Genomic DNA, 143,089 nt, shown 5'->3' with positions numbered 1-143,089 from the left:
TCCAGTAAGCAGGGCACTGTCCTTCCTCAACATTTTTTTTAATTTTTAAAAAAGATTTTATTTATTTATTCATGAAAGACACAAAGAGAGAGAGAGGGAGGCAGAGACAGAGGTAGAGGGAGAAGCAGGCTCCATGCAGGGAGCCCAATGTGGGACTCGATCCCAGGATCGTGGGATCACAACCCCAGCTGAAGGCAGATGCTCAACCTCTGAGCCACCCAGGCATCCCATTCCTCAACATTTATGCACCTGTCTTTCTCTTTGCAGAGAATGCCCTCCCCCCTGGTTACCTCCCTCACCTCCTCTTATACAAATATCACCTTCTCAGTGGGACCTTCCCTGATCAGCCTGTTTGTTTGTTTGTTTAGTAAGATTTATTTATTTTAGGAGGAGGGAGAGAGAGAGAGAGAGCAAGTGAGCAGGAGCAGGGGGATGGGCAGAGGGAGAGAATCCCAAGAACCAAGCTCCCAAGGGGGGAGGGGAGGCTTTCCCATAACTCATGAGATCATGACCTGAGCTGACTCTGAGTTGGACTCTCAATCCACTGAGCCACCCAGGCAGCCCTGGTCAGCCTATTTAAAATTGCAACCCTCCAATCCTCCCTATCCCTTTGCCCTGCTTTATTTTTCTCCCAGGTATTCATCATCTATTCCAAAATGTGTGTATCTTATTCTTGTCTATTTCACCCACAGAATGTAAACTCATGGAATGTAAGCTCCATGGGGGACGTGGATCCCTTGTTCAGGGAGCTGTTCCCAATGACCTGATACACAGAGGCTCTCAAAAAGTATTTGCTGGGGATCCCCTGGTGGCTCAGCGGTTTAGTGCCTGCCTTCAACCCAGGGCCTGATCCTGGAGTCCCAGGATCGAGTCCTGCATCAGGCTCCCGGCATGGAGCCTGCTTCTCCCGCTGCCTGTGTCTCTGCCTCTCTCCCCCTCTGTGTGTGTGTCTCTCATGAATAAATAAATAAAATCTTTAAAAAAAAGTATTTGCTGAATAAATGAATGAAGGAATCTTTGCACAAATATTAGCACTTCACTTCAGTGCAGTTCTGCGCCATGCCCTACCATTTGCAAAAATCCCATTGGGGATACAACTGGGAAAGAAAAGAAATCAGCCAGAAGTAAAAGGGGATTTTTAAAAAGACTTTTAAGTAAACTCTCCACTCAGTGTGGGATGGAACTTACACCGCCCCCCCATCAAGAGTCTCATGTTCCAAAAAAAAACAAAAAACAAAAAACAAAACAAAAAAAAAGAGTCTCATGTTCCAGGACTGAGCCAACCAGGTGCACCCCAGAAGTAAGGGAATGAATAAAGCTGGGGTCCTGGGTGATGAAGTTTTGGAATATAATTAGTGAAGTCCGGAGCCGATGACCAGGAAAGAAATTTTGAGATGTCTTTGGTGCAAAATGGTGGTTTTATTAAAGCACAGGATTAGGACCCGTCGGCAGGAAGAGCTGCTGCCCCCGGCCTGTGAGCCTGGCTGATTGTAGACCTGGGAGTTGGGAGGGGTCTGGGGATACAGCGTACTCTCTGAGAAGTTTTGGAAGCAAGGTTCCAGGACCTTGAGGGGCCTAGCTATTGTTGGGAAAAGGTCACTTATTACCGTCTAATAAAACCTGAATCATGAGACTCTTCAGATGTGTATTGGTGGGCCATGTGCTGGGGGGATGATTGCCAGCATGTATCCTGGGGATTTAGAGATAAAGGACATTTCTAAAGGAATTTTTACATGTCAGAGTAGACTTACAGGATCCTGGGGTCGGGCTAAGATTGCCTTCTGCCCTTAGCAAAGTATGAACATCGAGGCAGTTGAGTCTGTAGAGGAATGCCCCTCTCCCTGTTTCAAGGACGTGTCCATGTGTTTTGTCCTCAGCTAGTCCTCTGTTCCATCACTGGGTTTATACATAGATCTTCCCAGGTGCCGAATCGCGGGGCTGTGTCGCCCGCGTGTCACCTGCTCAGGAGCTACTGTAACATAGCTCGCTCTCTGGCACAGCTTCCAGCCCGTGACTGGGGAGTCAGAAACCCCGGGCAGGAGAAACCAGGCTCCCCGCCTCCAGCGGCGCGGTCCCGAGGGCGCGGTCCCGAGGGTCCGGGGCGGCGGGGCTGGTGGGCACCGGCCCCGCCTCCCGGCCCCGCGGGCCCCGCCCCCACAAGACCACGCCCCCGGCCCGCCCACCCCGAGGGCCCCCGCTCCAGGTAGCCCCGCCCCCAGGCCACAGGGCCCCGCCCCTTCCCAGGCCCCGCCCCCCGCGGCCCCGCCCCCCTCCCGGCCACCCGGCCCGGCTCCGCGCGCACCATGGCGGGCCCCGCGCCCCCGCGGCGGTGGCGGTGGCGGCGGCTGGCGGCGCTGGCCCTGCTCCTGGCGCTGGCCCCGGGGCTGCCCGCAGTTGGAGCCGGGCAGGCGCCGCGCCCCGCCGAGCAGGGGCCCCCGGTGCGGCTCTTCACGGAGGAGGAGCTGGCCCGCTACGGCGGCGAGGAGGTGAGGCGGCGGGAGGCGTCGCGGCAGGCGCGGGCCCCGAGCTGGGCGCCAGGCCTGCGGGCTTCCTCTCTCCGGGCCGAAGGCCGCCCAGGGCCTCCGGGAGCCCTGGCCCCAGCAGCGAGCCCGCACACCCCGCCCCACGCGGCCCCCTCCCTCCGGCGAACTGCCCCTCCCCCTCCCCCTCCCTTCTCCCCCCTCCCCCTTCCTCCTCCCCCCTCCCCCCCCCCCCCCGGCGTTGGGCGGGGGTCCGCCCGGGAGCCTCGGAACCTCCGGGGTTTTAAATGCTAGCATCGGCTGGGGGCAGAGCCTCCGCGTCCTCCGCGGGGTGAGTGGCGAGGGAGGGAGAGAGGGAAGTGGGAAGTGGGGCAGGCGCAGGGGCGATCCGGCTTCCTGCAGGGACTCCTCAAACCCACTTCTAGTGCCTGTGCTCTCGGCTGAGCTGGAGCTGGGGGTGGGGGTGAGGGTGGGGGAGAGGAGGTTAGAGGCAGAGACAGCCATCCCCCTCCCCCCAGCACCCCACATCGGTCAGTAGCCTGGGGGTGTCCAGGAAACTCCTCACCCCGCGTCCATTTGGGCTGCTGGGGTCCGTGTGATGCCCAAGAAGAGCGGGAATGAGATGCTGCACGGGGGGCAGGGCCATAGCGGGCTGATGTGGGAAGAGAGGGGAGCAGTTTGGTGGGGAAACCACCCTACCGTAGTAGCATGTCGGACGTCCTGCCTTTACACACGAGGAAACTGAGGCATGCCACCAGTTAGTGGTAGAACGACAAAGAGACCCAGTGTTGTCTTGTTAAAACCCTCCAGCCTGGGCTCCCTCACCGTAAGTTGGCTAGCCCTTCGATAGACTGGGTTCGCAAGGGGGGAGGGGTTCCCAAGGGGGGGGGGTGCGGTCAGAAACTTGGCCCTTAGGCAGGGATGGCTAGTTTGAATATCTCTGTAAAGAGATGTTGTTTAGAAGCCTGAGTGGAAGAGAACATAGAGGGAGGGGACCGGGATGTGACTAGATGTTAAGGGACACATCTCTCAGGGCAGCAGGGAAGCAGATAATACGGGATCCAGGAATCTGTGCTGAAAGGAGTTAACAGGCCTACTCTCCTTAGAAAGGCCTGCTGGCAAGAGCGGCTGTTGGCTGATGTCTGGAATTCCAGGGTGTTCCACACTTCCGTAATGGAGGAGGGTGGCTCAATCTGGGCTCTTTATACAGTGTATTTATGTTGAACACTGCTAAGCAGAGAGGGCCTGCGTGGCCAGCTGCCAGTAAAAACCTTGGGCTCTGAGTCTCTAATGGGTTTCCCTGGGTGGAAACATCGCACACGTGTTGCTGTGTTGTGTTGCTGGTGGAAGAGTGTGCTGTGTGTGACCCCTCCTGGGAAAGACCGAGCATAAGGAAATCCGCCCATGGATTCCTTTAGACTCTGCCCGTGTCCTTTTATGATCTGGCTGTGTATCCTTCTCTAGGGGTGTAATAAATCTGAGCTGGAAGTACAACCGGATGCTGAGTTCTGTGAGTCCTTCTAGTAAATCTTCAAACATGGGGGCGAACTTGGAGGACCCCCCTCCCCATCCAGAACCCAAGAGAAGAGAGAGTTCAGGGTCGAGGATACTTGCCGCAACAGCTCCAGGGACTGCAGGGTGAGGATGGAGAAAAGATTTTTGGCTTTTTTATGCTGACATTATTGATTGATACTTAACTAAGGGAAGGGGAAAGGGAAGCTTGAGATGGAAACAAGTTAAGGAGAGAATTGTTTTGGGTGTCTATAGGCAGAGAGAGGAAGAGTCAGGTAGGAGAGTTGAGTGCAGTTGAGTAGAGCGTGCTGTGCTCTGATCCACCCTAGATGGTTCTGGTTTATGCCTGTTGCCTGGGAAGAATTACTAATAGCACCCCCCTTTACTCTCAGAAGTGTGACTGTCTATATAATACATGATACGGTATCCTTGTTAGAGCCTTACACCTTTGGATCATGCCGGGCTATGAGTCCCTGTTCGACCATGTGACTTTGGGCAAATTACTGAAGCTCTTGGCATCACATTTTTCCCCACATCTGTAAGATGCTTTTATTAGTCAGAAGTCCACCAGAAATAGAACCTATATTTGCATTATTGCAAGGAATTGGCTTATCTAATCATGGGTGCTGGCCAGACAAGTCTGAAATCCTTTGAGCAGGCCAGAAACCCCTGGGCAGTAGCTGATGCCCCAGCCCACTGATGGAATTTCATCTTCTACAGGGAAACCTCAATTCTGTTCTTAAGGCCCTTCAACTGATGCAGTTAGGCCCACCCAAGATTATTCAAGATAATCTCCGTTGTGTAAAGTCAACTGATTGTAGACTACAGAGTATCTTCATAGCAACACCCAGATACTGTAGTTACTCAGAGTTGGCACATCAAATTGACCATCATAATGGCTATCATAAGAGTTCCTACTCTATATAGGGGTTGATTGAGGATTAAATGAGATAGTGAGGGACTCCTGAGTGGCTCAGCGGTTTAGCGCCTGCCTTTGGCTCAGGGCGTGATCCCGGAGTGCCCGGATCGAGTTCCACATCAGGCTTCCTGAATGGAGCCTGCTTCTCCTTCTGCCTGTGTCTTTGCCTCTCTCTCTGTGTCTCTTGCGAATAAATAAGTAAAATATTTTAAAAAAGAAAAAACGAGATGGTGATATACAAACTATAGGATAGGCCTGCAGTAATCTTAGCGTAGTAAGTTAATAAATCTTAGCTGCTATTTTTATTAGCTTATTATTAAAGTTATAAGCAAGAGGCAGTATAACAGGTCCATAATCATTTTATGCAGTTCAAAAATCAAATAAGCTCTGAAACAAGTAGGATTTGTCTTTTTCTTTGAAGATTTTATTTTTTAAGTAATCTCTGCACCCAACATGGGGCTTGAACGTACAACCCCAAGATCAAGAGTCACAGGCTCTCCCAACTGAGGTAGCCAGGTGCCCCAGAAGAGTTGTTTTTGTTTTTTAATAAATCATTTAATAGCAAAACCCTGTCTGATCTTAACTCCTTTGGTGATAGAACCTTGCCAGAACTGACTCGAGTCTACTTATCATCTTTACATATTATACTTAGAGTGAATATTCATGTTCATTCTTTACTGTGGCAATATTAATATAGTTGATTTGGGGTGCTGCCTGAGACCTCCATAGGGAAGATGAGGTGACTTTGAGGATTCTCTTTGGTTCAGAGGGGATGTCATCTTCCACATTCCTAGTGCAACATGATTTTTACCATCAGAAAAATGTATTTTCTGCCTTAATTGCATTGGAGGCTATCAAGGGCAGAGAGGGTCACCCCGCCTGCCCCCACACCCACCTGACTTCTGGGCCTGGCACAGATGTATGTATTTAACTCATATAGCACTAACTCTGTCAGGCACTATCCTAACCACTTTATTTTTTATTTAAGATTTATTTATTTATTTATGATAGCAGAGAGAGAGAGGCAGAGACACAGGAGGAGGGCGAAGCAGACTCCATGCCGGGAGCCCGATGTGGGACTTGATCCCGGGACTCCAGGATCGCGCCCTGGGCCAAAGGCAAGCGCTAAACTGCTGAGCCACCCAGGGATCCCCTCCTAACCACTTTAAAGCACCAACTCATTTAATGATGACCACAGGCCCATGGGGTAGGTGTTATTATCTCATTTTTCAGAGGTGAAGGAGGCAAGGGGAGGTTAAGTAACTTGCCCAAGGTTACACAGCAAGTGAGTTATAGAGGTGAACCAGGCGCTGCTCCCTCTGGCTTGTACAAGGGAAATGAACTACCAAGAGCCCCTCCCCCTCCATGGCTTCAGGCAATGACCTGATCCAGGGGGATAGTGGTTCTAGAAGAAGGTATCATATCAGAGTGCAAGCGTGACCAGAAATGTAGTTTAGCATCTGGATATCTTCAGTGTGATGCTGGGCCCTGAGTTGCCAAGGCCCCCTCGGCTTCACGGTTATTCCTCATAGATAGACGTTGTCTGTGCTCAGCACCGGCTCTCCTGGGAAATCTGTGCTAAGGTGGGGAGGCGGACAGGGTGACATTTGTTTTCTGCTTTTCTAAAACTTAGTGATAGTGAAGAGCAAGACTGTGCTTCCTCCAAAAGGATCGTTCTGGACAAAGATTATATAGGCAGTGAAGGCTGTGGGATGGAGGCTGGTGAATAAAGAGGTGAAACCACCATCTCTAATCGTACAATCAAGTGATGGCTTGTGACATTTGACCTGTGTTATGTAATACATTCTCCATCCTCCCCCTCGTCCACACACAGACACACATACACAACAAAAGTTCCAGAAGACAATGCCTATTCTTTCTTTCTATGTGTGATGCACTTCGACGTTTTCTATTTTCTGTTCTATTTTAAACTTTTCTTTTTCTGCTTCATTACACAAAACTTGGTTAATAAATCACTAAATTAATCCCGTGATCCACTAATAGGTTACCGATGCCAACTGTAGTCAGAAACTAACCCGGCCTCAGATCCTCAGAGGGCCCCATTATTTCTGCAGAAGAAAATATCCACAGCGGTTTCGCTCTTTACCAGCGAGGCCCTTTGGCTCTGTCCCCAGGCCCTGGTGCAGGGTCTGAGGCTCAGGGGCCCACCTTCCTGCCTGCACCCAGGCTCCTGGCCTCTCCCTCCCAGCTGTGGGAGAGTCCCTCTTTCCTCTGCCCTGCTGCTTTCATATGCCCTTCCATGTAGTTCCCATGGCATGCTACTGGCCCTGCTTGACTCTAAGCAGGGAGGAAGGCCAGGTGGTGAGGCGAGCCCAAGACCCAGAGGAGAGAAAGGCCAGGTCTCATTCATGCAGGTGGTTCCCTGATTCCCCCTGGGTGCCTCTGACCCACCCCATGTCTCACCTGGTGGTCCTGAATCTCGTGGATGAGTTTTCCAGGCCACCCTCACCCTCCTGGTCCCAGGCAAGTGTGTTGTCCTCGTGCTGTGTGCCCTCTGGTGGAGCAGGCCAGAGAGTGGAATGAGCTTGGGTTCTAAGGCTCCAGGTTCCAGAGACTGTTCTAATTCCCTCTGTGACTCTGGGCAGGTCTCCTAATTTCCTGGCCTGGAGAGCTGCAGCTGTAACATGAAGGTGTTGGATAGATTATCTTCAAGGCCCTTTCAGTTTTAAAATTCCTCTAGAAGCCTTATTTGTCCCTTGGGAATTGCATTTTTTTTTCTCTCTATCTTTCCTTTGGGAAGATCTCCAGTCATCTTCCACTTGGTTATCTGATTCCTCTTTGATCTTATAACTTTCAAAATCTGGAGCAGGATCCAGGGAACTAACATTTATTTCCCCAAACTGCGACGTGCTTCATATCTCTTGCCTTGGTTAATCCTGACAATAGCCTGGTGGATACTTTCATTATCGTCCTTGTTACAGAGGAGAAAACTGAGGCACAGAGAGGGTAAGTCATTTGCCCAAGGCATCGCAGCTTATGAGTGGTGGCTCAAACCCAGGCCTGTTTGACTTGAACACTTGTGCTTGGAGTCACCACTACTCCCTTGGGCTCTTGGAAAAAGGCAGACCCTCTGTGCAGACAAAAACCGAAGCATCCTTCCAGGTGGATGAGAAGGTGGGGGGCTAGGGTGTGAAGCTGGTGATGAGCATGTGTGCCTCTGTCGTGTCTCTGTGGACATTTCTGTTTCGGAGTCTGCATTTATGCTCCCAAGGCTTCTACTCACCTTCTACCTTCTCAGTTGCCACCCCCGGGGCCTGGAAACCATGCCTGCTGCTCTGCTGCCCGAGGACACCCAGCTCCACAGGCCAGGAACTACCCCCACGCCCACCCCCAGCACACTTGAGGTTTTGATAAAGCCATTCCTCTCTGGAATGTCGGTAACAACATTCCTGTCTACCCCTTTGCAGGGACTTCCTTTTAGCACTTAGACCTTCAAAGTATGGTTTCATGGGGAGATAAGCAATGTAACTGTTGGAGAAATTGAGGGTGTGAGTGATAAGATGCACGCGTTTATATTTTATACGTAGGTGAATGTCATGTTTATATGCCTTTTTGCACGCAAAAAAGGAATAACCTATCAAAGGAAAAGCAACAGAATGAGAAATATGACAAAATGCCATGGGTAAAATAACTTAATATATGTTTTAAATTGAAATGATATATAACCCCACTTGATAAGCAACTGAAATCAAGATATAGATAATCACAGTGAAAGAAAGGCCGTAAAGAATAATGCAGGCTGCTGGCTGGTGATTTTAAAAGGCCTTTTACAATAACCCTTACTGGGGCGCCTGGCTGGCTCAGTATGTAGAGCACGAAACTCTTGAACTCGGGGCTGTGCGTTTGAGCCCCACATTGAGTGTGGAGATTACTTAAAAATAAAATCATTAAAAAAAAAAAAAAACGATTAAAAGGAACACCTGGGTGTCTCAGTGGTTGAGCATCTGCTGTTGGCTCAGGTCATGATCCCGGGGTCTTGGGATTGAGTTTCACATCGGGCTCCCCGCAGGGAGCCTGCTTCTCCCTCTGCCTGTGTCTCTACCTCTCTCTCTGTGTGTCTCATGAATAAATAAAATCATTAAAAATAATAATAATTTTAAAATAAAAAAAAATAACTCTTAGTTGAAGTGGAGCAAGCGTCCACCAAGCAGCAGAAGTTCTGGGGACTACATGTCTGAGCTAATAGGGACTATGATAACCAGCCATTTACTGAGCTCCTGTGCTGGGCCTACCGTGTGTGCACGTACACTGTTCCCTTCAGCGTTCCTGCAAGGCCAGTGGGTGTTAACCGTATATAACGGTTAGAGAAACTGAGGCCTGCAAAGTTATGTGACAGTGAGATGTGTTTCCTTGGCCACGTTGCTTACCTCTCTGAGCCCCAGCTCCTCTCGGTTAAATGAGGTCATGAAAATACTTGGCTTTAAGCTCCATGGAGGGTGAGAGCCTAAAGGCCCCTCCCAGAGAAGACCAAGCCATGTGCTCTTGGAGATCCAGAGATTCCTGAACCCCTGGCTGCAATGCCCCCCTTCACCCCAGTCTAAGAGCCGACTGGTCGGTGACCCTGGACCTCCAGGGGGGCCAAGACAAAGGAAACCTGGGCTTGTCTGTCTAAGAACTGTGCCAGTCGCCCCAGCCCCCAGTCCACCTGGATAGAATCCAGAAAATTCTTGCTGTTTTTGTGTAATTCTCTTTGGTCAGGGATGGGGGGTGGGGGTAGGAATCTAAAGATAACATTTTATACCTACAGATATAGCAAAAAATACAGTATAAGATTCACTTAGTCTTTTGGGGAAACAGCATTGCTTGTGTGTTTCTGGCACTATAAATGGTTTTTTGAAGGAAAAACTGGTTAAATTTTTAACAAAAGTGATTACATCATTCATATACTTTGGTCCAGGAATTCCATATATCCCACGCTGCAAGGAAATAACTCACCAAATTATAAAGTAGCTTATAGAAAGATATTCATAATCCTTCCATATATTTATAATTTTAAGGAATTGGAAAGAACACAAATACCCAAAATAGAAGAATAGCTAAACCAACAGGTACACAGTATGGCTAATATAAGAGACTGCTGTTTCAGTGACAACCATTTTGGTTATTTCAATACATGGGAATGTTTATATGAAGCAATATTGCCTGTAAGAGGCAAGATATAAAATTGATCATTTAGGGGCACCCGGGAGGCTCGGCCAGTTAAGCATCTGCCTTGAGCTCAGGGATGGAGCCCAGAGTGGGGCTCCTGCTCAGCGGGGAGCCTGCTTCTCCCTCGCCCTCTGCTCCTCCCCCTGCTTATGCACTCACTCTTTCTCTCTGTCAAGTAAATAAAATTTTTTTTAAAGATTGTGTTTATTTATTCATGAGAGACACACAGAGAGGGGCAGAGACACAGGCAGAGGGAGAAGCAGGCTCCATGCAGGGAGCCTGAGGCGGGACTCGATCCCAGGACCCCAGGATCACGACCTGAGCTGAAGGCAGATGCTCAACCGCTGAGCCACCCAGCCATCCCATAAATAAATCTTATTAAAAAATAAAATAAAATTGATCGTTTATAGTGATTGCTGCATGTAGGTGCATTGACAAGGATAAAAGGAAATTTAGGCTGATTTAGAGAATTAATCATTTTACATCCTTTGAATTTTTATCTGTGCAGAGTTACTTCAGTCCCTGGGTTGTTCCCTCCCCCCCCCCCAATGGTATTGCCATGCCCTTTGTCAGGATACTTTATCACCTTTCCAAAGTTTGTGGGTGGACATGACATTGGGCAGGTAGGGGCAAGCTCCTAAGAGTGACCAGCTTGCTGAGGACCCGCTCAGGCTGCTTTGTACCTTCAGCCACTGCCGTGTGCACAGCCTGTGGTGGGAAGAGATGCTACTAACTTGGGCTAGAGGAGCAAAGCTCTTGGGCTCCCCCTAACAGCTTCTCCCCTGCTTCCCAGGAGGACCAGCCCATCTACATGGCTGTGAAAGGAGTGGTGTTTGATGTCACCTCTGGAAAGGGTAAGTGGCTCGGCTTTACGAATGCTTACTTCTGGGGAGCTCTGCAGCCAGAGTGGGCACTGGATGCGTGCAGAAAAGGAGGGAACGCTGGCCAGGTCCTTTACCCTCAGACTGAGTTAACAGTCTTTGTCAGTGTTGTACTACCACAGTTTTTCTAATAATGCCATGCCCCTGCTCAAGAACCTTCCATGGCTCCCCACTGCCTAATGGCATCAATTTCAAATTTACCACGGTTGAAGCAGTGAGAGGAAATGTGTTGCTTTGCAAGGCTCTGGGGTCATAGAACATGATGGAACATATTCATGCCATTCTATGGTTTCTCCAGTGGTGACGACAGATGATATTGTGGAGGTAGTTTTGTTGCGGTTCATTGTTTAGCTGATACCAAACAAAAGGTGTTGAACGGAAGTAGACTTGGCTTCCACGAACGTTTAAGAAGACTGAACTCTCTTCTTGTTTGCATTTTAAATATTTTTAAGAGATTATTTTCATTCTGTATATATATGCATTTTTTAAATCACCTTCAGTCCAGCATGGGTGACTTAACTCCATATTCTGAGTTAGTGGAATCCAGACAATGGCAAAGGGTGGCTTATTGGGCTTCACATCTTCACTGCTTCCCCTCTCCTTGGGCTTGGAGGCTTTTTCAGTATTGGATTGGATCTGAGAAGCCCCCGTCTCTCTGCCCTGTACAGACTCCTGCCTATTTCGCACGCACATCTAGACTCATGTCTTCTTCCTTCTCCTTCGCTGCAGAGTTTTATGGACGAGGAGCCCCCTATAATGCCTTGACTGGGAAGGACTCCACCAGAGGGGTGGCCAAGATGTCCCTGGATCCTGCAGACCTCACCCATGACACTGTGAGCCACATTATGAGCTTCTGTTAAAATGTCCCACCCCCTTGGCCATGGCCTTTTTGACCCCTAGGCAATAGCAAAGCTTCCTAATTAGCATATTGACATTCCAGTCCTACTCAGGACCCTTCCATGGTCAAGTCTCCAGACTCTTGTGAACTGGTGATCACACTCAGTGATCTTCACAGTTTGGCTCCAGCCTGCCTTGGCAGCCCCATCCCACTTGCAGTCTGCACCCGGCACCCCCAGCCTCTTGTAGGTTTGCTGGTTGGGTCTCGGATAACCCACTCCCCAGGCCACTGAGCGTGAGCAGGGTTGAGAAGCAGAGTATCCCCTCTGTTCATATTTCTTGTGAAGGAGAAAACAGCATTGGCAAAAGCCATTTCAGGGCCTCAGTAATTCTAGCAGAGGGGCCAGCATTCACGCTGACTGTGCTCAGATGAGTCAAACTCCTAAACCACAGCATTACAGAAACATTTAGAAGTCAAGGAGCGGGGAAGGTCGCATGCATCTGTACTGGGAGGGGGGCAGAGAGCCGTTAAAAGGAGGTGGGTGCAGACTGCACAGAGTGTACCCCACCCTGCCCCAGGCCTGGTGTTGGTTGGAGTCTTGAATTCCTCCATCAGTCAAACGGCAAGCCCTGATGAGGCCAGGCCTGCCCCTGGCACCACCACCCTACCCACAGACACTCTTGAAAAGTCAGTTGATTAGCTGAGATACTTTTTGGCTGGCGTTAGGGGCGTGCGGGGAGGTGGGTGGGGTGGTGAGGGTCCAGTGCGAGGCACGACTGGCTCATCCCACCCCCCCGCCCCATGTTGCTTGGGCTTCCACACCGCCCCCCCCCCACCCAAGACGGGCCTGACAGCCGAGGAGCTGAAATCCCTGGATGACGTCTTCAACAAAGTGTACAAAGCCAAGTACCCCATTGTGGGCTACACAGCCCGGAGGATTCTCAACGAGGACGGCAGCCCCAACCTGGACTTCCAGCCTGAAGACCAGCCCCATTTTGACACAAAAGATGAGTTTTGATGTTCTATCTGCAGAAGCCTGTTCCTGATATGTGGGGGTGCGGGCAGGGAGACCTCATGTGCCAAATCTGCAAAACAGGCCACCTGAGCCTCTGGGCTCCCCGGACCTGAATAAAGCCGATGTTGAACCCGGGACACCGAATGCCTGTTCTTGAGCTTGGCTGAGGGTTCTGTCCCCGTGGCATCCTCCCCACACACTGGCCAGGTGGGGAAGGATGGCCGAAGCGGGGAGCCCTCTAGTGTCACCACTGGCTATCTGGGCAGTGGAGTTACGTGGGATTTACTTTTTCTTTAGATTTCTCTTTTTCTGTACTTGCCAAATTTACCGTGACCAGGTTTACTTTAGAGTGAGTGCAAAAATACACTGTGCGTTTTGTTTTCTTTAAAGATTTTATTTATTTGTTCATGAGAGACACAGAGAGGTAGGGAGAGAGAGAGAGGGAGAGAGAGACAGAGAAGCAGGCTCCATGCAGGGAGCCCGATGTGGGACTCGATCCCAGGTCTCCAAATTCACACCCTGGGCTGAAGGCGGTGCTAAACCGCTGAGCAACCCAGGAGTCTCATTTTCACAAGAGAGCACGCCCTCTCCTTGAGGCCTCATCTGCTCCGTGGGGAGGGGCAGTCTTGTGCTTGGGCCACCCCATCTCCGTCCTGCCTTGCCCGCCCCCCGCCTGTGAGGGGCTGTCCCCAAGCTGGCAGAAACCGGGAGGATGCACGGATGTGGCAGGGAACAGTAAGGGGGGTGTTAAAGGGTCTGGCTTTATGCCACCTCCAGGAGAGCATGACCATGTGGATTGGCTTCAGCTCTTCTGCAGCTGGAGCAGTGAGGAGGCCGCGGGCCGTGTGGCCAGAGTCTGGCCTGGAGGTCGTCCTGAGTGTGGGAATGCACGTACCACACACAGGACTAGGGTCAGACCTCCGCCTCCTAAGGATTTCATCCCTTTTGAGGGGGGATTTTTTTCCCTCTAGTGTCCAGAGACGTTAAACTCAGGGCACAGGATAGCCCTCCCTCCCCAGACAAACAATGATCTGGCCCAGCATGTCAAATGTGCTGAGCTTGAGAAAGCCTACATTAAACTTATCCTGGGAATTTTATAGTAGAGATGAATTTCTTTGACATAAAATAAATAGCAACTACTCCCAAGAAAGAATTTTTACATTAAGCTGAAGAATCTCCTAAGGTGACTATTCAAAATGCTGATTCTGGGTCCCACCTTCAGGGCTCTTGATTCCATATTTCTAGAACATGGCCTGGGAATTGCATTTTTAATGACTGCCCTCCCCCTGCCCACTCCAGGAGTCCATATGGATGGGCTCAGATAGACTTTGAGAAATACTACCTTCCGCCTTCCGCCTTCCGCCTTCCCCCTCACCTCAAGGAGAACCCAGCCAGAGCCTTTCTGAGAACCAGGTTTGGCCTGTGCCTTACTCTTTTGTGCGTCCAGACTAGAGATGCTCCTGGTGAACTCCTGGGTCCCGCTCAGAAGCTGGGAGCTTGGTAGCCACCTGCCCAAGATTAAGGGGCCTGGAACTTAGCAGACGGGATCCTTTGGCCTGGAATTCAGAAAGTCCTTCACGTGGCCAAGGCGGTCTGTACTGGGACATGTGGCCCGAAAACAAATGACGCGTGAATGAAGACAAATGGAAAAAAAAAAAAAAAAAAGACAAATGGTTACGAGTCCTTGGAAACACCTGAGAGAGGACTTCTTTTCCATATGTGCCACGCGCTCCCCCCATCATCAGGCAGTGAGAGGGGTAGGATTCCATTCCTTAGAGCCTGGTCTGCAGGGTGGGAACTTCCAGGACCACTGTTTCCCCCACTCCCCTCTTTCTCTGCCCCTGCCCCCTCCCCCAGCAAAGCAGTTTTCCCTCAGGGCTTCAGGCTCCCCACTCCTGGGGCATTTATGCCCAGTTCACTGCCCTACACCCCAGCAAGGGGCTTCTCTGAAGCAGAATGCCCCTCACTTAGAGATTCCAGGATAGAGCTCCCAGAAACCTGGGTGGCTGGAAGGGGCTCCACATAGGATGTGTGCATCTCAGGGAAGGAGAACGGGCCTGCCTGGGGACTGGCATCATGGGATGTGCACAGGACCCAAAGGCAGATGGCCCATCGACCCTAACTCCCGCATTTACCTATCATCTTTTCTTTGCTTTCAAGTATTATATCCTTACAAGACTCTGGACACACATCCTCTGGGGTCCTCTATAGCTTCTCACTCACCTGCTTGGCTCTAACTGCCTGCTTACAAGCCTGCCGCCCCCCAAACAGGAGGACCTTGGGGCCCAGCACAGATCCTCACTGACAGTGGCTCACCTTCTGCCTCCCAGGAAACTCAGTGTGGAGCAAACCCCAGGGGACCAAGCCATAGCACCTGCTGAAGCCAGGCCTCCTCCCAGCAGAGGGGCTGCAGACATAATGGGGAGGCTTAGTGCCAGCTTGGGATGAAGAAGGGAGGAAGGAGCTCTGCGCCTTTACCCAGGAGAAGAGAGGGCTGAAGGAGAGGCATTGGAGAGTGGGAAGGGGGTGGGTTCTTAACCAGTCCCCATACAAGTTCAAGTTCAACCTCTCAGAGGGGCAGCTCCCCGCCAGTCCCCACATCAGCGTGTTGTTGATGCAGACATAATTGGTTAATTCCTCTCCTAAATCTAAGTTCCTTCCACAGGTGCAGCCCATCCACAGCCTCTCTCAGGGGAAAGGGAGCAGTTCCTGCGTCATGTTTCCCTGCACCCCGGAGTGTTGCCCAGTTCCCTCCCTCTCTGTGCTCCAGGGTCTGCAGCTGCAGGTTCTTCCTCCCAAGCTGCTGGCACAAGCCAGCTCCCTTGCATAACAGGGAAGAAGCGGCTTAAAGGCAGGAAACAGAGCCCTGTTCTCCATTTGGAAAATAAGACCGCCAAGTATTGAATGCTCCAGAGGGGTGAGCGCTGGAGCTGACCAGCAACCCAGCTCCTGGAGGCAAGGTCATGCAGAGGGCATCTGGCCCACATTCCAGCCTCACCCTTGGTTGGACAGGCCTGCAGACTCAGACCCCTCAGTCCTTTATGCATCTGCTCCTGTGGGTGGAGGTGCTCCTCACCACATCATTAGCTTCTAGGAGAAAAGCTAAGGGTCTGAATAAGCAACCTCACCCTCTGCATTGGCTGCCTTTAAAAGGCTACTTCTCAGAGCCCCTGTCTCCAAAGAGCATGGCCTGCTGGGGGACTGTCGGTTCTTGCGGTTGCTTCTACAAGGGCCTAAAGCTGGAAATCCATGCCTGGAGCCCAGTCTCCACCAGGCAGTGAGTGCCCAGACCCCGGGCCTCCCCCAAGGATCCCTGTAATTTCTAGAGACCACCTACAGGGCCCAGCTCTGAAAGGTCTCTGCTTTGAGGACACAAAGGCTTGCTTTAAGCAGGCCTGCAACCGCACAGGCTTTTCCAAAGAGGCCAGGCAGGCTGCCTCCTGGGCCGTGGGGAAGTTGGCCGGGCAGAGGCATCCACCCAGGACATCACACGTAAGCGCCGCCTCCAGACTTATTTAATACCATGGACATGCCACTCACCTTTTGTGCTCTAATTCGCTGCCTGTCAGCCCGGCCCACGTGGTGTAATCTCTCAGCGCCAAGTTCAGCGTTTTCTTCCCTGGGCTCCTGTGCCAAGCGAGCCCTCTGAGCCACCCTAGGGCATTCCAACCGGCAAGGGCAAGGAGCAGCGAACATCCCCCAGGAACAACCCTCGGCCAAGAGGGGCTGGAGTCCGCAGACCACTGGAGTCCGCAGACCACTGCCATACCCCAGGCTCATTCTGCAGGCTCCCGAGGAAGCACCACCTGCACACAGTGGCAATCAGCTCAGTAACCCTCCCTTGAACTGGCTGAGCTTCCTTCCCCGTGTCATTCTCCCCAGTGTCCTGAGCCGGAGCCCATGGATCATGTCCCACATGTGTGTCCCTGCACACAAGCCCTACCCAGTGGAGGTAGATCCCAGGGCAAGACACAAGCTTACTTCCTCAGACACCAACACGATCGCCTTACACCAAACTCAGGTTTACCAGTAACATCTTCCACGTGTAAGCGCTTTACAGTTTACAAAGTCTCATTCCCGTGACTATAGCTGTATAAGTGATTACCCCCGGGACTTACTGGTATGAAACGGCTGTTCCTGGTACTCTGAGATTCTGTGGGTCAGTGACTCTGGGAGGTCCCAGTGGATGGGAATGCTTGTCCACCCTGCTGCTGGGGCCTCTGCTGGAATGATGAAGGCTGGCTCGCTCACGTGTCCAGCGGGTGGAGCCGGTTATTGGCAGGGAGTTCCACTCACTCCTCTCCACGCGTGACTTCTCATGGCCGGGTGGCTGGGCTGTGCCTCCTATTATGACCCCACCTCTAGCATCAGGCAGTGTCACTTCCCACTCACCATGGCAGCCACAAAGTCCTACCCAGGTCAAGGGACACCAGGCCGATTTGGGGAAATACAATCTACTACAGGTCCCTTGCACATGATCTCATTAGATTCTTACAGAAGAACCTGCATCTTTCCAGGTTTCCAGTGTTTAGCTTGCTGCTGACACATAGCAGGTGGGCAGTACATTGCATTTCTCTTGCGGAGAGGGACAGGTTTTAGGGTCAGACTGACGTGGGTATGAGTCTCGGTATCCATGCTTACTGCCTCCATAATCCTGGACAAGTTATTTAGCTTTTCAGAACCTCAGTTTCCTAATGTTTAAAATGAAAGCCCAAATTCCCATTTCACAAGACTGGTGCTAGCACCGGATGTGTCGTGCTGTAATGTGCCGAGCAGACTGTAATACCCGGTGGGTGCCCATTTTTTCGGTTTCTTCCCCTTCCATTCCATTCCACAGCCACCTCAGGACTCAATGCTTCTTGGACTTCCCAGCAGGTTTCACAGACCGACAGCAGAAGAAATCTTCAGTTGTGCGTCCAGGGTCTTGGGAGCAGGCTGGGTGGAAGAAGTCAGGGTGACCGGTTTCAGCATGCTCGCTTCTCCTCCCCGGACACTTGCTGCTCAGCCCAGAACTTTGAGCAGTAACCCAGCTCCCCTTATGGCATCTCCCTCCCACACGTCAGGCTCTTTGGTTTCTCAGATGGCCTAGAGATTCTCCCAGAGTCCCATGGGCAGTGGGGAAACCTGCCCACCTCCCCCAGGAGCAATGCCTGGACTGCAGTCTCCCTGCCAGAGGCCTAGTATCAGGTGTGCTGGGGTGTACCCACTGTGGTGCAGCTTGTCCCACCCCCTACCTCAGCTGATGGTCTGGGTGCCTGCTTGCCATTCACTTCCCCTGGGGTTGGGCCATACCTCACATTCTAGAAGTCAGGTGACTTCAGTTCCAGAAGATGCCTTACTTACAATGTCCCCTGGGCCCTTGCACATGCTGTTCCTTCTGCCTCGAATGCTCTTCCAACTAACTGCCTACCCTATGACTTTCCTCTTGCCCGCATCCCCTACAAAACCTTATCTTGGCTTAGGTATCACCTCATCAAGGAAGCCTTCCCCGACCCCTCCCTGCCAAGATGGCAGCCTGCACCCCCTGTGGCAGCACTGGTCCTGCTGCCCCAGAACTGTGTTTTTTTTTTATTTTTATTTTTTTTTATTTATTTATGATAGTCACAGAGAGAGAGAGAGGCAGAGACACAGGCAGAGGGAGAAGCAGGCTCCATGCACCGGGAGCCCGACGTGGGATTCAATCCCGGGTCTCCAGGATCGCGCCCTGGGCCAAAGGCAGGCGCCAAACCGCTGCGCCACCCAGGGATCCCCCCAGAACTGTGTTTTAATGTGTGTCCATCCCTTCACCACCTGGCACAGTGAATGCCCAGCACCTCCTGTGCTTGATGAGTGAATGAGAGTGAATGTACTCCCACAGGTGGGGTACCCCTCTCCTTGGCGGCCCCCCTCCTTCGTCACTCGGGGACATAGGTCTGCATTCTGGGCCCCATCCTGGGGTACCACAACAACTTCCCACCCCTCACCAAGGTCCCCAGTAGAGCCCACTGGGCATCACCTCCGGGATCACTCCTGGACCAACCATGCCTGAGCCTTTCCAAAGCCTCCTCATGTGGGCAATGAACAAAAATAGTAAGTGGTTCCCCTGGCAACCACCACAGCAGATGGTAACCAGCACGGACAGCCTTGGAGAGCCTTGAGGCCGGCGGGGGGCGGGGGGGAGGAGAAAGCCCACTCCGACTGGTAGCTTCCGGACTGGGCCGGGCAGGGGCCATCTGAGCGGCCTCTCCTCCTCTCTCGGCTTCCTGGGGACCACCTGCTCCGAGGCCCAAAGGGAAAAAATGAGTTGGAGGAGCTGCCCATCTGCCCTACCATGTATCACTGTCATTCCCCGTGTTGTTGCCTCTGTCCCCTCCCTGTGGGGTCAGTGAGGTCCTCCGCTGGCCGCCCTGCCCTGTCCAGATGAGGCTCCCACCACGAGACTCCTACCAGGTGTGTCCATGGTGCCAAGCTTGTCCCCGGCCTCACCTGGAGTGTCTGGGTCTCTGCCCAAGCCTTCGGGCCCCCGGGTCCCGGATCCTCCCCCAACCCTCCAGCCGGGCCCACAGCCTGGGTCTTGGCAGCCCTCCTGCTCCGCCCCAGCCCTGCCTGAGCTTTGCTCTTGTCACCACCTAGCTCCCCTCTAGGATGAGTACAGGCCCTGGGGCTCCACGGACTGAGGTTCTGGAGGCACCTGGGGTGTGGGAGTCGGGGGGGCGGTGTGGGGCAGGAGCTGCCGAGGGTGCCAGGGAAGGCAACAGAAAAGCACTGCCAAAGGGTGAGGCCAGCGTGAGCTGCAGTCTGCAGGAAGCTGGGCTCTAGGGGAGGCCCCCCTGAGGGGGGAACCCAGCTCTGAGAGGAAAAGGGGGGGGCAGGACCCGGAGTGAGCCGCTGGGGTGCTGAGGTGTCTGGATGGGGAGCCCAAGGTTTCCAGGGGTGGTTGGTGGCTGTGGCCCTGGGCGGGGTGCGGCCTGGCCGTCATGCTGCGGCTGTGTCTTCCCTGCGGGTGACTGAGCCAGCCTTTGGCCGCCCGCTCATTCCCCCTCCTGGGACATTGACTTTGCGGTGTCCTGCCAGCTGTGGTCACCTCGACTCAGACAAGCCCACGCCTCTACCCGCCCCTCCCGCTGCCACTGCCTCCTGCCTCCTCTGCCCACTCACAGGCTGCAGGCCCCTTGTTAGCATCCCCTGCTCTGTCGGTGACGTAGCAGACGTGGCACGTCGTGAGCTAGGTCGGCACGAGCCCTGAGCCAGCACTGCTCACTTGCTACTTCATTTGACCTTCTGGAGGGAGGTGTAAACGTTCTACGTGTGACAAACTGGGTCTCGGGAGGAGCACGCAACGGGCCAGAGAAACCACCCCTCTGATGGCAGCCGGGGCCTGGAGCTGGGCCCCCAGCACCAGTCTTCCTTCCATCCTGTGTTCCTCCCACCCTGACTCATTCCACCTGAACATCGAGTCCGCGAGGCGAGGCCTGGCCCAGGGCAGGTGTAGTAGGAGGCGGCGGGCTGGCCTGGGGGCAGAGACTCGGAAATCCTTGAGGTTCTCTCGAAAGAGACTCCTTTGGGCCAAGGATGTGTGGTAACAGGACCAGGATGCTGAGCCCCATGGCATCACCCCAGAGGGAGGCTGGGTGATCCAGGAAGAGCTCACAGCCTGACAGTGGCAGCCGCGAGCCACCCCGGAAAGCAGGAGAGGCGAACAAGCCACGCGAGCAGCAGTGCCCACGTGGAGGGAGCCGAGCCATGGCTGGGGGCCGCTTGGGCTCGAGCCCGTGTTCCTGGGGCTCCTGCCCTACGCCCTGACCTAAGGGTTTGCCGTCAGCATTGGGCAGCTCTCACTAGCTGGGTCCCAGAAAGACATCTGTCCCTTTCCCGCCTGCCTGAGCCCTCTCGGCCCCTCTTCCCATTTAGCCATGACCTTCCCCTTAGCTGTCAGCAGGAACCCTCTCTCTGGTCCCCGCCGCTGCAGACTGGCTCTTGTCCCCGTGAAGCCCGGGCAGTCTCTTTTCCACAGTGTGTGACTGTCCCCAGGTCTCACACAGCCGTTCACCCGGCTGCCGTAGGTATACTTCGTGCCCACTGTGTGCGCGGCACTGTGTGCGGTCTTGGGGCTGGGGTCGGGAAGAAGCCCGGAAAATAAATGTGAGGACTGGCCGGGCCCTTAAGGGTCTCCGAGGAGGAGAACAGTGGCTTGAGTGGCAAAGCGGTTTCCCTACCCCAGGAGCTGGTGATCTGCGGGGACCCCAGCCACAGGGTCCCGAGTGTGACAAAGCTGGGACGGGGTGGGGTGGGGGTGGGGGGCAGCCCGGGTGGCCCAGCGGTTTAGCGCCGCCTTCAGCCCAGGGCCTGATCCTGTGATCCTGGAGACTCAGGATCGAGTCCCACGTCGGGCTCCCTGCATGGAGCCTGCTTCTCCCTCTGCCTGTGTCTCTGCCTCTCTCTGTCTCTGTGTCTCTCATGAATAAATAAATAAAATCTTAAAAAAAAGAAAAGTTGGGGCAAGAGGTTGCTGAGGGATGCTGGGATTTTCATGGAAACTTCTGGCCCGCCCGTGGCCACTTGCACGGGGCGACAGTGCCTCCTGGTGGGTGATTCGCAGCGCTCCCCAGCAGCTGTTTCCCTAAAGCCCAGAGGATTAAGCTCTCCTCAAGAACTTCTATTTTGGGTTCCCAATATTTCCATAGCGACAGGCTAAGGGGAGCAGCTAGAGGGCTTCTCAAGGGCCCGGGGCAGAGCCCTCCAGCCCTCTGGTCGCGGGGCTCGGCCGCTCTTGGTCTCAGGTGCGAGGCTCCCCTCCACGGGGCTCGATGGAAGGGGCCCAGGACAGCGGCCGTCTGTCCTTCCTGCCGTCTGGCCTCAGAGGGAATGCCGTGTGCGCATCGGAGTGACGTGTTGCAAAGGACCCCGGGTCCGGGTCAGGAGGCCTGGAGGCTCACCCCACATCAGCCGCTGCCTCGCCGTGAGACGATAAGCACAGTAAGAGCTGCACTGATTCAGTATTTACCGGGTCAGCCATTGCAACAGGAGCCGTAGGTATGTCACATTGATCCTCACAGCAAACCTCTGAGGTTGGGGTCATCGTTCCCATTTTATAAGTGAAGAAATCGAGGCACAGAGAGGATAAGTAACCTTCCCAAGCACACAGTGCCCGGCAGTCAGGACTCAGGTTCACGCTTCTGCTACACTGAATTATGGGCCTGAAAGAGTCAGGAACTAGGGGCAGGATCCACAGAGTGGTGTTTTTAGATGTTCCCCAGGTGATCATGATGTGGAGCTATCCTCGAATCCATGGAGTCCCTCCAGCTCCAGTATTCAACTCCATCTGGGGTTCTGGAGGCGAAGTCCTGATGACGGAGGGTGAGGCCCTAATCCTCTTGGGTGTACAGCAGGGCAGAGGCACAACAGAAACCACACGGAGGGCCCAGCAATCCTCCTGCCTGCCATCCTGTCAACGGAGGGTGATTGCCTTCTACAGCATTCTTCTTGGAGAGTTTTGCCACAAATACTGCCAATTCATCACCAATTCACCCATTGGTTTACCACAACTCATCTAGAGCCATTAAAAAAATTTTTTTTAAATTTATTTATTTATGATAGTCAGAGAGAGAGAGAGAGAGAGAGAGGCAGAGAGAGAAGCAGGCTCCATGCACCGGGAGCCCGACGTGGGATTCGATCCCGGATCTCCAGGATCACGCCCTGGGCCAAAGGCAGGCGTCAAACCACTGTGCCACCCAGGGATCCTTAGAGCCATTTTCTTTAAAAGAGAGAGAGAGAGAGAGAGAGAGCATGCAAATGGTAGGGAGAACGGCAGAGGGAGAGAGAATCCCAAGCAGATCCAGGCTGAGTGTGGAGCCCGAGGTGGGATTCGATCTCAAGACCATGAGATCATGACCCGAGCCAAAATCAGATGCTTAACCAACTGAGCCACACAGACATGCCATTTTATATTTTTGAGGTGATGCATTTCACCTACTCTTATTGAGACCTATTGTGTGCCAGGCACTGGGCGAGGTCCCAGGCCTGTAGTGGTGAAGGAAGCCGCATGGCCCTGCCCTTGCGAGTCTGCTGTCTAGAGGAGGCAGGCAATAAACACACGATAATGAAAAATAGAACTGCGCTTCATGACACGTGCTCTGATGAGAATGACAACGCACGGTGATGGAGAACAACAGGGTGGCAGGGGGCCCTAATTAGAGCGGGCTGCGAAGACCTCTCTAAGGAGGTGATGCTGCATTTTTAGCTTGTACCTCCCATCCGTAAAGGAGTTCCGCTGTGTTTACTAGGTGCTGAGCAAGGTAGCCCAGAGGGTACTTTTCTCTGAGCTCCTGGGATCCTCATGCAGGCAGGCATTATAACATTTTTCTACTGGATCCCTCCAGAGATGAAGGGTTTGGAGCTTCCTTTGGACAGAAGATCTCCACGCAGGGCCTGTTTGGGGTGAGAGGGTATGGGGCCCAGGGGCTGGCAGTTCAGAACAGAGAAGTCCCCGGCAGCCAGAGCCTTGAGGTTTGCTGACAGCTCTGACACCCACAGGGCAGGACTCACAGTCTGTTGGCAGGGAGGGAGCTTATGGTCTGCACGCGTGTGCGCACACACACACACACACACACACAGGTGCATGGGAGCTGACCTCAGCTCCAGCTCACCGGTGTGCCCATCTTTCTTCTCACCTCCCTTCTGTGCGGCTTCAAACCACTTGTGGCTTTGCCAGCTGCTGCCTGTTGGTGGGTGCCAGTAGGAGGCGCTAGAGGGCGCTGGAAAGCTGGAGGGGACACCTGCTGCCCCCTCCTTACCTCCCACTCTAACACCTGGGAAGCTTTGTCACCCCCTCATCCACCCCAGAGATGTCAACACCTGCAGGCACGTGCCCCCACCTTTGAGGCCTGGGTGCGCCCCTGTTTCTAAGTTTTCAAAATTCCAAATGCTTCTTGTTGTTGCCTCGTCCCGGGGGGTGGGGGGGGTGGGTACTTCCATGCCACCTGTGTGACACATTTGTAGCATTCTCTGACATCAGTGTCAGGGGGCCCAAACCATCTTCTGGCCTCTGGGATCCTTTCGTGCCAGAGTGGACTCAGGGAAGAAGAGCAAAACCCTGCAGGTGATTAGTCACTGACATCCCCTGAGAAAGAAGGGCCACGTTGTCCCGAGAGAGGTCAGAGTCTGTTCTCAGCCCCAGTGCAGGCCTCTGCATCTCCGGGAGAGGGGACAGTGAGGAAAAAGGGGAAAAGTGCCGTCTCAGGTCCAGGTGTCTCTGGCACACCTCACCCCTCCCCTGTCTCCTTGCTGAACTGCACCTTCCTACCCCCCCACGCCCACCCCCGGCCTGGCCTGTCCACAGAGCACTCCCAGGAGACAAGGCCGCAGGCTTCTCTATGGCTCCCAGTGTCCAGTGAAGTTTGGGGAAGGGGTGGTTGTTCTGGATGTCCCTCTGTGAGTGTGATGTGGCCATGCCTAAGCCCAGGCCAGAGCAGAGGGCTCCAGAAGATCTGCCGTACAGCTGAAGCACGCGGTCACCCGCCCCTGCAGCAGCCCCACGGGGTTGGCCAGCCAGCAACCGTGCCCTGAAGAGGTGGGCTATTCGGTTCCGGTGTTGGAAAGTTCCAACGGATCATAGAAGCTGAGCTAGCTGAGGGCACTGAGGGGGGAGTTCTTGAGCTAGGTGGCCAATGCCAGCAGGACTCCGAGCAGGGGTAGAGGGAAGCTGGGCAGAGCTGGGAGACGGAGGACAGACTGATTCTGGGGCCTTTCCGGGAGGGACAGGGGCTGCTGCCTCAGCTCGTCAAGAGTTTCTGTTTCCCATTCGTGTCTTTCTTGCCAATAAAAGCTCTTCCTGCAGTAACTTGACTTAGCACCAGAAAAGCCCAGGAGGTGGAATCTAAGGGGAAGGGGAAGGAAGGAAGAGGAACCCAGCATTTATATACCGAGGACCTGCCACGTAGCAGCACCGTCCCGGGAGCAGCTCCCATTGATGGAGGTGACTGGGGAGATACAGTTTCTCAACCCAAAGCAGCAAAACAAACAAACAAACAAACAAACAAACAAACAAACAAACACTGTGAAAAATATACCCCTGTTGACAGAAAGAGCAGGCAGGTGGTGTGGGTAAACACTGGCTGGCCTGGGTATCGGGCTTCTGGGTGAGGAGGGACATTCCGGGCACACGTCCTCCACCAGGCCTGGCCTCACTGCAGAGATGCACCCGAAGGACCCACGCAGCTCCGGTTCATGAGGGCTGCCACCCTGCCAGGGGGTGTTTCTGAAAGGACCAATATAAAAAACCCTTGCGTTGTCTGGCTTTTTTGGCACCTCTTCAAAATCTTTCATAGCTACCAGCCCAGCTGATTGTCAAGCATCTGGGACCCCCGTCTCCCTAGCTGTGCAAATCTGGAGGGAAAATAAAAAGGTCACATGGGGGGATCCCTGGGTGGCTCAGCGGTTTGGTGCCTGCCTTTGGCCCGGGGCGTGATCCTGGAGACCTGGGATCAAGTCCCACGTCGGGCTCCCTGCATGGAGCCTGCTTCTCCCTCTGCCTGTGTCTCTGCCTCTCTCTCTGTCTATCATGAATAAATAAATAAAATCTAAAAAAAAATTATTAAAAAAAAGGTCATGTGAACAGGAGTTAACAGTCTTTCTTGGGCTTTTGTGCCTCCCTCAGCTCCCTCAGAAGGTGCTGCATCAAGCGGTTGTGGGAGAAGGATGGGGTGGGTGGGATACTGCCCATGTGGGTACCAGCTCCTACAGGGTGAGCCAGGTGGCCATGGTACATGGCACCCTTCTTTGAGGGGAGACACCCTGCCTCTGCCCGGGGCCATATGTCAGTTCCAATGCTGGTAGCTTTGGGCTCCCTGGGTCTCACCAAGGTTCTTAGGCAAGCAGCCTTCATGGTAGTCCCCTCAGGTGCAAGTCCTTAGGGCCAGGCTAGAAGCCAACGTGAGTGGCCGACACAGACTGGTTCTCCAAGTTGTCCTTCCTCCTTTTCCTCCCTGGGAATGTGCTAGTCACTCTTGGCCAAGACCATCTGCCTTTTCCCTTGGGATGAATTCTTTCTCAAAAGATACCAGTGGAGTCCTGGTATCCGAGCTCACAAGACACGTCTGACCCTCAGAGCAAATCCAGCCAGGTGTCAGTTCTATTATCTTCATGTTATGGGTGGGGAAACCGAGTCCCTGAATATCACATGACTTGCCTGAGGTCACACAGAGTCTTCAGAGCCCTAACACCTGGTCAGTCCTATGTTCTGCTCCCCACATGGTGCTACGCATGCATCGCCTTCCAGTTGGATGGAAGGTTGTTTCGAGATGGCCACCCTGACTGTCCAAACCCAGCAGGTTTCACACGGTGCCTCGAGGCGTCGCAGCAGTGGCTCCCACCCAGACCCTGCGTCTCTTCTTCTTTTTTTTTAATTTTATTTATTTATTCATGAGACACACACACACACACACACACACACACACACACACAGAGACATAGAGGAGAAGCAGGCTCCCTGCAGGAGCCCAACGTGGGACTCGATCCTGGGTCTCCAGGATCACGGCCTGGGCCGAAGGCGGGCGCTAAACCGCTGAGCCACCCGGGCGTCCCATATAGTCTCTTTATAGTGAAGGAGCACCTTCTGAACCTTTGCCCCTGGGGATACACAGCGTTGGGTTCCTGCAGCCTCTGGACACGAACTTTTCAATCAATAACCTTGTTTTATGTGTGTTTTAGTTGAGAGACTGTCACACGTATTGCGATTCCTTAATGCTGCACCCACGGCCCAGGGCCCTGTAATTCGTGCCTGCCCGAAGCTTGCCGAACACTCCCCCTTTTCTCCGCAGCGTCTACCACAGCCGTCTTGTGCTTGGCAGCACCACACAGCCCTGCAGCACCGCCCTGGTGTAATCACCAACGGAATCACAAAAATAGAAAAAACCCAAACAGAAAACCACGTCCCTGCTGAGACTGTGAAAAGGACCCTTATTCCCAGCCTGGACGCGTCATCTCACTCCCTCGGCTGCGAGTGTCCAGAAGGACAACTCAGATTTTCGCCACTCTGCGTGTTGGCCACGCATGACCACAAAAGAGCCCTGAGGATTGGTTTGGGGGGTGACGAGTTTTAGCGAGCAGGTAAATCTGCAGACGGAATCCATGAATAGTGAGGATCCACTGTGTCTTTATAGCTCCGTTTGCCCAGCGAAGTGCTGCGTCTGAAGGCAACTGGCAGGGGAGGTGGGAAGGGGGTGCTAGAAGGTGCAGAGGACAGAAGGTGAGGGGGTGCTCCGGAGGGTTGGGAGAACAGCCTGGGCTGTGTCCACAGAGGGCCTCGAAGCCAGCCGAGCAGCCCCCGTGGGATCTGCGCTATGAGGCTGCCCTCCCCTCACACCCAAAGCACCACAGATCCTGGACTTCCATGTCTCTGCAAGCTGCTGGCTCAGGATTCAGAATTTGGTTTCCCTGCAGAAATCATGTTCGGTAGGTTGGTCCTCAGCCTAGGTCACAGAGGCCCATCCCGCCTGGTTAGGGAAAATAGTGGCATCGCAGGGCACCGACCCAAGCCCTCACCACAGACCCCCACTCACACCCCAGCCAGGCTCCTCACGGGGCTCTGGGGCCCTGAAATGCAGTGGACAGGGGGTCCTCAAGCAGGGTCTCAGGTGCCTGCTGGGCAGGCAGTGGGAGAGGTCTGTGTTTTGTGAGGTGGGGTGACAGCCAGGGTCAGGCTTTCCTGTAGGGAAGGAGCCCAGGCATCTGGGGATGGAGATGGGAAGGGGGAGTAGAGAGGAGGTCCGTGAGGACAGGCCAGGGAAGGGACATTCTGGAGCCCCAAGCCTCCCTCCACTTGCTGCCCACTGTGTCACGGACAACCTCTAAGGTCATGGGCATGGGCCTGAGGGCCTCCAGCAGCTCTGAGGACATTTCCAAGAGGGGGGTGTACAGCTGGGCCCGTGTTAGAGCTGAAGCCGAGGCCAAACCTTGTGCTGCTCTCACCTCCAGAATAGGATCTCAGGGGAGTTGGGACACCCTCCTCCCACCTAGAGCTGACATATCACTGAACACCCCCCACCCCCCCTCAGACACTCTTGTTTGCCCTGCCCCCCCCCTGCTGCCCAGGACCAGCAGGGACGGGGATGGGGCGGAAGGAGCAGCAGGCCCAGCCTACGGAGTGGGCCCCAGAAGATACAAGCTACCGGCAGACCTAGAACCTTGCTCTGTGTGACAATGCAGCTTGTCTTCTACACGTGTCTCTTCCGTAAGGTACACCACAGCCTTCTCACGCTTAGGGACAGCCCTGGTCTGATGTGCCCCTTGCCTGCCACAAGACAGGAAACGGTGGAGGCCTGACCCAGCCTGTTCCAGAAGCAGGTTAAACAGAGTTCACAGTTAAGCCTTGTTTAGGAAGCTCTGAGCCTAGAGCTCAGAGGAGGACTTGGGTCCAGTCAAGGAGTGCTGAGGAGTGGCCTCAAGTGACTAATGGCTGATGCCTGCTTCTAGGGGGATGAGGGCTTTCCTGCATCGAAGAAGAATGAAGCGTGAGGGTAAGAAGGCTCCTGAGCTGAGCTGGGGAGGGGGATTCTGAGACTGAGCTTTGCACACCAGCCTTACAATCAGTGCCTGCCCTACCTGAGCCTGGCCCACGCAGGGAGCTCGGCATCCTGCCCACTCTCTACCTCTGGTTCACTGGGCTCCCAGCCATGTGTGTGGGAGGGGAGGTGGCCCTTCTGGGGAGCCCTTGCCCCGGGTTATTGCAGCTTCCAGGAGGATGATTGGGGTTGAGAACCTGTGAGGACAGCAGGCATTTGGAGCAGCTCCTGTCTGATGCTCCTAAGCTGAGCTTTACGGGACCTGGAGAGTCACCAGCTCAGTTGTGGGCAGGGATATGTTTGGGAGAGCACGGCCACATCCACCATTCTTGGTACAGTTGGGCTCTTAGGAGTTTTTTTTTTTTTTTATTAAAGATTTTATTTATTTATTCATGAAAGAGGCAGAGACGCAGGTAGAGGGAGAAGCAGGCTCCCTGTGGGGAGCCTGATGCGGAACTCGATCCCAGGACCCTGGGATCACGACCTGAGCCAAAGGCAGATGCTCAACCACTGAAGGTGCCCCGCTTTTAGGAGTTTTGTTAAAAATGAAGTGAGTGTCCCTAGACAGACACCCTGAGAGGGCTCCAGGGCCTTTGGGGACAGCAGGCATAACACTGGGCCTTCAGAGTCAGCCTCACGACAGCAATTTTCACTTCCACCCTTCAACTGACTAAACTAACCTCCCTGCCTTCCCCCACCAGTAGAAGCAGGGAAAGATGTGGCCTGTGGGGTCCCGGACCATTACCTGAGTGGGAGGTCCGGAAGAGGGGGAGTTTCGGACACAGGAGAAGCTCACGTCAGTGGCAGGGTGAAGGATGCCTCCCGAGAGAGGGGAAGGAAGCAGGTGGCACATCAGGAGTGGCTCATGGCAGTTGGAGTGACCTGTAACAGAATGGGAAGTAACTGACTGGCAGGTCCCAGGAGGGGAGCTGTGGACATGCAGACCTTGTGAGGTCTGCCCCGGTCCCCACCGCAGCCCTACATTCTCGCTTGTCCACCCAGAGAACATCACAGAGAACCAGGGGTCAGGAGAACAGTGAGCCCCAGGCTGCACATACTCCCAGGGCTGCCCTGCCCACAGGCACCTTGGGAACGTCTTTGTATTACTGAAGTCCTCCATGCTTGTGGGGAAGAATAATGGGAGCAAGAAACACACGAGAAGGAAGATTCTCCTCCCTCTCCATCAATGGCCTCTAGCCACTTTGAAGCCAGGCCCAATCATCCCTCACTTGGGAAAGCCAAGGATGTGAATTAACGTGTCCTTATGCCTGTGGGTGTGTCAGCGGATGTGTATTTCCATGTGACAGCCTCGACTCTTCCCCCAAGCATGTGAAATAAAGAGCTCAGGGCTTGGTGTTCCCTGTGGGGAGCGTGATGCAGGACTTGATCCCTGAACCCCAGGATCACCCCCTGAGCCAAAGGCAGATGCTCAACTGCTGAGCCACCCAGACATCCCTAGTTTCCTGTATTGATCAGAATTTTTGCATAAACAGCAGTGGGTGTGATGAGCACCTCTCAGCCCTAGCTGCTCCTTGGAGTCACCCCCAACTTCCACCCAAATCTCTACCACTGCTAACTTATGTTTTCTAAAAGGGGATTTTGATACAGAGCCAGGAAAGACCCACTGGACCTCGTGGCCAGCCAGCTCTGCTTCACCTCCCTCATCCTTTCCCACCTGCACAAAACCCTCCAAGCCCACCCTGGGGACACTGTCCCTTTAGCTCTGGCGCATCCCCTCTCTCCTCCCTCTCCAACAAGGGAGGCCCCTTGTGTGAAACAACCAAGAGGATCCTACTCTTGAGTCAAGGTTTAACCTATACAAACCACGGGTGGGCATGCTGGAGACTCAGAGAAGAGGGATACAGTCCCAGAAGATGAGAACACGGATGTCATGAAACACATCAAGGGCTTTGGAGTGAGGCAGACATGGGTGAGCCCATCACCACTTACCAGCTGTGTGACTTTGGGCAACACACTTCACCTCTCCGAACCTCAGTTTTCCCATGTTTAAAAATGGAAATAATACCTTCTTTGTATTGTTGTGCAGGTTAAATTGGACAATGTAGGTGAAGGGCAGTATCTGGCCGACAAGAGGAGCTCTGCACACAGATGCAGGACAGGGACAGGATGCCTGGGGCGAGAATTCTCCTTAGTGAGTGCATGACCTCGGGCAAGCCATTTCATGTTTCTGTGCAGAATTTCCTCATCTGCAAAACGGCTTCACCTATGTTCTCATAGGGCTGTTGGGAGGATGAAGTGGGATAGGACACGTCAAGGCCTTAGACCATGCCTGGACTCCGTAAAGTCTTCATGAGCATGTTCATCAGTTATGAAGCCCGCTCTGGCATTGGCGAGCTCATGTCTCCTGTGCCTGCAGGGCCCTGGGCTGTGTTTCTGGGAGGTGGATTGAAAAAGTTGGAGCCTGCTTCCTGGCTTTCAGGAGAGGTTGACCATATTCTCCCCACATCTGTCTGCCTAATTCCTTTCTCTTATTCCCCTATCCTGGATATTCCATCATTTTCACCTCTGCCCTGTTCTCTGTGACCTCCCCAGACACCTCTCGAGCAGCCTCTGGTGGCCTGGGCCCTGGTGTGTGTGGGAGGCACTTGGGGCTGCCCTCTGGGTGAGAAACCCCATTAGTCACCACAGAAGATGAGCCCGGAGCTGCACACCCTCCGCTGGCCAGCACACATGCCAGGCGGGCTGGGATGAATCACTTCCCACGCTGTGTTGTCATCCAGGCTCGAAACAGAGGCCCTGTGTGCAGCTTTTGTGTATAGTGTTTCTTTCCATTCCATGATTCAGAAAATGCCACTCACTCAGCCATGTGATCCCCTAATCGTCTGCCAAGGAACTGAGTGCAGAGGGTTGCTGGAAAACCCTTGAAGGACAGGGGAGGGTGGCTGTGTTTGTTAAAAAAAAAAAAAAAAAAAAAAAAAAAGTGGATTGTGCCCAGAAAACTGCAAGCTGGAACTCAGGAAACCATCACTGGGAAAAGAGCACTGGGGGCTCAGGTATTATGAGACCAGAGACCCGCCCGTGAGAGCATTTGTCGTTGTGCAAAGTCCCTAATGTGGTTGTGTACAGATTTCCACCTGCTCCATGCCCAGAAAAGTAATGATTATTTTCTCTGATTATGAATGTGAAACTTGTTTATGCAAAAATTCTGATCAATACAGAAAACTAGGGATGTCTGGGTGGCTCAGCAGTTGAGCATCTGCCTTTGGCTCAGGGCGTGATCCTGGGGTTCAGGGATCAAGTCCTGCATCACGCTCCCCACAGGGAGTCTGCTCTCCCTCTGCCTGTGTCTCTGCCTCTCTCTGTGTCTCTCATGAATAAATAATTAAATCTTTTTAAAAAAATACAGAAATCTATAAAAAGGAAAGGACTTATGTCCTGTAGGCTATGACCAGACGTTGTTTTCATCCCCTGAGACATTGTCCATGTGTCTTCAGGCTCAGAACCGCCGGTTTCTGTCTGGTGCCTTGTGCTCCTGGGCCACAGCCTGGGTCTGATCCTGGCTCCTGGGCCACTGCGCCTCCAAACGCTTGGGGAGGTTGGACAGATCTGGACCCCAGCATTTGAGTTCTAGGCCCAACTTGGCCATTAGCTTGCTGTGTGCCCTTAGGCAAATCACTCTGAGTCCTGTTTTTCTATTCGTTTAAAAAAGGGATAATAATTGGACTGATTTGTTGAGAGGATGAAAGGCTTGAGTGGATGTGAAAACTGCAAAGCCCCCAAATCTCTTCAGATATAAAGGGAGTGCTGGCCTGATGTGGCTGCTGTGGCTCATTTAACCCCAGGCTAGTGCTGAACCAGCTCCCTGCCCACGACGGTACGCACTCTGCCCACATTGACCAAAGGCCTTCCCCAGACACCCTCAGGATTGGCTCAGAGCAGGGATGTCTCAGGCCAGGGGCCCCCAGTCATGGTGGCACCACGCCTGGACATCAGCCCAGCACTGCGGTGGGCAGGCACCTAGTTCAGAAACATTCAAAGCCCTGTTTCGTCACCAGTTTTGAACCAAGATAACTCTCTTCCCTCACCTCCCACACGGATACTCATTGTCACCAAGGCTGGGCTGATCCTCAGGACCATTCCTGCTCAGATGCACTCTCTGATTTCAGAGAGTGGATCCCCCAACTTGTTGCATCATTTTTATATTGTAAATGAATTTTAGTAAAGTCCTTAGCTTGAGAGGAGATTGTGCGCCTACACCAGCGACAGTAATGACAATAGAAGAACATTAGTTTAGCTTGCTCCCAACCACTTCTTATATTCATCTTATGACACACCAGGAACCCACCTATTTGGGACATCACCTTTCCCATGTTCTGGAAGAGTTAAAGGAGGCTCGGGGGATGTCCTCATAACCCCAGACCCCACTTCCCATATCTCTGCCTCCCTGGCTTCCCTCCAGCAGAGCCAGGAAGCCCCAGGTGGCCAACAGCCCCTCCCTACATAGCCTCTCGGGGCAAGAGGGAATCCAGGTTGACCACTGCAGCCTATCTGTTGGCACAGTGCTCACAGACTGTCCCCGTATGGATTCCAGAGGTGGCAACCCGTCAATCACCTGGGTGTGCATCCAACCTTTTCTCATGAAAATAAGTCCTGCCCGGTTCACGTGTCTGGGTGTTGACCTCAGTGCCCTTGATCTGCGGCCCTGCTCCCATTGTGTGTCCCTTTTCCCCTCCAGGCTCCCTTGAGCCCCACAGGAGATGGTCATGGGTTGAGAGCCTGCATCCAGTTCCACCCCCACCCCACCCCCAGTCCCAGTTCCTTCCCCGGCCTGCTGTGAGCATCCGCTGCCAACATACCTCAAGCCCTGGGCCTTGCCTCATTGGCATGACCCTCCCCCCAGCCCGTTCTCATTCCCTCCAAGCAAACAGCTATGCCTCCTAAAGGGAAGCAGCAAAGTGAGGCCTCAAACCCGGGTCCTCCCATGCCATGCCACACGTTATCTTGTTCAGTCTGTGGTGAGGACTGAGGACCCAGCATCCCTCAAAAAGCCAGCCTTGGAATGGAGGAAGTGCAGCTGCAGGTCGAAGCCATGGCCAGGTGAGACAGGGGGCAGGACAAGGGGCCCTGTGGGAAGCCAGAGGCCTGATAGTGGGGAGGACAGGGGAGGGTTGGAGAAATAGACACTGGGGTTAACCAGGAGGGGCCTGTGTGGCTCTCAGATCTCTGGCCACTCTGGGGCTGCCCAGGGCGCTGTAATGATAAATAATACATTGTAATAATCATAACCACCATGACAGTGGCAGGTGATACACAGTGAGCACTTACTGTATGCTCAGTATGGGGCTAACATGCCTTACCTGTATCACTTCATTGGCTCCTCAGAGTCACCTGCCCACACAGGTGTCATCGGCATCCTCCGTGTTACAGATGAGGCCGCTGGAGCTTGAACTGGTTCAACAATTTGCCCAAAGGCATTATTTCATAAGCAGAAGATCTGGGATGAGAGAGTCCGGGCTGTCTGAATTTGCATTCCACTCTCTCTGACTTCTTAAGATCTGCTTCTTGAAAAAAACAAAAACAGAGATACAATCCACCCTGCCCAGAAGGTGGCTCAGGGGTATCAGGTTTGTCGAGGAAAGAGGAATGTATTACAGGTGTGTGAGTGTTTATCTGGCTTCAGCACCGGGAATCCCTGTGATCCCAGGGTCTGGGATGCTCTTGGGGGTCTTGCTAGTGGAGGTGGGTGCGGTGGGAGGGGCTCCCTGGGAGCAGCCAAACCAGGCCTGCTGGTTCCGGGCTGGTGAGTGGTGCCCACACCACTCTCCCACCCACACCCCCGTGCATTTGTACCTGGGATACGGGGAGGAAGCCCAGTAAACTATGCCAGGACTGGCTGGAGAGGATCAGGGAAGAATAAATGGCAAATTCATAAACTGGGTTTTTTAATTAATTAATTAATTAATTTAAAAAGGATTTTATTTATTCATTCATGAGAGACACAGAGAGAGACAGAGACATAGGCAGAGGGAAAAGCAAGCCTCCTGTGGGGAGCCCAATGCAGGACTCAATCCCAGGACCCCAGAATCACGAGCTGAGCCAAAGGAAGATGCTCAACCACTGAGCCACCCAGGTGCCCTAAACTGGGTTTTTAAAATATGTATTTTATAATAGGATTTTAATGACAAATATCCACTGGGAAAGTATAGCTGAGTTTGGCCTCCAACAAGGTGTGTTAATTCAAACAATGTAATTCACTGACAGGCCCCAGGGTTTAAGTGCTCGAGTTAAGCAGGTCAGGGGAGCGTGAGCTGGGCCACCATCTGTGTGGCTCCTCTGCTCCAGCACGGGAAGTGTAGACCAGCTGATTGAAACTCACTTTTACTTTTCCAGTTGAAAAACTGCTGCAAATAAGTGTTGGAAAAGCAAAAGGGGAAACATTTAGACATGTGGCTCTTTAATCTTTCTGACTGCACTCATGGTGAGAAACATTTCATATCAGCCAAGTGCACGTGCACACACACACACACACACACACAGGTGCACGCAGCTAAAACAAATATCCCTGAAACAATTTTTAGCCATAGTACATGAAATGCACCGGACATTTCAATTTTATTCAATTTCATTTAAATTTTACTTTGTTCAAAAAAAAAATTTTACTTTGTTCAATTTCATTTAAGTAAAATTTTATTTTACTCGATTTAAATAAAATGCGGTTTGAGATGTACTAAATTGTTTTCATGACTCCCAATGTGTGGCAACTCACACAATTAAAAACAACAACAACAACAAAAACCTAGCTGACCACACTGATAGCAAGAAAAAGGAACAGACCAGAGAGTTTTTCTTGACTCCTCAATCAAGATCTGGCCCCAGATCAGAGGCTGAGCCTCCGGTTAGTCCTAGTGGACTGCACCCATGCACCCATGGATCCTCGGAAAACACAGACACTGTGGCGACCACTGGGATTCTAAGCAGATGGGGAAGGAGGTTCCAGGGGAGAAGGCAGAGGGGCCCTTCCAGAGTCACTATTTAATTGGGATTATGTAGCCATAAAATGACCTTCAGGGAGGTCATTGAATGGAGGTGGTGAATGGGATAGAGGGTGGTGAAAGGTAAAATGCTCCCCAAAGTAGTTTTGGGCATCCTTGTGTGATCAGCACAAAGGGGGGGGTGCGTAGCATGTGATTAAGAACAGAGACTGGGGAGCCAACCTTCTACTCCTGCCAGTGCTGCCTCACCCGTGCGACTGTGGGGTGCCTCTTCTGTGCTTCCATTTCCTCATCTAGAAAATGGGGACATAATAATATTTAGTCCTTAAGGCTGTGACGGATCAACATGCCAGCTGGTGCTAAACAAGAAGGCCGCTGACCTGCCCGCGCAAACCAGGCTCCAGCTGCTGCCTGCGAAGGTCAGTGTAAAGCATAGAAGAGCTCATGCTAAGTGTGTATAAGGGGTGGGGAGTCCCCGAACCCCCACAGAGGTGGCTGCTCCCAAAGAAGTCAAGGTGGGAATCAAAACACTTCCACCCAAAGTTGAGGCCAGGGGTTGAGTGTCTGCCTTCAGCTATTTAGTTATTCAGTTATTTATTAATCAATAAATTAATATTAAGAGTCATCATTTTGGGGGTGCCTGGATGGGTCAGCGGTTGAGCATCTGCCTTCAGCTCAGGTCGTGATCCCCCGGTCACGGGATCCAGTCCCACATCAGTTTCCCTCCATGGAGCCTGCTTCTCCCTCTGCCTCTGCCTCTGCCTCTCTCTGGGTGTCTCTCACAAATAAATAAATAAATTTTTTTTTTTTTTAAAGAGCCATCATTATGTAAATCCTACTTTTTGAGGGTCACCTGCTTCCTGGGCCTGGCTATGCGACGGGAGTTCACTGCTTTCCAGGCCTCACCCCGCTGGCCTCTCTGAGGCTCCCCAGGTCCTGGACCAGCCCCTGAGGGGGAGCACAGGGATGGTGCCACTGTTGGTTTGCGCCCAGTCTTCCTGCACAATCTTTGCTCGCCCAGAGGTAAAGATCCCTTGAGTGTCTGTGTATCTCAGGGCCAAGATTCTCTGGCTCAGCATGTGGGCGGGTGGGTGGCTTCCTTCCACTCTGCATCAGGCGGGGGTGGGGGTGTATGCGGGCACCTGGGGACCCCAGCCTGGCACACCGTCCCTGGCACCCTGTCTAATGAACCAACAAGGAAGGGACAGAGGAGTCCCTTTTTCAAGTGCCAACGTGATCCTGTTACCTTCCTTTCTCCCTGTGTGACACCCCCTGGGATCCCTGGGATCATCGAGCCATGGGAGGACCTTCAGGGAGGGGGACACAGGCTGAATGAAGGAGGTGAAGGTAAACCGCTCCCCACGTCGGGGCTCCCCGTGGATCAGCACCGAGGGGGGGCGGTGCAGCCGGTCTGCACCCCGCTGGCTCCCAGGTCCCGCCCCGCGGCCTCGGCTCACCTGTGGGCCTCACCTCTCCCGCTGCTCTTCCCGAACACCTGGCCTCGCTCCCCCGCCTGCGCGCTGCGGGCCTCGCACCCCCGGGCCTCACGGGCGGGCGCCGGGACAGGGCTGCCACGAGTCGCCACGCTCGGTGGAGGCGCCGGCCCTGCGGTCGCGGAGCTCGGCCTCCCGCTCCCACGCGCTCCCGGGACCCGCCGCGCGGCCCCGCGGCCCAGACGCGCTTCCCGGCTCCGGCCGCGGGGGGGCAGTGCGGTGCAGGTCCCCTGCCGTCCTGCCGTCCTGCCGTCCTCCTGTCCTTCCGCGGCGCTGCTGGCCTTGCCATCCCCCCTGGGACGGTGCCCAGCCCCTTGGGCCGGCTCTGCTGCTCCTCCTTCGCTCCTTACACGGGGGCTGCCCCAACTTCCTTAACTAGCACTTTTTTTTTTTTTTTAAGATTTTATTTATTTATTCATGAGAGACACAGAACGAGAGAGGCAGGAGGCAGAGACAAGCAGAGGGAGAAGCAGGCTCCATGCAGGGAGCCCGACGTGGGACTCGATCCCGGGTCTCCAGGATCACGCCCTGGGCTGAAGGCGGTGCTAAACCGCTGCGCTAAACCACTGCGCCACCCAGGGATCCCCCTAACAAGTACTTTTATCCCTTTTCCTTTTCTCCCCCTCACCCCACCCTTCCTCCAGAACATTCAGTAGCTCCTTATGCTTTCCATATTAACCCCAGACATCTCATTCTGGGGGTTCTTTTGTTCATTAAAGTGTTGCCACTTCAAGAACAATGAGAAATGAAAGAAAAAGAACTCATAAGTCCATTCCATGATTTTGTTATGTTTTGCCCTCTTTTATATATATATATATATATATATATATATATATAGACACACGTATATATTTGTTGCTGGGGTCAGAGTATCAATACAATCTTGAATTTAACCGTTTCATCTTATTTTGAAATTATAGACAATTTTTCAAATTACCATTTGGCTGTATAATATGCATCAATATGTCAATACGCAGGAATGTCAGCTTGGGGCTCCAGGCTATGCCTCCAGCCCACCATTCAACCCACACCAGTCTCCATTATGAGGCTGGTCAGAGCCAGCCCTCAGAATTTGTGTGGAACAAATGCGGGCAGCTCCCAAATCTGGCCGATCACCAGAATCACAAGTGTGTTAATGGGACGTGGAAAGTGCTTCAGTCCAGGCTCCCACGGTGGTTCAGATCCAGGAGGTCTGGGACAGGGCTGGTGTATCCGTCAGCATCGGGTAGGTTCTGTGACAGTGACAAACAACCCTAACTTCTCCTGACTTGACATAAGGGAAGTTTCTTTCTTGCTTACTCCTTTCAAATGATCACCTTGGGTTAGCTAGGAACTCTCACATGACTTGTCCTTATCACAGGTTCCAGACTGACAGAGTGGCCACTATCTGGAGTGTGTCTGACCTCTGTGATGGGGGTAAGGAGGGGGAACGTGGTGAAACGCGGTGAGCTGGCTTTTCACACCAGTTCCTCCCGGAAGTGACACTCATCACTGCTACTTGTATTTCTTTGGCCGCTGATTCTCCCATGATGGGGAGTGCAATCCTGTATGAGGCCCCTGGAGGGTCCTGTACTAGTTTTTAGAAAGCACTACAGTTTTGGGAACCATGGGACGAGGTAGCTCCAGAGGAAGATCCTGGTTTACACCCTTTAGCACAGAGTCATCACATCTCTGACTGGGTCTCCGTACTCACCAGGGCACAAGGAAAGGGAGCAATGAACAGCAAGGGTGAGCCCTGACAACCTGCAGGTTTTACCTGGGAGTGCTCTTGTGCCAACAGCAGGAACTCAGCCTTCTTAATGAGCTGATGGGAAAGGATATTGGGTGATTCAGAGAACTGACTAGAAGCCTGGCAAACCAGGTTCAGTGAAATGGGCAGGGTACCCCCAAGGGAGGTCCAGCAGCTGAGAGCCCAGTCACAGACACTCAGTCTGGTTAGGACACCAGTGTAGATGCTGCTACTGGTCCCGTTGATTGCTGACTCGACCCTATCACGTCACCTCTAGCTGTCTGTCTGTCCCTTGAGGGTCAAAGCCCAGAGCATGAGCATCCCAGGGGCTGAGTCTGCATCACACACAGGCTTAGAGGACTGTCTGCCCCTCTCTAAGACCACACACTTGTGGATCTCCCCCAACAGGGAAGGGAGCTCTGATGTGGGCAGGCAAAAATCAGCAGACATTGTCTACTGATAGTTACCTGTTCCCTCTCCAAAATGAGCTCATCTGGAAGGCATTCAGGAATTCATGTGCTTCTCTACGGAGCCCCTTCACTGCTTTTTTCAGGGAGAGTGAAGAGAGAGAGGTATGCATTTGCTCGGCATCGGTTCCACAGGGACCACCAGCGTCCACCCAGCAGAACCAAGCTAACTGGCTTGGAGGTGGTTGCTCTTCTGCCCCAGAAGGATGGGCTGGGAAACAGGAAGGAAGAAGGAACACAACAGCCCCGGCTCCATCGGATGCCTTCACAGAACAGCCACAACAGTGAGAGGCGAGGTTCCGGTGAAAACAAGGTGTGAAGCAACCTATGTTGGACTTGAAATGGTTGGGTGAGCGGACTAGCTGCTTGTCATAAATGGTGGCTATGAATCAAGTTATTTTGACCCATTTTTAGCAATAGCCTTTCCCCACAGCCTGGGATCCACAGCCTAGGGCATGGATGCTGGGGGAGGAGGCCTCGGCCCTGCTTAGGAGAGCAGCTCCAGAGATGGGAGAAGGAAAACAATATGGGGGTCATGGCTTTTCCTAAAACAGTGTTTCATAAGCAGGTCTGCACAGCCCCAGGAAGCCCCCGGGGTTCCATGTGTGCACAGGCCAGGGGGAGAGCCACCAGTTAAATATAGGACACTCAGTTTAATTTAAATATCAGATAAACAAACAATTTTTGTAGTGTAAGTGTGTCCCATGCAGGTTTGGGATATACTTTAAAAATTATTTATTTTTCTGAAATTCAAACTTAACTGGACATCCTGTATTCGTACTTGCTAAACCTGGCAACCTTACTTGGGTGTGCTGCCTTTCTTTGATGTGCTTTGGGGCTTATGTTAGATTTTTCTTGGATTTAAGATTTCGCTGCCAAAAGCATGAAAGTGGCAACTCTTCATGTGTTTTTTTTTTTTTTTTCCATACTGAAAAACTTAGGTGTAGTGAAGGTTTAATTCATTCTTTCAACCCATACACAGGTTTTGGAGCCCCTCTGACAGCCCAGGTACAGTTGTAGACAGCGGGGCTAAAAGAAGGCAGAGCTGCTGCCCTCTGAGAAGTATCCCGAGTCACCAAGGGAGACAGAGCCAACCACTGATCTCACATGGTCGACGTGCAAGGTGCAACAGAGAGGGCTTTAACACCATGCAGGTCTTGGCAGAACAATGAAGAATAAAGCAGATAGTGAAAGGGACCATAAGGGAAAGGAGAGAAACTGAGTGGGGAAAAATTAGAGAAGAAGACAAACCATGGGAGACTCCTAACTCTGGGAAACAAAGGGCTGCAGAAGGGGAGGGGGGTGGGGGATGGGGTAACCGGGGGACGGGCACTAAGGAGGGTGCACGATGGGATGAGCACTGGGTGCTAGGCTATATGCTGGCAAATTGAATTTATTTATTTATTTATTTATTTAAGATTATATTTATCTATTCATGAGAATACACGGAGAGGAGAGAGAGAGAGGCAGAGACACAGGCAGAGGGAGAAGCAGGCTCCATGCAGGGAGCCCGACGTGGGACTTGGAAGGCGGCGCTAAACCGCTAAGCCACCCGGGCTGCCCGCAAATGGAATTTAAATAAAAATTTAAAAATAAATAAAAATTTTAATTTATTTAAATTATAAAGAAAGAAAGAAAGAAAGAAAGAAAGAAAGAAAGAAAGAAAGAAAGAAAGAAAGAAAGAAAAGCAGAGCACTAAAGAGATGCTAACCCGGGATTGCCACTGGCACTCTGGCTGCCACAGGTCCAGGGGTTGAAGCTGATGCGCGCAGAATGTGGGGAGACACTGATGCTCTGGGACTTTCCTTTTTCCCCTACCTGATAGTTGAATAATGACTCGGTTGAGACTGATGAAATAGTAAAGCAACCACTTTGTGTTTGGTTGACTTAGAAAAATATGACACCGGCAAGACATCTCCTAGGTCTCTAGGACGGAACACCGGGGCCAGGCCGCGGCCTGCTGCTGGTCTGGGCTGCAGGGGACGTGCGTCCAGGAGCCCCCTCCACGTGCCCTTGGCACTCTGCCCCCTGCCCTTACCTGTAACCACAACATGGCCCAGAGAAATTAAGAGCCTCTGAAGAAGAGAAAGGTTCAAAGGGCAAAAGAATGCTCTTCACCTTGTTAACTCCTGAGTAAACACCTCCCCGAGTGTGGGTGAGTCAGCGCCAAGGAACCCCGGTCTGTGAGGGGCGGGCGGCTCTCTCGCCCACGGAACCCGCGAGGGTAAAATGAGAGTTCTGTTGCTGTGAACCTTGATCCTTGATACTTGTCCTTTTTTTTTTTTTTTTTATCATTTGAACAAACAATTTCCTTTCCTTTCCAGAAGTCTATCTTTTCTGGGAACTGGGCCTGGTTTTCACACCCTCAGGTCTGACCGGGACCCGAACCTGGGCATCACGGGGGCTCCCGGTGGCTGGACCGTCTGAGGCTCAGGAGACTCAGCCTCGGAGCTTGGCGGCTCCGGCCCCGGGGCTCAGCAGCAGCGTGGGCCGTGGAACGGGGCCCGGAGACGGTGTTGTGAGTCCGGCACAACCTCACGTCGCCCAAGGATTCGCGCCAAGCGCCAGCCTGTGGACAGAACGGCCCTCACCCTGCTCCCACGGGCAGCTCGGAATAGCACTCTGCCCTTCGTCCTGAGCAGCGAGGCAACTGCCTGGTGGGTGTCCCTGACCACAGGCCCCTTTGTTCCTCTCGCTCACATGGTCCCCCTCCGTCCCTCCCCCCTGGCCTTAGCTCACAGCTCAAGGACCCTTGGGCCCACGTTCAGGCCCACTGTCTGGCACCTGGGCCCAGGTGCTTTGCCCACTTTGACCCTGGGGCCCAGGCTCAGGCCCACCATCTGGCATCTGGGCCCACGTGCTTTGCCCACCTGGACCCCGGGGCCCACGTTCAGGCCCACCGTCTGGCATCTGGGCCCACGTGCTTTGCCCACCTGGACCCCGGGGCCCGTGCTCAGGCCCACCGTCTGGCATCTGGGCCCACGTGCTTTGCCCACCTGGACCCCGGGGCCCAGGCTCAGGCCCACCGTCTGGCATCTGGGCCCACGTGCTTTGCCCACCTGGACCCCGGGGCCCACGCTCAGGCCCACTGTCTGGCATCTGGGCCGAGGTGCCTTGCCCACCTGGACCCTGGGGCCCACGCTCAGGCCCACCGTCTGGCATCTGGGCCGAGGTGCCTTGCCCACCTGGACCCTGGGGCCCACGCTCAGGCCCACCGTCTGGCATCTGGGCTGAGGTGCTTCGCCCACCTGGACCCCAGGGCCTGCGCTCAGGGCCACCGTCTGGCATCTGGGCCCAGGTGCTTTGCCCACCCTGGGCACAGAGAGCGTGTCTGGAATGTGCTGCTGATGAAAGCAGCACAAACGTCTCCTGCCCGGCGTGGGCACTGCCGCCCTGAGCCCTCCGCAGGTGCACCGACCCTGACCTGGGGCTATGCCCGAACCTTTGGCTGCTTCCTTGGAGCAACCTCAGTGTTAGACACGTGCGTCTAGGGTTTTAAAAACTTCAGCAACTGGGAGCCACGGTTAAGAAATACTGTGCATCCTACACCGCATCCTGTGCACACATCAGGCACCCGATGACCTCCACGCGTGGACCCCATATGCAGCTCCCTGCTTTCAGGCTTCCCCAGGGTGCAGCTGCTGGGAAGCCCTGGTGGGAGCCGGAGGCAGGGAGAGGGGCGAAAGTAAGTATTTATTCCCCCTGGAGGTCAGCCCAGCCTGGCTGGCAATGCCCTGGCTGATGAGCGCAGCTCCTGTCTGCGCCCTCTCTGCATCTCCCTGTCTCCAAGTTCTGGAAACACCTTCCTCCTTCGAGCCTCGAGCCTCAGGGTGATAACAAAACCCTGCAGTTCCTAGACCTGGCTCTGCCCTAGCTCTTGTGATTCCCTACAGCCTGCCCACGTCTTTGTAAATAGTCCCTCTTATTAATGCCCTTTAAATAACCTGATCAGGGGACGCCCAGGTGGCTCAGCGGTTGAGCATCTGCCTTCGGCTCAGGGCGTGATCCCCGGGGTTGGGGATCGAGTCCCACATCGGGCTCCCTGCACGGAGCCTGCTTCCCCCTCTGCCTGTGTCTCTGCCTCTCTCTCTCTCTGTCTCTCATGCATAAATAAGTGAAATCTAAAAATAATAATAATAATAGAAATCAATGACCTGATCAGAATGTGCCATCTTTCTATTGCCATATCCATGTAGTGTGTGTGTATATACGCACATCCACACAACACACACACACACACACACACACACAACACACACACACCCATGAATGCAGAAGACTTCTGAAGTAACATCGACCCTTACTCCCTTAATGCACTTGGATGTGTGTGATTCTATTCTAATTGTTAAAAATGCTCATCTGATCCACGGAGCTAATTCCATGACCCGCTTTGGGGTCTCCATTCCCCAGTGTGAAGAGCATTGCTCAGGACAGGTCAGCCCCGTCGAGACAGCTCTCAGCTGGCCTGGATATGGCGTCTAGAGGTCAGCATGGAACATGCCATGGGGGCCATCACGTGACTGCAGAATGGATGTCATGTGGGACTCCCCTTGCCAAAGGCTTGCCTCCCCTTTGGGGGTAGTTCCTTTCTGTGGTCATCATGTTCCAGTGCTGGGTTTCCACTTCCCAGGCTCGGCTCTTGAGTTGGTCTCAGAAGCCTGAGAGATGGATGTATGTGTTCAGGGGTGACTCACTCCAACACGAGCGTGAGCACCAGTGCTGAGTCAGCCACTCACAGTGAGGATACAGCCCCGAGTGGGCTGATGAACCACGTTCACCCATCAGCGCTCTCCCTTTGGCGGGGAATTTTATCCAGAAAGCCAGGCTGTCCTCAGAAGGGGCTTGGGCCCCCGGGGGCAAGGGAGGTCTTAGGAGCCCAGAGCACACCTGGATGGCCCGAGCACCTTCTCTCTGAGACGTCTGCCTCACTGTCTCTCCTTTGTCCTCACACTCTTGCTGACCTATGAACTTTCTTGTTCTCTTCCCTTCTATGTCTGAAGACTGGGGCTCCTTATTTCACTTCTTGGTGGCAGTGGCTGGGGGTGGCTGTGCCCACCGAGGCTCCCCCGTGGCTGCTCAACAGGTAGGCAGCACCTGTGTTTGGGGGGGAGCAGCAGGAGCTCCCTCTGCTCCATCTTCTAGGTGGTCCAGAGATGTGTGGGCAGCGTCGAGCCAATCAGCAATAACCATAAATGCGTATTTCTGGAGTGCTTTGTGGAAAGCTAGGTACGGTGCTGAGCGCTGCATTGGCACAAGCTCATTCCTCTCCTATAACAGCTGATGAGACGGTACCGGTTTCCTCGCTTTGTATAAAAGGAGACTGGGGCTCAGATAGGTCAGGTATCTTGGTTGAGGTCCTAGCATAAGCCAGCTGCTGGGCGGCCCTAGAAGCTGTCTGTGAATACACAAGCGTACTCTGGAAGGGCGGAGGATGTCCTCTCTCCCCATGAACTGTCACTCCCCAAAGGCAGGACTGTGCCCCCTTCAGTAGTTCCCTCCCCACCCTGCTCGCCACCTGCAATGTTGGGGGGGGGCGCCCTGTCACCTGCACTTGTTGACAGATGCAGTCCAGTCCAGGGACCAGGCTCCAGGCAGAGGGAAGGCCATGGGAGCCTCAGACCACAGGGAAGTGACTCTGCAAACACACCAGACCGTGGTCAGTGACTCAGCTGCCTGGCTGATGGACGGCGCATGGACGTCAGTCCTCACTCTGTGGCCTTTCCCTTTTCTCCCCAGAATAATCACAACTCCTGGCTCTGGGATCGGGTTTCCCTAGGAACAGGAAAACATTTGATAACATGGGGCCTTTGGACAGGTGGGCCGAGTAGGTCCAGATGAAAACAACCCTCTCCTGCCCTTTCACCCCGAACCCAGGCACCTCCCCAGTTGGACCGGGTCAGGTGAATAGTCAGGGGCAGGGACACCACCCTCCAGATTGAATGCCCTTGTCCGACCCAGGAAGTCTGTGTGCCCGTGGGATCCGGCCCAAATTCCTGCTGGAAGCAACTGGATCTCAAGCACTCCTGTCCACTTGGGAGACTGAGTATCACACGGTGTGCCCCCCCGTCCACCTGCACACATGGACCCCGTCCTGGGCTTGGGGAGCCCGAGGGAGGGAGACACTGGCCCCCATGCTCAGAGAGCCCCTGGTCTGCTGGGCACAGGACACACACCTGTTAGCTCAGGAATCACCAGGGAGGGAGGGACTGGGGAGGGAGCCCCGGGGAGGGGGGGCGTTCAGAGTAATGAACTAGAACTCTCCATTCCCAACAAGCCTTGCTCAGTCACTTGCCCCTGAGGGGCCATGGACGACCGCTGGGGCCAGGGGACCGGATTCTCGTCCGGGCTCAGCCACCTTCTCGGTCCTGCCACCCTGCCCATCACTGGCTCAAGGCTCACTGGGTCCCTCCTGGAGGACCCGCTCAGACGGACGCCTTGACAGTGATGCCCCGTGCTCCCCAAGATTGAGCAGGTTCACTGCCCCCCCCCAGTGCAGCCTCTCCCCTAAAGCACCAGCATGATTCATTGTTCCAGCCATTCTCCATGTCCAGTGGCCAAGGTCGGCTGAGGCTCCATCCACGTGCGTCTCTCCCATGGGGTCCTCCCTTTCCTCCCCACGCGGCCACCCTGGGCCACCTTGCATGTGACCCCCATAGCCAGCTCCTAGATGTTCTCTTTGTGCCATTCACACTCCCTTCCCCAGTTTTGAAACCTGGAAAGCCTGCTGCCGCCCCCCATCCCTCCCTCCTCACCCCTCCTGCTGCTGGGGAGCAAGGCCCGTGCCCCTCCGCCCAGGAATGGCTTCTGCTGGCTTCTGTTCTCCCGTCAACCGCCTTGGTGCCGCTGTGCCCTCTCCCTTCTCTCTCTCTCCCCTTCTCCTCCCTCCCTCCTTCTCTCTCTTCTCTCTCCCTCCCTCTGTCCCCCTCTCTCCTTCTCTCTAACCCATCCCTCTCTCCCTCTCTCTCCCCACATCTCCTTCTCTCTCCCTCTCCCCCTCCTCTCTCCCTATCTCTCCCTCCCTCTCTCCCCTCACCCTCTCTCTGCCCCCTCCCTCTCTCCCCCCTTTCTCTCCTTCTCTCCCTCCTTCTCTCTCTCCCTCCCTCTGTCCCCCTCTCTCTGCCCCCTCCCTCTCTCCCTCTCCCCCCTCTCCCTCTCCCTCTTTCTCTCCCCTCACCCCCACACACGCACACACCACACCAGCCTGTTTCCGTTTCTTGCCCTCTAGTAGCACTGTCCCATTCTTCGTGTTGACCCTGCCTGAAGCCCCCTCGCACCCCCAACTCAGGGAACCCCCACCCTGCCCCAAGGCCCAGGTCCAGGGCAGAGCTCAGCACTCCCTGGCCAGTGCACCCACAGGACCGAGCCTTTTCAATGCCCAGCAGAAATCTTTGTATCCGGCATCTACTCCTGGCCGGTGACCCCGGTGCTGAGGCTGTCTCATGCCTCTTGGCGCTTTAATCCGTCTCGCTCAAGCCAGGTGCTCCGGGAATGCCGCCCAAACCCAGCACCCACAGTCTGAGCCCTTCTTCCTACCTGGCGCTCAGCATCTGCCTCAACGTCCCCAGCTCTACCTGCAGCCTCCCGAAGGGGGAGTAACAGGAGCTCAGGTACAGGGGCTGAGAGCTTGTCACCTGCTCACAGAAGGGCTACGTGACCTTCGTGAGGGATACAGGGCCCGGTCGCCCCGCGCACCAGCCCCGTTCCATCCTCCCATCAGTGTTTCTTCCCCTAGACTGTGGGTCCCTGTCACCCATCCTGAGCTGCTTTGTGTTAGTCACTGCCCCCAAATGTTGGTCAGAGTGTTGGACCCTGCCGTTCCCTGTGCAAAGCCCTGCGGTGGCTCCCTGGGGCCTGTGACAGGCTGGGACCTCAGGCACACAGGGAGGCTCATGGTGGGGCTAGTGGAGTTTGTGCTGCTGCTGCGGGACACAGGCCGCGGCTGGAAGGGTGGTCCCCTGAGCTCTCAAGTCAGCCACCCCATAAGGAAACCCAGCCACCCCTGCCGGCTGGTGACCAACAATTGCTAGAAACTTCCCCAGCTCCCTCCTCCCCAGCCCTCAGATGCTTCCTCCACCTTCACCATCCTTCCTTCCATCATTTCCATCATCCCAAAGGCAGAGACTTCACAACTGCCCCCCCCCCCCACACCCCTCCTCCTTCTCGCCAATTGTATCTTCCTGCATTTAACCTACAGTCTGGTTTGTCCATCCCCTCCTGGCCCACATACTCTGCAGGCAATCACCCATGCAATTTCCCTTCTCTGGAACCCCTCCCTTTTCTCCACTGATCCAAATCTATGGCTCTGGTCTCCCCCTTCTCGTGAATTCTCTGACGCAGAACTGACTCCCTGAGCCACATTACAATCCTGTTGCAGCCGGCAAGCATTGCACCATTTAATATTTAATTATTCTCTGCACTTAAAAAAAAAAACGCACATCAATTTTCCTTCCCCGCCTCATTTTTAAGCTTCTACGGGGTAAAACTATTTTGTATATTGGGCGAAGGCAGGAGAATGCAGGCTTTCTCTAAACTCTCTCAGCTTCTTGTTTGTGTACCCAATTTTCATAAGGCCATCTATTAGGCATCCGGTAAAATCTTTCTTGGGCAACTCGGAAAACTCTGTCACAGGTTACAGGAGGCCTCACGCCATAGGCTTCCCAGACTGAAAATTTACGGACCAGAAGCCCCACTTCCTCATTCCGCCTAGCTCGTTGGGAGGGTTCTCTGAAGGTTAGAGAAATGAGGACCTCTGCCCCGTGGGAGGAACGGTAGCCCTCCTCGGTGGCAGCTGAGGGGGGCCATCCATGAGCCGGGGCAAGGCCGCGAGGTGTCGTGACCCTGGCACCTGTGCCCCAGGGAGGGGAACCGCTTGTTCCTCCACTTGACCCCACAGAGAAGCCCCCCCTGGAGCAGAGGGCAAGGCGGCCGTGAATCCGGGGGCCTTGTGACATCCCACCTGGCACCGGGCCCTGGGACTGCCCCACTGTGAGCTTTGGAGAGAGGCTTTAGCAAGCTGATTACAGTGAGAGAATCCCTGGGAATTTTTTTGACATAACCTGGCCCAACAAGGACTTCCATCAGGTCAGGCATGTGTGTGGCCAGGCCGTGGGCAAGCCCAGGAGCCCCTGGGGCCCTGGGAACATGCATGGTACGAGCCTGGCATCCAGGAAGGGCTTGGACTCAATGTCCAGGGCTCTTTTTCGCTTTCTCTCCCTCACTTCCCCTCCAGCTTCTGCACCTGCATCCCGTGCACCTCACATTAGCTCTTTCCTGCCAAGCTCATGGCTCCTTCAAGCCACACCTTCTCCTCCCCTGGAGCTCCCCATATAGTCACCCGGGGAACTGACTCTTCAATAACCTCTACCTGACTTATCTGGGGGCCACCCTACCCCCCTCCCTGCTCTAGGAAACTGGACTTCCCAGAGGCCACCGTGGGAATGACTATGGGCCCTGGAGTCAGCGAGGGGTGGGGTCTCCTGGGGCCCACGTGCCTCAGGCCACGGCACACACTGAACCGTTCACTGAGCACTCAGTGTGGGTTCTGGGGAACCATGGGGGGCAGACACGTGGTGCCTGGGCCTTGGGATGTGGTGGGGCCGCAGAGGATGTGGCCAACGAGCAGGCCACTGCCATGTGCTGTGGTGCCAGGCACAGAGGGGCAGCCAGGGCCATGATGGGGAAGGTGACCCAGGGGAAATAATGTCCAAGGGGAGGCCTGGAGAGAGACTGGAGGTCGGCTATAGGCTTGGGGGAAATTCTGTTCTACACAGGAAGAAGTCAGAGACAATGAGGGTTCTTGGGGAGAACCGCTGGCAGGTTGGCATGGCTCGGAAGGGAGTGAAGAAGAAGGGGCGAGAGGCAGGGGAGACTCAGGCAGCAACCTCGGTCCATGAGAGGAGACTGGACTCCATCCAAGAGCCCTGGGGAGTTGCTGCAGGGCCTTACACAGGGGGTGATGATAATGTTAAGGTTTTCATTTCGAGTCACATAACGGGGGGAATTCAGAGGGAGGCCTGCTGTTGCCCAAGTTCACGTTCAATGAGCAGATCGAAGAAGAGAGGCCTGGAGACCTGCCCCAGGCCCTCAGTGGGCAGGGCCGAGCTGGCACTGGACCCTGTGCCCGTGTGGGGGGAAGCGGGGCAGTGGGGGTGTAGGAAGAGGGCAGCAAGCGGAGAAGCTGAGGTTCTAAGGTTGTAGCTGATGGAAGTAACCAACTTGATTTGACTTACACTGAAGGGGACGTTGGTTGTGAGGCTGCAGGTCCAGGGCAGGATGACAAGAGGAGCCCTGATTCAGAAGTGGGGTATCCTCAGGCCCCTCCCTCCCACGTCTGCCTCTGCCGATCTATGTCATCTCTTTGCACCCGTTCCCTTGGTCCTGCTTGCCCCATAGCCCTTCAGGTGGTGAGTCATAGGCTGGCTCTGGGTTGGAGGTCCAAGTTCTCAAGAGAGAGGCTCTGAGAGCTCCCAGAGCATCTAGCATAAGCTGCTATGGCCAGCGGTGTCACGTGAACAAATCCAGGTGCTGCGGCTCATGATGGGTGCTGAGGATCACCCCCAGAAGACTGTACTAGCAGACACCCCCATGCTGCCAAGCTCAGTATGCCATGCTCTCCACCCTTCCTGGGTATATACAGAAAACTTTCTAATCTTGTAGGAAGGAAATACACAGGTTCCTATAATCCAACCTATAATATAGGTTCCTTTGTTCCTAAAATCCAAAGGATTTTAATGACAGTAGCTGATATCTTTGAGCGCTTACTCTGTGCTGGTTACTTCACTGACTGATTTACACATATTCTCTTACTTAATTCTTGTGGCCCAGAGAGGCAGATGCTATTATTGTTCCAATTTATAGGCAAGAAAACATAGGTACAGAAAATTCTGGTTGAGCTTTCCTGTCCAGTTTCTGAGGCATAACACCTGTCTCAGAGTGCAAAGGAAGAGAAAGGCTGCACTTTTATCCAGTTGTGCTAGTTAATGTTCAAAACCCAGCAATCTGGGGGTGCCTGGGTGGCTCAGTCAGTTAAGTGTCTGACTCTTGATTTTGGTTCAGGTCCTGATCTGAAGGTTGTGAGATCAAGCCCTGTGGCTGGGAGTCTGCCTGAGATTCTTTCCCTCTGCACCCTCCCCCCTCTCCCCAAATAAATAAATCTTTAAAACAAAACAGAACACAACAACCAGCAATCTGGAGAAAAAGCTCTGGTTTGTAGCATTTGCTGATTTCCAAAGTGTAAATACTCCCACCATGGCTGATTTCAAGCTACCAACTTCCCAGAGCCAGTTGGAGCTGGCTTCTGCATATACCAACTCTCACCCCTTCTGGGCAACTGGTCTGGTGGGGCTGTGCCCAGGAGCTATGGGATTTAGAGCAGGGGTTCTCAGCATGTGGTCACCAAAAACTTGTTAGAAATGCAAATTTTCTGTTCCCACCCCAGACTGAATGATGAGAGACCTTGGGGTTCAGGCAAGAGGAACAGGACTCTGTGTCTTCACAGCCCTCTGGGGGCTTCTGATGCATGCTCAAGTGTGCGGACTGCTGGAGCCAATGGGTAATGTGCCCTCTTGCAAACCCGGCTTGTCCTAGTCCTATCCTGCGGTAGGGAGAATGGGGCTTATTTCCCACTCCTTGGCAGGTGGGCAAACTGAGGCCAGAGAGGTGAAGGTGCTCTGGAAAGTGAGGGTGAGTGAAGTGGGTTAAGCTGTCACCCTGCCTGCCTGGGTCACCTCTCCCAAAAAGTAACAGTGGGGGGGATCTTGGCAGAGTGCCTCAGCCCTGGCCCTCTACAGCTCTGTGAAGAGACGTGCCATGGGCCCAAGGATGGGAAGGCTGAGCTCTGACTCCAGGCAAATGGCCAGGGCAGAGGGAAGGAGGGGACTTCAGGGGCCTCCGGTGCTGGCTCCTCTGAAGGAGGGGAAACCAGGGAAGAGGCACACAGAAGCACCTGGCTCTGGCCCTTCCAGGCTGGCCCCAATCTGCAGTAAGTCCTGGGCCTGATTTAGGAGGGGCTGGCCCAGCAGCCTCCAGCCTCAGATCTGAGCTGAGAAGACCTGAGAAGGTTCCTGGGGCAGGGATGGGTGGGGAGCTCCTGTCCAAGTCCCAGCAAGCTCTCTATGGGACCCGTCTCGTCGTCTCGTCGTCTGGTCTCAACAAACTCCCTCAACCCCAATCCAGATTAACTATTAACCAAAGGCAAACAAATCCAGAGCCAAGTATCAGAAATGATGCAAACACCATGTCAGCCCCGGGAGGCCCTGAGACACCTGGGCAATCAGCAAGGGTGAGAAATGCTCACTCACCCGGTGAGGACAACAGTCATGTAATGTCTCCTGTGCAACCGGTCACATAGGGGGTGGGAGGGTTCCCCACTGACCTCCGTGTTTCCGATGAAGAACCAAAACACAAACAGAAACTGTCCTGTCACGATGAAATCTGTAAGTCACGTGAGTTTTTCTCTCCCAGAGTTTGACACAGAGCAAAGATCCAGAGCAGGCGTTACTCAGCAGAACCAGGCCCTGCTGGGGTGCTGGCCTGCTTTGGCTTGGCTGGAAAGTCGGAATCCCAGTTACTCTCCTTTCAGGAAAGAAGCTATGCATGACAGTTTCCTCAAAGGAATCTGCTCAAGAATTTCTTTAGTGAAAATCCTGGACCCAACGCCAGCCTTCCCCTCCTGGGCTACTACGTCTCCAGTCTCCACGTTGTCCCATCCGGGTTTGGCCTCCGTGTGGGCCCCCGGGGAGAGGCAGGCTGCCTAAGCTGGCGCCCCTTCCTCCCAATCCAGAGTGGCCCATGTGGGGGAGCTTCAGATATTGCTGGTTTAAACTCTAAGGGAAGGTTTGGCCTTTCCACAGACAGAGCATTCAGCTGAGCAAATGCTGAGCAAATGCTGAGCAAATGCCTGGTGGCGAGTTGAAGGTTTTGAGTAGCAGGGAGGTATGCGGAATCAGAAAGGAAAGGGCAATGGCCCCCTCCATTCTCTTGCCCCCATTCTTCCAGGCTCTCAACCAGCAACTGTTGATCACCTGGCATCCTGCCACTGGGCCATGGTGTGGGCAGTACGCGAGTGGGTAGCCAGGTCCCTGCCCTCCAGGGGCTTACATTCTATTTAGGAAGATAAAACCATCACAGGCCAGCACAAAAAGCAGCACTAGGGAACAGCATGCACCACAAACACAGAGCACTGAAAGCATGGATGGTCCCTGCGCTAGACACACTGCATCCGAGTTCTAGCCCTGACACTCCCTAGCAGCTGTGTGACCTTGGGCAAGTTGTTGAAACTCTCCGAGTCTACACATCTGTAAAGTGGAGATAAAAATTCCCAGCTCAAAGGGCAGTTGCGAAAAACGAAATAATGGTTGCAAGACAGCTGATAACATGCGCTGCACACAGTAGGTACTTGATAAGTTTTAACAGTCTCCTTAATGCCATTTTGGACCAAGATGGGCTGTAAAAGGTGAATCATTTAAGTCTGAGCTCCAAACTTAGAACAGATTAGAAGCAATAAAACGAAAGGAGGCTTTAAAAGAACAGGGAAGGGGTGCCTGGGTGACTCAGTGGTTGAGCCTCTGCCTTCAGCTCAGGTCGTGATTCCGGGGTCCCGGGATCAAGTCCCACATCCCACAGGGAGCCTGCTTCTCCCTCTGCCTGGTTCTCTGCCTCTCTCTCTGTGTCTGTCATAAATAAATACAATCTTAAAAAAAAAAAAAAAGAACAGGGAAAAATGAACATTTGAAGGCCTGAGAGTACGATAATACCTAGAAAAAGTATAAAAGCCGATGAATAAACAAAATAGTGCCTGGGGACCCCACAGTGTGGAAGCAAACAGCCACCTCCACTCCACAGCCTCCAGGGCCATTGGAATAGATGACGTTCACAATGAAACCAAGCTCAATAGCCTCTAAGAAGTCAGGGATGAGCATAGTGTGTTTTAAACATATTTTCATCCAAAATGTTTACCATTTAAAAAAAAGTGTGGGGTTAGTGCATTTTTAGGTGTCCAGAAGAGCCACCATATCCCAGCGGTTGGATTAGCTGGGTTTTCACTCTACTTTTCATAGATTTGTCAGAGATCTTAGAATCATGCTGAGCACATTATGGGGGCTTAGCAGACTCCCGTTTACTGATAAATCCATGCAGAGTTGAAATATGGTTTGCTCTGTTTGCCATTTTCCGCCATTTTATTAACTGAAGTTAGGGCTAAGCTCCATCTTCTCTTTGAAAAGACAATAACATGCCCAGCCTCTCCTGACACCCCCACCAACCTGTCCCTCCTTTTATACTCCAGGTTTTTATTTTTTAAAGTTATTTTATTTTATTTTTTAAAGATTTTATTTATTCAATCATGAGAGAGGCAGAGACCTAGGCAGAGGGAGAAACAGGATCCATGTAGGAAGCCCGATGTGGGACTTGATCCTGGGACTCCAGGATCTCGCCCTGAGCCAAAGGCTCAACGGCTGAGCTACCCAGGCGTCCCTATTTTTCCAGATTTTAGTTAACAGGACGGTCACCTACCAGACAACAGTATTAAGTTCTCCGTTCATGAGATTAGCAGGTAACTGCAGTCCCAGGTCCTGCCTAGAGGGGGCGCCCCAGGTGCACCCTAACCCCTAAACTTCCAAAACTGAGGTGAAACCTGAGGCCCTAGGATTTCCCTGGTTTGGGGACACCCCTGTAGGAGTCGGGGACTCCAGTTCTGTTCCACTTGAGCCACACAGAAGCCTCGGAGGACAGGAATGTGGCCCCAAGCAGAGAGCACTCAGAGCTTTGCCAAGGGTCACCTCGCCACGGGTGACAGTGTTCCCAGGACACTGAGCTGCCAGGCTTTGTTCCTCACATGACCTGCCTCCCTCCCCCCAGCTCCTGGCAGGTGACAGACTGCTGGCTGCTGGCCAGAGCAGGAGGGACTTGGTGGTGCCTAGAGCCCCACTGCTCCCCTGCCCTGCTGCTCCTCCCAGCCAGGGGCCGGCCTCTTCCTCTGTCCCTTGCCTTGCCCCTGGGGTTCCCCACAAAAGGTGCTCTCATCCCAGGCTTCCATGTGATTTTTGACTTTTACTTTATGCAAATGCCTTTTCTTTTCTTAAAGTGTAAAATAAATTCTTCTGGGAACCAGCCATAGGTAAATATCTTTATGTTCAAAAATTGCCACTTGGAGCAATCTGGGAATCTCTATTCCCTATTCCTCCCTGTCAGGGTCCTGGTCTGGATACACACTCTCTGGATCTTTCTTTCCTTCTTTGCAGAGGCATCCTGAGATGGGAGGTGAGCCTGGAGGGGAGAAGGGAGTGTGGTGGAGTCTGGAGTTTGAATCTGGATGCCATTTACTAGCTGTATGACACTGAGTGAGTTATTGAACGTTAGGCTTTGTTTGCCTTATCTCTAAAATGGGCGCTGGAACTGCTCCTTCACGTGGGAGGGTAATAGGAGAAGCCTCCCTTCCCCTACCTGTAAGTGGTAAAGCACCTGGTGCATGGCAACTTATCTGATCCTACAGTGCTCTGCTTCTTCATGAAGTCTTCCTCGATTATCCCAACTGGGGTAGAGACAGCAAAGTACCCACTCCAACCCTACTCCCCCCTTTCCTTCATGAACAGAATCTCAATTTTTTTATTTATGGGCAGCAACGTGCCCAGCTGAGAAGCTACATTTCCCAGACTCCTCTGCAGTGAGGGTGCACATGGGTCACACGTAGGCCCGATGAGATGTAAGTGATAGTCACTGGGAAAGGCGCCTTAAAATAGGCAGATTCAGCTGTGCTCTTGTCCCTCACTATTTCCCCCTTTTCCTTGGCTGGAAGGTGAATGTGATGAGCTGAAGTCACAGGGGCCCTGTCACATGACCACATGGCAGCCCTGAAAACAGAAGTCACATGCTAAGTATGGCAGAGCAAAAGAGTAGAAGCAGCCTGGGACACTCGAAGGCATGGTCCACCGGAGTTCAGGGCTTATGTCACATAAGGGAAGAAGCACGGGTTCTCTAAGAGTCCTGTTACATGGAGCCATGTGATCCCATGGATCAGTGGTTTGGTGGCCCTGCCTGAGCTCCACTCACACAGATGGTCACAACTGTATTCCAGGAGACTCAGGTCATAAGCAAAGTTGCCTAACAATCTAGACTTTTGGGGACCCCATGTGTGAGGAACAGGAAGTTTTAGATTCCCAAAGGGTGACTGTGCCTGACAGCCGATGAGGTGGTGCGTTCAAGTTCTCCGCCGCCTGGTACCTATGGGAGGAATGCGAGGCAGATGAGTGCGGATGGAGAAGCCAACACTGCAGTTTGGCAGGATTTGCTACCTCATGGGCAGCGAGAGGGGGGGTGACCAGCAGAGGCCGGGGGACCTCCAGCTCACCTCTGAGGTTGGGGAAAACTTAGTCCATTTTGTTTATAAGTGCATGGGCTCTAGATCAGGGGGAAGCACTGAGTTCCACCTTGGGCCAAGGTAATTATTTCTTCACGTGAGCTCAAGGTCGCAGTTAAATCTAAAGGCGTTTGCTGTGCATGTCCTGCGTGCAAGTTCCTGTGCTTCGTGCTGGGGGAACTCAGAGAGGAAGAAGACCCAAGCCTTGCCCTCGGGGAGGGAGTCGACAATCTAGCTAGGGGATGGCATAAGCATAGACGATTCCCCCTGAGAGTAGGGGATGTGGAGAGGCAATCATAGAGGTAGAGAGGGAGGAGGAAACAGAGAGGAGGGGAGGTCTGAGGCCTCAGAGGTGAGCTGCATCTGAGCTGGGCTCTGGAAAAGGAGTGCTGTTTCTTTTTTTCTTTTTTCTTTTTTTTTTTTTAAAGATTTATTTATTTATTTATGATAGACACACACAGAGAGAGAGAGAGAGAGAGAGAGAGGCAGAGACACAGGAGGAAGGAGAAGCAGGCTCCATGCAGGGAGCCTGACGCGGGACTCGATCCCAGGACTCCAGGATTGCGCCCTGGGCCAAAGGCAGGCACCAAACCACTGAGCCACCCGGGGATCCCCAGGAGTGCTGTTTCAACAGGGGGCAGGGTGGGGAGGGCTGGCCCAGACTGAAGGAGCAGAGGGAACAGGACACAGCGAGGTCACCCGCATGGAGTGATTCCAAAATGGTCACAGCCTAGCAAGGCTACAAGTGTTGGGAGCCAGAGGCAGTGAACCTTGGGTGCTGAGTGTGGGAGATAAAGCTATGATTGAGTTTGAAAATAAAACTAATGGTGGTCAGCAGGCCCTGGGCCTGTAAGAGGTGCCAGCCGACCCTTCTAAGCGCTTTCTGTGAATTAACTCACAATAACCCTAGAAGGCGAGGGCTGCTGTTCTGCCCATTTTACAGGTCATGACACTAAGCTCTCACCAATGTCAAAGCCCTGAGGAAAGCCCAGATTCAGTGCAGTTTGGCTCAAGGGTCTCCCCGTAGTGATGAAGCTATAGTCGGAAGGGGTCAGACCATGGTGGGGTGGGGGTCTTAAACCACCCTAAGGGGTGTGGTTTTCCCTGCTTGGATCTGTGAAATACACACAAGACCTTCAGAATTACACTTGTGACTTTGAGGCATCCCCTGGGAGCTCCATGAGGAAGGGCAGGTGGAGGGAGAGAGTCAAGGCACAGGGCCCATTAGGAGGCTGGAGTCCAAGAAATACTTGAGGAGCTGTCCTGGAGCAGAGCCCGGCTTGTGAAGCTCTCTGTGCATTACTGAGGGAACAAGATGAAGATTTTATTATTTTTTAAAGATTTTATTTATTTATTCACGAGAGACACACAGAGAGAGAGAGAGAGAGAGAGAGAGAGAGGCAGAGACACAGGCAGAGAAAGAAGTAGGCTCCATGTAGGGAGCCCGACGTGGGACTCGATCCTGGAACTCCAGGATCACGCCCTGGGCTGAAGGCAGGTGCTAAAGCACTGAGCCACCCAGGCATCCCAGATTTTATTTATTTATTATTTAAAAGAGAGAGAGAGCACAAGGAGGCAGAGCAGTAGGCAGAGGGAGAGGGAGAAGCAGGTCCCTGCTGAGCAGGGAGCCTGACACAGGGCTCGATCCCAGGACCCTGAGATCATGACCTGAGCCGAAGGCAGTCGCTTCACCGACTGAGCCACCCAGGGGCCCCCAAGATGAAGACTTTAAAGAGATGTCAAGAGAGGTAAGAGGAGCCTGGGAGGAGAAGAAAGGCTGTTCAGACTTTTTGTTTGTTTTAGAGAGAGAGCGAGAGCATGGGTGCAAGTGGGGGTGGGGAGAGGCAGAGAATCTTAAGCAAGCTCCATGCTCAGCCCATAGCCCAACACCAGGCTCGATCTCATGAGTCTGAGATCATGACCTGAGCTGAAATCAAGAATCCGATGCTTAACCAAATGAGCCACCCAGGAGCCCCAAGGCTGTTCAGATTTGATCAGACTTGTCCCAAAATATATCCTGTAGATAGATCGTCTGCACATGACATAACATATGAGCAAGCATATTCCCTGCACTGTTTTATGTGACCACAAAGGACCAGACCCAGCACGAAAGACCATCAATGGGACACTGTTTAAATACATTATGATTTATCTGTACCTTGAAATACTATGTTTTCGTACAGCTTGGGAGGTAAGCATGGTTTTCGCATTTTCTAATGTTTGGAAAAACATAAAGAAAAATATTTTATGGTATATGAATATTACAGGAAATCCAAATTTCAGTGTTCATAAATCAAATTTTATTGGGACACAGGCACGTTTATTTATGTACCAACGCGCCTGCTTTCCCATTACGATGGCAGTCGGGCAATGGGAAAGAGGACCCAGGGCCTGCAAAGCCAGAAAGATTTATTTTCTGGTCCTGTACAGAAAAAGTTTGCTGATCCTACATAGACTCTCTCTGGAAAGCTGCATAAGAAACGACCCTCGGCAGTTGCCTCTGGGGAGGGGGTATGCAAAGGAGGGATTGGAAGGGAGATTTCCGACAGTGGAAATTGTGTACTTCTTAAATTTTGAATTGTGACTATTTAACTTATCTTTAAGTTTAATTTGAAATTTAAAAGAGAAAAAGAGTGGACCCCGTTTCTAATCCTGAACTGAAGGAAGAGGAATGAGCGAAGGCAGAAAGGGTGGCCAGCCTCTAGCCCTTCAGGGCTGGGTCTGGGGGAGGTCACAGGCCTCCAGCCCTGAGAGGTCGCCAGGTGAGCCCGCACTTGACCTCAGCCTTGCACTTGCAAAACGACCCAGGACCCAGAGCTCTCCTTCCCTATGGGTGAGGAGTCCATGCTGCTCATGTGCCTAGAGGCTCTGCCCCAGAAAGGGGCCGGAAGACTGGCCTCTGTCTCTCCGCCTGCTGGGGGCACGAGGGACATGGACAAGTCACCCAGACTGTGGCCTCGTCAGTAGTTGAGAAACGAGGAGGAGAACAGACTGGGAGTCTGGAATGGTGAGGAGGACACGAGGAGTCCGAACACTGGGTCCTAGGCTTCCCTTGCCACCAGCTGCCACTGTGACCTAAGATAAGTCATTCTGCCTTTCAGCAGGGCCATGATGGACCAGACTGAGAGTCATCCAGCTGTCACTGTCCTGCCCCCTATGCCCGGTAGGTAAACTACTGGGCATCCCTGAAGACTTCACAGAGGACCTAGGTTGAAAGAGAAAAAAAAAAAGGCAACAAACCAGTCAGAACAAGAGCCAGTCTCACCTAGATGGCCCCTGGGACGTGTGGTTCTCCGCGAGCCTCACCACCTCCACAAATCAAGCCCTTCAGCAGAGGAGTCCAGGGAACAGCTTGGTCACTGGCCAAGCGGTGGGAACAGCACAGGCTGAGTGATGGCCTATCCAGCAGAGCAGAGGCAGGCAGGAAGTGGCTGCAGGGGCCGGTGGGCTTGGTGGAAGGCCTCTCCTGAGCAAATCCCGGCAGGTGTGCCAAGAGCCCAAATGCTGGAAGGAGCTGTAGCAGCTGCATCCCTAAAGGGTTGGTCCCTAGGGAAGTCCTGTGTGCAGGGTGGGGAGGGAGGTGTCATCAGTGGAGGCGTCTCCACCTGAGCAAGGCATGTGGCTGCCTCCTGCTGGCTCTCACGGTCAGGGACGGTGAGCCCAGAGGCCGCCCAGCATCCCCAGAGAGCCCTGGGCATATATGGCCCATGGTTGCCCTTAGGGTCACCTGGGGCCTCGAAGCCTCAGCCCTCCTTCCTCCCTACAAGTCCCTAGGCCTCCTTTATGACCCAGCTCAAAACTTTCCTTTTCAACAGAGGAGCCAACTTGAAGGGGCTCACGATGGCCACATTTGAGGTAATTTCAGCAACAAAATAAATGATAATCAAATAGACTATAACATAAACTAAAGGCAAAATAAAGAATATGGGTCTATACAGATATAGATGGGTATTTTTTTTTTAAGATTTTATTTACTTATTTGAAAGGGAGAGATCATGCAACAGAGAGCATGAGCGTGTGAGGGTGGGTGGTGGTGGGAGGCGGAGAAGCGGACTCCCCGCTGAGCAGGGAGCCGGGACCCCGAGTCCACGACCTGAGCTGAAGGCAGACGCTTAACCCACGGAGCCACCCAGGCGGCCTAGACAGGTATTTGAGTTTTTACAGCAAAACTCCAATTAATAGATGTTCCGAAGGCACAACAGAAATAGAAAGCCACCATTTGGCAAACACCTCCTGTTTTAAGCAGGAATCGTCAGTGGGAACAAACATTCGTGGGTGAAAATGAATGAGAAACAGGATGTTTATACAGCCTCCAAGTATTTCCCCACAAGGTGCTTGTTAATGGCAAAGGGGAGAACGGTGTCTGGACGGTGCAAAGGCCTCGCAGGCACGGCCTTACCCAGCTGATCGGAGTCAACGTAACAGGGCCCGCGACACGTAGGCCTTGGGTGGCCCAATGCAATGCGCCGAGGGGGCACAGCATCGCCTCTGTGGTGTTCTTGTCAAAACACACAGCTTGGGGGATCCCTGGGTGGCTCAGTGGTTTAGCGCCTGCCTTCAGCCCAGGGCGTGATCCTGGGGTCCCTGGATCGAGTCCCGCATGGGGCTCCCTGCATGGAGCCTGCTTCTCCCTCTGCCTGTGTCTCTGCCTCTCTCTCTCGGTGTTTCTCATGAATAAATAAATAAAATCTTTAAAAAACAAACAAACAAAAAACACACACAGCTTGAGGAAACACCAGCCAAAGCCAAACCGAAGGACATTCGACAGCATCACCGGCCCTCCCCGCTGGCCCGGACTAGAGGAGCCTAAGGAAACGGCGACAGCTAAGGGCCGCGCGTGGGCCTGGTGGCTCCTGGACCCGACCAAGGACATCAGTGAGGCCACTGCCGAAATCCGAAAGAGCTTTCTAGCTAATGTTGACTCCCGTTTTGAGGATGGAGCTGTAAATCTGTAGGCTGTCAACGTTTGGGGAAACTAGTTGAACAATACTCGGTAGTTCTTTGTACTATTTTTGTAACATTTATGTAAGTCTGAAATTATTTTGAACAAAACAAAACAAAAACCTTTCCTCTTTTTCCCGACTGCCCCACAGTAATGCCCTCAGCTGTGTGCAGTCAGCTACTCGGCACGTGGTATTTCTAGTATTTGCTTCCATGTCTGACTCTCTCTGGCTGGGAGTCCTAGCACGGGGACTATGAGTCTCTCAATTTGCCTTTTGGCCTCATCTTAGAAATCTTATTGGGATGGAAGCTGGCTCTCATTTATCTCTTCGAGGAGCCCCTATTCCACCCTCTTCCTTCTCTCACTGTAAAAAGCACTGCTGTTCTCTCGTCGCTCTGACCAAAATCCCAGGGCTCATCCTCGATGTCTCTCTTCCGCTCATCTCAGGCCTGACGGGTCCTGTTGGGGTTCTCCAGAGTTTACTGCCACCCAAACCATTCCTCCCTCTCCTCTCCAGTGCCCTCAGCTCAGGGCACTCATTTCTCTGTGGAACATGAGCCTCACTTGCTAACTGGCCTCTGCCTACCTGACCTTCAAGTGCCATCTCCACTTGCAGCCAGGGGGACCTTTCGAAGGGGAAAGTCAGGTCTCCTGTCACTCCCTCCACTGTGAATTAGTGCAATCAGTGTGAGATCCACATACCCAGCATGTCCCCACGAGGCCCTGCCTACCTGGGCCTCTGCCTTCCATCTGACCTCACCTTGAACTTCTCTGCCCTCACCCCCCCGCTCCAGCCACCTGGCCCTGCCATGTCTCCTGCAGAAATGCCAAGTCTGTGCTCATCCCTGGGGCTGCGGATCTGCTGCAGCTCTTCCCAGGACAGTCTTCTCGATGTTCAGGACTCAGCCTGTGCATCTGCTCCTCAGATGGGCCTCATCCCGTGTACTGGCCAAAGTAATCCTCTCCTTCCCCAGACCCTCTTTGTCTCTGTGTCAGTTGGTTAGGGCTTGTGTGACCAAGCACCACCGACTGGGTGGCTTCAGCAGCAGAGATTTAGTTTCTCACAGTCCCTGAGGCTAGAAAGCCAAGATAGAGAAGTCAGAGATGTTGGTTCCTTTGGAGGGCAGGGAGGAGGAGCTGTTCCAGGCCTTTCCCCTAGCTTCTGGCGCTCTGTGGCGCTCTCTCGTGTTCTTCGGCTTGTAGACAGATCACTCTGATCTCTTTCTTCATCTTCACGTGGCATTCTCCCCATGTACCTGTCTCCAAACTTCCCCTTTTTATATGGACACCAATCATATTGCTTTGGAGCCCACCCTAATCTCATTTTAACTCGATCACCCTAGTAAGGACCCTATCTCCAAATAAGGCCACATTCTAGAGAACAGGACCTCAACACGTAACATTTGGGGAACACAGTTCAACCTATAACAGCCCCATCACCCCGGTTTATTTAGGACCCTTATAATCATCTTAATTATCTCATTTATTTGTGGTCTCCCCAACATCTCTGTGTCTCCCCAACTGTAACATAATCTACGTGAGGATAGGGATCGGCTCCAAATCCAGTGTTTGGTCCTTCTCCTGCCCTGCAGAGAGATACTAGCCCCTATTTCCACAGCATGAATCAGGATACTTCCATCAGGTGCCACAGGTGAGAAGAAAGACCTGCCCTCATTCACTATCCACAACCAACCAATGCGCTTGCTCCAACACTCATCATTTAGCTCCATGTCCAGCCAAAGATTTGTGGCATCCAGCCCTGGATCCAGCCGTGCATCTCAGAGCCCAGAAATACTCCACACATAGTAAATAGTAAATACTTGTTGAATGAATGAAGGCCACATAGTTTGGGCTTTGACTCAGGCTCCCTGCCTTCCAGCCAGGGACTGTGCACATGGACTGTGCAGCTAGACTGCTTGGATCTGCCCCTTAAACTGAAACCTGGGCACATTACTTACCCACTCTTTGCCTCAGTTTCTCCAGCTGTAAAATGGAGAAAATGATAAAAGTACTTCCCTGCTACATTGTATGAAATGAGATCATAGGTGGCGAACAGTGTCTGGCTAACAGAAATGCTCCGTGCTGACTGACCGCAGCCTCAGCTTTTAGGCCTGATCTGAGGCCTGAGAAAATTCCTGGTAGCCAAAGGGGCTGGAGCCCAGGGAGGTGTCTCTGGTCAACTGGGTGCTGCAAAAACTCTAGGCTTCCGCTCAGTGTCCCTCTTCAGAATCCCCATCTACCTTGGGCAGATTTTGACTGCAAAAGCCTTGGCCAGTTACTGGGTTGGGTGGGCCTTGGAATTTCACTGGTGCTTTGGCTGATTGAGGAGAAGGAAAAGGAGGATCTAACTTCTCAGCTCTTTCTGAACATCTCATGTGAGGTGTGCAGCTTCCCGTTGACTCAGCAGGCCAGTTTCCTTGGAATCAGCCACTCTGGTTTGAAACTGGTCCTGTTGCAACAGGCTCACAGCCGCCCCCAGAAAAGCTGACCCACCACTCAACTCGCTTCCTGATTTAATACCTATATATAGCCACACTTATAGACAGAGGTCTATATATGTATACACTTAGAAACCAGCAAAGCTAAAAATACCCCCTCCCTATACCTCATTTCTCCATTTTCTGTAGTTCCTGGTTCTTATTTTAAGCTCACGAGATTGGAAATTGCTGTCAAAATGGAGTGACCTCTAGCTGTGGGTGGCAGGGAGGTGAGAGCACGGGCTCTGTTTGGGAGATGCGGGGGTGGGGGCAGGAGGGTATCCAGGCCCAGCCCCAGCTCTAAAGTCAGGGTGTTGTGATTATCCAGGATACCTTCCCCCTCACTGGGCCTCAGGGTCTCTCAACTGAAGGAGGAACTGAACCTGATCTGAGGTGTTTTCTTGCTCATCCATTCATCGGCTAAGGGCAACGGTACTCAGGGGGACAGCTGACACAGACACACCGGAACCGCTGACTCCTGTTCTTTCGTGTATTTAACAAATATTTATTGAGCACTTACTGTGTGTCTGATAAAAACCTCTACCCTTGGGGAACTTACATTCCAGTTAGGGGAGACAAATAATGAACAAAATAAATACATAGTATATTTGGTGGGGAGTGTCATGGAGCAAAATAAGGCCAAAAGAGGTGAGAGAAAATGGGAGGGGGGTACGATTTAAATGAAGGAGGTCAGGGAAGACCTCACCGAAGAGATGGGGTTTGCATAAGGACACAAAGTAAAGCTGTGCCCAGGAGGAGGGGGAGCAGGCATGCAGACACCTGGGGTGGGCGTGGGGGGAAAGTGTCCAAGCAAAGATGCAAACGCCACCGAGGCCCCAAGGTTGGGAGTGCACCTGGTGCATTGGGGGCCACTGTGGCGGGGGTGCAGGGAGCAGGGAGGGAGTGAGGGCTACGACCCGCCTCAGATGGAGAGGTAACATGGACCACCTATGGATGGGAGGAGGTGCCATTGGAGGGCTCTGAGCTGAGGAGGGACCTCAGCTGACTTTCACCTTCCCAGGATTGCCCGGTTGCTGAGTTAGTTTGTAACAGACTGCAGGGCGCGTGAGTAGAGGCAGGAAGACCATGGAGGAGACTATGGCAAAGCACATAAGGGCTGGTGGTGCCTCAGAGCAAGCTGGTGGGAGTGGAGATGGGAAGAATGGCCAGAATCCGTATGTATGTGGGTCTGCTGATGGTTTAGGCATGAGTCTCTTAGCAACAGGAGCCAAGAGTGACTCCAAGGTTATTGGCTTGAGCAATGATGGAATTGCCATAAACTCACATGGAGCAGAGTGTGGGAGGAGGAAAGATCAGGAGCTCAGTTTGGACCCACGCGGAGGGTGATGCCTATGAGCCATCCCAGAGGGGGCGCCCAGTGGGCAGCTGGATGTAGGAGTCTGGAGTTCTGCACAGAGCCTGGGCTGCAGATCCGCAGTTGAGTGGTTCCCAGGTACACATGTATAGTATATAAAGCCGCAGGCCTGGGTGAGACCCCTGAGACAGCGTCGGGGGCCCACATGCTGAGCTCTGGGGCACGCCAACATTTAACAATCAAGAGGTGAGAAGGAAGCACGAAGTGAGAGAGAAGAATCAGCCAGGGAGGCCTGGCTTAACTTCAGTTCTTTATCCGTAAAAGGGGTGCTCTCTGGCCTCCCCTCCCACTCTAATGCCTGCGCTTATAGGATGCAGAATGGAGGTGTGCCCAGATCACAGCAGAAGGCCCTTTCTAGGCCTCGTCCGTTTCTAGGCACGTGGGGACCCAGGCTCCTGACTGAGCTCCCTGGTGTTGGAGCATCTGCAGATGGCCTCACGCTGCTGGTCACCAGGAGGGGTAAGGAGTGAGGAGGCTGGCAGCCCTGCCCCAGCAAGCCATCTGCAGGCCCCGTCTGGGGAGGGGAGAAGGCCAGTGCCAAGGGGTTCTTACCTGGGCTGGAGTGGTAAGAGCGTGTTTTTTTTTTTTGTTTTTTTTTTTAAGATTTTATTCATTTATTTGAGAGAGAGAGAGAATATGTGTGTGCGTGCGCACGCACGAGAGAGAGAGAGAGAGAGAGAGAGAGAAGGGGCAGAGGGAGTGGGAGAAAAAGCAGCAGAATCTCCGCTGAGCCCCTACGTGGGGCTCCATCCCGGGGCCCTTGAACATCATGACCTGAACTGAAGTCAGATGCTTAACTGACCAAGCCCCCCAAGCTCCCCAGGATCTGGCTTTATTCAGACACTGCTTTCCCCCTGTGGGCAAAAACCAGCTTAACATTCTCCTGTGATAGAGGCCAACAGGGGAGTGAGTGATTGGGATATTAATCTTGCACATGATTTGGGGCATTTTTATATAAAAGGAAGAGGGCGGTCTCTGACATGTCTTCCTGCTATCCTCTTGGGAACTTGAAAAATAGTTCTTTTTTTTTGCTCACCTGCAGGTAATGCCCAAATCAGGTCTCCCCCCTGCCCACCCCATTTCTAGATCCAACCTTGGACAGAGCAGAACCAGCCCTGGAAGCATTTGTAGTATGAGGCGAGCAGGATTCCAGGCCTCAGGCAGTACTTTGGCCGCCAGAATCCCTCCCTGAATGCTCCCAGCCCACCCACCAAGCAGTCTTCAGTGAGCTCATACTTCAGCCCAGCTAGGGGGCTCTTGTTTTACTACTACCAATTAGTCACATCCATTGCACACTTACGGGGCTAGCATTTTATATATATTAACATTTATGTGTGTGCATACGTATATAAATACATTTAATCCACAAGAATCCTACTGCTAACACCTCGTCATAACTGAATTCAGACACAACACTACACGTTCCAATCTCCGCATCTTCTCTTTATCCTCACCATAACGAGACTCCCAAGTTTTGTGCAACTGAATTCTTGGGATGCCCCTTGGGGTGTTCTGATTAGGTTTTGCAGTATTACTGTTCCCTTTTATGCAGGAGAACACTGAGGCTTAGAAAGATGAATTTACTTACTTTAAATCACTCAGGAAGCTGGAGATTTGTACCCCGGTATCCTGACTCTGCAGCTCATGGGCTTCATCTCCTTGCCGTAGGGCTCCCTTGGGCCTTTGCCATCAACTCACTTGACAGGTGGGGTCACTGAGACCTGGAGGGGAGAATGCCTTCCTTCAGGTCACAGAGGGCTCCAGCACAGTTGAGCCTACGCCCAGGGGTTCTTTCGGAGGCTGCTATCACTTTTAATAGATATTCTGAGTATACACCATGGGCATTCTGGGGACACAGCAGGGTGGCTCTTCCTGGCGCAGAGCACCCCCAGCCTGGTGCCCCTGATGCTCAGTGGCCCCATGGCACTCATCACGGGGGAGCAGAAACTGTCCTGTGGCTGGAAACTGCTGGGGGAGGCAAATATACTCCAGCAGGAATCCCACCCTTAAGGAGTGTGAACCACATCCCTGAACCACAGGTAGCATTGTACCTCCTGCCTCCCCTGCTGGGGGCCCTCCCTCTCCCTCTCCACCTGCTGGCATCCTAGGCACCTTTCAAAGCCAGGCCTGGTTCACTTGACCTCCGCTGGGAAGCCTCTCTGCAGAATCCAGACCTGCTTCGTCCCCTCAGCACTGAATCTTCGGGCCTTTCTCTGCTGCTGGGTACTGGACTGTACTGGTGTCCATTCCCCTGGGCAGTCAGGAAGCCCCTCGAGAGCCAGGATCAGATCTTTCCCTGCACGGGTCTGGCCGTGTCTTGTTCTGCGTGCCCGCCCCGGGCACCCAGGCTGATGTGCAGTGATTTAACTTGCAGCATTAAGTATGAGCAGAACAGTGATTCCAAGTGGGAATGACAAGAATTCCGAAGAGGTGGAGGCTCCCCGAGGAAAGAGCTGGTATCCTGCTATGCTTTGCAACACAGGGAGAGATGATGCACGTGAAAACCCAAGAGGCATTTATTTTAGGAGGAGGAATGGAGTCAGACAAAGGCATGGAGACAAATTCTGAGGAAGGGGACAACAAGGAGCACGCATGGGAGATAGCAAGTCTTCTTTCTGGCTGGATCCAGAAAGGGAAAATGAGCAAACTAAGTTGGATCTGGACCGTGGAAGATATAGACTGACAGGGTAAGGATGGACGGTCCCTGTGGGCAGCAGGGGACCTGGGGGTGTGGACAAGGGTCCCCTCCCCAGATGGGGAGCAGTGGGAGCAAGGGGCATTGTTTGGTGCTTTGTAGTTTCCAAAGGGCATTTTACCGAATTTTTGGCTCACACAATTTTTACTCTGTGTCTTTTGGACATTATTATCATCCTCATTTTATGGATGGAGAAACAGGCTTGAAGTCACTTGTTCAAAGTCACAATGCTAATGATCAGCTTCAAAGCTGGGCTTGTGCCCAAGGCTGGGAGGGAGGGGAGGGGGATTGAATTGGTAATGGGGGTGTGACCCCAGAGCAGTGTTGGCACTGCAGGGTGGGAGCGGGGGAGGTGTACCCAGGAGATGTGCTCTAGAGCTCAACAACAAATTCAATGGACCAGGGAGCAGAAGGAGGGGCTGAGACAGGGCTGACACCTTGAGCTTGAGCAGGGGAGAAGGAGAAGGCTGGATTCCCTGTTCTAGCTGTGCCGCACTTCCTGAGTCAACCCAAGCCCTGATGCAGAGGACAGAAGAAGTTGGGGTGGGCATACCAGTAACCGGGTCACAGAAATCGAAGATGCCCCACAGGGCCTGCCATTACATTATATTATATTACATTATATTATATTACATATATCATATATCATATTATAAATTGTATATTGGATGAAATGGCAAAAGAAAGAAGCTCTGGCTCTGACTTTTGGATCAGTCAAAGGTGAGCCCATGTCCCTACTGTCTCAGCACACAGAGGCCCAGCGGAAAACACACAGGAACATCCCCATCCTACCAGGGACCTTGTGGAGACAAGAGGAAGTGTGTTTTAGTGGCAGAAATTACTCTGACTTCAAGGAGTCTGTCTGCCTTTCCTCCTGGGCTCACAGCTACCTTCATTTCCAGCTCTTGTCCCTTCTCATGTCCACTGAGTTCTGGGTCATGGATCATGGGCAGAGGGAGGTGGCCATGCCCGGGTCTGGCTCATGATTGCTTCCCATGTGATTCTTCACCTTTCCTTTCCTCTGCCAGTAGGATGTCCCTGCCTCGGGTAACATGGAAGCTCTGTTATCAAGAAGGGAGCATCTTCTCAGCCCGGACTCCTGAATGGACAGGGTGCCTTCCCCCACTGAGTCAGGACCACCTGCACTGGACAGTTAGCTAAGATTTTATTGGGGTAGGACACTGAAAATCTGAGCATTATCTTACCTAATAGAGCATGGAGATGTTTTTTTGAGAACCGCAAGATGTTGTTGGATTGGAAAGCATTTTGTCCTGTTTGTATTTTAAAATCCCAGGTTTTCTAGCCTGGGAAAAACCATCTGGAAAGGCCAGCAGGGCCAGCTGGTGAGGGTTTGGGTTGCACTAGGACCAAGGAATGTTCTGCCGACGTGAAGCATGCGCCTGTTAGGAAATCAACTCTCTCTCTTAGCACATCTGAGCTGCTGAGGCTAGGGACCACTCAGAAAAAGCCCCTCCCTCATTGTGCAGATGAGGTCACAGAGAGAGAGAGAGACCTGCCCAAGGTCACATGCCCCTCCCCCTGGTGCTGTGTGCGTACCGGCAACACTCACCATTGTCGAGGTGGACAAGTAACTGTGGTCATGGTTATAAGTGACGGCTCCAGACCAGTACGCCTCTGTTCCCACACCCTTGTGTAGTCCCTGCTCACCCTGGCTCTGGGCTTGACCATATGATCCGCTTTGGTCAATGGAATATCAGCAAATGTGATGTAAGAGAAGGCTTCAGGGGATCCCTGGGTGGCTCAGCGGTTTAGCGCCTGCCTTTGGCCCAGGGTGTCATCCTGGAGTCTCGGGATCGAGTCCCACATCGGGCTCCCTGCATGGAGCCTGCTTCTCCCTCTGCCTCTCCTCTCTCTCTCTCTCTCTGTGTCTCTCATGAATAAATAAAATCTAAAAAAAAAAAAAAATTAGGGGGGGTAAATTTTTATGCAGCAAAGGTCGATACAGGACACTTGGTGAATGGCGGTCCCTTGCTGTGTATTTGCACATATTCTCTACGTGACATGGAACACAGAAGTGTCTGGATCCTCATGTGTGGATATTTACCCAGTTTGGTGCTGTTTATTACACCCCCCACCACCACCCCACACACAAACACATCCCTGTCATGGGCTAGCTGCTGTACTCAGAATTCTGTACATATTAATTTAATTAATCTTTATAACAACTCTGTGTGATATTGCCTCCATTTGACAACACAGCAGCTAAAGCTTGGTGTGGGGCAGCCCCAGTGGTGCAGCGGTTTATGCCGCCTGCAGCCCAGAGCGTGATCCTGGAGACCCTGGATCGAGTCCCACATCAGGTTCCCGGCATGGAGCCTGCTTCTCCCTCTGCCTGTGTCTCTGCCTCTCATTCTCTCTCTGTGTCTCTATGAATAAATAGATAAATAAATAATCTTAAAAAAAAAATAAAGCTCGGAGTGATCAACCTGCCTAGGGTCATAGGGTCACTAAGTAGGACCAGGTTTGGACATCTGGCCCCAAGCCCAGGCCTTTGACGACCACTCCACGCTGTCTCCTGTCCGTGACTCTGTTTCTTGGCTTCACCACGTACTCAGTCCTCCTGTGGCCCAGCGGCCCTCACCCCTGCCCCTAGACTACCGCCCACTGGGATGGCTGGCCACTGCTGTTCCCAGGCGGCCACAGGTGTGTCTCTTGTGACACACTCTGCCTTGAAACAGGACTCACCATCAGGGTGAGTGTGAGCCACGGTTCCTGGGGTCAGAATCCAGTCTCCAACTCCAGCCCCAATATTTATTCGCTGTGGGACCTTGAGTGCTTTCCTCAACTTCTCGGAGTCTCAGTTTCCTTACTGACCACATCATCAGTACAGAACAATCGCTGATGTGCGGGACACAGGTCTAGACACAGATGATACCAAGTAACCTAGCCAGGTGCCTGGCATCCCTGGCCTCGGGAGTTCTTGGTATGATGGGAAGGAAACGCTGACAGACTCAGTGAGAGGTGGAATCAACTGACGACTGTGGAGGAAATGCTCGCTAGATACTAGTGGAGCCTCAGTTCCAAGCTGGAAGTGGTGGATTTCTTCTCTTCTCCCTCCCTCCTTCCCTTCCCTTCCCTTCCCTTCCCTTCCCTTCCCTTCCCTTCCCTCCCCTCCCCTCCCCTCCCCTCCCGTCCCTCTCCTTCCCTCCCCTCCCCTCCCCTTCCATGAGAGAGAGGGCACATGTGTGAGAGCAGGGGGAGGAGCAGAGAGAGGAGGAGAATCTTAAGCAGACTCCATGCTCAGCGCAGAGCCCAACGTGGGGCTCAATCTAATGACCCTGAGATCATGACATGAGCCAATATCAAGAGTGCGACACTTACCCTACTGAGCCACCCAGGAGCCCCTGGAAGTGGTGGATTTCTAAGTCCACGGCTGCAACCTTGTGCCCCCACTGGAAGCCCCCTGGGAAATAAAAAAAAAAGGGGCTTTTCTTCAGGGAAAGATGAGACTCCCCGGCCCTCAAGCATTGCCCAGACACCCTCCCCGCCCAGCGCCTGCAGCTGCGCCACTGCGGTGGATGCCGGCCCAGGCCCCGCAGCCCGATGCTGGACCCCCAGTTCCAGCTGACACCTTGGCCGAGGGCTTGACTCCCCTGGGTCTCAGGCTGTCCTCTGTCCCGTGCAGATGATAACTGACCGCATGTCCCGAGGTCACGGTGAGGACTGAGTGGGTTGGAGGCTGGAGCGGCACAGGGCAGGCCTAGGGGTGGGGAAGCCCCAGGCCGTCATCAGGTTATCATCCTTCCGCTCCCCAATCCTCCTGCGCCCCCCGAAGCGGGTTCTCTGAATTCTAGAAATCCTGGCAGGCAGCGGACTGACATGTGCCCAGCTGTTCGCGAATCTCTGAGGCCAAAGAGCATCTACTGCACTCACTCCCCTTTCAGGGAGTCGTCACCTTGTCCTTTAGGATTGTTATTAATTGAAAAACCAAAGATAATGTGCGATTATTGTAGAAAAATCGAGATATATGGATAAGTGAGAAGAAATGAAAACCACTTCAAATCCCACCAGTCAGATGGAACTGTCGTTAACATCTTAGGGTCTCTCTCTCTCTCTTTCTCCAGACTTTTCCCCATTAACTATACTTGTTTAATAAATATGTGTCTACTGTTAGGCCAGGGGGTCAGCATACTCCGCCTCAGGCCGTCCTTTGAGACCGCCGTCGTTGGGTGGGACACCAGGGCCCTGTTGGTGGCTCCAGCCCAGGCCCCAGAGGATGGGGGCAGGACCCCTCTGCCTGCTGCCAGTGTGCCCGCCCCCAGATGAGCCTGGAGCCGCCTTCTCCCAGCCCTGCCCCGAATGCCCCATCTTCCATGGTGGCAGCTTTTTGTGTGGGACAATTGTGTCAGCAGGAAATCCCGCCAGCCAGCAGTCCCCTGGGGATGAATCGGGCCTTTATGTGAAAAGCTGCTCCCGGCACACCCCAGCTCCTTCTAACCCGCTCTGGAAGCTGACCGTGCCATCGCTAATAACCGAGATACCGAGTGGACGGGGCGGGAGCCTGCGGAAGGCCTGCCGCTCAACAACAGCTGGACAGCTTCCTGCCAGATGCAAGGGTGACATTTCTCCAGGCTTTCTCGACTCCTCCTAAACCTCGTCGAGTGGGGTTTGCTTTCACTGTCTCCCATGGGATTTCTCAGAAGCCTTAAAAACCATAATGGTTATCACTTACTGGGCACATCCTCTGTGCTGGGCCTTTTGCAGAACTTAGGTTGAATCCTCACCTCAGTTTTGCTAGGTAGCTAAGGACATGGAGGCTGAGGCTTGACCCAGGCCCTGCCACCAGTAAGAGAGCAGAGAGATTTGAACCCAGTGATCCAACTCTCAAGCCCATGTTCTTGATTTCCATATAATTTTTTTTTAAGATTTCATTTATTAACTCACAAGAGACAGAGAGAGGCAGAGACACAGGCAGAGGGAGATGTGGGACTCGATCCCAGGACCCCGGGATCACACCCTGAGCCAAAGGCAGATGCTCAACCACTGAGCCACCCAGATGCCCTCCATGTAAAAATGTTGATTTTATTCACACGATGTATGCCCACAGTGAAAAATCACAGCATTAAAAGAAGAAGTCCCAGAAGCGAGCTCCAACCTCCTCTGCTCCCCAGAGGCAACCACTTCCAACTCAGCAGCAGCTTCTTCCCCCCGCTCTTAACTCTGGATTTCAAAAAGTCATCTAAATTCTATTCCTTGCATATTATTTTTGCAAATGAGTCTATCTTTTCCATTTCTTAGTTTTCTTCTATTTAAAGCAATTTCCCCCAATATATTATTTTTGAGAATAAGTCATCCTCCCACCTCTTTCTCAATTCTTAGTTTCCTCTATTTAAAGCAATTTCCCCCAACTCCTTTAGTGGATCCATCAGAGTCCCAGTGATCATCTTCCCACCACTCATCCAGATCATGTGTCAATCCTCCTCCTGGCTCTGGGGTCCTGGTGACCACCCCTCCCCAGGCTGGCTTTTCGCTCTTGGCCCTGGACTTCCCTCTGACTTTCCTTCATGGAAGCCCCTGTTCCTGAGTGCCATGGCTTCCTCTTTCCCAACCAGCACAGTTTCTGAGTCCTGTATGTCTGAAAAGGTTTTTCGTTTTCCCTTCACGTTGGATTGATTTGGCTGGGCACAAGATTCTAGGTTGAAAATCATTTTCCTTCAGAATTTTGAAGATATCTCTCCATTATTTCCTAGTCAGTGTTTCTAGAGAGAAGTCTAATGCCCTTGTCATCTCTCTTTCTTTGTCGGTTAAGTGTTTTTCTCTTTCTGGGGCTTTCCAGGTATTTGCTTTATGCTTTTGTGTTCTAAAATTTCATACCGATGGGCACTGGTGTGGACTGTTTTTTATGCATCATGCTGGGCACCTTCTACTGTATTTTTAACCCTATTATATTTTAAACTTTCAAGAACTCTTTCCTCTGACTGTTCCTTTATCATGGAATTCTGTTTTTATGTGGTACCTGGTACCTTTAAGTGCCCAAACTTTGGAGCGCTCATGGTGTTCCTTGGTCCAGGTGTCATCATTTGCCTCTCTTGCACGCATGTGGATTGTGAGCTTCTCAGCTCTACTCTGTCAGAGACTGCTCCTCTACTCACCTGCCCATCTTTTTTTTTTTTTTTTTAAGATTTATTTATTTATGATAGACATAGAGAGAGAGAGGCAGAGACACAGGAGGAGGGAGAAGCAGGCTCCATGCCGGGAGCCCGACGTGGGACTCGATCCCGGGATTCCAGGATCGCGCCCTGGGCCAGAGGCAGGCGCTAAACCACTGAGCCACCCAGGGATCCCCTCACCTGCCCATCTTAAAAATGTTTAGAGGTCTTCCCTCCTCAGTGATCTTCCCTCTTCTCTTCATTCTGGCTTACTGTCTTTGTAATTCCATTGTTAGTGGTTATTTGGGGAAAGAAGTGAGTGAAATGGGATTTAGGAGGCCGTATTTGTTATCGATTGTTGAATAACAAATCCCCCCAAAATGTAGGGGCTTACAACAATCATTTACTATTTTTCATGAGTCTGAGGATTGATTGGGTGTTTCCTCACCTGGTTTTACCTGGCTTCACCCATGCAGCTGTATTCAGTTGGTTGCCTGGACTGGGAAATAAAAGTTGGCCTTGTTCCTATGTCTGGTGGTTGGTGCTGGCTACCGGTTGGGGAGCCTCAGTTCTTCTCACTGGTCCCCCATCCTCCAGTAACCCAGACTAGCTTCCTTAATGGGTGATCTCAGAGCATTGTTCCAAAAGGTAAAAGGCCTTAATTTCCTTCTTTGTAAAACGTGGCTTTGTGTATAATAAATGAATCAAGATGTGTAAAATCCATCCTTAGCACAATGTTTGACACAAAGCAAGTGTTTAATAGCGATAGTAACGGATTTTTCTGGAAAAACATCACATCTCTAATAATGTAACCACTGGTAATGGAATTTGAGAAATCAAGACTAATCTAAGTCCGGGCTCTTTACAGAAATATCTTACAGGGCCACGGCGAGGATCCAGTAAATTCAAATGGAGAAAGCATCTAGAAGAATGCCTGACACTTCACACATGTTCAGTAATTGTTTTGTGTACATCCTTGCTTTCTCAGGTTGGAGGTACTAAGCATAGCCCGGCCCTGGCAGGGCCATTGTGATAATGCCACTACCAGTCAGGTCTGGGGGAGATGGCTTGATACAGTGGGGACAGGGCTACAAGTCACTGTGTGTGCTCACTCAGGGTTAGGGTTTGGGCAGCCAGCTCACACGTGTGCCTATCTCTACAGCTCTCGTTCTTTTTTTTTTTTTTTTAAAGATTTTCTTTTTTATATATAATCTTTTTTTTAGAGATTTTATTTATTTATTCATGAGAGAGGCAGAGACATAGGCAGAGGTAGAAGCAGGCTCCTCTCAGGGAGCCCGATGTGGGACTCGATCCCTGGTCTCCAGGATCATGTCCTGAGCCGAAGGCAGATGCGCTCAACCGCTGAGCCACCAGGTGTCCCAAGATTTTCTTTATTTATTCACGAGACAGACAGAGACGGAGAGAGGCAGAGACACAGGCTGGGAGTGTATGCATTTTTCTGGAGCTAAAGTCCACAGTTTGGGTTAGATTTCCCGAGAGATCACTCTCTGGGAATCCCCCACATATTGAACATCTGAGCTCTAGAGACTCTCTCATCCTTCCAACGTATATGCTTCTCATGGGGTCTGGGTTGAAAAATGAAATTATCATGTTAATAACACTGTAGACTTTGTTTTTGCTGCCCAGTGGTCTGCTCTTTCCTCCTGGCTGCTCTTCAGTGATTTGTGAAGTATGGGTGGCTAGGTAAGCAGCCAGCAGCGAAGTGAGCTGGTTTTCACTTGTCCATGCTATAGACATTGCCAGTGCTGGCAGGAGGTCTACGTGTCCTGAGCCCTGCATGAATGTTCCAGCCTACCCTCAGGGTTTGGGTGCATCAAAAAAATCCTTCATGCTGGGACGCCTGGGTGGCTCAGTGGTAGAGCGTCTGCCTTCGGCTCAGGGCTTGATCCCAGTCCTGTATCCGGCTCCCTGCATGGACTTCTCCCTCTGCCTCCGTCTCTGCCTCTCTCTCTCTCTCTCTCTCTGTCTCTCATGAATAAATAAATAAAATCTTAAAAAAAAAAAGAAATCTCGTGCTGAGTCCAGGAGCAGACAGAGAAGGGTCAGCCTTATCTGGCTACTTGCAGCGACATCTCTCCAAGGAGGTCACCTGCTATTCCTTGACAGATACTTCCCTGTTCCAGTTCTTCTACCATCACATTAATGCCTACAAGAGTCAACTTTTAAGTCTTGGGCTTTTCTCATGAACACAGTGTTGCAGTTTTTAAGGGAAGAAAGCGAGTCCCAGCAGAATTGCAATATCTCAGCTAATTCTTTCTCCCTGAAGTTTAATTCTAGACCAACTTCCTCTTTTGTGATTCAAAGGCAGAGAAGAGGGTTCGCCTACATTTTGTGCCATATTTGCTGGCAGACCCATTCCTGGGCGGGGGGGGGGGGGGGGGGAGTGGTCAGAGAGTGACTGGAGCCTGACTCACACAGGCTTAGAAATTTGGTGGCAAGCAGAAAGAGATTTCTGGGGCCCAGCACGCCAACTGTGAGGTCCATGCAAACCCACCACAGGGCACCACCTTTCCCTAAGGTGGAAGGCTGTCCCCCTACCCCACACCTCACCCACCCTCATCATTGGTCAGTGCCCACCCTCTAGTGGGGGCCTGGGGAGGTAGCCAGGCCCAGGGCAGCTGGGGCTCGGGTCCCCAAGTCAGCTTGTCTCAGCAGAGGGCCCCTTCCCCATGCCTCTCACCACAGGGATTCGGTGACTCACTCTGAATAAGGCATCGTAAATTTCTTCCTAATAACACACTTGTCACTGAACCATTCCAACAATTTGGCATGGCGAGAGATCTGGCTCCAGGCAGCAGGGCGGGTAAGTCATCCTCTGTTTATAAACTGTTTCCTGCCGAGGGCTGGAGAGGGGTCGAGGACCACCAAGTCTATGTCACACATGCCCTGTGGAGCTGGAATGAGGATGCCCACTTTACAGGTGAGGGATGCAGAGACTCGGCCCCTGAGGCCCAGGCCCCGCAGGCCAGACCCTGTACCCCACGCCCAGCAGGCCGCACTGTGGAGGGGCTGTGGTGGCAGGGGGCTTGGGTTTGAATCCTGCCACTTCTAAGCCAGCCTACCTTTGGCAGGTTCCTTGATCCTTCTAGCCTTCCCTTTCTTCATCTGTGAAACAGAGATAATCCTTAATCTGCGAGGATTTTGTAAAGATTCAGTGAGGTACGTCAGGTAGAGAACCTTCAGCATGGTGCCAGCCCGCAGCGAGTGCTCCTAAGCGCAGCTGTTGGTATCACGGACTCCAGTCGAGGGCCACGTGCCTCCCTCTGGCTCATGACCCCTCACTTGGCTTCCCGTTGTCCTCTCCTTTGGCTCTCCGTCCTCTCATGCTCTGTTGCGAGTAAAAGAAAGGTGGCCACTCCTACATTGGATTACTTAATGATCTCAACTAGTATTTGAGGGAGTTGACAGTTCACCCACAGTTGACAAGGGTAGAAACTGAGGCTGGACGAGTTTGGGTGACTTCCCCAAGGCCACCGCTAGGGGCGTGACAGAGCCAGGATCTGCGATCATTCTCCCATAGAGCAGCTCCCAGGGGAAGCCCAGGATCAAGGACCAGCTGTACCAGGGAAGTTCCGGATGTGGCCGAGTATTTTTGTCACTGCATTCTTCCCAGGCAGTTCACTCTCTGGACTCTGGACGGTTGCCAAGGAGGTGTGAATGAGCAGGCCGAAAGGGGACCTCCTTTGGAGGGTGCAGTTCCGAGCTGTCCTTTACTGAGCCCTTGCCTTGTGCCCTCCACGCCATCAGCTGTGTCTCTGTCAATCCACATACTCCTGTGAACCTAGTGCAGTTCCTACCGTACGGGGGAAAATGAGGCACGGAGAGTCACTCAGGTCACTGGCCCCAGGCTCCACCTGCGTGTCCCCCTGTGGTGTTAAATCTCTGCACCTACTGCCTCTCATCGGGGTGGCATAAAGTTGGGCCACAGCACTCAGTTTTGGAAACCACATCCAGGCTAAGGGACTGCCACCCACTACCACGGGCAGGAGCGGCCGACGCTGCGTCCCTTCAGGAGCCTCTGTGTGCTGGAGGAGGAGGGGCTTGGAGGGGGCATCTCCTGCTGCTTCCATGCCGCAGCCCCGCAGCAGCCTCCACAGGATTCTCTGCCTCACAGCCACCTCTGAGCGTCCGCCATGGGGCCAGACCTCATTCAACGGCAAGGCAGGCCCAGGGCCCACAGGGTCCTCTGTCCCTCCCCCCTACAGCCGCCCCACCCCACCTCCCCGAGGGAAGGAGCTCTGTACCTCCATCACCCAGAACCGTGCCAGGCCCTCGACAGACATCTGTTGACTGCCTGACAGACTGACCAACACCGGCCAGCCCCGGGGACAAACAGAACCCGGTGTGGCAGGACTTTGCTGGGCTGTCAAAGGGTAGGGGGCCCGGATGGCTCCCCAGACAGAGCTGAGGCGGGGCGGACGGGCAGGCCGCGGGAGGGACGGGAGGGACGTGGGACAGAACCGACAGCTCTGCTTCAAGCGGGTGGAGGGCAGCTGCCAACCAGAGAGCAGCAGGCTGGCCAGCCGGGCCTGGGCCCGTGTCTAACAACGCCAGGCCTGCTAAAGGCTCCCGGCCCCACGGCTGCTGCCGTCGCAGACCCCGACAGTCTGCCCGGAGTAGGGGCCGGGAGGTAAGGGAAACCATCTGGACTGGGAGTCACAAGACCTAACAAGAGGGGGTGGACGGACCCCCTCTCTGCTCACTGCACCTTCCCCCCTGGCTGGGTCCGTCCATCTGTGATTGCTTCTTCACACCTTCCATCTGTAAAGCAGAGATGTGTTGGGGCGCCCGGGTGGCTCAGTGGGGGAAGCGCCAGCCTTCAGCTCAGGTCTGATCCCAGGGTCCTGGGCTCCCTGCTCAGTGGGGAGCCTGCTTCTCCCTCTCTCTCTGCCCCTCCCCACTGCCCGCACTTTCTCTTCCAAATAAATAAAGGCTAAACAAAGCAAGACAGAGCTGTGTCTCCCTCACAGGTCATGCTGTGGATGAAAGAGCCCAGAAACTTGTACAGACCCTGCACCTCCACCCACCCCTTCACAGCCAAAGACCCTAACTCCACGGAGAAGCCACATCCCTCAGGTGTCTCCTAAGTGCAGACTTCCCATACCCCAGCTCAGAGCCCCGGGCTTCTTCCTCCGAATCCCCCACCTCTTCCCTGCCCACCCTCCTGGTTCCAGGAGTGGGCTTCCCTGTGGAGCAGGCCCTGACACAGAAAAGGAAATAATTAGCATAATCACCAATTCAATTCTCTCCAACTCTCTTCTCTGTGAAAATAATTTGCTCCTCTCGCAGCCACGAGGCCAGGGAGATGGTGAGGCTCAGGGAATTATGGAATCTCAAGCTAATTAAGAGGAAGTGATGCTCTTGCTCTAGGGAGACAGGCTCTGTGCTCCTGCTGCTCTGAACATATCACACTAAACACCAAAGCAGCCACTGGAAAATGGAAAATGTGGAGGAGGCACAGAGGGATGTGAATGACAAAGATGATCAATCAGAGGGTTGGGAGATGAGATGGATGTGAGATTAAAGGTTAGCCCAAAGGAGAAAGAAATGAGAGGCAGGCAGCTTAACCATCCCTTCCTGGTTGTAAAAAGAATATTTCTCCTTGGTTCTTTCCGTCCTCAAGCCTATGTTCTCTCATCCTCACTCCCTTTATCACACCCATCTTTGTGTTCTATTTACTTGTCAATTCATTTTGACATTTTACTGAGCACCTACTCTGTGCCAGGCAATTTGTCAGGTTCTGGAGATGAAAAGACTGGGAGAAATGGACCCCTACTGCCTATACCAGGGGACACCAACTACCCATACTACAGTATGGGAGGATTATAGGACAATAGGCCCTGTCTGAGGCCTCAGAGGTAGGAAGGACCAAGGCCAGGTACCATGGAGCTCAGGAGCAAAGTGGGCCACTCAGCACTGTCTGGGCTTCAGGGGCAGTTTCCTGCCGGGGGTGACGCCCAAGTGGAATCCTGAAGAATCAAACAGTGAACCATGGGAGGCAAGGTGGGAAGGGCATTGCAGGCAGCAGGAGCACCTAAGCAAAGGCCCATGACATAAAATGCAGGGTGTATATAGGCAATGACAAATGGTCGGGCTTTGCTGAAGCAAAAAGTAGAGACAGATGTGGTCCGAGCCAGGGCCAGAGCATCAGGCAGGGCCCAGAGCTCAAGGCCCTGGATCCTGTGGTAGGGAATTGGCTTTGTCCAGAAGCAGCACTACCCAGAGTGTTTAGAATGGCACACGGTACATGCGGTATTGATAGACAACCCCCCCCCCAAAAAAAGGGTGCTTCTGGGTCAAATAAGTTGAATGATGTGGAGTTAAACCAGTGGTTCTGGTTATCTGGTGGGTCGAGGCCTGGAATGCCACTCATCACCCTACACTGCCCAGGACAGCCCCCTACAAAAACCTCTGCCCTCCACCCACTCCCATCCCCACCTCAGGGCTTCTACAGCCCATGCACCGGCCCACCAAATCATTTGTCTCTGCATTGTCATACTCTGTTGGCTAGCCGGTCTCCCCACTGGACTATACAGGTCTGGATGGCTGCAAAGCCAGTATTTGGGGGCGGGAGGAGGAAAATATGGGAGAAGACTATGTTTTGGCAGAGTTTGGTGGAGGGGGCTGCATCGGGTGGAGTCTGGCTCATGGGGGATACCCCCGCTGGCAGGGTTTGTGGGTAATTCTAGGGGCTCTTTCCATTTTGGCAGCTCTAACCAACTGTAGCTAGGGGTGTGGGAATCAGACCCCAGCCCAGGAGCCGGCCAGATCAGATTCAGGGACCTACGCTGCACTAGGCACTGGGGGAAAGTGTGTGTGTGTCTTGGATGAGCATCCCCATATGGCCAGCTTTTTCTTCACAGTTTTATTTTTCTCCATAGCATCTTTTAACCCATTTTTCAGTTTATTTGCCTGTCTCTCCTCACTCACTTCCCCACCTCAGAATGTGGCTCTTTTGTCTTAATTGTTCACTGCTTTATTCCCAGGGTCTAGATCAGTGCCTGGCACATAGTATGTGCTCAACTAAACTGTGTGGAAGCACAGAATATCCGAACACGCCCCTGCTATACAGCTTAGAGTGCCTGGGTGCTGGAGCCAGTCTACCACATGCACTTGCTCCTCCCCTGCACCAGTGGGAATGGGGCAAGTCCCAGAAAGCCTACTTCCCAAACCACGCAGAATTTGTTCATTGTCTACAGTGTTCATTCCAAAGCGGCTTCGGGGGGAAGATGCAGGAACTTCAAACACATACCCTGGATATTCCCTGAAAAATATCTGGAATATTAGACTAACCATGACCCAAGGGAGCAGACAGCGGGCCAGGATGATGCATAAGGCCAAGCAAGCTGACGGCCAAATGAAGTTATAGCCAGTTGACAGGACAATGGCATGAACAAAGACCTCCCGGCCTCCTGGAACTGCTGCCAAGCATTGTGACACACAGGGCTAATCGCATCTGAGTGCACGATGCTGCACAGGAGCAGCCCACAGGGCTGGCAGGGCTTCAGTCACTGCCGGCTTGCCTGAAGAAGCCCATTCATCACGGTGCGGGGCCAACAGGGTGCACCCCAATTACACACAGGGAGCGAGGACCAAAGTGGGGAGGGCAAGTGCCTACTGGTCCCCTTGGAAACACATGCAAGAAAAAAAAAAAGCCACAGGTAGAAGATGTTCAGGTCCTAGCCAGGGTTGCCAGGGAATTAATTCTGTGTCAATGTGGGGCCGTTTACCTCCAAGGCTGTGGGGCATAGGGCTTTGGTTAAGCTTGGGCTCATGGGCTCACGGTGTGGTCTATAGGCAAAGATTTTAGAAACCTGGGCTCAAATCCCAGCTAACCCTCCAAGCTGGGGTTCCAGACCACAGAGGCCAAAGACCTGACACTGTCGTTTTGAGCTCTGTGGCCTTGGGCAAGTCATCCAGAACAGGTGTATGTGGGTGAAGAGAGGGTTTATCTGCTCTGCTAGCCTGACAGGTTAACTGGGAAAATTAAAAAGATGGGGCAAAAGGAAGAGCCTTGGGAACCATAAAGCCTGGGGTGCAGGAAGACGTGGGAGATGCAGCCGGGTCCTCCATCCCTGTCCCAGGGCAGGGGAGGTGTGCAGGAAACCAAGGCCAACCACTTGAGGGAGGCCTTTAGTCCTTCATCCGCAGGAGATGCCTTTTCAGATCTTGGGCTGGTTCTTAGAATTCCACTTAAGGCTCCCTGGTGGACAACCTTATGGATGCCCACAGACACACAGTTCATTTGGGTTATTCTGAACAACCGATTACTTTAGGCAGAGAAATTTATAATCAACTCATAATTACATGGCATTTTCCATTTTGTAAAACTCATATAAGTGTAACCCTTAATTAACACCAGAAGATTAGCATTATTATGCTTACTTTACAAAGCATAATTTTAAAGGATCAGAGAGGTGGGTGTGTTTCCCAAAGCCACACAGTCAGTTTGCATCAGAGATAAGCTTTGAGTCCAGGCTACTCATTACAGGTTAGATTGGTGCCCACTGTGTAGACATAACTGTCTTTCCTTCCAGAGTGTCCTCTTCTTCTTTTTTAGGGTCTTGGTTTGGGGCCCACTTTTGTTGTTTGATTGCTTAACCACCTTCCCTGACAAATCTATGCAGAACCCTCTTTTGGAAGGAGATGGCCTGGAACACAGAATTCTCCCTGGGAAAAGTGGAGCCTGGGCAATTTTTCTAAGCAGGTGCAATTCCATGGAGGTATTGAGCATGACAGGGCACCTTACCTCACGGGCTCCACACTGCCCTGGGGACTGCAGACACAACTGTTCCAACACATACAGTCTCTGAGAAGGTAGTTAGGGTAGATCTCCTAGGTGCAAGATGATGGACTCTCTCTCTCCTTAAAGAAAAATAAGCACAGTTCATGTACTTCCCTGTGGAGAGCTTGTCTCTGGATTTTGAATGCTGAGAATAAAACAGAGGGAAGAGAACTCTAGTTTATACTAAAAATTAATGTGTTCTCTGATTTTTAAGTGACACACTTCACATATTACCAATCACGTTCACATCATTACCACATCTAATCCTTACAATAGCCCTGTGAGAGTAGCTGCAACCCTATGAGGTATTATAATTCCCATCTTAAAGACTGGGGACATTGAGGTTTAAAAGGCATAGATGATTTTTCCAGTCACAAAGCTGATACATGGTAGAGATGGACAAAAGATCTGGTCCTTCTATCTATAAGTACAGGGATTTTCACAGATAACATTTTTTTTTTTTTAACTTTCCATGGCCGTCAAGTTTATTAACAGTGCAAAGGCTGACTAGAGCTAGGCACTTCTAATGGGGATCCCTTTAAATTCCTTATAACATTGTTACTTATCTCTTCTCTAGGAATCATAAAATCAGGCTAATGACATCTAATCTACCCTCATCATAGACCCATGATCCAATATCTTAGCAGGTGTTGTAGGAGGACAAAAGGCATATACGAAGGGACTCACCAGTCATTGCTTGAGGTTAGGTGCATGGGCACTGCCTGGGACTCTGCCTTTAGAGGTTCTAGGCCTGGTGAGTGTTGCTTCAATATGCATTCACAGAGTAGTGCTTGGTTTCTTGCTGGATATTCACAAATTTGAGAAAAAGTGTGTATCATAGTCCCCATCTTCAAAGAGTTTACAATTGGGTAGGCAGGTGAAATTTGTTATGAAATTTTGAATGGCATTGTACAAAACAGAATAGAATTAAGTGCCCATCTATTTGATACATAGTCCAAAAAGAGTTTATGAAGGAAGTAGGTCTTGAGTAAGTCTTGAGTGGGTCTTGAGAATGGATAGGACTTAGAAGGGAAGATTTTCTATTCTGGTGGAGGATGAAGTGCCAACAGCAGGTGGACTGTATGGTGGGATGCATGGCTCCTAGCACTCTGGCCACAGTGCACACATTACCCAAGTCCCAAGAGAGCCAAGTTTTTATCTTCCAGCCTTTGTTACCTATTTCCTCTTCTGGAAAGAACCTCTCTCCCTTGCTTCCTAGTCCCCCTATGTCTCATGTCCCATCTAACTGTCAACATTGGTCAGTTATGAGACTTCCCTCCTGCAGTGCTTTGCCTTCCTTTGCATGCCTTTGACCAGGTGGCACGATGATGTGTTCATGAGTCTGTGACCGTTAAGAACAGGGATTCCATTCTGTTGATTTTTGCAGGGCCATTTGTTGAATAAATACAAATGAAAGGTAGAAATGCAGATTGAATGAACAAATCTGCAAGAATCCTGCTACAGGACCATATGGGCTGACACCTAGAAGCCAGTGTGGCCCTGAGCTATTCATTGTATGTATGATGCCTAATAAATCTGAATTAATGAATCTTTGGCGAATGAATGGTTGATGGATTGACTGAATTATATATACATCATGATGAATGTATCATCACTATTCAGCTAAAACTTAATTGATGTTTTAGTTTTTACCTTATTTCCTTAAAGCTGGTGAGGCTTAAACCAGGGACAAGTCAAAACATGCAGAGCAGCTGAGTATGTCCAGAGGGAAGTGAGACCTAGGGCCTGAGCTGAGGGCTTAGCAACAGCAGGAGGCGATGGGCAGAGTCTGGAAAGGCAAGGGAGGGGCTGGAGAAGTGAGCAGGAGCCAGGGAATTCAACTCTTTCCTGAGGACAATGGGGCACAAGTAGACCTTGAAGCAGGTGTGTTATAGGATGATTTTTTTTTTCCTTCTTTTAAAGACAGAGGCCCCTAACTGAAATAGAGCGAATGCACCAAGGCAGAGCAAGACTTAGGACTCAGAAGACCCGTCTCAAGGATGTTACAGAAGTTTGGGTGTGAGCTGACAGAGGATGCCCTAGGGAGTTAGTTGCAGAGACAGAGAGCAGCAGAGGGGTTTGTGAGCGGGCAGGAGCTAGCACGAGCAGGACTAGTGACAGCCTGGCCTGGCAGGGGGCCAAGAGTGCTGGGGATGTGGGTATAGGAAAAGGAGCCAAGAATGAGAATGCTAAGGAACCTGGCTCAGGAAGCTGGGTGGAGCCCAGTGAAGATGAGAAAATTGGGAGGAAGAAGTACAACTGGGCTGACAGGGAAGAAAGAATGAGTTATTTCCAGAATTCTTCGACATGTAGGGTTTGTGCTAAGTCTAAATTATATGATACCCAGTGATGTACCTTTACGTAGCTATTGATATATTATGCTTTCTCAATTAACATAATACTTTCTCACATTATTACAGATGTTTCATAAACATTATTTTGAATAATGGGCAAACTGTGAATAAATAAGCAAACTGTCAGCGAATGTGAGTCAGATGTGCTGATTGAGGGGGGGTTCCCATGTGGCACAAGTACAAAAGCAGGCCAGCCAGCCCATCAACAGGTCTCCCAGGAGGGCATGTTCTCACCATGGTGAGTGATACAAGGAACACATGGAGGGCCTTCACTTAAAACTCAGGAGGGGGCAGCCCCGGTGGCTCAGCGGTTTAGCGCTGCCTTCAGTCCAGGGCATGATCCTGGAGACCCCGGATGGAGTCCCACGTCGGGCTCCCTGCATGGAGCCTGCTTGTCCCTCTGCCTGTGTCTCTGCCTCTCTGCCTGTGTCTCTGCCTCTCTCTCTCTCTCTCTCTCTCTCTGCCTCTCATGAATAAACTCTTAAAAAACAAAACAAAAAAACAACTCAGGAGGCCCTGGGACAGTCCACACCAGCCGCAGTGGGGTCTTGGTCACAGGCACATAGCCTGTGAAAGGTGTGAGGGACCACAGAGCAGTCTTGGCCTCAGCAGATGGGGGTGGGGTGGACTAGGGGGAGAGGATCTGTGAGTACGGAGGAGGGTCTGAAGAAAAAGTCCCCAATGAGCCAGGAGGAGAAAATGAGACTGTGTCTTTGAGAGTATTTTGTAATCTCAAAAATTGAAGACAAATACTATCATTATTACCCACATTCAAAACCATTAATTCAAAACTGATAGATGTTTTCCTAATATTCATCTATAAAGCAATAGGGGTAGAAATACTTTTTGCTACATGCCCCTTTGCAACTTTTGAATCATTCATTTGTAATTTTTAAAAAACAATCTATGCAAACCAATTCTCTGTTGTTCACTGATTGTAGTGATGGGGAAACAAGTCAGATCACTGTTTTTTGTTTTTTGTTTTTTTTCTTGTCCAGAAAGAAATCATAAAAAGAAAGGGAATGACTGCATCTCACAGTGGTTCTATTCATTTGAAAAGCATGATGCCCATTCCTAGAATAACATTGAATGATCACATATTGAGTTAAGAGAAAATGAGCCAGAATGGCTTTAGGGGAAAAGGACATGGCATTAATATACAGGACTTAAATTCCAGTTGGATTTACCTTCTTGGTGCCTCAGTTTTTTCACCTGTAGAATGAGTTTAGCAAAACCTACCATGAAGAATCATTATGAGACTCAACTGGGAGAATGTCTGTGAAGGCCGCTAGCACCAGTGATCTGCAACTCTATCCATGTCTGTTCATCGAATCTTAGAAATACCAACTTTCTGCAATTCTTTTTTATTATTATTATATAGCAAGTCATCTCTGGAAATAAGCACCCAGGGCTAGGATGGGGTGACCAACTTTGGGCTAGGGATCAGATGTGCCCACACCTGTTCCTGTTTTAGTATCAAAAATCCTGCATCTCAGAAAATCCCTCAGTCGCAAGCAAACCAAGAGGTTGGTCAACCTAGCAATAATGGTCACCAATGATGCCATCAAGAATCAAGTTCGTTTGTTTCTTTTCTTTTCTCCTTTTCTTTTGTTTTTGTTTCTTTTCTTTCTTTAACTTGGCCCTTCTGACTGTTGCTTATTGTGTTACGGTTGCAAGAAGGCTATTGCACTTCCAGCCATCATGTCTGCATTCCAGGTAGGAAGGAAAGGGAATGGCAAGAGGATCAAAGGCTTTTTCTTAGAGAGGTTTGCCTCTGACTCAGGAAAGAAAGCTTTTTTCTTGAAGATTTGCACTTATATTTCACTGGTTAGAACTGTTTCACATGGCCACCTCCAGCTATAAGAGTAGCTAAAACTGAGGACAGTTGACCTTTGAACAATACGGGGATCAGGAGCACCAAGTCTCTGTGCAGTGGGAAATCCATGTATAGCTTCTGACAACCTAAAAACTTACCAACTATTAACCTACTGTTGACCAGAAGGCTTAACATTAACATAAACAGTCAACAAAGACATATTTTATATATGTATTACATACTGTATTCTTACAATAAAGCTAGAGAAAAAGAAAATGTTATTAAGAAAATCAGAAGGAAGAGAAAGTACACTTAGAATAGTGTGCTGTAAAAAAAATCCATGCAGAAGTAGAGCCATGCAGTTCAAAGCCATGTTGTTCAAGGATCAACTGTATTCTGTTTCCAACCACACAACAGAGGAGACCAGGAGACAAAGTCATGAAAGGCTCTGGGTGGTCAATCCACAGTGTCTGCTAACCCCCCTCCGTCTTTATTACACCCAGCCAATGCTGAGCGCACCTGCTGTGTGACCGGTATTGTGCTAGGATCTGCAAAAGGCAGAAAGATGAATACTGTACAACCCTCATGCCAAGTACGCTCATGGTCTGGTACAATCTGACATAAGGCAGAGGTGATTATGTCAGAAGGCAGCCTCTAGAGAGTGGGAAGTGTGCTGGCAAATCTTGCCCCAAGATGCAGACAGGAATGACAGGGTTGGTGGATTAGCCAGGCAACAATGAACATGATGCATTTTCCAGGTAAGGATAAGCCCAAAGATGTGAAGGTAGCACTTGGCACCAAGAAAGTTCCGGGAAGAAGAGCCAGCGGGTGTGAGAAGAAGGAATGTGTGTGTCGGGGAAGTTCCTCTCATTTCTGAAAATGACCTGGCTTTGGGGGCCTTTGGTTGTTGCTACGGTTTTAGGGAGCTATTTTGAAAACAGGGTGTGCACAGGAGGTCTGAGTGACCTTGACACACACACATCAAAGCTGTTAGAACTCCCAAGTCACTTCAAGTAAACGAGATTCCAAAATCACCCCTGAGAAAGAGAAAGCCAAACCTATATCGTCGATCTGAGGATCCTGTTGGCACCCAAGCCTTCACCTTACCTTTGTCTCCTTATCCTTTTGGCTTCTGAGCCATGCCCCTCCTCTCCTTCAAGCTCTCTGCTTCCCCAGCCCAGTTTTTCCACCCAGCTCCAGGCCGGCCTGGCCAGCCCCTGCACTGGGCAGTTCAGAGGCAGTGGCCCCAGTTGCTGAGCAGGGTCGGTACCTGATGCCAGCGACCTGCCCAGGTTTCTGGGCGAGCGGCAGCACGTCCGACCTCGCCTGGGTAGGGTGCTGGCCCGGACCACAGTACCGCTCCTGCCTTCATCTGCTCTCAGGCCGCTGCTGAGCCACTGGAGCAGATCTGTAACTGTCCTTCACAAGCCTTACATTATCTCACGGATATAGCAAAAAAACCCACAAGGTGGGGAGAGGTATTCCCAGGTAGTTCAGGAAGAAATGAGGTCCAGGGAAGTTAGGAAAACCACCCCAAATGACCCAGTGTTTAGTGGAAGAGGTGGGACTTCAACCTGGATTGGATTCTAAGGCCTCTGCTTTTCCCGCCGTTCTGCACCATTTCTCTATACACAGCTGAACGCTTTCTTCGTAGTTCCCTTGTCTGCAAGCTAGTCTTTGCCCAGACCCCTGGCCCTGTTGGCCTCCTCTGGTGGAGGGCCTTGATCACCAAAGCCTGAGGTGAAGCTTCATTTATAGCTGCACCCAACAAATATTTACTGAGTATCCCCTATTTGTCAGGTGCTGGGCTACTGTGTTTTTTTCTGGCTGCCTGAATTTGCCCAAAGCTGGGCCACTGACCCAAGGATCATCAGTTGCCAGAGCTTGCTCTGTCCTTGGGGCACCCTGGCATAGCTGCTGTGGCCAGCTCCAGCCAGCCCCAGTGGCACAGCTGGACCCCTTTCCATCTCCCCTATGCATTAACAGCCCACTCTGGCTTGGTTTCTTGCCCTTTCCTGCCAGACCTCAGCCTGGCATGGTTACCTCCAAGTCTGTTCCAGTAAAGGAAACACACTGCTGTCATGAAAGTAAGGTGTTCAGAGGATGGGAAAGACTTGAAACAGCCACCAGATCTATCTGACTCTTAATAAACAACATGGTGAAAGTGGAGTTTATAAGAGGACACATTTTTGGGGGGATGAGCTGCCAATAGTCACTCTCTCTTCACTGGATGGAAGGTCCCAGAGGGGCTCCATGGAGGCACAAGAAACAAACTTGGGGGCGAGGGGTAAAAGGGGTAAAAGCCAAGTTTATTCAATGCTATTGATTTTTTCCCCCTATTTTCCTATTTGTAATACATAGTCATTGCAGAAAATTGGAAAATACTAAAAAGCATAAAGAAAAAAAGAAGGTAAAAAATTATAATTACCAAAAGTATAAAGAAAAAAATAAAACACTGTATGATACCATTGCCCAGAAAGGATAACTACAGTTAACATTTTGTGTGTTTACCTCTAGATTTTTCTCTATGCACATATGCAGATTTATTCTGTACATACTATTTTGTATCAATATTGTATCACTTGACTTGCCTCTTGACCAAATGTTTTATGAAAACATTATTTTCAGCGGCTTCATAGAATTCCATATGGGTGTGCCATAATTTATTTGGGTTGTTTTTTCTCCACCCCCATTTTGTCCTAAATAGGTAATACTGTGATAAGCATCTTTGTACCTAAATATTTGTGCACAAATCAGACTTTTCCCTTGGGCTGAACTCTGAGTGACAGCGTGACAAACCACTTTGGCATGGTCTGTCTCTGCCCAGAAGGAAGGATGGGGCGGCACTCATCACCACCAGACTTTCTGAGCAGGAACTTTAGGGATACCCAAAGGGGGAAATGCCAAAGCAGGGGACACCCCAATGCTTCATTTTTCTTACAAGTTTTCTTGGAAGGGACCTTCCTTGGTTTATTACTCAGAATGCTTTAGCTTAGAAGTCTGCTGAAACCAGCTCAAGCAGACATAAGAATGTCAGGTAGGAACCTAGCCAGTCCTCAGAGAGAGCCTGGGAAAGAGGACTAGCACACTTCTTCTCCTCATCACTTCTCATGGACCGGTAAGTTTCCAACTTGAGAATGCACCAGAATCACCAACAGGCTCATTAAAACACCAACTTCTGGGAAGCCCATCCCCAAGTTTGTGACTGAGCACATCCAGGGCAAGACCAAGGATCTGCATTCCTAATACATTCCCAGGTGATGCTGACACTGCTGGCCCAAGGCCCATGCTTTGAGAACCAATGCTAGAGTATAACATGGCTGTTGGTGTAGGGCAGACACCCTCCAAGGCTGCTACCACGCCCTGGTTTCTGAGGGAATCCCACTCTTTCACTTTGATCTTGCCTCATGGCACCAAAGCCAGGATGGTACCACCTTCTGTCAGGAAAAGAACTCCCTGCCAAGAGGATTAGGTTCAAGAGGGGGTTGAGGTCACTAAGGCCTTTTTCTGAGAAATGACTCAGTCTGTGCTCAGGTGGTTTTCTCACAGTTTAACTTTCTTTCCTTTGGCCTGACATCTGGATGCTGAGCAGGGTTAAGTAGCATTTCTCTGTCTCAGACCAGTCGCCCCAAAGGGCTCCTCTGGTCCAGATACCCATCAAGCAGCACTTGCTGGGGAAATCTGGGTGACCCTTCACAGGATATGGCCACAGGTAAGGAAGGGTCCTTCCCCGGGTCTTGAAGCCTCACCAGAGAGTGACTCCAAGAGGCAGCCAACAGTGGGGAATGTACCAACCACTGCGAAGCCATAAAGGAGCTCTGGTGAAAACACCAATCACATCATGAGAGGTCCTGGGAGATTACAGAAGAACCAACATTCACTGAGCTCCTACTTGTGCCAGACACCAAGTACCTTATGTTGATCATCTGATTTAATCTTCCCTACAAACTTATGAATGCAGAGATGGGATAATATGTATCATCATCCCCATGGTTGAGAGGAAGAAATTAAGGCACAAAAGCTAGGTTGCTTGTTCAAGCTCACTCAAGCTCCTAACTCCCACTCTACAGGTGCTCTTGGGAGAAGCCAAAAAGCTAAAATGGCAGAGGGCAGGAAACAACACATCATTATATTAACCGTCCAAGGAGGGGAGAATTATTCCCATTTTATAGGCAAGAAACTGAGTCTTGGTGAAGAAGCTTCCCAAGGTCGCACGGCTGGTAAAGCTGCCCCAATCACAGCCCCGGCTTGTCAGCCCCCAAAGACCACCTCCCCCCGCATCTACCAGTACACTCCCTAAGTGCCGTTCATTGTACCTGAGGAGATGGGCAGGCTTAGCATAGGTGGCACTGGTCAGGTATGGTTTGTTCAACGGATGGAGACAGCAGGGCTACATGCCTGCGATGAACAAAAGCTTGGGGCTTAAAAACGCATGGCCCATCTGTCAACAGAGGAATGGCACATAATGGCAACTTCTTTTAACAGACTTCTAACTAGACAATAAAAAAAAAAAAAAACCCATAGTTGGAATATTTTGACACTCAAAAATGATTACAGGGCAGCTCGGGTTGCTCAGCGGTTTAGTGCCGCCTTCAGCCCAGGGCGTGATCCTGGAGACCTGGGATCGAGTCCCACGTCAGGCTCCCTGCATGGAGCCTGCTTCTCCCTCTGCCTGTGTCTCTGCTTCTCCCTTTCTCTCTCTCTGTGTGTATCTCTCATGAATAAATAAAATCTTAAACAAAAACTCTGGAGCTAAATAAAAAGAAATCAGATACAAAGAATAGCCACTAAAGACTGAAACAAAAAAGTAGCTTTGGTTTAAAAACTAGGCCTTAAGTTGACTTAAAAAATAACTCAAAATCCCCCCACCCATACCTAGATTTGAAAAGTTCCTTTCCTCTTCCACCCTGTGTAATATTTTTTTAAGTCCTGGGTTCCATTTTTCAAACTAAGTTCTATATTTTTAGGGGTGACACATGCCAAGTAACCAGAAACTGGCCTTGGCTTGGAAAACCTCCCAGTTCTTGTAAACATGCAATCACTAGTTCCTTTCAGGATGATGAATACTATTGATTGGCTCAGATGGGCTTGTGACCCAGTGTGGTATTAGACATTGGCTATAAAGCATCTCCTTATGAATTTTTCATTGGTTTGAGTGTCTGGAGAGCTGGGCAGCTGCCTCCCGGAGTGCTCACTCTCCTTCCTTGCCCTCCCTCCTCCTCTCTGTGTCTCAGGGCTGATGATGCCACTCTGCAGGGCCACGTTATTGGATCAGAGCGATTAGCTTTACAGTCTGATTTTCTGAGTCGAATCCAATTTCTTTTTCAGGTGCAGCGGGCTTACGAGTAGTCATGTGCCTTTTGTTTTGCGATGGCATCACAGGATTACTAGCAGATGCAGTAAACTGAAGTCATTTCCCATTAACTGTATTCCCCATGATACTAAGACTATGTGTCACTTTGCAGTTGCATTCCCGAGCACTCTTCAGGAGAAAGAGTGCTTCCAGCAGCTCAAGTAAAAGCTGACAAAGAGGCAAACTCTTGAGAAGCACTGTGTCAGGCACTTTCAAAAATACCTTAGCTCACAATTCTAACAACCCTAAGAGAGGAGGAACATTATTCTCTCTTTTATGCTGGTAGAAAGTGAGTGTCTGAGAAAGTCAGTGGTCTCTCAGAATTCATATTGTGGATTTATCGAGCTCACACTGAATTAAGTAATAGGATGAAACTCCCAAGACTCCAGACTTGATCAAGTGGCCAGAGCTAATCCAAGAGTCATCTTCTTTTGAGAGAACAAAGAAAGCTTCACTCAGAGAAAACCTGTGTCCTGCTATACTCCCGTGGGCTCTTACATTCTAGATCAGGACTGTATGAAAAATTCAAGTGCTCATGTCTAGAAATAGTTTGTTCCTATTAACATCTGTATCCAGGTGAAATTGAGTTAAAGTAAACTTCAAGCACCAATTTAGGGGAGGAGATAGATACCACAAGGTCAGTAGGGTTAGCAGTGGTTGGAGTAGGGTAGAGGGTTGAAGGACTAACTGTGAGTGTAGATGAGCCTTCTCTCATGTGGGGTCCTCTCCCTGGTCCCTTCCTTTGTAAAAACATGGAGACCCTTTAAGAAACCTTTAACATGCAGTGAATGAGAGCTCTGAGTCCCTATACTACAGTTGACTATTGCCAAATATTTTTTGTACACATAAAGGAAGGAAAAAAAGAAGGGAATCAGAACTGTCCTGTTGTAAATGAAAGCCAGAATTCCTCCTGGTTTCAGCCTCTTACTAAGGGAATCTAGACTGTACTCAGGAACCGTGGCAAATTTTAACAAAGTGTATCATTCCTCTCATTCACAGCAACCTGCATACCTGAGCCATGAGCCTCTAACAGCCAAAACAATGATGTCCAAAGAAATCTTTGTATCCATCTCTGTGTGCTTATTAGCATAGCACAACTGTGCCACCTGTTCTTAATTCTTTGTTATAAATTGTTAGGTAAGATTGAAGCATAGCCACCAACACATGCCTAACAGGTCCCTTCTCTAGAGGCCAGCTGAGATGAGTACATTGAGATGCCTAAGACTATGTTGTTTTTGCTCCTGGACATTAGGCCTTTTCCTAGACCTACCCCTTGATTTTAAACACTAAAAGTCCCAAATGACCCCCAAGGAATTCCAAAAGTTAGTTACATGAGCCAGACTGAACAGAAAAGTTAGGTTGTGGATTCTTCAAAACTCATTGAACTGGAACTTTTGTTGGGATGATCATGATTTTCTAGACAGCGACTGTTAGCACATCTACTTCATGGATATTAAATACTTGTAAGATAGGATTGCTATTCTTCACTGAGTATCTCATACCAATTCTGCAGTTCCCAAGCCCTCAGGACTTACCTGAAATTTACATTTCTTGGTAAATTTTTGAATCATGGAAGATGTACAACGTATTGCATTTAACTCAAGGATAGCCATTCTGGAATATCATAGGTGAAAGAAACTCCCACCTGTCCTCTAAATTACTGCCTGGATTTGCAGTCCTCACTCCCAGTGGATATCTCTGCTTCCTGTTGTTTTATCCTGAGGAAACAGCCCTTGGTAGAACATCATAAAGTCACTTCCTTACAACCGCGCTCTCCTAAAGCTTTGGAAGTTCTTATTTCCTCATATTTTAGATGTTTCTTACTGGAGTAAAGAGATCTCCCGACCTCAAGAGAGTTGACCAGTTAAACCGAGTGGTATTAAGAAGGATAAAGTTGAACCAAATTCTTTGAAATGATGGATGCTAAATAGCAGGAGAGGATCTTGGAGTCACATGAGTCTTTAAGGGGCACAGTCCTGGTCTCATGACAAAGATGACACAAGATGACAGGGCATCTGGGGAAGATGTTTGCATCTGCCTTGCAGTTTATGGGTGAAAGAGTGGGTTGATTCTGATGACTATCATGAGCTCTTCCTTTCTCTTTTTCCAAAAAGGTGAATGGTAAAGCATTCCCTGGTCTTGAGATGGATCTTCCCATAAATATCATAGATTGTGAGCATTTATTTATTTTCTATTTTGGTGGAAGATGTTTTTCTAACTAGTGTGGTGATCGTGACACAGAAGAATGTTTCCGCTTCCAGCTCAGAGAAATAGTGGGAGAGAAAAAAAAACAAACAGAAAAAATCCTTTCATTCAAGCTTTAAGGAGGTGTTGGTACCTCTATGTCAGTGAATAGCTTTCAGGATCACCTTTGTAAATCTCAGTCACCTCTAAGACCTCCACATCCACGTGGTCAGAAGGACATTTCACTGGCCCACAGGAAGGCAGTCCTCATATGTGTGTTATCTTCAGGTGTGTCCCACAGGCTGGAAATTGCTTCTCTTCCCCACTCTAATTAAAACCAACCTTCACATTCAACTTAGGAACACCCCTCCTGCTATTTCAGTCCCTCATTATTCCAGCTTTGAAGACATCATTAGACTCATCCCACCATTAAGCAGAGATCATAGTCAACCCTAGGATCATCCTTTAACCAGATCCCAGGGCCTAGTTCAGAACAGGGGTCTGTGATGTCAGTGATCCAAGTTAATCACTCGTTGTGTGGTTCCTTGCTGGCTCATATGTAGTTTCTTCTGACATGCTGTCTCTTGCTTTCCCCTGTACTTACACATCTTCTTCCACAGAATCCAGTCCATGCTGCTACATGGAGATCATCTGCAACTATCTGTTGCTTGGCCATTGGCAATGGAATATATGACGGGATGCTATGTAACAGATAGTTCCAAACTGGACTGGGCCATGGTTTGAAAATTTGGGGCAAGTTAACCACTTAATGGTGGAGCATCTATAAGAAACTAGTCAAACGCCTCTAATCTTTCCTCTGTCTTCCCTCCTGTTCCCAGCAAATTACTTTTTTAAGATTTTATTTATTCATGAGAGACACACAGAGAGAGAGAGGCAGAGACACAGGCAGAGGGAAAAGCAGGCTCTCTGCATGGAGCCCGCTGTGGGACTCGATCCCAGGACCCAGAGATCACGACCCAAGCCAAAGGCAGACGCTCAACCACTGAGCCACCCAGGCATCTTCCCAGCAAATTTCTTAACTGAGGAATATGTATCTACTCCTTTTATCTCATGCATTGTCCATTTAAGTCTGATTTTAGGGCAGCCCAGGTGGTGCAGCGGTTTAGCGCCACCTTCAGTCCAGGGCCTGATCCTGGTAGACCCAGGATCGAGTCCCACGTCAGGCTCCCTGCATGGAGCCAGCTTCTCCCTCTGCCTGTGTCTCTGCCTCTGTGTGTGTGTGTGTGTGTGTGTGTCTCCCATGAATAAATAAAATCTTTTTTTAAAAATTCTGATTTTATTTTCCACTCTCTCCACACAGATGCACATATTCTGAAATGCTCCCGCTAACATCCAGATAAAAAGCTTTTCTTAAAGTCTACCCTCACTAATCTTCCCAATGAATTTGATGTAGCTATTAACTATCCTCTTGATAAATCTCCTTCCCTCATCTTCGGAGTGATTAGAATACAGTTTGCCTCTCACCTCTAACTTCATCTCTGTTCCTTTGTTGGCTCCTCTTGTGCCTCACTTAAAACATGGTGTATCCTAAGATGTGTCCTCAACTGAATGTCTCTTGTCTATACCTCCTTCCTGGGGATCTCAACTACTCCTACTCTTTCAATTAACACCTCTGTGCAGATGCTCTCAGATCTTTATCCCTTATTGTTATCTACAGAGTTCTATTTTCATATTTTCAGCTTTCTGCTGGACCACATTGTGTAAATAATCCTAGTCTTTCGAATGAAACCATTTAAAAGTGAGCGAATCACATTCCCTTCAAACCAGCCCCTCCTAACTTCCCTTTTTAATACTTGTGAAAGAAAACATGTCACTGACTTTGAAATACATCCCAAACTGAATAATCATCCACTCCTTCATTTCTCTCAATCCCATATCTAGTGAGGTGACATATATAATAAGGTGGCATTAATTGAATGCCTACAAATGCCAGACTCTGGGGATGTAGTGTGGAAAAACCAAAGGGGAGTGGGGGAGGGAGAGAGAGATCTTATCCCAGAGAACTTATTATAAGGGAAGAACAGAAAATTATTCCTTCATTTAATGAATGTTTCATGAATAACTACTAAAAGCCAGGCACAATTTTGGGTACAAAGTCCTTCAATCCCACCTCTGCAGTGTCTCTCTAGTCTACTCTAGTTGAGTTTAAGTCTGATTGGAACTTCCAGATCAATGTTTTTTTAAATGGGAAGAATGGGCTTGTTGCCTTTAGTATTTTATCTCTTCTACTAGCAATTATCATGTTAGCTGTTGGTTTAAGATAGATACTTTTAAGAACTATTTGTCTATCCTAAATCGTTAGGTCTAACTTTTCCTTTTTCTTTTTCTATTAAAATTTTGTTTCTTTATCTTCCAAAGTTTACTAACAGACCCTCCATCTTCCCTCTCTTCTGTGCTTCAACTCAGCCCAGATGCCACCATCAAATATTCCTGCACCAGACCTCTAAAGTTGCTTCCTTGCTTTGAAATGTTGAAAGCTCAGCAAATATAATCTCAATTCTGCAGTCAGAAATTCAAGACTCCCATCCTGTGACCTGAGCTTGCTCTCATCTTTCCTTCTGGTCTTACTACCCTGTTCCCTTTCATGTACACCTGTCTTCCAACCAGATAGGGTTCCTCAGGGTTCACAAACATATCCCACACTTTCTTGTCTTATGCAAAGTTGTGCCCTCCAAGTGGAATGCCATTTGGTCCACCTCTATTCTCTCAAATTCCTTTTTTAAAGATTTTTTTTTGTATTTTATTTTAGAGAGAGAGGAGAGAGCATAAGTGGGGGGAAGGGCAGAGGGAGAGGGGGAGAGAATCTCAAGCCGACTCCATGCTGAGCAGGGAGCCTGGCACAAGGCTCGATCTCACAACCCTGAGATCATGACCTAAGCGAAAATCAAGAGTCAGATTTTGACTGACTGAGCCAGAGAGAGAGACAGACAGAATGTACGAGTGAGTGTGGTGGGGGGTAGGGGGAGAGGGAGAGAGTATCTTAAGCAGACTCTGCACTAAGCATGGAGCCCAATGCAGGGCTCAATTTCATGACCCTGGGATCATGACCTGAGCTGAAACCAAGAGCTGGAGGCTTACCTGACTGAGCCACCCAGGCACTCCTCAAATTCTCTTCTGTTTCAAGTTAGAGCTCACTCAAAGATGTGTGCCTTGTTCTCCCTAACAGCTTGCAAAGACGTTGAGGACTGAGTTCTAATCACATTTGTGACAAGTCTACCCATTGCCCCACATATAACTTGCAAAAGGGTTTTCTCATTATGAGTGCTGAATAAGTATTTATTAAATAGAGGTTACCAGAAACAATTTTCTAATGGTTTCACATTCATGCATTATTTCTTTCCATCATGATTATAAATCCCTTAAGAGTAGGGACTACGTTTCCTCTTTTCCCTTCATTTTCTATGTAGTTCTTTTACAAAACTACACATACAGGACAAGTATAAGTGTTAGAAGAATGAACAAGTGATAAGTTATGCATTTTTATAGAAAAACACAGTATTAATGTTAAAATCCATAGTCCTGTTCTACAGTCTAAGATTAATACCATGTTTGGACACTAGGAAAAGAAAATAAAAACTGTAGCTGGTATATTAACATCCATAACATTCTTTATCTTTTTAAAAAGATTTTATTTTATTTTTTGAGAGAGTGAGAACAAGTAAGAGAGAGCATGTGCACATACAGGCAGGGGTAGGAGCAGAGGGAGAGAGAAGCCCAAGCAGACTCCTCACTGAGGACCAGAGCCTGGCGCAGGACTCAATCTTATGACCCAGAGATCAAGTGAGTCACTCAGGCGCCCCAAGATTTATTTATTTGAGAGAGAGAGAGAGACAGCAAGGGCATGCATGTGCATAAACAAGTGATGAGAGGAGCAGAAGGGAGGGAGAGGGACAATTTCAAGCTTGATGATGACCCTGAGATCATGACCTGAGCTGAAATCAAGAGCTGGATGTTTAACTGACTGAGCCACCCAGGCACCGCTAGCTATTTATGTTTCCTAAGGAACTATGGCTTCTCTATAATAAAATCACTTCTTATGCGCTTATTTTGTAACTCTACTTCACTGAACTTCACTATTAGTCCTTTAAAAATATTATCTTAAGTTTTCTTGGTAGATAATCATTATTTGTAAAGATAGTTTTGTCTTTAAGTCAGTTCTATCATTTTATTTTTCTTATCTTATTGCATTAGTTAGAATTTCAATACCAATATTTTTTAAATGGAAAGAATAGGTCTCTTGCTTTTAATGACTTTTTTCCTACAAAAAATGATCATGTTAGTTGTTGGTTTAGATTTTTTTTAAAGATTTTATTTACTTATTTATTCATGAGAGACAGACAGAGAGAGAGAGAGAGAGAGAGAGAGAGAGAGAGGCAGAGACACAGGCAGAGGGAGAAGCAGGCTCCATGCAGGGAGCCTGACATGGGACTCAATCCCAGGTCTCTAGGATCACTCCCTGGGCTGAAGGCGGCACTAAACAACTGAGCCACCCGGGCTGCCCCAGATATTTGTTTAAAGAACTATTTGTGTACCCTAAATCATTATATCCAACCTTTACTTTTTATATTAAAATTTTATTTGTGCTCTTATCTGATTGTTCTTTTAGACTGAGCTATATAATGTAAGGGGAGTTTTGGCAACTGCTCAGTGATATCATCAGTTAGAGACAGTGAAGCCCAGATAACTTACATAATGAGTCAATTGGCCTACCTTTACTGATAAAATGATCAACAGAATTAATGGAATGCATTAGCCTTTGTACCATTTAGACATGAACTTTATGGGATAAAAATGACAAAATATGAAAATGCTAGTGAATTCTTCCATCTTTTCATTCATCTATTCAACAAACATTTATTGAGCACTGCTGTGTGGCAGACATTATTCTAGTTGGGCTGTAGGAACAAACAAGACAAAGTCCCTGTTTTCTTAGGGCTTTCATGCTAGAGAAGGCAAATGATAAATTAATAAATAAGTGAGCATAAGATATTTCTAATATTTGCAAGTGCTATAAAGATAATAAAATAAGATAAAGTATTAGAGAGGGACTGAAAAGATGGATTACTCCAGCCAAGGTTTCTTGGAGAAGGTTTCTCCAAGAAACGATGTTTGAACAGAGACCTAAGTGACAAGAAGCAGCCAGTTATGTGAAGATGTTAGAGTGATCACTTCAAGCAGAAGAAACAGCAAATGCAAAGCCTTAGGGTGAGAATGATCTTGGCAGTTTACAAGAACAAAGAGAAGGCTGAGGAGCAGCGCATAGAAGGAAAACAATAGGATATAGTTTTGGAGTGGTAGGAGGACCAGATATGGTGAAAAATCTAGGTTACATGTACTCATGGGAATCATTTTTAAAGACAAGGATAATACATTTGCTAAGATGAAATATTTATACTTAGAATATTTACAATGCAAATTATAAACATGTATAGAATTAACTCAAATCTTAAATAGGAAATAGGCTTAAATAAGGCAAACTAACTTTTTCCTACATGTAGGAAATGTCTCATATCAACATTCTCATTCACTTGTTTTGTCACCTTGAATGGCAACAAAGATCTTAGGACGATAACAGGCATTCCTGGGAGCAAAATTTTCTTATGCAATAGACTGTGAGCCACTATCTTGGTGGCAGTTTAGGCGATTCAGAGGGACGAATCATCCCAACCAATTAACCATGGGCTTTACAAAGCTGAGGAATCACATCATCTCTACCAGCTGCAACCTTTATGATAAGTTAAACAAAACCACATGACTTAGTTCCTTTCTTTGTACTCTTATTTGGAGAGAAGAAAGAGCAAATGAAATACTTTCGGTCCCTACTAAAATTATCCAAAAATAAAGTATGTAACAAATGGGTCTGCGGTGACTCAGGGTGGTCACTCACCATGTGTCTTGATTTAGACTCTGGGGCTATTTTTGATTTGTCATCACTGGCTGGCTGTTGTAGTCTCAGACCAGGCCGAGTACACTGGTCAAAGCAGTGCTTTGTCACAGCACAGAAGCTTGTGGCAAAAAACCTGGCAACTTTTTGTCCCTTTGTGAAAGAACACTGTATCCCAGTTGTGGCTAGATCCTGCTGCCTCCAAAGCGCTAGTCAAGCCATTGTTATGTTATACTTTTAAATTGTCATATAATGATCATGTTTTTGGAAAGAGCAGCTCACCAATGAGATCTCTGGGGTCCAAGTGGGGTCCTAGTGGCCTTCATGGTGATGACAATCAGAAAGAAGCAGAGGCTGGTTCCTCTATTCAAGCATCACCAAGCATTACCCTGCAGGCAAGCCACATGCTTAGCACAAGGCCTGGAACAGAGTAACCCCCCAATAAGAGTCACCAAGTTATTTCTGTATTTTGTTACAGAATTGTATTACTTATTTTATTACTTATCTGGCCCCCAAAAGGATTCTTTGGAAGTCTCTGGAGCAGCTCTCAAACATCAGTCCATGAATTAAGCCAGTCTTTCACTGGTCTCCAGAAAAATGAGAAAAAAACTTAAAAATTTAGAAAATACACACACATGCATAAGAGACAGTTTATTATCACTTCTTGTTAATTGAGTTTACACTGATATTTTGGTCTTTCCTAGTAGGTTTTTCTTTTTTTAGAGAGAGAGAGAAAGAGAGAGGGTGAGTGGGGGTGGTGCAGAGGGGCAGAGGGAGAGGGAGAGGGAGAGAGAATTAAAAGCAGGCTCCATGCCTATTGTGGAGTACAATTTAGGGCTCAATCTCATGACCCTGAGATCATGACCTAAGGCAAAATCAGGAATCGGTGCTCAGCTGACTGAGCCAGAAGTCCCCCTAGCAGGTTTTTTTTTTAAAGTTCACATGGTCTTTCTTTCAGTAAGGAATGTTGTTAGTATATGGTACTAGTTGTTGTTTTACATGTCTTTACTTGGTAAAAATTAAAATGCCAATCTCCCCAATTTTTTGGGAATTCACTGAGCTCTAAACCTTAAATCTGAAACCCCTTGTTTAGATGTTTATAGCCTCTATGACCTTTTTGGTCCTACTAGAGTATTCAAGATGAATAAATGCTCATTCTGTGGCTTCCTTATCAATTTACATCCTTCTTCTATGTTAATGTCTTATAACTAAAAGCTGGAGACCTGAGAGGTAGGGAAGGGTATGGTAAAAATTCAGGAAAAAATACTGATTATTAATATCAGTATTAATAGCAGTATCACTTGTATTTATATTAGTATTGCAGAGGGATAGAAAATAAGGCCAAATAAATGAAATACAAATTTTTCATGTGATAAGAATGTAAGATCAGGAGGTTTTCTAATCAGTACATCAAACTGTCAATGATTTGTTTTGCAATAATATGAACATGCCTTAAATATTAAATGCATCTGTCCCTTCCATCCCTTGTTTGCTGTCCCTAGTTTGCAAATATAAATGGTGTTTTAGGTATTCCTTTCAAGAAATATTTAATACCATATGGAAAATGCAGATTTTCTATAATTAAATCAGTCTAAATCATGGCTTAGATTATGCTTCATGATGCAGCTTATAAATAAGAATGTAAAATAACTAATTGGTTATTTTTATCCTAGCAGGACATCCTAGCTAGAGTACAGGACTCTGAAATGCAGGTCTTATATTCAGCTAAGTCACTGACTTGTTGTATCACGTTGGGAAAACTGCTTAAGCTGACTCTTTTTTTTTTTTTTTTAATTTGAGGCAGTAAAATTTGTAACTGATGACCCATCATCAAGGATGTTGACAAAAACGGATGATTACAAACAATGGCCTCATCTCCTGGAAGCGTAGTTACCCGTGTATTTGAAGGTCATGTAACTACCATACTATATCTGTGATAATTATTAGCATAAGGAAAGAATAGAAATTTGGTTTAATTAGTTCATAATGACATTAATAACAGCTACCAAGTATCCAGCATTTATTAGGTACCAAGCATTATGCTAAATGCTTCACCCACATTGTCTGATTTACCCTTTTAGGAAGGTACTGTTACTACCAACTTACAGTTCAGGAAATTGGGGCTTTTGGAGATAAATCCCCATGAGTAACACATGTGAAGCCTCTTGGGAGACAAGAAGAGCACTGACTCCCTCAGAATCCATGTGTGCTGACTGGGCTAGTGGGTATGTACTTCCCTCCCCAACACCTAATAAGGTAATATTTTCCTTTTTATTCCTCTAGTTCCTTCTATAAAGAATTTTAATTTCCCTTTGCCTTTTGTCATTTGACTTTCATTTCCTGTTTGGGGTTTTCTGCTGTGAGCACCACGAGCCTTAGTGTTGCCCTGTCTCACTCCCCTTCTCAGGGGATGTGATCTAAGTTCCACTTTGAGTGCCTTTTCCTTCGTGTTTCAGTTCCTTGCACAGTCTGCATTTAGCAAGTGAAGTTACCTTTTATGGTTTCCATCTCTTTCTTCATTGAAGATTTTCTAGTTTTCCTATATCCTTTTGCCATACACACAAGTGCCTTATGGGGGTTTCCTCTGGAGCCCTCTAAACTTCAAAAAGAACTTTCTGGTTCATGTTCTGCCGTGTATTAAAATATTATATTGGAAAGGACTATAAATGCCTACAAATTTTGTGTTAGTTTTTATAAAGAAAGGGTAAACAGTGACAGAAGGAAGTATGGGATTTCAATGTCATTTGCTGAGATGCAGAGAGAGAGAGAGAGAGAATGTGATGCCTCCACTGATGGCCTTCTAGTTTGGAAATTCTGGACTATTTGTATGATTTCAATACCTAGAATAATAGAACTCATAGAAATTATCATCACAACATTAGATATTTTGTTAGGTAAATTTTGTTTTGTTTGTAAACAAGAACATGATCCTAACTAGTGTGCTTTTGATCCTTATTATTGGGAATCCAGGTTCTAAGTGGTTTAATGAAACTGGTCATAGCAATGGAATATTACTAGCACCATTTGCTTCGATGTGGATGGAACTGAGGGTATTATGCTGAGTGAAGTAAGTCAATCAGAGAAGGACAATTGTCATATGGTTTCACTCACATGGGGAATATAAAAAATAGTGAAAGGGACTATAGGGGAAAGGAGGGAAAATGAGTGGGAAAAATTAGAGAGGGTGACAAAACATGAGAGACTCCTAACTCTGGGAAATGAACAAAGGGTAGTGTAGTGGAAGGGGAGGCGGGTGGGGGGAAAGGGTGACTGGGTGATGGGCACTGAGGAGGGCACTTGATGGGATGAGCACTGGGTGTTATACTATATGTATAGCAACAAAGTATATGGAAACAAATACTGTATTGGAAGCAGGAGAGACTTTGGTCTTATCCTGGTTTTACTAGTAACTAGCTGTGTAACTTTAGGCAAGTTGTCCATCTCCTCTATTTTCCTACTAGTACAATGAGTTGAAAGGATTAGATGACCTATCACTAAGGTCTTTCCCTACTTTATCATTCCCAGTATATTTGTCTCCTTTCCTATAAAAACAAAGACAGTTCTCATTAGTCAAAAAAAAAAACCTCTCTGGGGTAAGGAAGACCATCAATAACAGCTTTTTCACAGTTAGATCTTAGCAAACAAAACTTTCATATTCTCCATATAGCTGTATATCATCTATTTTCTAGAGAACATAAAATCTGTTGTAATATCCCCTTATGACTGTGATTAAATATGAAGCAAATAACTTGTCTAGAGATTATCTGAACTACACTTACAGAAAGCAATGCATTTTTGGTTTGGGATTTTGTTTTCTCCACTGTATCGTTCCAATTTTAGTGTATGTGCTGCCGAAGCGAGCACTGTTTTCTCATTCAATAGCAGTTTTACTGCTTAACCTGAAATATGCCAAAAGTCTTCTTGTCTTTGAAAGCACATACAACTCAGAAACAGCTTTTGTGGCTCAAAAGATCATATAGATATTAAGCAAAACATTCAGGAGACATTAAGTACCCTAGGAAAATTTCTCTGACTCCAGTATTTAGAAAGCTAGTATTGTTTTAAAAGATATAACTAAGGAAAAGACCTGACAGCCTATATTTCGAGATAATGGAGATTTCATAGGATTTTAAAATTAGGAAGGGTCTTATTGATCATCTCATTTAGCCTTCTACTCAGCATAGGCATACCTCTCAACATTCCTGCCATTTGGTCAACCATCCTCTGCTTTCACATGTCCTGGGACAGAGAGCTTACTACCTCATCCTATAGATCATTCCACTGAAAGACACCCTTACTCATTGACAAACTCTTTCATAAATACCCCGTGAGCTAGGTTTGATGGAAGCCACTCTTAGCCACAAACTGTAGCATATACTTATTCTTTGTTATAGGTCTGCCCATCATATTTGTGGGGTCTGGGTCAAGACCACAAATGGAGGACCACATGTCATATGTCTAAATGTGTAAAAGTCATAAATCAAGCTAGCAAACTATTGAGTAAAGCTTATTCCTTATATCTACCTTGACAAAAACATCTTCCTAACAGTTCCTGTTATGAACTGAAATGCGTCATCTCGCCTCATATTCATGCATTGAAGCCCTAACCCCCAGTGAGACTATATTTGGAGATAGAGCCCTTAAGGAGGTAATTAAAGTTAAATAAAGTCAAAATGATGGGGCCCTAATCTGATAGGACTGGTATCTTTATAAGAGGAAGAGACACCAGAGATCTCTCCCTTTCTGCAGGCACGTGGAAGAAAGGCCATGTGAGAAAATAGAGATGAGGAAGATATATGCAAGTCAGGAACGGAGGACTCATCAGAAAACAACCTATGGCACCTGGACCTTGGACTGTCAGCCTCCAGAACTGTGAGAAAATAAATATCTGTTGTTTAAGCCATCCAGTCTGTGGCATCTTGTTATGGCAGCCCAAGCTGACTAATAAAACACCAAAGCTGAAAAATCAGTGAAAGTTGTGGTTTTTTACATGAGCAAAATATTAAAGACAACAGAATTTCCTTATTATTTCATATGTCTGGGTGTTCTGCTGATGAGCTGTATTAGATGAATAATAAAAAAAAGACATGCATAATTCATAATTGCTATATAATTGCTTTCATTTTAGTAAAATCAATTGGTATGTGGTTATAATCAAGATTTCCGCATAATTTGTTCTTTTGGACTTGCATTGTGTTAGTCGCTGAAGCAGATGTTTAGGGCTGTAGGCTGTGCCATGTCAGTGCTAAGCACCAGATTCTAAGATAGAGGTACCCATGTGTTCTTTAGCACAGTGTGTGTCTGTGTATTTATAGGGTCCTCTGAAGCCCAGCATCCACGGAAGAAGTCTCTCCTGCCTGGGACTAAGGGTGGGATGCCATTTTATTTAAACCCAAACCTGTAAACATAACATACCACATCTTCAGCCGACTCTATATTTGGATGAGTATCTCTGAGTTGTGGAGTGGTCTTAGGATAGGAGTACCATGTAGAGTTTCAGAATTTTTTCCTATACCTGAGGGCATTTTATTCAAATACAAAACACCTTTATACACCAAAGCAAAGAAGAATAAAGAAATGAGTAAGTCTTACATTGAACAACCAGAACTAATCCTGTGATTATATCATACTACACATGGAAGTCTTTCTCACCCCACATCCATCTATCTCTGAGCCTCATTTGCTAAAAAGCTGGAAGTTAGATTCTAAAAGCAGAACAAAGACAACTTAGGATCTCCCCTCTAACTCTCCAAAAACCCCCACAAAAAACAAAAACAAAACAATCTCATGGGTTTATCTACACTTAGGTAATTATCTTTTCTTTTACTTTAATATCATTTTCTTCACATGAAGAAAACAATAAAATAAGCAGTACTACAAATACCGATTCTCTTGGCTGTTCAAAGTCTACTCTTATTTCCTTTCTCCTAAAGGGGATATAAGAGGTAGATTAATACCGGCTCCTGGTTTTTTAAAAAAAGCACGAAAGGATATAAAATGAAAGCAAAAATCTTTCTCTTTACTCTCAACCTCCAGTAACTTTTACCAGACTTTTTTTTTTTTTTTTTTAACTTTTACCAGACTTAATCACTGTTAACATTCTCTTCTGGAGCTTTCCAGAATTCTTCTAGGCATATACAGGACCTAATTAAAAAAAAAAAAAATTAATGGGATCATGCTACACATGCTCATCTGTATTTTACCTTTTTTAAAAAAAATATTACAATCTATCCTGAAGATTACACATAGAACAAGCTTATATCAAAAAAAAAAAAAAAAAAAAAAAGAAAGAAAGAAAAAAAAGAACAAGCTTATTTCCTAAAGCTCTTTATAAACAAAATGAGGTAGTTATCTATCACTAACACCAGATCTGGGGTATATTAGGCTCTCAAAAAATGTTTCCTTCTTCCCTTCATTAATAGAAGAATCACATGAATTTGTGATTGTGATCATGGAGGACTGTCATGTAAATATAGATGTAAGTGTAGTAAGTAAGTTACAGAACTACAGAATTTAGAGTGGACAGCTCTTACCGATAACTTGATTCACATGGTAGAGCCGGTATCCAAACCAAGACTTTGCTTTCAGTTTGGTATTCCTTTAACCCTTTTTCATTTCCAATATAATTTTGATTTTGTCTATTTTTCATCTTAAAGTAGAGCATGTAAAGGTGTTTAACAATGATACCAAATCAATTTGTGTATGCAGCGTAAAAGCAACAAGTCAGTAATTTTCATTTAGAGAAGGTAATTCATATAATATATAGTTTATTCGAAAAAAGTATTAATTGTGGCAGAAAACTCAAAAGTACTATTTTTGGGAAGAAGGACTCAGGGTCTGGAGTCTGAAAAAAAGTTACTTCTTCCACTGTCTGATATGCAAACTGAATTTGTTTGCATATACATTCATTTTGCTGCCTGAAAAACTAGAGTATGTGTGGATAGTTGGGCAATGTTTGGCATCCTTATGTTTTGCCTGAGGATCCATCCCTCAAAGTTTTTAAAATGCTAATGAAAGGAGTAGAGATCTGGTGTTAGGGGTGGAGAAGAGATGGGTTAACATCAAGACTCCAGGAAAGTGCTCTTAATATTGGAAAGGGAATAATCCTTATGAGTTCCTCGCAGAGGCTAAAGGGAATTGTGATAGGAGCTTATACCATGAAACTTGGCCAGTGAATTCACTTTGCAGTTGTTCTAAAAAATATAGGTTTGAGAATGAGAGGGAAGCTGGGGAAAAATATAAAAAGTGAAATTACAAAAAAAAAAAAAAGTGAAATTACTCCATTTAATCTAGCTGAAAAGTTTAAGGAATAACTGATTGGGCCAACATCCTAGCGATGTAGAATAAGCTCTTTTGTTCTGAAGAGACTAGCTTGTTTTTCCCCTAAACATACGATGATCTGAGGAAGCTGCCTAACATGAGGTTAGGCAATCTATCACATGACCCAAAGTCACCCAGCTCAGACTCCCATCTGAAAAATGGAAACTCTGAAGAACTCATGTTTACATCACAACAGTGTAGTGAAGGCACAACAAAGCAAAGCAAAAAAAGGCAAAGGCCTAAATTCTGGCAACTCAAGTACTCTTTTAAAAGTCACTTAAGGCAGAAACATAGAAGTGAAAGGAATCTTAAAGGTCACTGAGCCCCCTCATTTTCCAGACAAGGAAACAAACCGGGACCCAGGGACTAGTCTAGGTCTCACAGAGAGAGAGAGAGGCACCAGTAGTGGAATCCACATGCCCCAAGTCAGCGTTCCAGTTTCCTATTGGCCCCCTCCTCCCATAGAATATTCATTTCCAGTGGCTTGATGTTTGCCCATCCTATGCCTACCCCTCTTCTAAAAATGATTTTATGTTTCTCTTTTCCCTCTATGAATTGTATGGATTTGTAAATCTATTACAAGGGGATCATATATCTTTAGTTGAGGAAAATGTTTGGTGGACACCTAGGCTATGTAAAGATACCTCCTTTATGAAAGGTGTGGGAAAATAAGGACTATCCCTCAAATCCTTCTGATCCTATGGTACAAAAATGGAAGAAAAGGTAGGTGTGGAGAGGCAGGTACCTTGTCGAAACATTCCTATTACACACACATACACACACACACACAAACCAAGTATACCAAGCACACCGAGAATATAGACAAAAACAGACCATGCCCATTCAAGGGTATGAAATGGGAGATTTCAGAACAAAGAATAAGAGAACCTTAGTTTTTGAGTCATTCCAGAATACTGGTAAGATCTATGTTTTCAACAAAAATTTAAATGTACATTATTGTTGACTATAGGTACAACATTGTACAGTAGATCTCTAGAGCTTATTTATCTTGCTTAGTAAACTTTATGCTGGTTGATTAGTAAATCCCCATTTCCCCTTCTCCCCAATCCCTGACAACCACCATTCCATTCTTTGATTCTATTAACTTGACTATTTTAGATACATCCTATTAGTAGAATCATGCAATAATTGTCTTTCTGTAACTGACTGACTTCACTTAGCATAATGTTCTTCAGATTCCTCCATGTTACCACATATTGCAGAGTTCCCCTTCTTTCAGGCTGAATAGTATCCCACTGCATGTATATATCACATTTTCTTTACTCATTCATCGGTTGATGGGCAATTTTAGGCTCTTTCTGTATCCTGGCTATTGTGAATAGTGCTGCAATGAACATAGCAGTGCTAATATCTGAGATCTTGATTTCAATTCTTTTGAATATTCAGAGATGGGGTTGCTGGATCATATGGTACTTTTACTGAAAAATTTTTGAGGAACTTCCATTCTGCTTTCCAAAGCAGCTGCACCATTTGGCATTCCCACCAAAAGGATGCAAGGTTCCAATTATCTCCACATTCTCACCAACACCTGTCATTTGTTTTGTGGTAATAGCCACTCTGAAAGGCGTGAAGTGGTATCTCATTGTGATTTTAATTTGTTTTTCCCTAATGATTAGTGACATTGGACATTGTTTCATATACCTGCTGGCTATTTTTATGTCTTCTTTGGAGAAATGTCTATTCAAGTCCTTAATGTATTTTCTAATCAGATTATTAGGTTGTTTTTGTTGGTTTATTTTTTTTACTATTGAGTTGTAGGAGTTCCTTATATATTATGTAAGTCAGGATTCTCCAGAGAAACAGTATCAATATATCTATTTATACAAGAATAAAGTCATTATAGGAATTGACTCATATGATTACAGAGGTTGAGAAGTCCTACAACCGGCCATCTGCAATCTGGAGAACCAGTAAAGCCAGTGGTATAACTCGGTAGGAGTTCAAAGGCCTGAGAACCAGGGGAACCTATGGTGGAAGGCTTAGAATCTCAAGGCCCAAGAACCATGAACTCTGACATCCAAGTGCAGGAGAAAATTGATGTCCCAGCTCCAGAAGAAAGAATTCACCATTCCTCCACATTTTTGCTCTGTTTAGGCCCTCCATGGATTGGATGATGCCTGTCCACTTTGGTGAAGGTGGATCTTCTTTCCTCAGTTTATTGATTCAAATGCATAGCTCTTCCAGAAACACCTTCACAAATATATCCAGAAATGATATTTTACCAGAGATATCTGTGCATCTTTGAGCTCAGTCACGCTGACACATAAACTAACCATCTCATATATTCCAGTGAATAACCTCTTATCAGATACATGGTTTGCAAATATTTTCTCCCATTCCATAAGTTGCCTTTGCACTGTTGTCTCCTTTGTTGTGCAGAAACTTTTTAGTTCAATGTAGTCCTATTTATTTTTGTTTTTGATGCCAGTGTTTTTGTGTCATATTCATGAAATTATTGCCAAGGTCAATGTGATGAAATGTTTACCTTCTTCTTTCTTCTAGGCGTTTATAGTTTTAGGTTTAGTGTTTAAGTATTTAATCCATTTTGTGTGGATTTTTGTGTATGGTCTAAGAAAAGGGTCCAATTTCATTTGTTTGCATGTGGATATCCAGTTTTTTCAGCACCATTTGTTAGAGACACTATCCTTTCCCCACTGTGTATTGTTGACACCATTGTCAAAGACCAGTTCATGGTATACATGTGGATTTATTTCCATGCTGCTGGACTGGCTTGCAAGTGTTTTGTTGATGGTTTTTGCATCTATATTCATCAGGAGTCTTGGCATGTAGTTTCCTTTTCTTGTAGTATCTTCATCCGGCTTTAGTATCAGGGTGACGCTGCCTTCATAAAATGAGTTTGGAAGTATTCTCTAGTCTTCAGATTTTTGGAAGAGTTTGAGAAAGATTGGTATTAATTCTACTTTATATGTTGTAGAATTCACCAGTGAAACCATCTTGTCCAGGGCTTTTGTTAGGAAGTTATACTGATTCAATCTCCATACTAGTTAGAAGTCTATTCAGACTACTTCTTCATGATGTAGCTTGATAGGCTGTATGTTTCTATGCATTTATCCATGTCCTCTAGGTTATCCAGTTTGTTGGTCTATAACTGTTCACAGTAGTCTCTTATCCTTTTTATTTCTGTGGCATCAGTTATAGTGTCTTTTCTTCCATTTCTGATTTTACGCAAGGCTTCCCTTTTTTCCTTGGTCTAATTCACCCATTTTGTTTGTCCTTTCAAAAATCAACTCTTAGCTCCTTTTTTTAAAAAAAATCTTTTTTATCTTTTTCTATTTTACTTCTGCTTTTATCTTTATCTGTATTCAAATCTTTGATATTTCCTTTATGCTAACTTTGGGCTTCTTTTTCTAGTTCCCTGAAGTATAAGGTTAGACTGTTTGACATCTTTCTTCTTTTTTAATGTTTATCACTATGAACGTCCCTGCTTTTGCTGCATCCCATAGGTTTTGGTATGATATGATTTCATTTTTGTTTGTCCTGAGGTATTTCTAATTTCATTTTTGATTTCTCCTGTGGCCCAATAGTTGTTCAAAGGTGTGTGGCTTAATTTGCACATATCTGTGAATTTTCTTCCAGTTTTCCTTTTGCCATTGACTTCTAGTTTCAATCCACTGTAGTTAGAAAAGATACTTGATATGATTCAATCTTCTTAAATTTGCTAAGATTTGTTTTGTGACCTGACACATGATCTAACCTGAAGAAATTTCTGTGTGCACTTGAGAAGGTACATGCTGCTTTGGGTGGAATGTTCCATACACATCTATGAGGTCCATTCAGTCAACAGTGTTGTTAAAGTCCTGTTTCCTTATTGATTTTCTATCCAGATTTTCTATCCATTATTCAAAGTAGAATATTGACAACTCTTATTATTACTGGATGGCTATGTATTTCTCCCTTCATTTCTGTCAATGTTTGTTTTATGTATTTAGGTGCTTTGATGTTAGGTGCATATATAATTGTTATATCTTCCTGGTGGATTGCACTTCAATCATTATATATGTGTTTTGTCTTGTGACATTTTTTGACTTAAAGTCTATTTTTTCTAATATATGTATAGCCACCTCTGTACTCTTTTGGTTATCATTTACATGGAACATTTTTTCTTCCCTTCATTTTTAGCCTATGTGTGTCCTTAAAACTATGAGTTTCTTGTAGACAGTATATTGTTGGGTCTTATTTTTTTAATCCATTCAGCCACTCTGTGCCTTTCGATAGGGAATTCATTCCATTTACATTTAATTATTGATAGGGAAAAATTATTATTACCATTTTGTTGTTTTCTAGAAGTCTTGTACTTCTTTTGTTTGTTTTTTTCCTCTCGTCTTCCTTTGTGTATGGTTGTACATATATATAGATAAATGGATTCACACTCATGGATATATATGCCTACATATATATATACACACACACACACATACACATATATATACATATATATATACACACACATATATATATACACACATATGTCTCTATGTATTGCATTGCTATGCTTTAATTCCTTTCTCTTCTTTTGTGTAAATGCTATAGGAATTTTATGTGTATGTCGGGGGTTGCCTTGGATCTTACATAAAATATTTTATAGTTATAACAGTCTATGTTTTTAAAAAGAAATTTTAAGTTATCTCTACACCTAATGTGGGGCTTGAACTTGCAACCTTGAGATCAAGAGTCACATGCTCTTCCAACTATACCAACCAGACACCCCTGTAATAGTCTATTTTAACAACTTAAATTTAATTGCATATAAAAACTCTACACTTCAACTTCTTCCCCAAAATTTTATTACTGTTGTTACAATTTACATGCATTCATATTGTGCATCTTTTAACATATTTTTAGGTATATTTAGTTTTAATACTTTTACTTTTTAACTTTTGTACTAGAATTAAGTTGATTTACCCCATTACCATTACAGTAATAGAATGTTCTGTATTTGTCTATGTATTTACCTTTACCAAAGTTTCACACTTTCTTATGCTACTATGTTGTTATTTGGCATCCTTTCATTTCAACTTGAAGAATTCTCTGTAATATTTCTTGTAAGGCAGGTCTATTGATGATGAACTCCCTGAACTTCTGTTTGCCTGGAAAAGTCTATTTCTCCATCCTTTATGATGGACAGTTTTGCTGACATTTTTTTTCTTTCAGGATTCTGAATATATCGTTCTACTCTCTTCTGGCCTGCAAGGCTTCTGCTGAAAAACCCACTGATAGTCTTATGAGGGTTCTCTTGTATGTACCAAGTTGCTTTTTTCTTGTTTTCAAAATTCTGTCTTTGATATTTGACAATTTGTGCATCTCAGTGTGGATTTCTTTGCACTCATCTTAGTGTTTTGGGGGCTTCTTGGATCTGGATGTCCATTTCCTTCCCCAGATTTGTTCAGATTTTATTTCTTTGAATAAACTTTCTGATCCTTTCTCTCTCCTTCTCTTCATAATGTATATATTATTCTGTGTGATGATGTCCCAGAAGTCCCTTAAGTTTTCTTCATTCTCGCTCATTCTTTTTCTTTTGCTCTTCTGAGTGAATTATTTCCAATGACTTGATTTCAAGCTCACAGATTCTTTCTTCTGTTTCATCTAGTCTGCTGTTAAACCCCTCTAGTGGATTTTTCAGTTCAGTTGTTGTGTTCTTCAGCTCCATGATTTCTGTCTGGTACTTTTTAATATCGCCTATGTTTTTGTTCAAATTTCCACTGTGTCCATGCATTTTTCTCTTGACCTCAGAAAGCATCTCTATGACAGTTATTTTGAATTCTCTGTCAGGTAAAATCCTGTAACTCCATTTCATTAGGGTCAGTTTCTAGAAATTTATTTTTGTCTTTTGTTCAGAATCCCTTAGCCTGATTCACTTTCTCTGTGTTGGTGTCTGTATATTGGACAAAGCAGGTACCTGAACCAGTCTTCATTCTTCATGGACTGACCCCATATAAGAAAAGATTCCCACCTGTCAGCCCTGCCAGGGATGTGGAGGGCCTCTGTCAACTCTTTCTGTCCATAGGGAGAAGCAGGAAGCTGTGGTCTTTATCTGCTTGTTCTGTGCTAAGCCAGGGCTGGGGAAGTTATTGTATCTACCAGTCCAAACCACAGTCCCCAGTCTCCCTGAGGTGGCTGGACAGCACCAAGAGGTCCAAGACTGACATCTGTTCACTTTTTGTTTAGCAAGAGGGAGGATCTATGACAACTACTAGCCGAAGCTACTGTGTCTGTTGTTCCCCCTCAGATGGCTGGATTATGCTGGACCCACCAGAGTTCTAAGACTTAAAAGATAGAAACCAGTCCTCTGGGAGCCCCCTACGCAACTCCAGGGAGTTGGATGCATCAACCAAACTCTCCCTCCCCTAGGAGTAGTTGGGAGTTAGAAGTTCTCTTCCTGGGGATCCCAGGGTGGCTCAGCGGTTTGGCACCTGCCTTTGGCCCAGGGTGCGATCCTGGAGTCCCAAGATCGAGTCCTGCATCAGGCTCTCGGCATGGGGCCTGCTTATCCCTCTGCCTGTGTCTCTGCCTATCATAAAAAAAATAAAATAAAATAAAAAATAAAGTTATCTTCCTGACTACATGGCTCTGTGCTCGGAGTAGGGACTCTGGTAAAAAGGGGTCCTGAATCTCTCTACTGGCTTTGGTGAGCCTGGTTTTGTATTCACCTACGGTGTGAGAGCCTTTCAATTAGTTTCTAGATTTTACATAAAATGAATTTGTTCATGAATTGCTGATGAATTAGTGTGAGGGAAGCAGGATCCGGGGCTTCCTACTTTGCCATCTTGCTAACATCACTTCTGAAAATTCTTATTGTATATATTTTTCAACTCAAAATAGTTTGCCTAAATTTGGAAAAAATTTTTTTTACAAAAAAATCCCTCTTCAACATCTGTGATATTTTCTCACTTACAAAACTTGATTTCTAAATTTATGACAGTTTTATTTATAAAAATACATCATTCAGGATTTCAGAGATCATTGTTTATAAATCATATCAAGTTTGAGAAAAACATTTTTCTATTTTTAAAAAGAGCCAAAAATTAACAACAGTCATAAAAAATAAAAGAACTGGTTAGATAATTTTTGCAGCAATGACAAATGTTGACTTAATAGAGGAGAAATATTGTTTTACTGAACCTTTATTTAAAATATGGAAATTTACTTCAGGTCAGAATAAAAATGTCACATGGATTCTAACTGGGTTACCACAGCATCTTCTAGTCTTTAAGTTTCGACCATATCTAAACTCTATTAAAGACAACAAAATGCTACCACAGTAATAACTGACCTATAAGTAGGAGGGAGGCAGTTTATTATTTTGAAGTATAATTCAATTAATAACTTTCCTGTAAAAAAAAACAAATAATAATACTGTACAAAGAGAAGTCGACTTTTAAGGTTTCAAATTTTAGAGTGTCAGAGAGATTTAGTTATTTACGTGAAAATAAATATTCTGCTAGGCACAGAAGAGATTAATAGCAAAAACTTTTCTTTCTGAAGTTTAGTTTAAAAGCTATTTAAAAAATATACTTCTTTCTAAGGTTTATTCAATAACCAGTGAACTATAGGTTAAATAATGGCAAACAGTAAGTTACAAAAATTACACTTCATTTTCCATTAAGAATTATTATTAATGGAAAATATATCACATGAAAGCATAAGGAGTTGAATTTTTCAAAACTGATAACTGTACAGATGGTGCTGTAAATTCTCATCAGTGGTTAGGGGATGATATGCGATAGGTAACTGAAAGTTCTAGTTAGTTGTCCAAACTACAGCTTCTAACTAAATGCAATCTTAATTATTAATATGTCTGGTTATATGAAATAAGTACTTATGAAAGATTGCTTGATATCTATGATATCCTGAATGTTACCTGTTAAAGGAACAGGGCTCTCAGAAAGTTTTCTGTCTAGATTGTATTCAGAGTTAGATTAATGGGAGAGCCAAAAAAATATAGTCTAAAGGTACTAAAACAATAATGGAAATGTAATGCATTAGAGAAAGTCGCATTTACCAAAATGTCTCTCAGAAATTGAGATCGGATAGCATATTCTGATAAGCCATTTGGAGTAGGGCGTGAGACCCCCAAATGAACATACTCCAACATCCAGAGTCACTAAACTACCTTTTACTGAGGACAAGTGAAGTTAAGAGAACTTGTTTTGCTTTAAGGGGGCTACTGTGGGGAAAGAGCTAAATGATTCAGGATAATAGACTAACCTACCAACCTCCTTCTAGCCTCCCGTGAAGTTTAATGGGATGTCAATTAATAATATCCTGACCAGCCATTCACATGCTCTTGGTTCACCTTGGACAGTACTACTTAGTTCTTTAGAATTGTCTTTACTTAATAATCCTTTAGGGCCATAAGGTACACTCTAAGAAAGTCACGTGAAACACAATATTCTGTTGTGGGGATAAAATTAAGAGCAAGGGATCCTTTTTATAAGATCCGCAACAGGTCTTTTGGGAAACAACCATTTTGTTTTTATCTTAAGGATTTTTATACAACTTACAAGTAAACATACTTTCCCTTTTGCTTTGGATGCTAGAAAACTTAAGGGCCATTTTGCCATCTCATTCTTGAAACAGTACAGGTTCAAAGTGTTTCTCTTTCCTCTTAAACTTAGCTTCTATTTTCTTAACTAAATTTTTCTTTTCCCTGTACTCTTTCGATTTTTTATTTCAATCATGTATGTTAGTAATATTTTTGAAAGTTACCTTTAGTCCTTTGCAACACTACTTGGGGCCCCTGGTTCCAGGATCTGACAATTTCCTCTTGGATTTTCCCCTCATTTTGACAGAGCACCCCCTCTAGCAGCTTCCTGAGACAAGGGCAAATGAGAAATAATTTTTTTGAGATCTCGCTCATTTGAAATTGTCTTTATTCTACCCTCACCCTTGATAGTTTGGCCGGGCAAAGAAAAGTCTTTTTTTCTGTGCTCATTGGGCATAGAAAAGTAGCATTCTTTGTTTCATTATATTGGTTAATGATTTAGCTGCTCTAATACCATTGTACTGATCAAATTATTTAACAACTTTAGGAAATCAAAGCAGGCAAAAAACTGAACCAGTTTTCTGAACCTCAATCCTGTATAATATATACAACGTAACACTGTATAAAGGAAAACTTTGAGGTTCTCACTGTATATTTTTCAAAATATTTAGGTACCTATTTTTTTCCATGTTGTTTGTATAACTTCCTTTACTCCTTTCTCTTTTTTATTATAGAAGCCATATGGTAAACTGGCTTATGTGGGATAATATTACCAACTCTTCTTGGTACCTTGCTCTGTTCATTCATTCATCATTCATCTGGTCAATATCTCTCTTCCTTTCTCTTCACCATTGCCACTCTTCTTTCTTTCCTCTGAGAAAATCCCCTAAATGAAAATCTGTAATTAACCAAAACACAAATTGGGCGAGCAATTATACCACTTGAGCCCACAGGTCAGATCCAGCCACCTACATCTGCATTCTAAAAGCTAATTCTCGGGATCCCTGGGTGGCGCAGCGGTTTGGCGCCTGCCTTTGGCCCAGGGCGCGATCCTGGAGACCCGGGATCGAATCCCACATCAGGCTCCCGGTGCATGGAGCCTGCTTCTTCCTCTGCCTGTGTCTCTGCCTCTCTCTCTCTCTCTCTCTCTGTATGACTATCATAGATAAATAATAATAAAAAAAAAATTAAAAAAAAAAAAAAGCTAATTCTCTCCTCCACAACAGACAGCTGTGTTATCTGATTTAAAATGCCTTAAGATTTCAAGTTGAAAGAATTGAGTTATAAGCAAGATCTGCAAAGGCTTTAATCTCAAATTCCTCTTCATAGCAATTCTAATAGGATTGTTTTATTATCATTTTATAGATAGGAAAACTGATGCTCATAGAAATGAATTTGCCTAAAGTTTCAGCTAAATAAATGATAAAGTATTTAAATGTGGGTTCACGTGAAAAGATGCTCAGCATCACTAATTATCAGGGAAATGCAAATTCAATGAACTACCACCTTATGTTTGTCAGAATGGCTGGCATCAAAAGGACAAGAAATAATTGTTGGTGAGGATGTGGAGAAAAGGGAACCCTTAGGCACTGCTGGTAGGAATGTAAATTGGTACAACCACTATGGAAAACAGTATGGAAGGTCCTTAAAAAATTAAAAATAGAAATACCAATGATCTAATAATTCCACTGGATTTTTAACCAAAGAAAACAAAACTAATTTGAAAAGATAAATGCACCCCTGTTTATTGCAGCATTACTTACAATAGCCAAGTTATGGAAGCAGCCTAAATGTCCACTGATAGATGAATGGATTAAGAAGATGTGGTATGTATACACACACAAGAATATCACTCAGGTATAAAAAAGAATGAGATATTGACATTTACAATATTTATGGAGCTAGAGGGAATTACACTAAGTGAAATAAGACATGGAAATACAAAAATCATATGATTGCATTTATATGTAGAATCTAAAAAACAAGTAAACAAGCAAAGAAAAAACCAGAAACAGACTCATAAACACAGAGAACACACTGGCCAGAGTGGAAGGGGTTGGGATGGACAAAATAGGTGAAGGAGATTAAGAGATAAAAATTTCCAGTTATAAAATAAGTAAGTCGAGGGGATTAAAAGTACAGCATAGGGAATATAGTTAATAATATTATAATAATGTTGTATGGTGACAGATGGTAATTATATTTGTGGTAAGGATAGCACAGTGTATAGAATTGTCAAATCACTAGTGAGTTGTAGAGCTGAAACATAACGTTATACATCAACTATACTTCAATTAAAAAAAGAATGAAAGAAACTTAGATGCAACTCTAAACCCTAGGCTTTTTTTTTTTTTTAAGATTTTATTTATTTGTTCATGAGAGACAGAGGGAGAAGCAGGCTCCATGCAAGGAGCCTGATGTGGGATTTGATCCCAGGGCTCCAGGATCTCGCCCTGGGCCAAAGGCAGGCACTCAACGCTGAGCCACCTAGGCATCCCTAAACCCTAGGTTTTTAACTGAGTTTTAAGTTTTAACCTAGCACTACCAACACTCTCAATGTTTACTTGAAAAAATCCAAGTCATTCTTACATCCCTCTCTGCTTGGCTTGAAACAAAGAAAATTTCATTCATTTAACAAATATTGGGGGTTTTTTGTATGGAAAAGACGGCAATAAACAATGAAGACGTAGTCCTTGCCCTTATTTATTTCAGAAGGACAGAAAAACTATTCCACTTTTAATATTCACTGAAAAGACTAAAATACAAGCAGGCAAAAGAAAATACCTTAAGGATTTAGTTATATCAAGATATAGGAGATGGACGTAGGTCAAAGAAAAGTAAACATACATCAGGGAAATAGAATAAGAGAATAAAATTGATCCTTCACTTTGTTTTTAACACTTCTATCCAATCATTTTAGAATAATATATTTTTAAAAACTTAAGTTTGTTTCAATTACATTTGCCTTCCCACTAAAGTGAGTTATAATCTGGTTTACAATAACACTGGTCCAAGGCCAGTGTACCAGGCATGCTTTTAAAAGTCTTATTTCATTAATTTTATTTAAAATTTTATTTTCAGGGCAGCACGGGTGGCTCAGCTGTTTAGCACCACCTTTGGCCCAGGGCGTGATCCTGGAGACACGGGATCGAGTCCCACGTCAGGCTCCCTGCATTGAGCCTGCTTCTCCCTCTGCCTGTGTCTCATAAATAAATAAATAAAATATTTAAATAAATAAATAAAATTTTATTTTCAGGATAAGGGATTAACTAAAAGGGGCACAAGTGAACTTTCTGGGGTGGTAGAAATTTTCTCTCTTGATTGTGGTAATGCTTATATGGCTGTGTTTTTCAGAATTCATAGAACTTTACACCTAGAAGAATAAATTTTACTGCATGTAAACCATCTCAGTAAACTTGACTTAAAAAAAAAAAGCCTGAGGGATCCCTGGGTGGCGCAGTGGTTTGGCGCCTGCCTTTGGCCCAGGGCACGATCCTGGAGACCCGGGATCGAATCCCACGTCGGGCTCCCGGTGCATGGAAGCCTGCTTCTCCCTCTGCCTGTGTCTCTGTCTCTCTCTCTCTCTCTGTGTGACTATCATAAATAAATAAAATAAAATAAAATAAATTAAAAAAAAAAAGCCTGAGATCTTAACTACCCAGCTAAAAATAGTTTACAATTTAGATGTAAAACAAACCTTATTTACAAGAGTGAAGCAGATCTAGTAATTTTTTCTATTTATAACACTGATAATCCAATTTGACTTTATATACTTCAATATAATATCAACATTTTAAAATAGGATATAAGAAAAATGTTTTGAGTTTTCTTTTAAGGAATTTGGACTGCAAAATCTTTATTATAATCTTAATGTCGCTAAGGCAATGCTCTCTATATTTTTTTAAATCTCAAGATAATCTAAGTCTGTTAAAAATTTCAATGACTTAAACTTTCAGAAGATCACCATAAATGCTGCTTATATAATATGCTGGAAATTCTACATTAATTAATTAATTAATTAATTTTATGATAGTCACAGAGAGAGAGAGAGAGAGAGGCAGAGACACAGGCAGAGGGAGAAGCAGGCTCCATGCACCGGGAGCCCAACGTGGGACTCGATCCCGGGTCCCCAGGATCGCGCCCTGGGCCAAAGGCAGGCGCTAAACCGCTGCACCACCCAGGGATCCCTTTTTTTTTTTTTTTTTTTTTGAAATTCTACATTTAATCATTAAAGACAAAGTATTGCCAGCTAGCTTTTTTACTTGATAGATTCCATTGTGTTCTAAAACATTTGTAGCTCTGCTTCTTAAAAAGGCAAAGGTTGGGATGCTTGGGTGGCTCAGTAGTTGAAAGTCTGCCTTTGGCTCAGGGCATGATCCTGGAGTCCCGGGATCGAACTCACATCAGGCTCCCTGCAAGGAGCCTGCTTCTCCCTCTGCCTGTGTCTCTGCCTCTCTGTGTCTCTCATGAATAAATAAGTAAAATCTTAAAAAAAAAAAAAAAAAAAAATTTAAAGAGGCATAGGAAAAGACAGGATTGTTTTCAACAAACCTGGATTTAAAAAGATAACAATATTAAGAACACAGGAAGGAAAAAGAAAAAAAAAAAACACAGGAAGGGGTAATTAAGTGATGTCTCCTCTTTATTAAGGTTTCAATAGATGAAAATGCATCCAAGAAACCATTTACAAAAGACCCAGTGTCATAATTGTTAGACCAAAGTCTCTGTATCTGGCTGGTAAAAACAGTACCAAATTACACATCAAACTTCTCAACTTAGATTTTTAAGATCTCTACTTGAATACCCTCTGTTTTTATCAGACATACCAAAGCCAACCAAGTCAATTTAAATTAAGAGGGTTTATGTAATTCCAAGCCCTGGAAACCCTGTAACAAAGGTATTGTGTAGTAGAAAGAACTTTTCATTTTGATTAAATGAATATAATTGTGGAAGATATCATTTATCAATCAATTAATACATGATTATTTCCTAATACAGAAGTAGATTTTTTATTTGTGACCGTACTAAAAATGTCCTTTAAGTGTGTTGTTTGGTAAATTAACTTTGCGAAGAATAAAAATCCCTCAAGTGCAAATATCTATAACATCTGCAACAATTGCCATCTCTCAATATCCATCTTAACATTTTCAGTTTTTTTGTTTTGTTTTGGAGAGGGAGAGGGGGGAAAGGAGGGAGAATCTTAAACAGGCATCACACCCAGGGTGGAGCCCAACGCAGGGCTTGATCTCACAACCCTGAGATCATGACCTGAAACGAAATCAAGAGTTGGACGCTTAACCAACGGAGCCACCCAGATTCCAACATTTTCAGTTTTAAAAGCTACACAGGCTCAACTGTATCTTTTGAATACCAGTAAAATCTGATTTTGCCCATGTGTTTAAGTGCTCTCTAACGTTTTTAACTTTAATAATATATAACAATGAAAAACTCCATAAAAATCTGAGAAAGCATTCAAAGCATTATTTCACTGGGAATGACTCCGTTCTGGATATTAAAGGACAACTAACTTGCTGAGAACAAATGCTCTCAGGCTGTTTGTGGGAAAAAAACGCTGAAGAAGTGGTATCAGGGCATCCATGATATCTACATAAGGTATCCTAGCATTTAACAGAAAAAGTGCCAACTAGGTTAAAAAAAAATACTCTAAGAATTCTTATTCTTTCCAAAACGGTGATCAAGTAAATAAACAGTATTTATTAAAAGTACATAGATCATGGAATTATTTTTATATAAGCTATCTCTGGGATGTGGGTTCACAAGTCTGAAACTCAACGGAGTGAAGTCCCTGCAGTGACAGTTGCTTGTGTTCGGAGAAGGGGGGTTGGAGAGGTCAGAGCTCTAAAAGGACAGTGACAATGATGGGAGGAGTGAGTCAAGAGTAAGCAATAGCAAAGGTTGGTCCTAAAGAAGCAACTGAGAGAAGGGAAGGCTATGGGCTCACTGTCTTGGTGCCCTTTGAAGAGGACATGAAGGGGACTGACCAAGGAGTCAGGTAAGATGTGCTAGTGTGGAGGGAATTAAAGGGTTAGGTGAAGAGAAAACCAGAGAGCTTGGAATAGAATTAGAAAGCTGGAGAGTTAGACTAAGGAAGGAACTGGCTATGTTGTATATAGGCTACTAGGGGAGGGGATTCTGAAATGGTTACTGGTATTTAAAAACCTGCCCTAATTAGGTGTGTCCATCAGGTGTGAGTGCAATGCGTTTTGACAACATTCCAGGTAAGTGGGGAAAGTGGGTTCACATCCCATGAGCTTTGGAAATCAAGTCAGCCTGTGATTGTTAACAAATTTATTAACCTGACTGGGCCACAGGGTGGTCAGATGTTTGGTCAAACATTATTCTGGGTGTTCCTGTATGAGATTAATTATTTACATTGGTAGATTAAGTAGCTCCTCCATAATGCTGGTGGGCCTCATCCAGTCAGTTGAAGGCCTGCAAAAACAAAAAGACTAACCCTCTCCCAGTGAGAGTGAATTCTTCCTGCCTTTGGACTTGGAGTGGAACCATTGCATTGGCTCTCCTGGGTCTCTGGCTTGCTGACTCACGCTACCGATCTTAGGACTTGCCAACCTCCATACACGTGAGTGCCAATTCTTTATAATAAATCTCTTATGCACATACATATATATATTAACTGAAATAATTTCATAAATTATTGACCACAGGGCCTGGCACATGCTCAACAAATGGTAGTTATTTTTATTATGACAGAAGGCTCTATTTTGAGGAAAAAATCCACATTAAACAGTGCTTAAAAATAGTGAGGGTGGTATGAAAGGGAGTAGGAATTGTCAAAGCTGAACCTAGCTAATACCAAGGCATCCCTTGGGTCTTCCCTTCCAGGTTTCTTCTGTTTCCATGAAGTTGCTGTCTTTCATCATAGTCATGAAACTCTTTGTGTGAGAAAATTTAGCTGAACCACTTTCTAAAATCCTAATTAAAATCTTCCAAATACATACCACTCTTCATTGACTAAACATAGTAGTTATTAAAATGTGGACCTTCCAATTTAGGATTTTGCAGAGGTATAGGTTATTACTGAAAATATCAGTAGCCTCTATAACAAACTATGTATGTTTTTTCAAAATTAAATCTCTGATAGTAACTTATTTTTTCATCAGCCTTTTGTAAAACTGAGTGTGGTATCAATGCAGCTTGGTGAGTTCTAGCGAGTAAAGTTTGATGGTAAAAATCACACCATGGTAACTTCTAAGGGAGAGAATAAATTAGATCTCTTCATCTCATATCCTTAAGTCTTCTCTCAGGGTAGGTATGAAGTACTGTGCAGAAACCAAATCTATCTCAATGTAAACATTCCATTTAGCAACCAGTCTTTAAGGCCTAGAAAAGCAGCAGCATTTCTGAAATTCCTAATTGGGGGGGGGGGGGGGCGGGGAGGCAGGAGGAGCAAGAGGAGAGGGAGACTCTTAAGCAGGCTCGAGCCCGGGCTCAAGCCCACAACCCTGAGATAACGACCTGAGCCCCCAATCACGAGTAGGACCAAGCCACCCAGGTTTTCCTTTTTTTGTTGTTTTTTTAAAACATTTTATTTATTCATGAGAGACACAGAGAGAGGCAGAGACACAGGCAGAGGGAGAAGCAGGCTCCCTGCAGGGAGCCGGACGTGGGACTCAAACCTCGGACACCAGGATCATGCCCTGAGCCGAAAGCAGACGTTCAACTGCTGAGCCACCCAGGTGTTCCAATTTTTTTTTTTTTTTTTTAATAAAGACTAGTTAACTTCCCTGAGACAAGGACCTAATTAATGCCAGTGTGTGGATTACAGTTATGGCCTGGAAAGCAGGACAACGTTCTACTATCTCAAACCTAAAGGTACACCATACGACTTAAGATTCCAAAATAATTTAGGGTTTGATTGTTTTATTTTCTTTGGTTCTTTTCTCATGAGTGGTGGTGGTGATGGGAGTGGGGGAAGGTGGGCTTGCAAAAGAAGGAAACTATGTCCCCTACAGCAATGAGATAGGTTTGCAGCTCAATCCCCTCAACTATAGAAAAAAAAAAAAAAAACCCTTTCCCTTCCCAAAATCTGCTTTGGGAAACCCCTCATTTATTCAATGGAACAAAACACTATGAAAAATATAAAGCCCTTATTATATGCTTGTGCTATTCTAGATGCCAAAGATACAAAGACGCACTAGTCCATGGTCCCAAGAGCTTAGTGTAGTGGGAGAAACAAACCTGTATGTAAGCAAACAATCAAAACACAGTGCACAATAGACGAGTGACAGATGTAGCTCGAAGAGAACAGGTACAACTTGGGGGCAGGGAGGACTTTACAGAAACGCTACCAGGCTGCCTACAGGATGCAGGTGGCCCACTGCAAGGATAAGTATTTTTATAAACAAAAAACTCAATTTCCGGACTAAAAAAACCTTAATCTCTGAACGTTAAGAACGTTTATGTTAAGGTTCTTATACATTATATACACACAGAACAATAACCTACACAAAGGGAAATTAGCTCAGTTTGAGAACGTGATTCATCATCATTGACACCTGCTCCGTTTCAGGCCCTCCCAAAATAGGCATCACATGGGGGAAAATGTGGTAGCAATGGTACAATACTAAGAACGTGCGATTTCTGTTGCTACAGAACAATATAAAATGCTATGCACAGTCTGGACCTAGATCCTAAACTCTCCGTTCCTTTTTTAAACTGTGTGGAGATGGATCCTGAATGGGGAATAAAGCCCTCAACACTTGCAGTTTCCATCTTTATACCTGAAAATCTCCAATTTGCAAGGGCCCAGGTGGTTATTTTTGGGAAAACAAAACCAAAAAATGAAAACCATACATTTGGACTTCAGGGTTTCTGTCCTTCATTCAGGTCATCTTCCGCAGAGCTACCTTTATTCCACCACTAACTTCCCGCCGCTTCTGAGAAAACACATGAAAAAATAACTCAAGGTAACGGCCTTCGAAAATCTGGAATATAAATTTCTAACGGGCCTACGGGTAGAAAATGTTCCTTTATTACCGTTTTTTTTTTTTAACCAGTTTATCAAATTTAATACTCTTCTGCAATACTCAACAGTCCTCCAACAAGGTCAGAAGCTTCACACGCACGTGGCCTTAGAAGCTGCCGGTGGGGACCGAGCCTGTGAAACCCGAGGACGCAAGGCAACGACAGGATGCGGGTCACGGGGTCGCCGACCCCTCTGCGGGGTCACAACCTCCGTTCACCTTAGGCCGACCCAGCTTCTTTCCAGAACTCTCCCCCACCCCAGAAGAACTTGGGGGGGGGGAGAGTCGGTTTCTCGAGGGGTCTGACGCTGCTTTAAAAAAAAAACACACACAAAAAAAACGGAGGTTTTAATCTGTTTCCTAGGAGGTCACCTTGGAACAACCCCCGGGAGGGCTGGGGGCGGGGGCCGGCCTGGGCTCCCCATCCTTCAGGGCCCCGCACCTGGGCTGAGCCTACAGCCACCAGCGGCCCTCCCGCCTCCAGGGGCACAGGCCGGGTCACCGCCCGGAGGGGAATGGGGGGAGGGGGCGTCCCGGGAGGCCCCGCAGCCAGCCCGGAAACGCCGAGCTCCGGCCCCACGTGGCCCCCGACGGCTGAACCCCGACGGCTCGGGCCCGCGCCTAGTCCGCCTCCAGCCCACACCGCCGCACCCCATCCACCGAGAACTTTCCAGAACCCCGGAGCGTCCGGGAAGTCCCGGGTCGCCGAGCAGAAGGGAACTCTGGCTCGTTTACGGGGCGCCGCGCCGGGAGGCACCCGCGCTCCACCCTGCGGCCCGGGCCTCGTCCTCCCGGAGCCCCGCCGGCGGGGCGAGCAGGGGCCGGGACAGCCGCCCCCAGCCCGCCGGGTCCCCGCGGCCGCCTTTACCTCTCCCGACCCCACACAGGCCGCCGAGCTAAACTTAGAAACCAGCGCGGCGCGCGCTCACGTGCGCTCGGCCGCGGGCGGGGGGCGCGGTCCGGATGACTCACGGCCCCGCCCCCGCTCGCCGAGGACGCGCTGACGTCAGCCGTTTCCCCGAAGGGTGACGTCAGCGCGCCTCGCGGAGGCCGCTAGGCCGCCCCGTAGAACGTTCACTGAGTTTCGATGCCTTAAAGGGACCCGACGTCGGGGGGCGGGGGGGAAAGATCGGGGGAGCTGACCCGGGTCCGCCGAACCGTGGGCTCGGAGTCCGCCTTCCGTCCTCTGTACCGCGATGTGCTGACTGTTGCGATGGTGGTGAAAGCAAAAAAAGGGAGCGACTGAGCCTCCTTGGAGGCTGCTGGAAGCCCCAGAACCTCCTCCTCCAAGGAGCCCTCCCTGATTCGCCAGAATCTGATCTTGACCCAAAAGCCAGAGTTTTTCATGGCCCTTGCCTCCCTGTCCCTTCCTTTACAATCCCCCCTCGTATGCTGGTATGTCTGCTGCTGGGAGAAGCGGGGGTTTGAATGTTTATGTAATCCATCAAGTTGGGCAGCTCGGCCCATTTATCAGGGTTTTGACTGTGCCCAAACTGTTACTCGTCGTGCATCCTGTAACGAGTTATTAGCCCTGGGTGCGGCCCTGGTGATGTGGTGTCCAAGCCCTCCTCTGATGCCCGTGTCGCCTGAGGAAGCTTCAGGACAAGAGGCCTCCCTGTCCCGCACTTGGTCATCAGCACCGTCGCAGCCTCGCGGGGAGGTTTGCTGCGCTGAGGTTTGCCGAGAGGCAGGTGTTTCCTTTACCTTCCTCACCCTTTCAGCCTCATCCCTCCCCTCTGGGGGAGGTGGAGTCGTCCCCGTTTTAATATTGATGGGGAAACATTAGTATGTTTTCCTCGGCCACGCAGCCAAAGAATTGCAAACCGTGAACCATTCCCAGGTCGGTTGGACTCCCCAGTCCACGTTGTTGGGGATATGGGTGGGCTGTGAAATATGTCTTGTTTTGTAGGTTGAGTCCCCTAGACCCAGTGCTTCTCTTATAACGCAAGCCCAGTCCTCTGAACAAGTGACCCCTGCTTGCCAGAAGATGCCCGGAAGCTGCCAGGCCCCAGGGCCTGCACACGGGCTGAGGCGAGGGAGGAGGTGCCCATCCTGCACTGCACCACCCCGAGAGCAGGTGCCTCCTGGAGGTTAGGGCCCAAGGCATCTCACCCCCATGGCTCGGTCCCAGCCCTGCCAGGCCCGCCCTCGACCCTGTGATCCCTCTCCTGAAACTGGAGAGGCCGTCCTGCTTAAAACGTCCCCACCTGCCCCACCCGCAGCCGGCTCTACACAAGTGCGGAAGAAATATCTTGTTTCTCCTCCCATAACCCCTTCCCCAAAAAGCAACAGAAAGGTTCCTGTGGGAACGGCATGTTTGTGCCAAAAACAAACTAGAGACAACGACGGCTTCTCAAAGTTTTGAGCAAAAATGATGGTGCCTGTGTGGGTGGGCCGCTGTCACTCCTATCTTCTGACCGTCCTTGGCTGAGTGTCAATCCCACATCCTCCGAGGACATGGGCCAGGTCTAGCAGAAGCACCCTCCTCCCTGCAGCTCACCCCTCAGAGACTTTGAAAACTTCCCTCGTACCCAGTCTCTGGCCACCGCAAAGCTGTCCTGTCCTCCCTGTGTCCCCTGCTCCCGTCCTCTGTGTCGTACTGACGGTCCACTGCTCTTTCTGTTCTCCCTTTGACCGAACACGTCCTGTGTGCTTCCACTGCAGCTTGAGGAGGAGATGGGGAAACCCACCGGCGGCCTCGGCTAGTGGGGACTGGTGATGGGTGATGGGTGATGGGGGAAGCAGCGTCTTCCTCTGTGGGGCTGGACACACAGACATGGCAGCTTAGAGCAGTAGGCCTCCCCAGCGTAGCTAGCCCTTGTTCTGTAACTGAGGGAACAAGGATCCGGGTGGGGTGGCCTACTCGGGCTCTCATGGCCTGTTAGGTAGAGCATCCCGGCCAGCTGACCTTACCCACTGCTTTTTCCATGGATCAGACCTCTCTGACAAGTCTCTTGGGCATTGGCATTCAAGGGGGACAATGGGCATTCAATGTGCATGATAAACTGTGACATGTCACATACGCGATGAGAGGGAAAACAAATGGTGACGTGAAACAGATACAGAGGTGAAATCAGAGGGGCGAATTGAAGAAGGCAGTTCCTGAGGACCCCTGGCTGTTCCCTCCTCCCCTTTCCTTCTCTTCTCCCACCCAATCTGGAGTCGAGGTGTGGGGGCTATTCCTCCTCAGACTTAGGAACCATTTCTCAGTGGAAGACGTGGTGAATTGGATTGCCATTTTTAAACTTTTGGTAACCAGGATCTGGTGTGTCGTTTCAGGTTCTGATTTTTTATCTCTCAGCCTTTGCTTCCCATCATTTTCCTATCCCATAAGCCCCATTAAATGTCATTAAGAACCATAAATGTAACTGGCCACTAATGTGGAAGGATTGTCATCTCCAACAAACAGTCCCAGCAAAGAAAGGAGCAGGAATCCTGGGTCTGTTCCCACCCGTGCTGGTGACTCACTGGATGACACACAGCAAAGTGTTGCTTTTGTTGGGGGAGACATGTGGGACATTACACACGGCTGCTCCCCTGACAGAGCAGAGGGAGAAGCCAGAGTGGAGGGAGAAGCTGGTTAGCCTGCTCCCAGCATAGTGGAAGCTCAGAAGTCCCTGGGTAAATCCAGTTCCATGGTAACTGCTTAGCAGTGGCCCGCCGGGTCAGCCCAGAACTCTGCCCCACTTGAGCACGTGCCTCTGGATGGAGCCACTAAAATGGCTTGGACTGGATTATGGCACTTACCCTTCATGACCTCATTCTCACTGGTTAGGAATGCACCCTGGTTATTCCTAACTCCACTTTAATAACTAGTTATAGATCTGCCCTCCAGGAATTTATTTGAAATTTTCTTTACTTCTCTTTCAGTCTGTACACTCTTTTCAGGCAACAAGTATATTGTGCATGCACCTAGGACCTAAAAACCAGAAAGTGCTATATGAGTTTTTTTTTAAACCAACAATAATTTAATAATTATAATTTTATATATAATAAATATAATTATATTATCATAAGATGATAATGATTAAATCAGATGGTCTCACAGGCCTATTTTCAGTCACTATGTTTGTCTTTATCTCCATGCACACACACCCCCACCCCATCAAATAGGATTTCTCAGTGGAATGGAGCCCTGCTGTGGGTGTAACTCTGTATGCAAACTTATGCAAATACAACATCCTCTGTGGACTTGCCATCTAGGACCAACATTTAGTAGGTACTCAGTAAACACTTGTTGAATGGATGGAATAAAAACAAAAACAAAAACAAAAAAAACCCATGTGGTAACTGGTGACATGTTAAGAAGGATTGTATTGGGGGCTAGAGCGCAAACATGAGTATACCTGGAATGGAGGGGACAGGGGATGTTCTGATTTTATGGTACATGTGCATGTGAGCACTCTCCTCAGATTGGCCCTAGAGCTTGTCCTGGAGGAATAGCTGCTTCCCAGGCTGCTGAAATGATTTCGTAGATGAGAGATGCCAAAGCATATCCAGCTCCCCGCACATCTCCCCCTGCAGGGGCCGTGTGGGGGGCAAGAGTGAGGAGGTGGGGATGGGGTCCCAAAGAGGAAGACCTAGTGAACCACACTAGAATAGTTTTCAAAGCCAAGGGGATTCAGTAGGTGAATGAACAAATAAACTGTGGTACACGGAGACAACAGAGTATTATTCGGTGCTAAAAAGAATTGAGCCCTCAAGCTATGACAAGATGTGGGGGAAACCGAACCGCGTATTACTACGTGAAGCCAACCAATCAGAAAAGGCTACATACTGTATGATTTCGACTATATGATGTTCTGGAAAAGGCAGAACTATGGAGACGGTTAAAAGATCAATGATTAGCAGGGATTGGGGGGAGGGATGAATGGAACACAGAGATTTTTAGGGCAGTGAAAATAGTCTGCATGGTATTATAACGATGGATCCTTGTCATTATGCATTTATCCATACCCACAGGATGCTCAATACCAAGAGTGAACCATATTGTAAACTAGGGACTTTGCATGATGATGATGTGTCGTGGATTTGTTTATCAATGACAACAAACACACCACCCTGGCAGGGGTGGGCAAGAGGGGATGTTGATAGTGAGGGCAGGGGGTCAATGGGAAATCTCTGTAGTTTCTGCTCAACTTTTCTGTGAACCTCTAACTGCTTTATAAAATGAAGTTTTTTTTGTTTTTTTTTTGTTTTTTTTTTTTTTTTTAATCCAGACGAGGTGACCACACCTTTCTGTATGTAGAGTTCACTCCACTGTGGAGTCAGAGACTTGTACTGAAATCTTGACCCTACCACCACCAGCTCTTTAACTTTCGGAAAGTTCCCTAACCCCTCTGATCTCAGTTTGTCTAACTCCACAGGACTATCACGCCTTCCTCAGAACATCTTGAGTACTGCATTAAAAAACTTTATGTAAGGTTTCTAACCCAGTACCTTGGATAAACACGAGGGTAAATAGATACAGCACCCCACCCCCCGCCCCGATTCCTCTATAATATCTGTGATTATTCAATGCACCAATTTCAAAGTCAGGCCAGTGGGAGAAAGCTATCTTGGATGAAAGTGACCTTCTCCTAGGAAGGGAATCTGTGTGTGGGGGTGGGCATGTGTGTGTAATCACATGCTCAGTCAGAAATGCTGGCCACAGAAGGTCAGCCATGAACTTGAGCCCTGGGAGGCAGTGTCAAGCCCCTCACTCAGCTTTCTCCCGTGAAAAGGTCAGGGTGATGGAAGGCTGTCATATTTAGATGATGGCTCGCAGGGAAGCCTCGGTGAGTTAGTCACCTATGACATGACATCATATTGCCACTCAATATAGTAACAGCTGTTGATTGCTTTGGGGGGCAGGGGCGGGGTCAGCTTTTGTCAACCAACCGTACCTCCAGGATAAATTGGATGGAACCAGCCAGAAAGACATGACAAGAGGAGAAATCCTTCTCTAAATAGGGTGCTCCACAGTTTCCTTGGGATTTTCGGCACCTCATCCCAAAACGTGAGTTTTGACGTTTCTTTGTCTTTAGGGCCAAGCAGGGAAAGTGTCATAGGAGAAAGATGTGTGGTCAGGAAGCCTTCAGTGGTGGGGGGGGAATACCCACCGTGGCCAGAGTGGGCGCTGCCCTGTGGCAAGGTGGGAAAGCAAGAAGTTCTGTGCACCAGGTACAAGATGGCCATGTGGCACCGGGAGTAGCTGCCCCAGGGAGGGGGATTGAAAAGGCCTGGAGTTGGGGTGCTGCAGAGTCTCCAGATTGGATTAGGCATTTGTTCCTCTCTCAGGTTACATAACAGGGAGTACCTGTCAGCACCCCGTTGAGCAACAGTGTCCTCCCAGCCTTTGAAATGAGCCTGGATGAAGCCATGGTTTGAAGATATCACTGAATCAGTGCTGTAGTCAATCTGGGATATTGATTAGTCATATCATAATGGGAAGCTGCGGGACGTGGTTAACCCCTTCCTTACCATGTGTCCTCCCCCTTGACGTCTCTAGCTCTTGTAGGGTCTTGTGCTTTGGCAACAGAATGCTTTGCGTCCGCTGTATAAGATGCATACGTTATCTGGGGAGAGCAGACCACACCGCCCCCGCTATGTCTAAACTGGAATAAATCCAGAATGAGGACATGAGGAGGTCAGAGAGGAAAAGCCCTTGGACCAAAGGTTAAGAGACTTTGTTTGGTAGCTGGTTCTGCCACTTTCTGAGCTGTGTGACCTTGGGCAAATCATTGCCTCTCTTTAGATTTTGGTTACTTGTGTCGTCTGCAAAAAACATGGGCTCTTGGGGTCCTGCCAACCCTAAGTGACACAGTGTCATCCTCTGAGTGTGGATTCACTGTTCTGTTGTTGGCAGAGTACAAAGGGCCTAGGGTCTGAGTATGTCTGGCTCTGCCACTCACTGTGCAATCTTGCACAAAGACACCCCTTCTCTGAACCTCACTTTTCCCACCTATAAAACATGGGTTATTACGAGACGTGGATGCAAAAATGACCCTGGAAGCCTTTTCAGGTGATGTCCTGAATTCGGAAGGGGAAAAAGGGGGCGTAAGGCCAGCTGAGAAGGGCACAGCTGGGTTACTAGCAGGCTGGACGAGGACTAGGAGCGTGAAGAGATAGGGGTTGTGGTCAGCCATAGAAACTTCCAGCCCTGTCCTTCTCAGTTCCTCTTGATTTCCTAGCAGCTGGGGTAGGGGAAACCATGGAGAGTTGTAAATGATGCTGAAGACAGTCCAAGAAAATAGCTACAAATTCTTGTCCAAGGAGCCGTGCTGTCCAAGTGGGCACAGCACCAAAGCATAGGGTCACGGGGGGCCCAGCAAGGGCCTGGAATCCCCAAGCAAAGGAGCAGCCTCTTGTTTCCTATGGATGTGTGAGGGTAATAGCCCAGTACCTCCCGGCTCAGCATCACCTCCCACGGGTGTGAAAACACGTCCGAGAGGAGCCTGGAAATAAAAAACAAAAAACAAAAAACAAAAAACAAAAAACAAAAAACACACGACTGTATATGGACTAGAGTGACCTGGCTCAACTTATCTCTTCGGGAAAATCACAGATCTTCTAGAGAAACTCTCCAAATTCCTGTTTATTCTTCACGTAAACCGATTAACCTAGGGTTAGCGATTTTACTTTGAGTTTCCCTTTCACATTGCAGCAAAAATGAAATTGACCACTCCTTTGAAGCCATTTCTGGAGCCAGAAGTATAAATTGGCTTCCCTTCCATCAAAAGGGGGTTTCTCTTTTTTTGATTTTTTTTTGAAGCCCCAGGCACTGGGGTTGAGAGGCTGGCAGGAGGTGCAGCTGCCATAGGAGAAGCATGCCACCCTCCTGCTGACTCATCTGACATTAACATAATTATGTTTCAGGAGTCAAAGTGATTTTCAAACTATGAGTAATGCACGGTATTAGAGAGTATGTTTACAGGGCAGCGGTCGTTTCGGCACACTGAAAAAACCAGCTGCTGCTAACAGCTGAAATGAGCGAAGGAATAAGAAAATGCTCTTGGGAAAAACTACCTTTCTCTCTGGGTTCCTTGTTTTTGGGAAGGATTCAGATATGAAAAGCAGGTGAATTCAGAGGTCCCCTTTTAGGAGGGATCCAGCTCTAGCATCGCTGTCTGAACACCCAGACGTCTGATCATTTTTTTATGAAAAAAATAATCTTATGGTCTTAATTTTTATATACCCAACTCTAGAGAACAATAAAGACTTCAGCAAATGATTTCTTAAGGCCAATTTATTGCCAGTATTATAATTATAGTCTAAAGTTGTGTGAAGAAATGTACTGCTTCTAAGGCAGGAGCGGGAAGACAACTTATTTCCCCAATTTTAAGGATATGGAGTGAAAGCCCATGGGGGCCAAGGCTGGGGTCAGCAAATGCCCTCTATTGTCAAACTCTAAAGAGAAAATTTTGAGAGCCATTGAATACAGTTAGCCAAGTATTTTGACCTCAGGAGAGAAGAATAGGGCTCCCCTATTCAGTCCTGTTCCAGAACTGTGTCTGTTCCTTGCCTTTGAGTCTCTGATTTTTTTTTAAATTTTTATTTATTTATGATAGTCACACACACACACACACAGAGAGGGGGAGGGCAGAGACACAGGCAGAGGGAGAAGCAGGCTCCATGCACCGGGAGCCCGACGTGGGATTCGATCCCGGGTCTCCAGGATCACGCCCTGGGCCAAAGGCAGGCGCCAAACCACTGCGCCACCCAGGGATCCCTGATTTTTTTTTTTTTTTGGAGATTTTATTTATTTATTCATGAGAGACACAGAAAGAGGCAGAGACACAGGCAGAGGGAGAAGCAGGCTTACTGCAGGGAGCCTGATGCGGGACTCGATCCCAGGACCCCGGGATCATGCCCTGAGCCAAAAGCAGATGATCAACCACTGAGCCCCCAGGTGTCCCTGTTTCCCAGACTCTTAATGGGAATATTAAAGACACTTGTTTTACCCACCTCAGAGAAAGAGTCTTGGGCTCTGGGAAGGCAAAGATAGGGTCTCTCCATCACCATAGTCCTCCATCTAACTTGGACCATGCACATAGTAAGTACTTGTAAATACCTGCAGAATTAATGAATGAGGTAAGAGCTTTGAAGACCAGAACTCTACTCTTCTGTTTATTTAGTCTTCTTTCCTTTAGTTCTCCCTGCCCAAAGCCAGGGGTGCTCAACAGGTGGGGCCACGCTTGGAGACCCATGGCATTAACGCTAATAAGGAAAAATAACTACTCATCTCCTTAGGGACTCACTGCTAAAATCAGATGAAAGTAGAACACTCAACCCAGAAACTCTTTAGAGAAGGCTTACTTAAAAGCATGGCAGTAATTTAATTTGCTTATACTTTGGAGGTAGATCAGGAGACTGTCAGGCTTAATGTCACCTGCTGATTCTTGAACTGCAATCATCAGTACAGGTGCAATAACCATAAAGTCGACTCAGTGTCTGAGCATTGTGATGGCAGGTGAAAGATAAATATTTGAGCTGGAAAAGCCCTTAAAAACAACAGTTCCACTCTCATGCATGTTTTTAAAGGTGTAAAAGAAAAGGAGAAATTATGAAAAATTTACTGTGCCATTTTTTCCCATGAGAAAAACATCCGCTTGATTTTATATGTGAGGACAGATTTCTAAATTTTGATATGGGCTTACAAGTGTGGCTATAGCTTTTTATGACATCTGCATCAGATGACTCTGTTCTCTTGTTCTTTCCATTCCTGCTTTGGCTTCTCTGCCTTTGTCTTCTTCTTTTTCCTCTCCCTTCTGTCCCTACATTAACTCCTTCTTTCCCTTCTTGTTCCAATTTTGCTTTCCTCCCCCAGCATTCCTTCTCATAGTGTAAACTTTCTTAAAGCTTTCCGCAAGGAGTCATTCACGTGGTGAGTGGTCAATAACATTTAAAATATACATATATATATATATAAAGAAAAAGCCCTGAACTAATTATAAGGTCACTTATAAATGAACTGCTCATAAATAAGTTGTTTATTTTTAAGCTACCAAGCTTAATCACACACAAAAATATTCCTGTTCACTTAGGAATGTCTTTGATGAAGCAGTAAAGTAATTAAATCTCGTCCCTTGAGCATACATCCTTTTGAACGTTCTACATTTGCACTGTGGAAAAAAGGGAGGACTCCCAGAGAAAGACACACACTGAGGAACCTGAGCCTGCTCCTTTTTTTTTTTTTTTAAATATTTTATTTATTCATGAAAGATACAGAGAGAGAAGCAGAGACACAGGCAGAGGGAGAAGCAGGCTCCTCGCAGGGAGCTTGATGCGGGACTTGATCCCAGGACCCCAGGATCATGACCTGAGCTCAACCACTGAGCTACCCAGGGGCCCCCATGAGACTGCTCTTAACTGAGAAGCCCAGGTGTGTTTTTGTAGATGACCTGGATCGACTGATCTGTCCTCTCCTCACTCATTAATATAATATTGTCAGTCTTACTTCAAGCAGTAAATATAAGCCAGTCCATTCACGGCTAATCAGCCCAAAGTGGTTGCTAAAAAGAATTGGGATCTGTGGTTTCATCTCAGACATCTGCCTGGAGAGAAAATGTGTGTGCCCCAGTGGCTGTCATACAGCAACTAGTGTTGCTACCCTAGACACCCGCTCCAGTGGGGTAAGTGCAGGCTGGGGGCATTTCTAAGGTTCTGAACCTCCACTAGTCTCTTCATATCAGGGCTGCATGTCCAGGGCAGCTCTGATTTCACAGCCCCTACTCTATCATCCCTACAGGTAAATTGATGCTTGTCAAGCCGGGAACTCCAATTTGGGTTTGAATGACACGGTCACTGTTCCCTCTAAGACACCTCAAGTAGAAAAAGCTTTTGATCCTCATTTATGTATTTTATAAATATTTATAAATAGTTTAATATTCATTTAACAGTATTATTAAGTTGGTGGCAGGTTGCGGAACATTTGAGACCCAAATGTTTAACCAATGTTCTAAAATAAATTTTGGCTTTTTAAACCCCTTGTAAGAAAAAGCTAATTCTAATTTCCCCCTTTATTGTCCCTTTCTTGACTTCTTCCCCCTCTTCCTCCCTTCCTTTCCTCTAGCTTCCTTCCTTCCTTCCTTCCTTCCTTCCTTCCTTCCTTCCTTCCATCCTTCCTTCCCTCCTTCCTTTCTTCCTTCCTTCGTTCCCCTTTCTTTGTTTTCTTATGTTTTGTTTGCTTGGTGCTTGTGGTAAATTTCTTTCTAAAAAATGTATCTAGGAGCTGAGAACAACTGATTAAGGTGCCTAGGACTGATAGAGACTTCGCATCATATGCATTTTTTTTTTTTTTACTGTTTCAATTTTTCATCATGTGCACCTATGCTTTTTCACAATTAAAAAACTAGTTAGTGAAGCAGTATTTCATACCCTTCCTTTTTTTTTTTAAGATTTTATATCTCTGTTCATGAGAGGCACAGAGAGGCAGAGACATGGGCAGAGGGAGAAGCAAGTTCCTGTGGGGAGCCCCATGTAGGACTCGATCCCAGGACCCCAGGATCACAACCTGAGCCAAAGGCAGATGCTCAACCACTGAGCCACCCAGGGGCCCCCATACCTTTCCCATTTTTAAGTGTTTTATCTTCTTTCCCAATTTTAATGCCAGTCTATTTCCTCTGAGCCAGAAGTGAAAGACAGAAACAGCTTCCAAAGGGAAATGGGGAAGAAGCTAAGGAAGAGAGCTAACAGAAGCTAAATGTCTCTGTGTCCACAGCAGGGATATAGGAGAATGAGTAGCCCAAGAGGATCAAGGAAATCTGGAGTGTTTTTTCTTTTTTTTTTTTTTTTAACTCAAAATGTAAATATCTTCAACATCATTAAGTATTTTTCTATAATATTTTTCATAAAGATTATACAAGAGTCCTAAATTAATTTATTATATCTGTACTATAATTTATTTAATAAATAGTCTATGTTAAACATTTGAGTAATAACTGATTTGTCATTATTTTAACTAGTGCTATAATAAACATGCTTGTACTTAAACCTCTGTGCATAGCTATTCCTTTTTACTTTATGTTTTCTCAAGAAGAAATATATTTCTCAAAGGAAAATGCATCAGAGTAGACAAATCCTAGAACCTTTGGTATATATTGCTCCTGAAGTAATTTTAAGTTTCTGTAAACATAAAGAAATTTCCCCCATGTCTGTTAACAAGTTTTGTTTCTTATTTATGAATTTCCTATTTAGAACTCTTGCCCACATATTGATTGGTATACTTGCAATGACTTAGAATGTTTCCACATATATAAAATATACAGACAAAGACCCCCTTGTCTAATATTTTTAAATAATAATCATCCTCTGGCTTGATATTTGCACTTTTATGTTGATTATATATTTTTTGACCTACAAAGATGCTTAGATTTAAAGTAACCAAAACTATCAATATTTTCCTTTCTGAAGAAACAGCTTTTCCATATAGAACTTTGAAAATTATTTCCCATTTTCTTCTAATTAAAAAGGTCTTAAATTTTTAAAAAATTTTAATTCCAATGAAGTTAACCTACAGCACTATGTTAGTTTCTGGTATACAGGATAGTGATCCAACAGTTCCGTACATTAATGAGAGCTCTCCTAATCCCCTTAACCTATTCCATTCATCCTGCCACCCACCTCCCCCTCCCCTCTGGTAGCCATAAAGTTTATATATTTTATATATTTAGAGTAAAATGCACAAATCTTAAGTGGATCATTCACTGAATTCCAACAAATGACAAATTCATAAGCCTCTAAAGATTTAGAAGTTCAAAGGGTATGGGCTGTGTTTTTTTTAAGCTGATGGTTGCACAGACATATATGAATATACTAGAAACCATTGGATTATACACTTTAAATGGGAGAATTGTATGGTATACGAATTATATCTAAATAAAGCTGTTAAAATATATAGAGAGAGAAATTAACATCATGCGAGACACTCCATGGCATCCCTTCCCAGGAGCCCCTCACTCCCACTCTAACTCAGAGGCAGCCACAGGTTTTAATTTTTTCATTGTAGGTTATATTTGCCTGTTTTAGAATTTTATATTAAAAATTTTTACATAAATTCTATATAATTTATATAAATATAAACTTTAAATAAATAAAACAGGATGAACTCTTTTGGGTAAAGTCTCTTTCACTCAGCATGTTTTAAAAATTCATCCGTGTTGGTTTGTATCAGGAGTTTTGTTTTTGCTTTGTTTTGTTTTTTAAGATTTTATTTATTCATGAGACAGAGAGGCAGAGACATAAGCAGAGGGAGAAGCAGGCTCCTCGCAGGGAGTCTGATGCGGGACTCGAACCCCGGACCCCAGGATCACTCCCTGAGCCAAAGGCAGACGCTCAACTGCTGAGCCACCCAGGCGTCCCGGGAGTTTTGTTGTTGTTGTTGCTAAGAGTAATATTTCATTACGTATCTACGTCACACCTTGTTTATCCATTTCTCTATCGATAGACACCTGCCTGGGCTATGTCCAGTTTGGGCCATTATGAACATTCTTGTACATATCCTCTTGTGAACATATACTTTTACTTCTTTGGGTGAAATACCTTTGGATGGAATTGCTAGGTCATAGAAGAGATGTATGTTTAGATTTATAAGAAACTGTGACTTTTTCCCAAAGAGAATGTACTGTTTTAGGTCTCCAGCAACAACGCCGAGAGTTCCAGCTGCTCCTTATCTTTGCCAGCATCTGATACTGTCAGTCTTTTCAAATTTTAGCCGTTCTGTTGAGCGTACAGTGTTGGCTTATTGTAGTTTTAATTTGTATCTCCTCGATGACTAAAGTTTTTGAACATTTTTTTAATGCGCTTCTAATTTTCTTTTAGTTTTATGTTAATAGTTTTGTATTTTATATCTAATTACATCTGTTTATCCATCTAAAGTTATTTACCTGGAATAAATCTCTAAATTTATTTCTTTTCTAAATAATCAATGAACCCAGCACAGTTTATTAAACAATAATTTTATTCCTACTGATTTAGCATGCTTTCTTCATCATAGATGAAGTTGTTATGTACAATGTGGTCTCAAAATATCTACTCTGTTAGATAATATAATGAAAAATTAATTTGTACATTTGTATGTTTATTCTTTTATCAATTACACACTTTTATTAATACTTCTTTTTTAAAAGGTTTCATACCTGACAGAGCCTCTTTGTTATAACTTTTCATGCTCAATATTTTCTTTGCTGTTTGTACCGAATTATTCTTTCAGTAAGTATTTGAATGTTAATGTCAAATTCTAAAGTGAATCTTATTGAGATTTTTTTATTGAAAGCATATTGAGCACGCAAATGAATTTGAAGAACCCTGCATGTGGCCAAAGAACTTATTTTTTTTATTTTCTTCTACATTTCTCAGTAACATTTTGTAGTTTTTATTATTTGAATCTTTTTTAATTATATGAATCTTTCACTTTCTTGTGAAAGCTATTCCAAGGCATTTAGTAGAGATTTTCAATGTCATCATTATTGATTTTTGCTATTATAATTTGATTTTTTTCCATTGTACTTTCTGAGTAATATTTCCATGTAGAAAGGCCTTATAGAAAATTTCTGTGTAGAAAAGCTCCTGGCTTTTGTGTCACGTTTGTATATTTAGCAGTTTTCTTGAGCTCTCAAACCACTCCTAAAGCTTTTTAAATTATTTTTTTTAGTTTGCAGAAGTATATCATCTACAAAAAATTATAAATCTGTTTTCTCCCTTGTAACACTTACGTATCTTATTTTTATATGTGTAGTCTTTAGTTTGTCAGAACTTCCAGATCAAAATTAAATAAAAATGGCAATAGCTTTACATCCCTATTTTGTTCCTGATTTTAATAATATTGCCTTAGTATTCTTAAGGATAGTGTTGACTGTTTGAAATAAATGCTATTTAGTATGTCAAGAAGTTCTTAAATTTGTAATTGTTAATAAGGACTGGCTGCTAGATTTTAATGCTTTTTCTGTATCTATTGAGAATCTCATCTGGATTTTCTTTTTTGACTGGAAGATGTGATATATTATACTCTTGGATTTTTCACATAGAACATAAAACCTTTTCACTCTAGGTTAAACACTAGTGGGGTTATTATTTTGATACTCTTTATCTGGGTTTAGTTTTTCTTCTCTATGTTCATAATTTAGATAGATCTTTCTTCCTTCTTCTTTCTTTCTTCCTTCCTTTTTTTCTTTCGCTTTCTTGATTTTTGTTTTTGTTTTTGTTAAGCTGTCTTTTCCAGGTTTTGACATCAGAGTTATCTCTGTAAATTAGGTACACTTTTTCTGTTTTTCAATGTTTGTAAGTAATTATTGAAGTATAATACCTGTTCCTTAAGAGTTGAAAGATTATTCCCTTTAAAGGTTTCTAGGCCTAGTCAATTTTTTTTTTTCTGGACAGAGTTCTCGCCTTCTTTTCTCTTCTAGTTTCTTCAGCTATGATTAATATATTTAGGTTTTATACTCCTAATTTTGATAATACATACATTTCCCAAAGAAATAAAGTTTTCAACTTTAACTTAAAATTTTACAAAATCTTGTCTTATATTTAAAATACCTCCTTAAAAAATAAAATAAAATATCTCCTTATATAATGTTGGATCCCTCTTTTTATTCTAATTTTATTACCCACAGGGTTTTTTTTTTTCCTTCTTTACTTTCTCTAAAGGTTTGTCTATTTTATTTTAAGAAGTTCTTAAATTAAGTCTATAAATTTTCCTATGTTCTATTTCATTTAATTTTGGTTTTGCCTCTATTCTTCTTTCTCTTGAATTTTATTATCATTTTTACAAATCCTTAGATTGAATACTCTCATTTTTCCTTTCCTTGAAAATAATGAAAACATAGGGATTATAATTTCACCTTTCAATATACTTTGATAACATTTCATAACTTTTGATATATTTTTATATATTCTCCTAACCACCATGTTTCCATACTTCAATTATTGTTTTAATTTTTGTTTCATCCTTATACTTTGTTATTTTAATATTAATTTCTAGTATTAATAGCTTGTTTTATTGCCCTGAAATCAAAGAATTAAGCTTGTATCATTTCTCCTCGTTAAAATATTTCCCCTTTTTTTGGTTATATGCATTGCAAATACTTTCTCCCATTCTGTAATTTCTTCCCATTTTGTTTACTGTGTCTTTTCTTGTGCATAAGGTTTTTTGGTCTTAACGTAATCGAATATGTCCTTCTGATTTTATTGTTTGTATGTTTGTGTCTTATAGGAGAAATCTTCCCCTACCTGATAATAGTAAAATGTATTTTCCTATGGTTTCTTCTAAGAGTTGCAAACATTTGCTTTTCACATTTAGGTCTTTAGTCTTTGTGGCTGGCGTGAATAGGACTCTAGTTTTTCTTCTTCGTTGTGTTGTGATGCCATCTTAGCCTTAAGTGTAGAGTTTCCATGTGTATATAAGTTATTTCTGGGCTTTTATTCTGATCTACTCATCTGTATATCTATTTCCTGTGCCGGTACCACCCCAGTCTTACTATTATCTCCTTCTTCAAACTTGTCTTGACTCTTCTTGTCCCTTTCACATGCATTTCAGAATTAGCTTATTAAGAATCATACACACACATATTAACTCACACATACATACATTTTGGGGATTTTCTTACATTAAAATTGCATCAAGTCTATTGACCAATATGAAGAAAATTGACATTTTTACATTATTGAGTACTCTAATCAACAAACATCATATTTCTTTCCTTGTATTTAAGTCTTTAGATTGTTCAATAATAACTTCCTAGTTTTCTCCATAAAGGTCTCACACGTCTTTTAACAAATGTATCCTAAGATGCCACATAATTTCTGCTACTAGAAGAATAGGATTTTTTTCTGTTACATTTTCTAATTAGCTGTTTTATATAGGAATGCTGTTGATTTTTGTGTGACTTTTATATCTAGCATCCTTGCTGAACACTTTTTAGCTCTAAAAGTTTCTCTGTGAATTTTGTGTAACTCTTTATGCAGTCACCTTTTCTGCAAACGAGATTTTTTTCTCCAATTCCTCTCTGTCCCTCCCTGTCCCTCCCTGCCCCTCTCCTTTCTGTTGCATCAGTAAAGATGCTTATTACAATGCTGAATAAAAACTTATAACTGGTATCCTTACGTTATTTCTGACTTTATTAGAGCTGTCTCTAACACATCATGAGTTAGTGTAATATTTGCTTGTAGAATTTTGATATATGACCTTAGGTAAAGAAATTGCTTTCTATACTAGTTTGCAAAGGTTTTTTCTAGAACTATGAAAAAATACCTCATTCTATAAGATGTCTTTTCTGCATTTATCAGGATGATACTAAAAAATTTTTTTAAAGCTTTTCTCTTTTAGTCTGTTAACTTTAATAGGTTTCCTAGTCCTAAATTATGCTTTCAAATTGAGATTAAATCCTGTCTTGTCATAGTATTTTCTTTGAGATTTTGTATCTACATTAAAAGTGAGATTAAGTTATACTTTACCTATAGTTGTCTGGCTTTCGTATCTTAGAACATAAATTATGTAGTTCCTTTCTTTTCCCCTCTATTCTTTCAAACAGATTTTTAAAACATTTATGTTTTTTGAAGATCTGACAAGACTATTAGGACCTGGTGTCTTACCAGTTTAATTTCTTTAATGACTAAGGCTTTATTCTGGTTTCATCTAAATACATTATCGAAATTTTATTTTTCCTTAAAAATTATCCTTTTCTTCTAAGTTTCCATATTTATCACCATGAAGTTGTTAATAGTATTCTTTTAAGTATTTCTATATCTCCATTATATCTATTTCTAGCTCCTTTTTATCCCTATTTTCTGTTTGTGTGAGGTTTTTTTTTTTTCCTTTTTCTTAATCACTTTGCTCAAGGTTTATCTATTTCTGTAAGCTGTTTCAAAAACCCAACTTTTGGTTTTATTCATCTTTCCCAAATACTATGTCTTTAATTTTTTCTCTTATATCAATGATTATTTCTAGTTTAGTTTTCTCTGGTGTTCTTAGTTTCTTAAGTTGATCACTTATTTATTCATTGTCTCATTCTTGTCTGTTTTTTTTCACTTTGTTTTTATAGAATATATTTTTCAAGGTATTAAATATTCATAATTCTCTTAGCCTCAGCAAGAGCCCTAGGACGTTTTAGTTACTTGTTGAAGCTTCCTCTCTCTCTTATTTTTGTTCCAGAGTTTAGTTTCACTGTTTTAAATATTTAAAAAATAATATTTTTTACAGTTCCATAGTTAATTATGTTTACCAAAATATAATGTCTTTCAGTAGTTGTTTTAGTGACAGTCTGTGGTTGGGAAACTATCTTGGTCTTTGTATATCTGAAATGTCTGTATTTGTCCGGGTATAGAATTCTAGATTGATCATGATTCTCCCTCTGCTTGTTGAGTACATCTCCCATATTGTCTTCTGGAATCTATTGTCTGTGAGAAGGCTGCCATCACACTGCTTTTCATTCCTCTGTGGGTAATCCACCTTTTATCTCTGCTAACTTTTTAATCATCCTTATCCTTAATGTGCTGTTGTTTTGGTACCATGTGTTTAATGATGGATTTATTTGTGTTTTTATGTTTGATACTCAAATGTACTTTTGATTTGAAGTCTTTGATTCTGAAAAATTCTGAGTCATAATCTCTTTAAATATTGCTTAACTGTCATTCCCTCCTTTCTTTTCTTTCAGAACGTTCATTAGATGACAGTCAGAATTTCTCAGTCAATCCTCTATGTGCCTTAATGCTTTCTCTTCACTGCCTAGATGCCAGTTGTGCTCCCCACAGCCATTTCCCCTTCACTACTGTCTCTTCAACTTCTTTCAGTCCAGAAAAAATCCTATTCAGGATATTTTAAGTTTCAATGATTTTATTATTTATTCCTGAGATTTTTAGTTAACTCTTTTAAAGAAAATTAATCTGGTATTATTTTTAC

The 143,089-nt window shown here is 47.4% G+C and overlaps 1 protein-coding gene and 3 long non-coding RNA genes across 29 annotated transcripts; 2 read left to right on the top strand and 2 right to left on the bottom strand.

Annotated features, from left to right (window-relative positions):
* Positions 1-2,266: 2,266 nt before the first annotated feature.
* Positions 2,267-12,951, top strand: NENF (neudesin neurotrophic factor). The gene is made up of 4 exons (XM_077902183.1): positions 2,267-2,486; positions 10,874-10,934; positions 11,691-11,794; positions 12,641-12,951. The coding sequence occupies exons 1-4, from the start codon at positions 2,304-2,306 to the stop codon at positions 12,815-12,817; spliced, it is 525 nt and encodes a 174-aa protein (XP_077758309.1). The 5' UTR covers positions 2,267-2,303; the 3' UTR covers positions 12,818-12,951.
* A 245-nt stretch (positions 12,952-13,196) lies between these two features.
* On the bottom strand, positions 13,197-36,948 carry LOC144316349 (uncharacterized). Of its 12 annotated transcripts, none has more exons than XR_013382260.1 (8): positions 36,764-36,948; positions 35,529-35,599; positions 33,672-33,875; positions 29,099-29,235; positions 24,862-25,049; positions 16,933-17,749; positions 16,355-16,620; positions 13,197-14,407 (listed from the first exon to the last, which is right to left on the bottom strand). It is a non-coding gene; the product is annotated as an uncharacterized LOC144316349 (long non-coding RNA). The 12 variants fall into 12 exon arrangements; XR_013382262.1 differs by having other exon boundaries at positions 33,672-33,872; XR_013382261.1 differs by having other exon boundaries at positions 35,556-35,599.
* Positions 36,949-43,077: 6,129 nt separating this feature from the next.
* On the bottom strand, positions 43,078-125,215 carry LOC144316346 (uncharacterized). 15 transcript variants are annotated; one of them, XR_013382253.1, is made up of 12 exons: positions 125,084-125,207; positions 124,046-124,526; positions 116,000-116,108; positions 115,435-115,538; positions 99,649-105,510; positions 81,719-81,834; positions 70,431-70,559; positions 70,181-70,262; positions 69,545-69,717; positions 66,256-69,225; positions 65,732-65,864; positions 55,826-58,906 (listed from the first exon to the last, which is right to left on the bottom strand). It is a non-coding gene; the product is annotated as an uncharacterized LOC144316346 (long non-coding RNA). The 15 variants fall into 15 exon arrangements; XR_013382240.1 differs by lacking the exons at positions 69,545-69,717; positions 70,431-70,559 and adding an exon at positions 53,318-55,213 and having other exon boundaries at positions 58,615-58,906; XR_013382254.1 differs by lacking the exons at positions 69,545-69,717; positions 70,431-70,559 and adding an exon at positions 113,999-114,056.
* On the top strand, positions 121,617-124,657 carry LOC144316347 (uncharacterized). Its single transcript, XR_013382255.1, has 4 exons — positions 121,617-121,811; positions 122,963-123,064; positions 124,079-124,158; positions 124,286-124,657. It is a non-coding gene; the product is annotated as an uncharacterized LOC144316347 (long non-coding RNA).
* Positions 125,216-143,089: the final 17,874 nt, after the last annotated feature.

Source organism: Canis aureus, chromosome 6 (genome assembly GCF_053574225.1).
Source record: "Canis aureus isolate CA01 chromosome 6, VMU_Caureus_v.1.0, whole genome shotgun sequence".
In the NCBI taxonomy this organism is placed as follows: domain Eukaryota; kingdom Metazoa; phylum Chordata; class Mammalia; order Carnivora; family Canidae; genus Canis; species Canis aureus.
The sequence above is the reverse complement of the archived record's forward strand: the minus strand, read 5'-3'. Positions and strand labels throughout refer to the sequence as shown.

Excerpts from the sequence above, each read along its gene's own strand:
- NENF (XM_077902183.1), top strand. The coding sequence starts at position 2,304 with ATGGCGGGCCCCGCGCCCCCGCGGCGGTGGCGGTGGCGGCGGCTGGCG. Across the intron at positions 2,487-10,873 it reads CCCGCTACGGCGGCGAGGAG|GAGGACCAGCCCATCTACAT; the intron begins GTGAGGCGGCGG and ends CCTGCTTCCCAG. Across the intron at positions 11,795-12,640 it reads CAGACCTCACCCATGACACT|ACGGGCCTGACAGCCGAGGA; the intron begins GTGAGCCACATT and ends CCCCCACCCAAG.